This window comes from Marmota flaviventris, chromosome 11 (assembly GCF_047511675.1).
Source record: "Marmota flaviventris isolate mMarFla1 chromosome 11, mMarFla1.hap1, whole genome shotgun sequence".
Taxonomy (NCBI): domain Eukaryota; kingdom Metazoa; phylum Chordata; class Mammalia; order Rodentia; family Sciuridae; genus Marmota; species Marmota flaviventris.
In genome coordinates this window covers 65,094,023-65,238,201 of record NC_092508.1, presented here as the reverse complement: position 1 = coordinate 65,238,201, position 144,179 = coordinate 65,094,023, and the positions used below count along the sequence as shown (strand labels likewise).

The window sequence follows — 144,179 nt, the reverse complement described above, 5'->3', positions numbered from 1 at the left end:
TCAAACAAAATAAAATACTTGTGAAGAAAACTAACTAAGGAGGTATATTTTTCATCTATAATGAAAAATATAAAATGCTGAGAAAGAAATTGAAGACCTTAGAAAGTGGAAAGCACTCCCATGTTCTTGGACAGGCAAAATTACTATTGTCAAAATGACCAAATTATCAAAAGTGATATTCAGATTCAATGCAATCCCTATTTAAAAAAGCAACAATATTCTTCATGGAACTGAAACTAGAAAAAGTAGTCCTAAAATTCATATGAAAGAGTAAAAGACAGAATAGCCAAAGCAATACTGCTCAAGAAGACTAATACTTAAGGCATCACAATACCTGAGCTCAAATCACACTATTGACCTATGACAACAGAAACAGCGTGGTATCAGTATAAGAACAGACATGAAGACCAAATGAATAGAAGAGAAGATAGAAATCTACATACTTACAGTCATTCAATACTTGACAAAGATGCCAAAAATTTATATTGAAAAAAAAAAGACAGTCTTTTTAACAAATGGTGCTGGAAAAACTGGATATCCATATATTGAAGAATAAAGCCATATCCCTGTCTTTTGCCTCACAAAAATCAACTCAAAGTGGATCAAAGACCTAGGAAACCCTGCAACTGCTACAATAAAACATAGGGTCAATATTCCAACATAACTGTATGAATATGTGTGTGTGTGTGTGTGTGTGTGTGTGTGTGTGTGTCCCAAATTCTTTAATTCCAGGATATAAGAACACTTCAGATGAACATTGTCTTCTTCTTTCCTCATCTTTCACGAAGTTACTTTACTTGCTCTGCTTCTTTGTCTCCTAACATCCTAGATCACGTATATATAATTCCAGTCCTTGTTTCTTCTCCATTTCAGAATGGACTTGACCCTAGACATTTCAAATATCTCTTTTAATAACATCTCCTCTTAATTTCTCTTTCTTCAACTCTTGCCTATTTTGGTTTGGATGTGAGGTGTCCCCCAAAAGCTCACATGTGAGATATTGCAAGAAGGTTCTCTGACAGGGATTAATGAATGGTAACTGAAATGGTAGGGTGTGGCTGGAGGAAGTTGGAGTTGAGGCGTGGCTTTGGGGTCTATATTTGTATTTGGAGAGTGGAGTCTCATTCTATCTTTGCTTCCTGGTCACCATGATGTGAGCTACTTCCCTCTGCCATACTCCAGCCATGATGTTTAGCCTTACCTCAAACCCTGAGGAACGGAGCTGGACTTCTGTGAACTAAGACCTCTGAAACTGTGAGCCCTCAGATAAATTATTCCTCCTCTATAATTGTGCTGGTCTGGTCCTTTAGTTACAGCATTGAAAAAGCTGACTAAAACACCTATTTTGAGGAAGTCCTTTTTCTTGTTTTGAGGCTATAACATTAAGGCAAACAAAACATTTAATGGTGATAAAGTTAACTCAGAATAGTACAATGACACCCCTAGTCCAGGAAATCAAAGGCACACAGCCTATAAAGCATGTTAAAAAAAAACATTTTAAATGTATAGATATTCTTTACATAAAGTCTTCAAGCTTCCACTGAAAGCTCAATTTTAGTTTAACATAAAGGTAGCTCCTAAGAGTCAGTATGCAAGGTGAACACTTAAACAATCTTTAATCTTTTCTTCTCTAATATTGTGATTGCATCCTTTGCTATATTTGAAATTGCAAATGTACCCCCCCCCCTTTTTTAGCTCAATGATGGGTTAAAAAGCTTTTTATGAGTACTTGGCAGTCTAACAACCAGGTGTGGGATAAGTGCAAATGTATTACTGGGACACACAAACACACATAATTTTCTTTCCTATTAAAAAAATGTGTATTCTATTCAAACTTAATACTCACTGTGAGTCTTTGGAAAGTTTATGTGACATCTGAACCTCAGTGTCCCCACCTGAAAGGATGCTTGTGAGAAATTAAAGTGATAATTTGAAAATCCATTAAATTTCTGCTGGGCATAAATGAGATATAAGCCCAGCAGAATTCATATATAAGCTTGCTAAATTAATGTTATTGTTGTCAATAATATTAGCAAGATGTCAATTTTGTCAGCTATATTTTCCCTATGGTAAGGTATTTGTTATTATTTATTTTACATTTTTCTGATATTATCTTGGCCATTTCTTGCAACACATAGCCTGCTATCCTTTTGGAGGAAGATTTGTGAATTTCTGAAGAAAACAATCAATTGGAACTATTAAACTATTACCCTTATTTCATGCTTTACTTTACAAGATCCTCATTTTATTAACGCATAACCAATACAATGAAGTAAGTTAATGGACATTCTGGCAGATATTTTTCTCCATGCTCAGATTCATTATTTCCTTGTTTAAAATTCAGATAGATATTTCTGTGAGTGAATTACTGTAAAAAGTTTGATTGCCATAATTAAGTGAGAAATTTCTGAATATACTTTAAAAATCTTTTTCTATAAAAGTAGATATTAGTTGTTGTAAGATCCCCAAATATAACATCTAGCGTATCACCTCCTCCACTGAAATGCTCTTCTTTAATGAAGCATTCTAACAGACCAGGATCAAAAACATAAAGTGCAGTTGTACACAAGAAATTCTTGATTTTGAACATCCCTTCGAGTTTTGCTCCTAATATGTTTTTAGATAATTAATATGAGCTTTGTGGCAATGACAAATAACAATATTTTATCAACATAATGTTATGAAGTATTCAAAATGAAGTTCCTAAATTAGAGTTGTAACATTATAACTGTCTTTAAACCTAGGGGAAACTGCTTTACCAGGGTCCATTGGAGTTGGATATAAAGGAAAAGTAAAAATAGATGCCATCTTCAGAGATCAACTTTGAACAAGCTTCTTATAATCCTTTCAGGTCATCTGGCAGACTTTTAGCAGTGAAAGTTCACAGAATGGCTAAACAAAGAAGTGCTTTTTCAAATTCATATTACATCCCTATGAAACTTCCCACCCCATTTGTATTCAAAATAAGATCACAATACATTCTATAATATGCTAAGTTACCAAATATCCAGCTGCCTTTTCATTGAACACCCACTTATCATGTGTGAGACATTCAAGTGGCTGTTTTTGCATACACACACACACATGTATATGTATATATATTCACCTATAAATCTATACAACCAGCCCTTACCAATAGATATTACCAATTTTACAAATACTGAAACTGCATTTGAGAAATTAATATTTGACTAAGACTGCATGATGAGTGAGAGAAATATCTAGATAAAAAAGCTTTTATCTCTACACCAATTTGAACACAAATCTATTTTTCTGTGCTTTTAAAACTTTATAAAAATATTTTACAAAGACTCAGAAATAAAGGAGGGATGTAATATGAATTTGAAAAGGTACTTCTTTGCCTAGCCATTTTGTGAACCTTCACTGTTGAAAGTGTGACAGATGATCTGGCAGGATTATGGGAACCAGGTTCCCAGTTGATCTCTGAAGATGGCATTTCCCTTCTCCAAACCTGAATTACCAGAAACCAAGTTTGTATACGGAAACAAGAATATATATTATGTTAAGAGGGAAATAAAATCCTCACTTCAATTATTTGCAAAGATTGGTCCCAGTTCATTTCCCTAGAAGGAAAGTTAATTTCATACCATCACTCAGAGAAAGTGAATACATTACTCACCTATTATTTTTTATTGCTTTCAAAATTACTTACAGTTGATAAATTACCTTTACAGTAAGCCCTAAAGGAAGTTTGTCCATTGAACTTGAAAGAATAATCACTTAGTGGAATTCAAATCAATACATGAAATATGATATTTAATCATATAACATTTCTTATTTTTTGTTTTATTCTATATGGGATTAAATATTTGTTTTCTAATTTCTAAAGTATCAAACCTCACAAAGATGACCAATTTTAAAATAATTATTTGGTTTAAGATATGTAATTTGAAATAAGCAACTAATTAAAGTTGCCAGACACTACATCCAGTGAAACCGCTTCTATTTGAAAAACACAACTTGGGCTGGGATTGTGGCTCAGTGGTAGAGTACTCACCTAGCATGTGTGAGGCACTGGATTTGACCCTCAGCACCACATAAAGATAAATAAATAAAGGTACTGCATCCATCTACAACTAAAACAAAATATTAAAAAAAAAAAAAAAAAAACTTACCAAGACACTCTATGGAGTCTAGTTTGGCATAGGACATATATAAAATTTCATTATCAATCTCTTGAAAAATGTCTTTGTACTTTTATGTTATTGTATCTTTCTAATCTTATTAATCTTTCTTTAGAAGATGAATTTTCTAGTTATTTGCACTAATAGTTTGACCATAAAGTGGGGTATTTACTGATATATATATATCACATGTTTAAGAGAAAAGGAGTAAAGAAGGCATTTGGGTAGCACAGGATGCTAGGTTAATGACAATGTAAATGCACTCACTTCCTGTAAATTCCCAAGTGAACAAGCCCGGGTACAGTTGAAGTGTTACCATATTTTGATAAAAGAAAATCTTAATGAATAGCAATAAAACTACAATTAAAATAATGGTGTGTTTTAACAATAATATATGGCCTTTGGGACTGACTGTTATATCTCTTTAAAAATACAAAGGTATTCCATTTCCTGTTTGAAAGAAGCAATAGTACCATGCTTTCACTTATAGTAAATTCTTATTTGAAAGAAAGAAGAGGAAAGAACTATGTTCTCAGTTGGGCTAAAAAGATGTAGAATAATTCAATTCTATTCATTATATCAACTCAAAATAGTCTGTGGCAGATGAAGTGTACTGGCACTGTCTGGGCATTCCCTCTTCCTTCCCCTCTTCATCATGGTCTGGCAGATTTCCTTACCACCCATAAGGGTTTCAGTCCTTGGTACTTCATTCCACTTTCTGCTGCCAAGAGCTTATCGCTTTTCCTGTTGCCTAGGGTGATTTTCTTCCAGCAAAGCAGAGAGGAAAGAGTAAGTAAAAATCTTCAATGAAGAAATTTCATTTGGTAGGATATCAAGACACCAAAACTGTTGTCTGATATTCCACAAAATTATTCTGTTCACATTCTTTGAATGTTCTCTCATAAATCTTCATATAAAATTATTTTCATAACATCTCATAATTTTTATTTTATTATGACCTTGCCATCTCAGAGTGGTGATCTAACTCTCCTACTTCTGAAAGAAGATGTCACAATCCTTACACTCCTGTATAAGAATAAATTAGCTAATTTGTGATGGGTAAAGTGGAGGACCATATTCAATTAGTATACAGATATACTCCAAAACTTCATAATAACTACACTATGCCAATTTAATAGAAAATTTAACACAATCCCCAGTAACAAGTCATGAAATAATTTAGTTCTTCAAGATAAAACATGATAGACAAAATTTTCACCAAAAAACAAACAACAAAAAACAATGTGGTGGGCCACTTGTTAATATTAAAGAAAATCATTAACCAAAGCTGATAACCCATCTGAAAGCTAAAATTTCAACAAATTGTTAAAAACAAAACTCCTAGTTAGTGTAGCATATTTAAGTGCAGTCTTAAAAAATAAAAATGGTAGGAGGACCTATGGCCACACAAAGTGTATTTGTAGTAAAATTCTAGTGTGTATATGACCCTATTATTCATTAGTATAACTTTTGAAGCCCTTGTCTCTATCCCAGTAATAGTTATGGGTCCTCATGACCCTTGTCTCTCCCTAAGCCCTCCTTGGTGAGTGCTTTGTATTTGTGAGGTAATTTGTTCCTTGTACCTGGAGTAAAAACTGAGATCAGGTACACACTCAGTCTATGGTCCCAGTCTCATTGGATCAGGCTTCTATCAACTGAGTTCACTTCAAAGCCTATATTTTTTTTTTTTTAAAAAATTAAGCTTAATAATTACTGAGTGACCCTTAAATCCTTGGTAAAGATGCAGACTCATAATGTCATCAATGTAGATTAGGAATCACTTGCTAAAATCATATTAGCAAGTGATTTATGCAGCCTAATTTTTCCTTAAAATATATTTTAATCAAGTTGTGGTCACTGCCTTACTGCCTTACTTATCTTTGAACATATTATCACCTATACTGATGAAAGAGGGACTATATCTCAGGACATTTAAATTATACCTTCTCAAAATCATAGCACAGGGTTGCAAGCATCCTGGATATTCAATGAATACAAAACTGAATCAAAAGATTTCCAGCATTGGTGAATACTATGGTGAAATAATTCATGTCTTTTACTTTATTATTTATATAAATATATACAACCCCCCTCCTGCCTCATGCCAGGCACTATTCTGGAAGCTAGGTCAACATAAAGACATAGTCTGAGTTCCCTTGGAGCTCCTAGGTATGCAAATCTGCAAAATACCTGCCTGATATAATAAGAATCATGAAGGAATCAAACAAGGTACCAAGATCAAGAGGAAAAGGGGACAGCATACTGTGACAAGGTGATCAAGAATGATCTCTGAGACAGAGATCTTTGCGCTGATATTTAAAGTTTGAGAAAGAGATAGCCATGTAAAGAGTGTGTGAATGGGGATAGTTTCGGCCTTGGAGACAGCATGTGAGGTCTTTGAGAGTGAAATTGATATTGCTTCATGTGCTCAGGGTGCTAAAAGACTAGTGTGGCAGAAACACATAAATCAGGGGAAGATGGGTTCTATTGAGGTTAAAGAGAAGGAACAGATCAGTGAGTGAAATGTATGCTAAAAGGAAGAAATCTACTGTTATTGGTAATCAATCTGTTTGTTTTACTTTTTAATGCAGTGATGAGCCAGTGAATGCTTTTAAGGAGCAACATGAAGATACTGTTTCTAAGGAGAGTGAATTATAGGGGAGCAAATTATGGGAGTCAAGAAACAAATGTGAAGCCCATACAATAGGACTGCATGCAGGTAGATTATGATGATGAGATGAACTCATTGGGTGGCAGTGTAAATATAGAAAAGACAGTGAAAGATATATATTTGATAAGTATAATGGAATAGAGACATGTTTGCGACAAATTAAATGAGTCTACATACAGGCTGTATAGGGGTGAAATAGGGTTATGAGGAAGGGATTACAATCAAAGATGACCTCAACATCTGGTAAATGATGGAGCCACTTATTCAGACTGCAAAAATTTAGGGAAAGGATCTGAAACACAGTTTCAGGAAAAATTGTGAATTTTGACATTGAAAATGTTCCATTTATTTTAATAAAATTTAACTCCTTTACAGGGTCATGTCTTGTCATAGAAAAATACTATATGAACTTCTAGCACTTCATTGTTGTTTACATTATCTAATAGAAATAGAAGGTAGATAAATGTTTTATTATCCATGCAAATTCAAACTTCTATTTTTTTTTCTTACCACAAAGAAAAATAGGTTGGACATATTAAATAAGGCAAACAGGACCCTGGTTTCTCTTCTTTATTTCTTACTTTTTCTTTGCAGCTGAAACTCACCTCAGCAACAGGTAGCAAAAACACAGGATGACTCCCATGATTATCTGTGGGCCCTAGGGGAATAAGTAGGCACAGGGATACTTTTGGCAGACAGCCAGACCTGACTCAGCTTTCTCCCATAGAAGCATCAGGTACCCAGGGAGCCCAGCTCTATACCATAAGAGTCATGGTCTATCAGACACCCAGTCTTTGTAAAAATGTCATTGTATTCTTTGACTATACAATGATTTACCTGTAAGAGGAAACCTCCCTTTAAGTGTCTGAAAAAATTTTTTTAGAAAGTATCTGAAGCACAAAAATCATCAGTTACCTTAATAAACAGTATATTTTCCATTACATCAAATGCCATATTTTGTAAAGCATTTTGTTATGAGCTAATAATCATGAGAATTTCATATACAGGAATCATATAAAACCAGCTTATGAATAATGTATTTTTAAAAATCTTGCCATAAATTCTAAGAAAGTAAAGTCTGAATTCTAGTCTGAATTTTTAAAAAATACTGTGAAAAGGATCTTAAGACGTTTCATTAAAATAGACAAAGTAATAATTTGTAGATTATATAAAAATAAGTTTTACTGAGGTTAAAGGAAAAATAATAAATATATCTTAAATTAAAAAATCAAAAAGAAAAACACATTTCTTTTGTCCACAAGGAAAAGAGAAATAGAAAAGAATATTAACAGTGCTAATGAGAATTAATAAGAATTAAACCTCCCACCACTAACTGAAAATCAATTATTCTTTTCAAAGCTTATGTTGATTCAACCTTTATCTTATTGAATCAACCTTTGGAAAAAATTCTGTAAGCTTCTCTCTCATGAAAAGCTTCAGAGGACGTACAGTTGACTACAAACGTTAAAACTTTAAAAATACTAAGTGTGTAAATGTGAACTAAAATCATAAAAACTAGCATTAAAGTTTTTAGTTTCATAATTTTGCTTTGATCTTTTGTCTTTAACATAAGGATCGAAAATGTTTTTGTTTTCTAAAGGTACATGAAAGTTTGGGTTGACGCAGATAAAAAGTTCAAATGATTTTGGGTCTGATCTGAATTTCACTATTAAGGGTTTATAAGTCGCCAGAACATAAACTGCGCTGAGCAATGGGGACTAAGCCTCCTTGTCCATTATTCCCGTCTGTGTACTCTTAAGGGATGCGGCGCTTCTTAGATCTCCCACAGGTGGTATGAGCTACACTGATTCTGCGCGCTCAGATTTATAGATGGGGAATACACCACATGTTTTTGGTTGGGAGAGAATCATGAGCTGCCCCTGGTACTGAAACTCATCTAGCAGTTCTGTCAGCAGATACCAAAAGAAATATTAAGACAGGAAACCATTCCATGTCCCTACCTTTCCTCAGCACACTATTCAGAACCTGGCAGTAAACCCACAGGTTCAAAACCAGCAAAGCAGCTGAAATAGTTGAAATAGTTGGCTTTCAGCCTCTCTTCCTCCAATTGCAAGCATCACCCACCAGCTTCTCTCCTTTCTACTTTCCAGGTGGTGTAAAACCCAGTGACCAAAACCAAGGCGTGTGAAAATGGGTACAGGTGGGTGTGGCAGATGATGTGAGTACGGGCGAGAGCCTGGTAGCTTCCCTTCTCGCTAGACTAGAGGAGCAAGAAAAAAAGGCACTTACCTGCGACCTTGACAGCGGTTCATGCCTGCCCAGTGGCCCTGCAGAATCTAGCCCAGGGGAGAGCACGCACTGTAGGAACCCTTCCTCTCTCCCGGCCTCTCTGCTGCTCCTTCTTCCTTTCTTTGGTATCCTGTTGCTCCGCGTGTTCCCGACACTACCAGAGGCTGGCACCCAGTCCAACCTCCCTCTGTCAAGCCGGCGGTATTGGAACCAGACAGCCGCAGCGGGAGCGCTGACTAGGGCCTGCACCGAGTCTGAGCCCCTCCTTCCAGGGCGCGCCCAGGGAGGCAACAACCCCGCCCTCCTCAGACAGTAGCGCCGCTCTTTCTCCCTCCCTGGCTCCCTCTTCGCTTGGGTCCCCAACCCTTGCTAACCTCCTTCTAACTCTGCAGGCGGTCGCTAGGCGGGGACCAAGCTAGGGGCGCGGGGGGGGGGGGGTTACTGCAGCCTGTCTACAATGCGCTAGTGAAGGGAGGAGGGGGTCGCACAACCTCCGATCCAGGGCCACCTCTTTGGGTGGGGCCTGAGCGTGTGTGCGCCTGTGTGTCCAGGAGCCAGATAGAGCCCTTCCCTTACTTCACCCCCGCCCCCATTATCCCCTTCCTCCCTTCCAGCTCAGCAGAATTGGCTAACGTTTCCGAGAAGCCACTTTGTTAGGTTGGTGGCAGAGCGGGAGAAAAACTCTGGGGTGGAGGAGGTGGAGACCGGTGGCAAAGAACTGGGGCTGTGGGAGTGGGTGAGGAGCCAGACAACACCGCCTGGCCCTGGGCTCAGGGATTCGAGGCTGGGAATTAGTTCCTCCCCGGGGGTTTTGCTAGTGGAGAATGGGGAGGTGGTGCTCGATACCTGTCTCTGGGCTGTGATTTTCTTTTCTTTTCTTTCCTTCCTTCCTTCCTTCCTTTTTTCTCTTTCTTTCTTTCTTTCTTTCTTTTTTATAATCGATCTAGTCGGAGACTTCAAAGCAGGCAAAAAATGTATTTTTCTTGAAGGTGGAGTAAGAGACTGTAGTAGGTGGGAAGGGAATCCCTTGGAAGGAGTTGCCTTTTCCCAGACTTTGGACCCCTTCATCTAGTTGTGTCATCAGTGATGTGGGTCAGAATTTCAGAGCGTGGAAGGAGCCACTGTGAAAGAAAATCTTTATAATTGTGTGTGTGTGTGTGTGTGTGTGTGTGTGTTCTGTACAGCCACCTGGAAGGAAAAGCAATGAAAATAGGAATGGATTATCTTTTTCAAAAAGAAACAATAAATTTCCACCAAGGGGAGAAGGCATGGCCCTGGGGCACAGGGAATTTTAGGATCCAGGCCTAATTAAAGGACAGGTCTCTATGTTGTTATTTGCTTCCACATCCTTATTATGGAAATGAGGCTTAGTGGTAAACAACAAGGGTTATAAGCTCCAGGGCCTGCCCAGCCCTGCTGCTTTCTCAGCTTCCTGGGTTTGCCCTGAGACTTTGAACCTTCTATTCTTGATTTGTAAGATGTGCTACTGAAGGAAGAAAACTTCCGATTCAGAAGCTCTACTTGGAACTGAAGTATGTCACCTCCTATTCAATGCCATATGCTGAAGGAGTGACTTTCTCTTCCCAGATTGGTTGCAGATTTAGGAAAATTCAATTGTAATAAAAATTACAGCCTTTTTGATTATACGTGATCTATGTAACTTTTAAGCTTGATTTTAGGCCTGGGGTTGTAGCACAATGGTAGAACATCTACCTCCCATGCACAAGGCCCCCGGTAAACTTTATTTTTTAGCAGTTTTCAGTTCACAGCAAAAGTAAGAGGAAGGAATAGAGTTTTCCCACATACCTCTTGCCCTCAGACATGCACAGCCTCCCTTCCTCCCTCCACCCTTACCAGAGTGGTACAGTTTTTGTTTTACAGTGGATGAACTTTAATTGACACATCATTATTATCCAAAGTCCGTAGTAGTTTACAATAGGGTTCACTCTTGGAGTTGCATAGTCTTTGGCTTTGAACAAATGAATAATAACACTTTCTTGTAGGGGACAGATGAGGCAATGCACCAAAGATAGCAGGAAACAGTTTTATTTGGCTGCAGCCAGGTTCAGAGGGTACAGCTTTCACTGTAATTAATTAATCCCCTGAACCCTGAATTCAGGTAGTTTTAGAACTTTATACCCAGGATGTAAAGGGAGGGGCTCAGAATTTCACAGTCTGCAAGTTCATGTAAAAGCACCCTTCAAGGACAACACCTGAGAAGGGGAGATCTTCTTCTCCCCTTTCTTTCCTCTCCCTGTCAACTGTTACCATGGAGCCCAATTGGTAACTTCTCTTATCTTAGAAATGTAGAGATCTCTGTGAAGCTCTAGCTCAAGGCCAGAGGCCTTGTTAAAGGATCTGTTTTATTTTTTTAATCACATTTTGCATTTGCAAACACACTTCTACAAACTACTATACTGGATAAATATTCGTGAAAAACTAGTAGAGGAGTGTTCAACACCTGGAGTCCTGATTTCTTCTAGGCCAGTAGTCAAGTAAAATAGAGCAATAGGAAAATAGGAAGTTTACCTACATTGAACTCTTTTGTAGAGACTCCTTTGCTGATACTCCTAAAATCAATTATTGTCAAGATTTCTGGAGAAGCTTAATTAAGATTTTCTATGGAGGAAGGGGTACCACTACAATGCATCCACCATTATCTTAACATACAGAGTAGTTTCACTGATCTAAAAAGTTTTATACACCACCTATTCATCCCGCAATGTTGGGAAACCATTGATGTTTCTAATATCTCCATCATTTGGCCTTTTCCACATTGTTCTATAAAGGAAATAATACAGTGTGTAGTCTTTTCAGATAAGTTTCTTTCATTTAGCAATATTTGCTTAACATTTTTCGTGTCTTTATATGATTTATGGCTCATTTAAAAAATATTAATTTTTTAGTTGTAGTTGGGCACAATTCCTTTATTTTATTTATTTTCTATGTAGTACTAAGGATTGAACCTAGGGCCTCGCACATGCGAGGGGCGTGCTCTACCATTGAGCCACAACCCTACTCCTGTAGCTCATTTTCTTTACAGTGCTGAAGAATACTAGAGTGTCTGGATGTACCACAATTTATTCATTACCTACTAAGTAACATCTCGGTTGATTCCAAGCCTTAGCAATTATGAATAAAGCTTCTGTATAGAAGGATTTTTTATGTGCACAGAAGATTTCAACTTGATTTAAACACCACAACAAAAGACCTGACAAAAACAACTTAAGAGAAGGAAAAGTTTATTTTGGCTCATGTTCTTAGAAGTTTTGTGCATGGTCAGACAATTCCATAGCTCCAGACCCAAGGTGAAGCAGAACATCATGACAGAAAGGCATGGTAGGGGAAAGCAGCTTAGGACATGGCAACTAGGAAGGAGAGAGAGAGAGAGAGAGAGAGAGAGAGAGAGAGAGAGCGAGAGAGAGCGCTCTGCTCACCAGGCACAAAATATACACCCCAAAGTTACACCTCAGTGACCTATTTCCTCCAGTCACATCCTACTTGCCTATAGTTACCACCCAGTTAATCCATACAGTGAATTAACCCACTAATTAGTTAAGGATCTCATAACCTAATCATTTCAATGCTGAACATACTTGCATTTTCTAAAATATAAACTTTTGGAGGACACCTTCTATCTAAATCATAACACAACTCATTTAAGTTAACACCAAGAAGCAAAATAATTGTATTGTTGGTGATCATTTGTTAAAATTTGTAGGAAATTGCCAATCTGTATTCCCAAATGGCTAGAACATTTTGCATTACCATTAACAATGACTGAAAATTCCTGTTACCCAACACCCTTGCCAGCATTTGGTGTTATCCATATTCTAGATTTTGGCCATTCTAATAGGTATGTAGTGGATTTCATACCTATTGCTGGTACCAAATGTGTTGCGACATGTTGCTTCAATTTGCATTTCCCTTTTAACCTTGATATGGATCACTTGTTTGCAATTAGCATATATTTACTGAGTTGTCAAATTGGTTGGTGCATTTTTAAACTAAGTTGTTCTTGTTAGTTTTAAGAGTTCTTTATGTATTTCAGGTTGTTATCAAGTGTGTCCTTTGCAAATATTTCTTCTAGGCTGTGACTTATCTTCTCATTCTCATGACAACTTTTGAAGAGCAGAAATTTTAAAAAATTAATGAAGACTAACTTACCATTCTTTTTCTTTCATCGAGTATCCCTTTTTTGTTGTATCTAAAATGTCATCACCTTGCTGGGTAGGGAGCTTGCCTAGCATGATTTAGGTCCTGATCCCAGCAGATGGGGGATCATCACCATACCCAATGTTGCCCCAGGTTTCTTCTGTGTTATCTACTAAGAGTTTTATAGTTTTGCATTTTACTTTTAAGTCTTTGATCCATTGTGTGTTAATTTTGGTGGCCATTTTTTTGCCACCTTGCTGAAGACCTCTGTATCTAGGTTTTCTGTTGCACAGCCACTGAAATTAAAACTGGCCCAATCAGAACTTTCTGTTACTCTATGTCATCTGATATCCACTTCATCACAAAATAATCCATTTGACATTTAGAACAATTAGAACTCACAGGATTTTAAATCTATTTTTCTTTTCTTTCCTTATGAAGATGTATTAAGAACAACAAGACTCTACCTGAAGAAGACAATTAATGCAAAAAGATCAATAATTCTAAAGTTATGAATATGGTAAACAGATTTGAACAACAGATCATACAATACCCAAAGCTTTTAAAGAAGCAAAACTGAAAACAAACCAGATTATTATATTATAGATTATGGAGTAAACTCATCAGATCTATTACTCCTAGAGATGAAAAAAAGACAAAAGTTGATTTAAGATGAGTTGGTAAATGATGGCACCATATGGACTGGTTATAGGAACTTACTGTCAACTTTGATGGCTAATGAACTATCCAGAAAACATCAAGTAAGATATTGATAGGAAATCCAGGCTCAGTGGACAGTGCTTGTAATTCCAGATACTAGGGAGACTGAGGCAGGAGGATCACAAGTATGAGGCCAGCCTCAGCAACTCAGTAAGACCCTGTCTCAAAATCAAAAATAAAAAGGGTGGGGAAGGTAGCTTAGTGCTAGAGTCCTCCAGGTTCAATCTCCAGTCAGTGCAAAAGAAAAAAAAAAGAGAGAGAGAGAGAGATAGTGACAGGATATTGGACTGGATGATCTACTGTTTAATGATGTGCACAATGCTTAATATTAATATTTTAATGGACAGAAAAGTTCTTCCCACCTGTGGATTGGAAAGAGATCTGATGTTACTTTTCACCTGCCACTAAAATGATATGGATATTAAATATAGATTATCCATCTCTCTCTGTATATATTCCACTCTAAGCATCCATTCATAAGCATATGCTATTCTCAATATACCTAGGCTCTTGTTATGATATGTCTGAGGGATCCCTCCTAGAATTTTGTCAATGTGTTTATTGGAAAAGAATGGTGCATACAATTTATTGTTTTTCCCAACTCTATTTTATCTTCCAGCTGTTTATTTTCTTTCCTTTTGTTTATCTCATGTGCCACTCCCAGTCTCTAGAACATTCTGTAATGTGTTACTTTTAGTCTGTGTTGTTTGTGCTTTTATTACTCTTTTGTCAGCCTTGAGGTTTTGTTATTGTGTTGTTGTTGTTTTGTTTTCATTTGTGTAAACCCAGAAAACCTCTTGAATATCATACTGAAACCTTGAGTTCATGGAACCCCAAGGGATGGTGCCACATGTAGATCACGGTGAGTAAGTAGTTCCTAGGGGAACACTGGAGGAGGCTCGAATTAGGAGAGGCAGAAGATACCTAGTTGAACCAGCCAATAATGAATAAATTCCTAAGGTTGCTCATAGCTGGTCTTCTGTAACTTGGATACAAAAATGTAGAGATGTTTATGTATAGAAATTTCCCAATGTCCTACATCAAAACCAAAGCAGAAATAAAGAATTTTATTTCACTTTGCTGGTAACATGGAAATCCACACCTCTGTCTTTTCCACAATTGACACTCCAATTTTCAAAAGTGTAGAATTTTCTGGAGGGATATTAGACAGTGATATTAAGAAAATAAAATTAAGATGCTAAAATACTGAATTAATTTTTTCTATATAAAAGGATTAGAATAATACAGTTACCTTCTAATATTGGCCACACATCAATGTTTTTATTATGGTTAAGATTATTTTGAGACACTGGGGAATAAACCCAGCGCCTTGCACATGCAGGCCAAGTGCTAAACCACTGAGCTATACCAGCAATGTTATAGTTTAAGAAAAAAGACAATTATCCTATTTTGAAAATGAAAAAATAAATCTTCAAGTTTTCTTTTCTTTTTATGTGTGTGTATGTATACATTGCCAAAAACCAGTGTTCAAAAGTAGGATTTCAAAGAAGGGTTAAAATAAAAGAGATTTATAATTAAAATATAGTGTTTAAAAAAGAAAGTTTGTATGAAATTCATACAATAAATCTTCATACAATAAAGACTGTCAGACGTTGATTAGACTGGACATTGAACAAGTTATGAATAATATAACAAACTAAATAAAGAGTTTCTTCAATGTGTCAGCATCAGAGTGTTTTCTGGTTTAATTTGCCATAGTCTTGACTATTTTTTGCCAGTAAACTCATGTGAAGAAAAATAAATATATCTTCATCTTCCATGTAGTAGATGCTTAATAAGTATGCTGATAGATTAAAGTTATTTATGAAGATCTCTTCCCACAAGGTCAAACAGCCCACTGAAGAATCCATTGCTAGAATGGTGCTTTCTGTGGTGTACTTTTTGATTAAAACTGCTGTTATTGATATCTCCTTTTTCAGGAAGAAAATTCTTAAACTACACAAGGAGACAAAGTATATAAAACACCATTTTTGGACTTGTGCAATGTAGTGTAAAAGACTGTGATTCCTAAAGAAGGGAAATAAGATGAACCTATCATTAGCCCAGTTCACCATGTTAGGGTAATTTCAAGACTTTAACTCAGAAAAGAGAAACCCCAAAAGAGTTCAGCAATATGCAGAAGTTGAGAGGGTAGACAGTAGAGTTGGAGAGGATGAGGCAACTATCATTTGTGGGACAGAATACCTGAGAGAAGGAGGATGCATACAGAACACACCAGGGATCTGAAGCAGAATGCCCTCAAGCTTTTGGTTGATCTACAATTTTACAGAACAGAAATACCCAAGGGTTCTGTAGTTTTCATTGTATAAGTCTTTCACCTCTTTTGTTAGGTTGATTCCCAAGTATTTTATTTTATTTTTTTGAGGATATTGTGAATGGAGTGGTTGTCCTCATTTCCATTTCAGAGGATTTGTCGCTGATATACAGGAATGCCTTTGATTTATGCATGTTGATTTTATATCCTGCCACTTTGCTGAATTCATTTATTAGCTCTAATAGTTTCTTTGTAGACCCTTTTGGGTCTGCTAGGTATAGAATCATGTCATCTGAAAATAGTGATAATTTAAGTTCTTCTTTTCCTATTTTTATGCCTTTAATTTCTTTCGTCTATCTAATTGCTCTGGCCAGTGTTTCGAGAACTATGTTGAACAGAAGTGGTGAGAGAGGGCATTCCTGTCTTGTTCCAGATTTTAGAGGGAATGCCTTCAATTTTTCTCCATTCAGAATGATGCTAGCCTGAGGCTCAGCATAGATTGCTTTTACAATATTGAGGTATGTTCCTGTTATCCCTAGTTTTTCTAGAGTTTTGAACATAAAGGGATGTTGTACTTTGTCGAATGCTTTTTCCACATCTATCAAGATGATCATATGGTTCTTATTTTTAAGTCTATTGATGTGGTGAATAACATTTATTGATTTCCGTATATTGAACCAGCCTTGCATCCCAGGGATGAATCCTACTTGATCATGGTGCACAATTTTTTTGATATGTTTTTGTATCCGATTCGCCAGAATTTTATTGAGGATTTTTGCATCTAGGTTCATTAGAGATATTGGTCTGTAGTTTTCTTTCTTTGAAGTGTCTTTGTCTGATTTAGGAATCAGGGTGATGTTGGCCTCGTAGAATGAATTTGGAAGTTCTCCCTCTTTTTCTATTTCCTGAAGTAGCTTGAAAAGTATTGGTATTAGTTCCTCTTTAAAGGTTTTGTAAAACTCTGCTGTATACCCATCCGGTCCTGGGCTTTTCTTAGTTGGTAGTCTTTTGATGGTTTCTTCTATTTCCTCAATTGATATTGGTCTGTTTAGGTTGTCTATATCCTCCTGACTCAATCTGGGCAGATCATATGACTTAAGAAATTTATCCATGCCTTCACTATTGGAAAGCAGTATGGAGATTTCTTGGAAAGCTGGGAATGGAACCACCATTTGACCCAGCTATTCCCCTTCTCGGTCTATTCCCTAAAGACCTAAAAAGAGCATGCTACAGGGACACTGCTACATCGATGTTCATAGCAGCACAATTCACAATAGCAAGACTGTGGAACCAACCTAGATGCCCTTCAATAGATGAATGGATAAAAAAAATGTGGCATTTATACACAATGGAGTATTACTCTGCATTAAAAAATGACAAAATCATAGAATTTGCAGGGAAATGGATGGCATTAGAGCAGATTATGCTAAGTGAAGCTAGCCAATCTCTAAAAAACAAATGCCAAATGTCTTCTTTGATATAAGGAGAGTAACTAAGAACAGAGTAGGGAAGAAGAGCATGAGAAGAAGATTAACATTAAACAGGGATGAGAGGTGGGAGGGAAAGGGAGAGAGAAGGGAAATTGCATGGAAATGGAAGGAGACCCTCAGGGTTATACAAAATTACATATAAGAGGAAGTGAGGGGAAAGGGAAAAATAATACAAGGGGGAGAAATGAATGACAGTAGAGGGGGTAGAGAGAGAAGAGGGGAGGGGAGGGGAGGGAAGGGGGGATAGTAGAGGATAGGAAAGGCAGCAGAATACAACAGACACTAGTATGGCAATATGTAAATCAATGGATGTGTAACTGATGTGATTCTGCAATCTGTATATGGGGTAAAAATGGAAGTTCATAACCCACTTGAATCAAAGTGTGAAATATGATATATCAAGAACTATGTAATGTTTTGAGCAACCAACAATAAAAATTAAAAAAAAAACAAACCCAGAAATACCCAAGGCTAGAAAAAGAGCTAATGTTAAGCAGTAGGTTACAAAAGTCCTAGACCTCACAAAGGACTGGAAATAGTTTATGTTCATCCTAGTAAAAGTGGAAAGACCTCCTACAGGAAATACTGGGTAGAGGCTTATGAAGAGTATTATCTTAGTGGCACACTAGCTGCAGTCTTAAGTTGCTCTGAACTTACCTTGGCAAAGCTTAAAAGCAAGACTTTTTCAAAGGATCCAACTGATTCCAATTATATAAATCTAGCCAGAATGAAGCCAACACTTTTAAAAGAATATAGCAGCATAAAATTCACATTGACTGGCAACCCACATTAAAATATATATATATATATATATATATATATATATATATATATATATATATATATATATATATATATCAGGCATAGAAAGAAGAAGGAAAATACAAGACACAGCTAATAAAAATCCATCAATAAGAACACACCCAGAAATTAGCAAATGAGGACATTAAATTCTGTAACATAAGTGCTAAGTATGCTCAACAAAATAGAGAAAAATCTGAAGATCATGAAGAGAGAAAGAGAAGATATCATAACACTAAAGCAGAACTTCTATATATGAAAAAGAGTATCAGAAACGATAATTCACTGTATGTAAAAGCAACAGTTACTACTTTGGATAATATTAAGGGAATATGTGAAAAATGGAAAGTCAATGACTCCTATTATTTTAAACTTTATGTACAACCCATTTTTAGCAGTTTGACTGCTATCTTTCCAGACTTTTATTCACCTGCATAAATAAATGTATCTTTAATACTATTTGAAATGATGAAATATTGATGCAACAATGGTTTTATAGTTATAATTCATAGGAATCTGTGACTATTTTTAACTTTGAATAAAAGAATTTTAATATATTTACCCAACATTCTATATGCATATTAGATTTATAAGTTTACTCTCAAGTATCAGGAATATGCTTTCATCAAAGATATATAAGGCACTAAAGATACTTTCAAAAGAGATATTCAAATATATTTCAGCACATTTATCATGAGTGATATCAAGATGTAACTTTCCAAGATACTACTTTAAAATTCTGTTATGCATTATGAAATGTAGTTTGGAAATACAGGGGGGTTGGGGTTGTTTTGATTACTTTCATAGAGTGTTGGCAGATTTGAAAGTGTAGTCTAAGATGTGGTAATAACTTCTCAACAGAACAGTTAGGTTTAAGGTAAAGATGGGGAAAATAGTTGAGAAAGAAGAATCAGCGGATGAATATTTCTAGTTTGTGAATCAAGAATTCTGAAGAGAGGGGTCTAAAGAGAGCTGAGGCTGGGCAGTCCACAGAAGTTCAGTGATCAAAGGTCTTTGATGCATTTGTAAGGGCTCCATTGCTATTTATAGATTCTCACATTGTAGATTCTAAGTTTATTATTTAAATTATAATCAGTTAAGGCTTAATCTTGAAATATCAGATTTTCAAATTATTGAGTAATATTTGTTATATTTTTTGACACTTGTTTTGATCTTTTTTTTTTTTTGGTTATTTTTACCTTATGTTTTAAGCATTTCAGTAGACTCAGGATTTTAGAACAGTGAGAAAGAATAAAAAATATATATGATTCATTTGTATACTTATGAATAGAACATGATAGGTTTTAAATTGGAAGTCTGTTTCAGTGATGTCTGAATTAACTTACTCTCCAAAAAAACCTGTTGATATTCTAAGAATGAATCACCATGTGAAATGTAGTGAAGACAAGTTGAACAGTATATAATACTTTATAAAGATATGGTCAGTATGTTTTATTGAAAAAATTTCAGAGAAACAATAGATTGAACTCTTGAAATTATTACTGGTACTGGTCGGTGAAATTAATGATAATATTTATATATTGAAATGTGTTCTATCACAGACTGCTTATTTCTCAAACCATAACTCTTGAATCAATTTTGCCCTTTTCCTAATTGTCTTATAACTGGGGTGTTCAAGGTGCCAGGTGACAACCTTTATCCCTTCCTTCCAAGTGTGCTGAAAGTTCCCTAAAAATATCCTCCTGGTGGAAGTTCCTATGGGATAGGACTTCATGAACCAAGGTACCCCCACTTCCACTAAGGATTTAATTGTCTAGAGCCCCCTTTTGGACTGGAAAGAGTCATGTCTTTTTCTTTGGAGAGAGATTTGCTCTCCTGGTGTTTTTTACTGGGGTGGGATTGAAGATGGTTGGTCACCAAAGTAGATCTGAATGACAAAGAAAAAACTTTGCAACTGCACTTTATAAAGCCTTTACACCTAAGGACCCATACTAGTGAGTAACCCTGCTCTCATCTTAGATCCAAACCTTCTGCAGAAGTAGGTGGAATGCAGTGTTCAACTTCTGTCAAGAGTAAAGATGAAATTCTATTCCTAACTCTCACAGAGAAGAGTCAGAAAACAGCTAATATAAATACCAGTCTCAACTAAAATAAAAAATCTGGGAGATTTGGGATCCCTAGAAAACTTACCCCTGGCCTCCAGTTGAGGCCCCAGAGTCAGAGAGCTGCAGGGAAGTGGGGCGAGGTGAGTCATTTTGGGTCCCTCTGTGGTCTCTAAAAATGTTAACCTTTCCTGCACAGTGGAGCATGCCTGTAATCCCAGCTACTTGGGAGGCTGAGGCAGGGAGGATTTTGAGTTCAAAGCCAGCCTCAGCAATTTAGCAAGACCTTAAGCAACTCAGGGAGACCCTGTCTCTAAATAAAATGTAAAAATGGGCTGGGAATGTGGCTCTGGTTTCAATCATCAGGACCCAAACAAACAAACAAAATGTCAACCTAAAAGGCAAATTTTAGTTACCAATGATTGGTAACTTCATTACCAATCTCTTCTTTTTTTACATCAAGCGTAAAGACAAAGAGTTTGAACAAAAGTGAGTATAGCCACCTGCAAATCCCAAATTCTACTTGCCTAGAATAAGTGCTCTCAAATGGCATCCAAGGGATCTGGTTTTATAAATTAAAAAAACAAACAACAAAAATAATGGGGGTCTAGCAGACCAGTTGTTACAATTGTATAAGTCAACAAAAATAGCACAGACTGTTGATTGACAGTTGATTACTTATTTATATGTTCCAGGTAAACATTGAGACAATCAGGAACATTGTATTCTCATTATTTGTCACCCTGATAACATCATTACATTTAGAAGGAACTAACTTGAGATGGTTAAAGATTAAATTAACCAGATCTTGAGACTTTGGAATCTGGGAAGCTAAAACTACTATCCTGCAACTCATGTATAAGGGCCTAATAAGTTTGTATGACCCCCTTGCCCCTCCTTTTTTTATTTATGTTATTAGGACAAAATTTTAATACTTTAGTTTCATGATTTGGAGTCATACAACACATCACTTCATGAGATAAACTAAGGGCTACAATCAGACAACACATTACTTCATGAGATAAACTAAAGGCTACAATGAACCAAGAAGAGAAGGATGGTTTTATAGACAGGAAAAAAAAAAAAAAAAAAGTCAAAGAAAGTAGAAAGAAAACCCCAAAGCCAACTGGTGATTCTTTTTTTTTTTTTTTCTGTTTCTTTTTTTTTTTTATTGGTTGTTCAAAACATTACAAAGCTCTTGACATATCATATTTCATACATTAGATTCACCAACTGGTGATTCTAAAGTTACTTTCCTTTCAAGAAGGATGTAGGAGGGACAGGGAGACAGAATAATAGAAACATAACTGATTGGTTAATATAGAGTTACTTGAGGTTGCCTTTTTTAATGTAAGGATTAAGGCAGAGAAAACTTCATTACTATGCCATTTGAAAGTTTGGGAAATTAACCATTATTCTCTTATCTGGATTTCTTGAGAGGTTAGATAAACAGCCTCATTTTAGCTTGTTGAAAAGAAACTTTATTGTTCATAGCTCCATTTTAATTTTAACCTAGTGCAGGTGGGTAGACCCAAACAATGACTTTCTATAATGTTAATTTAACAGTACCAGGAATTAGATCAAAAACTTTACATAACTCATTTAATCCATATAACAACTGTTAGAGATAGCTAATTTTCTTATCAACCCCATTTTTTTTTCAGGCAAGTTTACTAAAATACAAGAGATTACTAAATACAAGAGATTAGATAACTTTCCCAAGGACACACACAAATACATGCAAAAGCCATCAACTTAATAATTTGTCCCTTGAGCCTGTATGCCTAAGCTTTATAGTACATCACCCACATAAGGAAGTGGCTTTTCTATGTCTCATAAAAAATGATATATGCATATAGAACATATTGGCCAAATCATATTTGTGAATTGAAAATAAAATTTATGTACAAGAAAAAAATAAAGAAAAAACAAAATAAACCTCTCAGTAGTTCATTTATTCACAAGTAAACCTGTTGACTGAAGTCAAACATGCTGGAGAAATTAAATTATCTTATGGTGTAATGGATAGAGTACCAAAGCTGTTTCCTGATCTGCAGTTCCTACTGTGCCTCTGGGCATGTGTCCTAATGCTGTGTGTATTAGTTTTTTCCTCTATAAACGGGATAGTTTGTACTAAATTAGTTTCAAGGTACTTTCTTCTTTTCCATTTTAGATTTATTTCTTTTTTATGAATATGAACAATTTTCTATATTAAAGTTAGAGTGAATACATTTTCATTGTAACATAATCCATACTGGAGAATCATTATTTGTGAGCAAGATGAATTCATGTTTTCTCTGTGATGGCCAATTTGGAGAGGTGTTAGCAAAATGACTTTCTGTCTTTTATACAATTAAGATAAATGATCCAGTGAGAGTTCATTGAATAGAAGGCTCAAAACCGAATATGAAATTACCTTCGAAGCACTGGATTATCACTGTTTTCTTCAGAGGTGTTCCAGTACAAATTGGAGCACTGTGTATATAGTAGACACTGGGTGTATGCTATTTCTTTTAATAGATTCAGTTCAAAACCCTCCTACCTCCTTCATTTTGTGATAAACACTACATCTACTGCCATCTGGTGCTGAAAAGCAGTAGAAAGTTTTACAAAAACAGATTGCTTTATAAACAAGGATGAAGGTAAACTTTGCTGGTGTTCAGACATAAGATCTGGTTTTAGAGGAAATAAAGACAACCACTTCTGACTGTTTATGAGAACAATTTTCTAAGAGTCAATTTTGGCAAATAGGCTTACAGAGCTGATTTGGTTTTTTTCCTTCTTGCCTCCTTCCCTCCCTTCCTCCCTTCCTTCTGTTGAAAAATTCACACCAAAATGTTTTAAATAGAAAGATTTCTATCACTATTCTTACTATTTAAATGGAGTGGTATGAACTATAATCTGGGCTCTGGAAACAGTCTCCACACTGCTCTGTCAATCTCAGTGTTACCAGCTGCAACTAATTCTCCACATTTCCCCACTGAATGGGTGACCTCAGGATCAAGTTCTGATTCTGTATTGTATCTGTATCTCTAGCATCAAGATCTTTGCTCTTGCACTCTCCTGTGCTGGAGCACTCTGCCTTAACACCACTACTTGAGCCACCTCTGTCATCCTGCATATCTTAAAGATCACATTCTTTTTTTAAAAAATATATTTTTATTTTTTAGTTGTAGTTAGATACAATATCATTATTTTACTTTATATTTTTATGTGGTGCTGAGGATCGAACCCAGGGCCTTGCACGTGCTAGGCGAGCTCTCTACTGCTGAGCCACAACCCCAGCCCAAAAAATCACATTCTTTAAATCCTACTTGACCTACAAAGTATGGGTTAGATTATTTTCCGCCATGTTTCTATTAGGCCCATCTTTCCCTTACCAAAACAGGCCTCACATTTTATTGTAATTGTTTTTACCAGTGCCAGCAAAATGTTCCCAGAAAACATGATGCTTGAGCTGGATCAGGGAAGTTGCTCAAGAATTAGTCAGGTGGATGGGGTTGGAGAGACATTCCAGGCACGCAGGGTGGGGCGGGGGAGGGGGGGCAGATAGTGTGCAAAGACAGGTCCCTTTATGAGACTTCAAGCTTCTTGGTTTCTCTGAAAATGAAAGTTAAGAAGCCCCTGGGAGAATAAAGAAAGATAAGCCCAGAGGAAAGGGAACATGTTTATAGGAGGGCTGCAATATACCCTGCTGAGTTGTACTCCATAAGAATGGGAGTCATTTAAATTTTTTTGAAAAGCTGAGTTGTCATCTTCATGTTTGATTTTTTGATTCTTTAATAAAAGAAAAATTATTCTTTAATAAAAGAAAAAATATTATTCTGGCAACACTGGGAAGGATGGTTTGATTAATAAAACAATGGAGAAAAAATAGAAACAGACAAATGGAGTGTAAGTGAAGGAGGATGATAAGAACTGATGGGTTTTCTGTTTAAGTAGATTTGAGAGGAATAAAATAATTACTGGATCCAGATAGGACAGAAGTCTCTAATATATATCGGAAGGGATTTTTATTATTGTTGTTCCTGTTCTTGTTTTGTACTTGGGATTGAAACCAGGTGTGCTACCCAGTGAACCACATCCCGAGTCCTATTTATTTTTTTGAGACACTGAGTTGCTCAGGGGCTCACTAAGTTGCTAAGCCTGGATTTGAACTTGTGATCCTCCAGCATCAGCACCCCCTCACCCCCAACACACTTCCCCAAGTCTCTGGGATTACAGGCATGCACCGCCTGGCCTTGCTAAATCAGAAGTGTTTAACATGGGTGACAATTAGTGCTGCTTCTGGTTTTATTAACAAACCTTTCTTTACCGCAAAAAAGGAGTATTGTAGTAGAAATAGTTCTATTGGGGGAAGATGATGAGTAGAGGTTTACAAATAGTGAGTTCAAGATACTCTGGGATACCCAACTGGAAACATTTAGGAAGCTGAATATGTACATTAATTCATTTGAAAATTACCACATATAACATTTAAAACCTACATTTTATATTTTTTAAATCTAATTTTAAAACCAAAGGAGGGGACTAGGGTTGTGGCTCAGCAGTAGAGCATTCGCCTAGCACGTGTGAGGCCCTGGGTTCCATCCTCAGCACTGCATAAAAATAAATAAATAAAATAAAGGTATTGTGTCCCACTACAACTAAATATATATATATATATATATATATATATATATATATATATATATATTACATATATTATATAATATAAAATATATAATATAATACATATATTATATAATATAAAATATAAAAGGAGTACATGGAAAATATTCTCAGAATAAAGTACTATTTTTTACAAAGGAAAATATTTGTCAGTCTCTTTCTGTATCTAATAATGCTTATTTTCTTTTTTTTTTTTTTTTTAACAATTCTATTTCTTTTTTTTTTTTTTTTGTTTGAATCCATCTCATTTATTGATTCTTTTTTTTTTTTTTTTTATTGTTGGCTGTTCAAAACATTACATAGTTCTTGATATATCATATTTCACAATTTGATTCAAGTGGGTTATGAGCTCCCATTTTTACCCCATATACAGATTGCAGAATCACATCAGTTACACATCCATTGATTTACATATTGCCATACTAGTGTCTGTTGTATTCTGCTGTCTTTCCTATCCTCTACTATCCCCCCTCCCCTCCCCTCCCCTCCCCTCCCCTCCCCTCCCCTCTTCTCTCTCTGCCCCCTTTACTGACATTCGTTTGTCCCCCTTGTATTATTTTTCCCCTTCCCCTCACTTCCTCTTGTATGTACTTTTGTATACCTCTGAGGGTCTCCTTCCATTTCCATGCATTTTCCCTTCTCTCTCCCTTTCCCTCCCACCTCTCATCCCTGTTTAATGTTAATCTTCTTCTCATGCTCTTCGACCCTACTCTGTTCTTAGTTACTCTCCTTATATCAAAGAAGACATTTGACATTTGTTTTTTAGGGATTGGCTAGCTTCACTTAGCATAATCTGCTCTAATGCCATCCATTTCCCTGTAAATTCTATGATTTTGTCATTTTTTAATGCAGAGTAATACTCCATTGTGTATAAATGCCACATTTTTTTTATCCATTCATCCATTGAAGGGCATCTAGGTTGGTTCCACAGTCTAGCTATTGTGAATTGTGCTGCTATGAACATCGATGTAGCAGTGTCCCTGTAGCATGCTCTTTTTAGGTCTTTAGGGAATAGACCGAGAAGGGGAATAGCTGGGTCAAATGGTGGCTCCATTCCCAGCTTTCCAAGAAATCTCCATACTGCTTTCCAAATTGGCTGCACCAATTTGCAGTCCCACCAGCAATGTACAAGTGTACCCTTTTCCCCACATCCTCGCCAGCACTTGTTGTTGTTTGACTTCATAATGGCTGCCAATCTAACTGGAGTGAGATGGTATCTTAGGGTGGTTTTGATTTGCATTTCTCTGACTGCTAGAGATGGTGAGCATTTTTTCATGTACTTGTTGATTGACTGTATGTCCTCCTCTGAGAAGTGTCTGTTCAGGTCCTTGGCCCATTTGTTGATTGGGTTGTTTGTTCTCTTATTGTCTAATTTTTTGAGCTCTTTGTATACTCTGGATATTAGGGCTCTATCTGAAGTGTGAGGAGTAAAGATTTGTTCCCAGGTTGTAGGCTCTCTATTTACCTCTCTTATTGTATCTTTTGCTGAGAAAAAACTTTTTAGTTTGAGTAAGTCCCATTTGTTGATTCTAGTTATTAACTTTTGTGCTATGGGTGTCCTATTGAGGAATTTGGAGCCCGACCCCACCAACTGTAGATCGTAGCCAACTTTTTCTTCTATCAGACGGCGCGTCTCTGATTTGATATCAAGCTCCTTGATCCATTTTGAATTAACTTTTGTGCATGGCGAGAGAAAGGGATTCAGTTTCATTTTGTTGCATATGGATTTCCAGTTTTCCCAGCACCATTTGTTGAAGATGCTATCCTTCCTCCATTGCATGCTTTTAGACCCTTTATCAAATATAAGATAGTTGTAGTTTTGTGGATTGGTTTCTGTGTCCTCTATTCTGTACCATTGGTCCACCCGCCTGTTTTGGTACCAGTACCATACTGTTTTTGTTACTATTGCTCTGTAATATAGTTTGAAGTCTGGTATCGCTATACCGCCTGATTCACACTTCCTGCTTAGCATTGTTTTTGCTATTCTGGGTCTTTTATTTTTCCATATGAATTTCATGATTGCTTTCTCTATTTCTACAAGAAATGCCGTTGGGATTTTGATTGGCATTGCATTAAACCTATAGAGAACTATTGGTAATATCGCCATTTTGATGATGTTAGTTCTACCTATCCATGAACTGGGTATATTTTTCCATCTTCTAAGATCTTCTTCTATTTCTCTCTTTAGGGTTCTGTAGTTTTCATTGTATAAGTCTTTCACCTCTTTTGTTAGGTTGATTCCTAAGTATTTTATTTTTTTTGAAGATATTGTGAATGGAGTGGTTGTCCTCATTTCCATTTCAGAGGGTTTGTCGCTGATATACAGGAATGCCTTTGATTTATGCGTGTTGATTTTATATCCTGCCACTTTGCTGAATTCATTTATTAGCTCTAATAGTTTCTTTGTAGACCCTTTTGGGTCTGCTAGGTATAGAATCATGTCATCTGCAAATAGTGATAATTTAAGTTCTTCTTTTCCTATTTTGATGCCTTTAATTTCTTTCGTCTGTCTAATTGCTCTGGCCAGTGTTTCGAGAACTATGTTGAACAGAAGTGGTGAGAGAGGGCATCCCTGTCTTGTTCCAGATTTTAGAGGGAATGCCTTCAATTTTTCTCCATTCAGAATGATGCTAGCCTGAGGCTTAGCATAGATTGCTTTTACAATATTGAGGTATGTTCCTGTTATCCCTAGTTTTTCTAGAGTTTTGAACATAAAGGGATGCTGTACTTTGTCGAATGCTTTTTCCGCATCTATCGAGATGATCATATGGTTCTTATTTTTAAGTCTATTGATGTGGTGAATAACATTTATTGATTTCCTTATATTGAACCAGCCTTGCATCCCAGGGATGAATCCTACTTGATCATGGTGCACAATTTTTTTGATGTGCCTTTGTATCCGAGTGGCCAGAATTTTATTGAGGATTTTTGCATCCAAGTTCATTAGAGATATTGGTCTGTAATTTTCTTTCTTTGAAGTGTCTTTGTCTGGTTTAGGTATCAGGGTGATGTTGGCCTCGTAGAATGAATTTGGAAGTTCTCCCTCTTTTTCTATTTCCCGAAGTAGCTTGAAAAGTATTGGTATTAGTTCCTCTTTAAAGGTTTTGTAAAACTCTGCTGTATAACCATCCGGTCCTGGGCTTTTCTTAGTTGGTAGTCTTTTGATGGTTTCTTCTATTTCCTCAATTGATATTGGTCTGTTTAGGTTGTCTATATCCTCCTGACTCAATCTGGGCAGATCATATGACTTAAGAAATTTATCTATGCCTTCACTATCTTCTAATTTATTGGAGTATAAGGATTCAAAATAATTTTTGATTATCTTCTGTATTTCTGAAGTGTCTGTTGTGATATTGCCTCTTTCATCCCGTATGTTAGTGATTTGAGTTCTCTCTCTTCTTCTCTTCGCTAGCATGGCTAAGGGTCTGTCGATTTTGTTTATTTTTTCAAAGAACCAACTTTTAGTTTTGTCAATTTTTTCAATTGTTTCTTTTGTTTCGATTTCATTGATTTCAGCTCTGATTTTAATTATTTCTTGCCTTCTACTTCTTTTGCTGTTGTTTTGCTCTTCTTTTTCTAGGATTTTGAGATGAAGTATGAGATCATTTATTTGTTGGTTTTTTCTTTTTTTAAGGAATGAACTCCAAGCAATGAATTTTCCTCTTAGAACTGCTTTCAATGTGTCCCATAGATTCCGATATGTTGTGTCTGTGTTTTCATTAATCTCTAAGAATTTTTTAATTTCCTCCTTGATGTCTTCTATAACCCATTGATCATTCAGTAACCTATTGTTCATTCTCCAAGTGATATATTCTTTTTCCTTCCTTCTTTTATCGTTGATTTTCAGTTCCATTCCATTATGATCAGATAGGATGCATGGTATTATCTCCACTCCTTTGTATTGTCTAAGAGTTTCCCTGTGACATAATATATGATCTATTTTTGAGAAGGATCCATGTGCTGCTGAGAAAAAAGTGTAACTGTTTGATGTTGGGTGGTATATTCTATATATGTCAATTAAGTCTAGGTTATTAATTGTGTTATTGAGTTCTATAGTTTCCTTATTCAACTTTTGTTTGGAAGATCTGTCCAGTGGTGAGAGAGGTGTGTTGAAGTCTCCCATGATTATTGTATGGTGGTCTATTAGACTCTTGAACTTGAGAAGAGTTTGTTTGATGAACATAGCTGCACCATTGTTTGGGGCATATATATTTATGATTGTTATGTCTTGTTGGTGTATGGTTCCCTTGAGCAGTATGTAGTGTCCCTCTTTATCCCTTTTGATTAACTTTGGCTTAAAATCTATTTTATTTGATATGAGTATGGATACTCCTGCTTGTTTCCGAAGTCCATATGAGTGATATGATTTTTCCCAACCTTTCACCTTCAGCCTATGTATGTCTTTTCCTATCAAATGCGTCTCCTGTAGGCATCATATTGTTGGGTCTTGTTTTGTGATCCATTCTACTAGCCTGTGTCTCTTGATTGGTGAGTTTAAGCCATTAACATTTAGGGTTATTATTGAGATATGGGTTGTTCTTCCAGCCATATTTGTTTATTTATGTTACTAAACATGGTTTGTTTTCCACTTTGATTATTTTCCCCCCTTTAGTGTCCTACCTCCCACTGTTGGTTTTCATTGTTATTTTCCATTTCCTCTTCCTGTAATGTTTTGCCAAGGATGTTTTGAAGAAATGGTTTTCTAGCTGCAAATTCTTTTAACTTTTGTTTATCGTGGAAGGTTTTAATTTCATCTTCCATCCTGAAGCTTAATTTGGCTGGATACACAATTCTTGGTTGGAACCCATTTTCTTTCAGTGTTTGAAATATGTTATTCCAGGATCTTCTAGCTTTCAGAGTCTGTGTTGAAAGATCAGCTGTTATCCTGATTGGCTTACCCCTAAATGTGATCTGTTTCCTTTCTCTTGTAGCTTTTAAAATTCTCTCCTTGTTCTGTATGTTGGGCATCTTCATTATAATGTGTCTAGGTGTGGGTCTCTTATGATTTTGCACATTCGGCGTCCTGTAGGCTTCTAGGATTTGGGGTTCTGTCTCATTCTTCAAGTCTGGGAAGTTTTCTTGTATTATTTCATTGAATAGATTGCTCATTCCTTTGGTTTGAAACTCTGTTCCTTCCTGTATCCCAATGACTCTTAAATTTGGTCTCTTGATGTTATCCCATATTTCTTGGATGTTCTGCTCATGGTTTCTTAACAGTCTTGCTGAGCTGTCTATGTTCTTTTCAAGTTGAAATACTTTATCTTCATTGTCTGATGTTCTGTCTTCTAAGTGTTCTACTCTGCTGGTAGTATTCTCAATTGAGTTTTTAAGTTGGCTTATTGCTTCCTGCATTTCTAGGATTTCTGTTTGTTTGTTTTTTATAACCTCTATTTCCCTGTATAGTTGATCTTTTGCTTCTTGGATTTGTTTATGTAATTCATTGTTGAAGTGATCTTTCATTGTCTGATTTTGCTGTCTGATGTCTTCCTTGAGACTCCAGATCATCTGAAGCATGTATATCCTGAATTCTTTATCTGACATTCCATCAGCTGCAGCTATTACCTCTTCTAAAGTTGAGTTGACCTGCAATGCTTGTGGTCCTTTCTTTCCTTGTCTCTTCATACTGTTCGCGTTCCTTTCTTCTTGGTGAAACTGTTGTGCTATTGAATTTTCCCCCTATATATTTATATTGGTCTTGTATAGTTGCAAAGTCTCCCTCGCAGGCACGGGCGGCGGCTCTGCCCCTCCGCCAATTGGGGCAATGTGCCTACCACGCCGGCAGGCCGCTGGGCCTGCTCTGCCAGTCGGTAGCAGGTCCGCCGTCCTTGCAGGCGCGGGCGGCGGCTCTGTCCCTCTGCGGGCCGCTAGGCTTGTTCTGTCGGTGGTCGCCGTTCTGCCTACTTTGCAGGCGCAGGCAGCGGCACTGCCCCTCTGCAGGCCTCTGGGGCTGTACTGCCAGTGGGTCGCAGGTCCGCCTACTTTGCAGGCGTGGGGGGGGGCGGCTCTACCCTTCCTCAGGCCACTGGGCCTGTTCTGTCTCTCGGTTGCAGGTCTGACCTGTTCTGATGGTGGTCTCAGTTCCGATTACCTTGCAGGCGCGGGGGGGAGGGGGCGGCTCTGCCTCTCAGCAGGCCACTGCTCCTCTTCTGCCGGTGGGTCGCAGGCCCGCCTACCTTGCAGGAGTGATTGGAAGCTCTGTCCCGCCGCGGGCCACTGGGCCTTTTCTGTCGGTGGTCACCCTTCCCCTACCTGGCAGGCGAGGGGGGTGGGGGGCGGCTCTGCCCCTCAGCAGGCCGCTGGGCCTGCTCTGTGTTTGGTCCCAGTTCCCTCTACTATGCCGGCGCAGGGGGAGGGGGCGGCTCAGCCTCTCAGCAGGCGGCTGCTCCTCTTCTGCCGGTGGGTCGCAGGCCCGCCTACCTTGCAGGAGTGATTGGAAGCTCTGTCCCGCCGCGGGCCACTGGGCCTTTTCTGTCTGTGGTCACCCTTCCCCTACCTGGCAGGCGAGGGGGGTGGGGGGCGGCTCTGCCCCTCAGCAGGCCGCTGGGCCTGCTCTGTCTTTGGTCCCAGTTCCCTCTACTATGCCGGCGCAGGGGGAGGGGGCGGCTCAGCCTCTCAGCAGGCGGCTGCTCCTCTTCTGCCAGTGGGTCGCAGGCCCGCCTACCTTGCAGGAGTGATTGGAAGCTCTGTCCCGACGCGGGCCACTGGGCCTTTTCTGTCAGTGGTCACCCTTCCCCTACCTGGCAGGCGAGGGGGGTGGGGGGCGGCTCTGCCCCTCAGCAGGCCGCTGGGCCTGCTCTGTGATTGGTCCCAGTTCCGTCTACTATGCCAGCGCAGGGGGAGGGGGCGGCTCAGCCTCTCAGCAGGCGGCTGCTCCTCTTCTGCCAGTGGGTCGCAGGCCCGCCTACCTTGCAGGAGTGATTGGAAGCTCTGTCCCGCCCTGGGCCACTGGGCCTTTTCTGTCGGTGGTCACCCTTCCCCTACCTGGCAGGCGAGGGGGGTGGGGGGCGGCTCTGCCCCTCAGCAGGCTGCTGGGCCTGCTCTGTGTTTGGTCCCAGTTCTCTCTACTATGCCGGCGCAGGGGGAGGGGGCGGCTCAGCCTCTCAGCAGGCGACTGCTCCTCTTCTGCCGGTGGGTCGCAGGCCCGCCTACCTTGCAGGAGTGATTGGAAGCTCTGTCCCGCCCTGGGCCACTGGGCCTTTTCTGTCGGTGGTCACCCTTCCCCTACCTGGCAGGCGAGGGGGGTGGGGGGCGGCTCTGCCCCTCAGCAGGCCGCTGGGCCTGCTCTGTCTTTGGTCCCAGTTCCCTCTGATAATAATGCTTATTTTCAAAATTAAAGAGTTAAAATGATTTTATTTGCAAAATCCAATTACATGTAATTATTTTCTTGACTTATACTTATCATTTTAGAAGCCCATATTTGGTAGCACTACACAGAGAGGAGAAAAGATGTCCAGTGTATCCTGGGATTCTATGTACCACAGTTGGTAAGAGGTAGAGGACACTGTATTGGCACCCATCTTTGTTCAGGAACAGTAGACCTATTTTGTAAGTTAGAGGTAGTGTGGGCTTACTAAGGGATAGTTGAGATCCTACTTTGAAACTGTCCTTAAGTGGAGGTAGTGGCCTCGCACAATGTTGTGACCCCTCCTGAAGCAGCGTACATCCAACAATGGTTAACACAGGAATATAACTGTTCTGTTTTTCCCAGGAGCCCACTGAGGCTGCTGTTGCAGGTGCAGGGCTGCTCAGCCTCTTCTGCCCAACCTGGATTCCTTGCTTCCTCTCAGCTATAATTCTGGAGAATACATCCCACTGAATTTCCATACAAATCTTTCTGACTCCTCTGTACTGGAAGTAGTCTACATTGCTTAGTAATGTTTAGAGAAATGGAGTTCATTGCCCTATGTTGTATCATTCTGGGATAACTTTGGGGGTTTTGAGAGAAATAGTCTCCAGCTTCTAGCATTTGGCACAAGTTCTGACTTTTCAATGAAAGGTGAAAAAAAAAAAAAAAAAAAAACAAGTCAGGAGGCCAGAGAATGAATTGAGTGATTGATACATTGGAACAGCTGTGGGAAGGAGACTGGAGAGCTCTCCAAGCCATCTACACCGCTGTTTATAATGGGGCTGTAGGTGGGAGGTACTGAGCCCTGTTGTAGAGAAATCAGAAGCTGAGGACAAGTGAAAACTCCCCTATTGACTGGTTCCAGTCATGGCACAGCACTGGTAACCCCTCATCTGGAGGGACTATTATTCTTTACATTAAACTATTTTAACCATAGACTTTGTAGTGTGATTAAAACCTATAATGTGTTTTGGGGCATAACACAATGGTAGAGCATTTTCCTAGCTTGGGTGAGGCTGTGAGTTCATATCCCAGCACCACAAAATAACAGAAAAAAACACGTAGTGTATCCCAACTTAAACCACACAATCAGATGCAGGTAAACTGAGATCCAATTGACAAAAGGGTTTTTACTGACCTCTTGGGTCTGTGATTTACATTAAGCCATGTTACCATAAGCACCAGCCTCATGGGAACTGAAGAAGGAAGAGGATGGAGGTAGAGGCTGAATTGCTGGCCATTGGCTCATGGTGGCATTTCATTATCTATACCAGAGGGGTTGTGAAGTCTCTCATATTTGGAATTGACAAGTGGAATTGTCAAGAAAGTCATAGTTCTCAAGAAGCAAAATCATAATGATCAGTTTGACTAATTTATTGATTTTTAAATGCTCTTCCCTCAATTACTTTGCTTTTGTGTCTTGTGGTGAATTCACTTTGTAATAGGCCTGGTCATCAACTGCAAAATAATGAAATATTATCTTGTTTCTTCTCTTGTATTTAAGTTCAAAATTCTTACACTTAAACAGAGCTAAACAAATATATTTATGGTCAGCTTCAGAGACAGGGGAAGTTTGCTGAATGTGTGATCATGAGTCACTTAAGCATCCTTCTCTCTTCTCTTGTCATGGGAACAAGAATTCCTGCCTCACTGAGTCAGTGAGGATGAGTAAAATCATATCTATAAAACAGTATAACGCTGAGCTTCGTACACAGAACACGTAGCTAATGGTCAATGTTAAATACATAAATAAATAGAGAAATAGCCTTGTTGCATTTTTCTCCATGCCAGTCCTGGGAACATAATAACCACATTAAATCTTCATAACAACCCAGCAGCTAGACATTTTTATATTCCGATTTAACAGATAAGGTATTGAAATTTATCTTAAATAAATAAGTTTTACACAAATAAATAAGTGGAATATCTGGGATTTTAATGTCATGTATGACTCCAGAGACTTCTTTTGATCAGATGAAAACAAAAATCAACCATCAAATAGGAGAAAAAGGGAAGGGACGGGGAAGAGAGAGACAGATAAAAGAAGTAGTTTCTTTAGATTGTTTGAAGATGAACTAGTTCTTTTCATTTCAAAGGCCTTGGTCCATGCAGTATTCTGTGACTGGAAGGCCACACACACTCTCTGTCTAGGTATCTTTATCATCAATTACTTCTCAGCTTGAAGCCAACTCACAAGACTGAGTCAGGCTCTCCTTGACTTACAGTGTCACAGTACATTGAACTTCTTTTCCATCATACTTGTATATTAACTAATTATATAAGTATTTTATCAGCCTAACCAGTTAAACAAAAGCTGTGTGAAAATAGAAAATGTGGGGGCTGGGGCCATCACCCAGTTGATAGAGCACTGGCCTTGCATGCAGAAAGCCTTGGGTTCAATCCCCAGCACCACAGGAAGGAAGGAAGGAAGGAAGGCAGAAAGAAAGAATCTACTTCTTTTTCCTTAATATAATCTAGTACTAAAAGGTGTCTCGTGAGGAGAAGAAACCCAATTGTTAAGTGAACTAATGGCACAATAAAGAATAACAGGAGTTAGACCATCGAAGATGGGCAAGATGATGGCAAGATCCTCCAGCAAAAAGTGAGTACAGTACACACAGGAAGTGAGAAAGAAAATGGTGTGTTAAAAGGATTAAGATCAGCAGGATGATTTTTATGCTTGAGGAAGAGAGTGAATGGAGATGGATTTGAAAAGATAAGCAGAAACATGGGGGGGCTGGTATGACAGGATAAGGAGATTAGCCTTCACTCTACCAGTGATGGGAAACTAGTTTGCTGTTGTCCAATGTGCACTTTGATTCATGAAGTTTCTCTGCATAGGATGATAGAGAATCAAGGGCAAAATTCGTAGCCCAATTCTAACAAGTACAAGACTTCCATGGTGTGAATAGTTACCTTATTTTAAAAAAATTCATATTTTTAAATGACAAATAAAATTACATATTTATCCATGAGGTACAACAGAAAGATTAAATCAAGTTGGTTAACATATCCATCAAACAATCATTTAAAAATATATTTCCCTTCCTTATTTTTAATTCACTTTCTTTTTTATATTAAAAGCTAAATCATAGCTTATTTCTGCAAAAACCAGGTCCTTGCCTATCACTTCCACTTTGTTTTCTACACTCTCCCCCTCACTTCCATTCAATCTCATGGGTCTTCATTCAGATCTTAAATCTAAACCTGTTCCAAACAGTGTCTGTTTTCTAGGGCTGCCAAAATAAAATAACATAAATTGGTTACCTTAAAATGACAGAAATTTATTCTCTCAAAGTTCTGGGGACTAGAAATCTAATATCAGGGTTTTGGCAGGCTAGGGGTGTGTGTGTGTGTGTGTGTGTGTTTGTGTGTGTGTGTGTGTGTGTGTATTTTCTCTGTAGTTCTTGGTAGACATTCTCTATGCTCTAGGCCTTTTCCTAGCTTTTGGCAGTTGCCAATAATCCTTCGAGTTGCTTGGCTGGGTCACTGTGTACAAACTTTTGTCTTTTTATAAGGAAACTGGCCATTGAATAAGATCCATCCTAGTCCATTACTGAATCATTTCCACTTGATTGCATCTGCAAGATCCCTGCTTCCAAATAAGATTACATTTTCAGGTATTGAGGGTTACGATTTGAACATATCCTTTGGTGGGAAACAAGTCTACCCAGAACACCGGACTAGAGTCAGCATTGCTGTTTTATCTACCTAGAATAATTAGATTTAAAATCTTAGTATGGTTAACTCTTTCTGGGTATTCAAACACCAGTTCAAATGTTACCTTCTTGAATTAATAGTAACACCACATCAAAATGTCCCTTCTTTCTCTGACTACATACTTCATGCCTTATATCTTCTGTTTCCCAATCAGTCTTTATTAGACCATCTAGCTTCATTTTCTTCATGAAGATTTTACTAACCAGAAGTATCTTGTACATTAATGTAATTTTTTTCCTGTGTTCTCTTAATCTCTGAAAAAAGCAGGGACCCTGTCTCTCTTAATTACCACTGAAACCTAGCACCCAGAATGTTGTCTAGGATGGAATGAATTCTACAAATATTTCTCAGTGAAACTTGTTCTATATATTGTTTGTTTATGAACATAATAATACTAGTGAATAACACATATTCACAAACATCTCACTGGCATATGACAATCTGTGTTTATTGCCAGTCAGGAATATACTGGATGTTGAATACAGGGGTTGATGTGGGCTGAGCTTACTCACATATTTGGAGATTAACTGGCTGTGACTAATCAGATGATCTAGGTTAGGACATAGGGGCAAATCAATTCTATTGGACAGATCTGTTATCATCCAGAAGACTAACTTAGGCATGCTTTTAGACAAAGACATCAACTGCACATGTGTAAGATCTTTGATGGCCCAACTTCAGAACTGGTATGTAGAATTTTTGCCACATTCTTTTAAACAAGTCACATGTCTAAGCTTAGATTCATGAGTTAAGAAATGAACTTCTTTCATTACTGAATGAAAGAAACCACTAGACAAAGGATATCAAGGCAGGGAAGAGTGAAGTATTGTTATCAGAAATTGCGATCTGTCACCTAAGTGTTTTTGGAAGTCATTTTAATTCCATTGTGGAACAAGATGGGGCACAAATAAATATCTATATAAAAGTAAGATTTTACTGACTAAAGGAAGAAACATTTCACATGTTTTTACTTAGAAATATTAAAGTGTATATCTGATTATATAGGTTTCAATCTTATTTAGGCATATACTAGCCTGAGTCATCCTTAAATTGGTAATAATTATAATACCAATCCAAAGACATTCTTGTAAGATTATAATGCTAATAAATATAAAGTGATTAGCATAGCACTTGGCATATAGGAACCATTCAATAAGTGATTCTATATGATTAGCTACTGGGGATGTGTGATGGCAGGAGTAGAATTAATAGCATTATCCATAAAGTGGATTTTTTTATATTGGGAATTGAACCCAGGGCCTCTTAATCACTAAGCAACATCTGCAGGCCTTTATTATTTTTTATTTTGAAACAGGGTCTCACTAAATTACATAGGGCCTTGCTTAGTTGCTGAGGCTGGCCTTGAACTTGTGATCCTCCTGCATCAGCCTCCCTAGTCACTGAGATTACAGGCTTGAGCCACCATGTCCAGCACCTAAAATAATTTTTATGAATGTTTCACTACTTTCAGTACTAAAGTGTTCAATATAAATGTGTTAAAACATGTTTTTTTAAAGTTTGGCTTGATAGTTTTGCTTGATAATTTGGTTGAAAAAAATGTATTCCGAAAATCATGTATCCCAGAATATTTGTCACAATAGAATTTGCTCCAAGAAAGTAAAATATTCTGCCATTTATTAAACTTTGAGTAAGTTATTAATCTATGATAACCACCTCTAATTGGTACTAATTCAAAATTATCATTAATTCAACCAGATCTACTTGGGATCCATCTTATTATCTGGAAAACATTACTTCAGAGGCACTCCTTCATTTAGATGGATTTGATGGCTCAGTCAAAGAACATCAAATGCTTATGAAGTCAAAGTTTCTCTGAAATTATTAAAAAAAAATGTAGGTCATGGAAGGGTTTGTGAACAATCACTACCCAGAACATTGTGTCTGATGCATTTGCTACAGTTATTCTTTTCCATTATGAAACTATATGCTATATGAATGAGTAAAAAGGAAAGAAGAGGGAGGAAGAGAGGAAAGAAGATACAGAGAGCACAGAGTGAACTGAGGGAAGCTAAAAAGGGAAGAAGTATGGAAGGAAGTAAATAAGAAAGAAAATATTACTACTATTTTTTTTGTATAGAAGAAATTGATTGGGAGCTCGGGATGTGGCTCAAGCAGTAATGCGCTCGCCTGGCATGTGTGGGGCGCTGGGTTCGATCCTCAGCACCACATAAAACTAAAATAAACATGTCGTGTCCACCGAAAACTGAAAAATACATATTAAAAAATTTCTCTCTCTCTCTCTCTCTCTCTCTCTCTCTCTCTCTCTCTCTCATTAAAAACAAGAAATTGATTTTCTTGTTTATTTATTTGTTACTCATTATGTCTTTCTATATGTGGAGCATTCCTCTTCTACCTAAATTTTGGGATCCCATGCTTTAGTTTCAATAACAGAAGCCATGTAAAAAAGTCATTAACTGCAGCAGTCCAGCTGCAGCAAAATAACCGGGGGGTGACGAGCAACTTGTGTACATTGATACAGCAGGAGTGGGAGCCCTTTATTGTAGGACAGGAGGGGCATATATACATTCCACACAGCTTATCTTAATTAACATAAACTAGATACAGCAGTCAACCAATAAAGAATCTCCACACTTAATGGCTCCCTGGCGTCACTTCACAAACCACTCCCTATGGCAAAATGCCAGGCGCCATCTTGACTTGTTTATAGACCCTAACAATTAACTATATATGTTAATTTTAGTAGATTTTACATATTTTTATATTGACACTATCAACATAGTTATCCATGTATTATGTTTTAAATGGACATAATATTGCTTAAAATTTTTCCCATAGGAAAAAAAAAACTGAATATTTTCTTTCTCTGATTTGTTTGTGTCTTATTTTTATTTATTTATTTTTTTCTTTTGCTGTTCTGGGGATCCAACTCAGGGCTTTGTGCATGCTAGACAAACATTTTACCACTAAGCTGCACACCCAGCAACACCTCAGTAAGATCTAGAACAAGACCAAAAAAACTTTTACCACTTTTATTCAGCAGAGTTATAGAAGTGTCATCCATACCAATCAAGCAAGAGAAAGAAATAAAGAGTATCTTAATTGGAAAAGAATAATTTAAGCTGACTCCACTAAAAGCTATTAGAAACTATAAATAAATCCAGAAAAGTTGAAAGACATAAAACCAACAAAAATGAGTAGTGTTGCTGTATGTCAATAATGAATTGTCTGAAAAAGAAAATAAGAGAACAATCGTATTTACAATACTAAAAATGCCTAGGAATAAATTTAAGTGAAGATGTGAAAGATCTCTACTATGAAAATTATATATATATATATATATATATATATATATATATATATATGGAAGAGAACACAGAAAAGTGTTCTTGAACGATGTCCATGTTCCTAGAATGTAAACTCATTATTGCTAAAATGTCCATACTACCCAAATTGATCTACAGATTTAATGCAATCTCTATCAAAATTCCAATGAAATTCTTTATAGAACTAGAAAAAACACACATATGTAATCCCAACCACTTGGGAGGATGTGGCAGGAGGATCAAGCTCAAGAACCTAAGCAACTTTAGCAAGATCCTGTCTTAGAATAAAAATAGAAAGAATGGAGGACTAAGGGGGAAATTAACAGTTAAAAAAATTTTAAAAGAAAATATGATATAATGGAATACTATTTGTCTATAAAAAGAATGAAATATTGTAATTTGCAACAACATGGGTAGAATTGGATATCATTATGTTAAGTTAAATAGGGCAGGCACAGAAAGACAGAGGCCACAGGAGCTCACTCATATGTACCATATAAAAAGTTGATTTCATAAAATTTGAGAATGGAATGATGGTTACCAAAGACTGGGGAAAGTAAGAGTGGGGAAATGTTGATCATGGGTCTGAACTATGATTAGATATGAGCAAGAAGTCCTGATGTACTATTACATAATAGTACACAGGGTAACCATAGATAATAATACATTTCAAAAACCTAAAAGGATTTTGAAAGTTTTCACTATGAAGAAATGATAAGTGTTCTGAGGAGATAAAATATTTTACCTGATTTAAACATTATGATATATATGTACATATATATAAATATAACAGGGTACTGCATTAATATATATATATATAACTTTTATGTATCAGTTAATAAATAATATTCTTCCTCATTTTAAAACTAGAATTATTACTAGTCATTTCATGAATCATCTTGCTAGCTCTTTTCCCTAATATTACATTACCTACTTTTTTTTTCTGGTTGTTGTTGACTTCTCATTTATTATAACTTCTTTGAATGCTCTCTTATATGTTCTGGTAATTGTGTAATCTAGAAATAACAATTTTACTTTATATATGATACTCTACTTTTTCATTGTGACATAAATTAAGATCTCTTATGAAATGGTGGTTCACACAAAAGTGATAGTGACACTTATTTGCTTATTTAAAAATAGGCCTGTTGCTCTGAGGTTGGTATTATTCATTTAAGGTTAGTTTATTCATAACATGTAGAAGGCTTTTCACTTGTTTGTAAATAAATATTAATATTTTCTTTCAATAGAAAATGTATTTTTTGAATATATTATTGTCATAAACAACACTGGTAGACTTTCTGATGTGGAGCTGTCTTTATATATTTCAGATACTAAAGTTGATTGGGATACCTTTGCTTAGATATTTTCCAATTTAAATTTTTATTATGTATATAATAATTTTCCTTAATGTCTATATATAGGATTTTTTGTACTGTCTTTTATTTGTCAGTCTCAAGTAGATATGATATAATGAGTTCAGGAGGTTTTTCTTGGATAGTCTACATAGAGATTTTATTTTTAAAAATTTAATAAGCCACCTGGCTCTGGTGACAATTTTTCATCACAGACTAGCTTTCAGATTGTCATTTTGATTTATTTAATGATCACAAATCCATCCATATTTCTCTATTTCTTATTTTCTACATTCATGTGTGTGTGTGTGTATGTGTGTGTGTGTGTTTGTGTGTACTTTTAGTCTGTTTAATTCATGTATTAAAATGTGTTAATACTAAATTCTTCCTATCAAGTACTATTTCTCTTTAGAAAACACATTTTTTTATTATGTCCATTTCTATTATTATTTTATATTTCACTGATTCTCCTCTTATGCATGTATTTTTTGCTACTTTCTTTGTATTTATTTTATCTTGGTCTTTTGAACTAAATATTTAATGCATTAATTTGTCATACATATATAACATGTATGTATATTAATATACATATCTATCTTTATATATTATATATATATTTACTTTAAATGATTAGCAATATTTCAATTTGTATTGTTAGATTTAGAGTAACATTTTCATATATCTAATGCTATAATTCCCTCCTACAGCTTCCAGTCATTTATCTCTTACTCAATGTTTAATCTACATTGGAATCCATTTATTTTATCTTTCATTTCAGTTAACTTTATCTCTAGGTTTCCCGTTTGGATATGCAGAGTATTTTCAAAATCTCTCCTTATTATATTCTTCTGTTCCTTTACTTCTTTGTCTAGTTATAATTTTAATGTCCATTTTAATGTCCTAGTCTTCTTGTCTCATAATTTACATAATAACTAAACCTTTCTCTTTATTTCTAGTTGGAAGTCATATTTCCAGTTTCTTCCCTACCTAAATGAAGGTTTTGATAGGATATTAAACAGTATTAGTTTGACATTATTCACCATTATATTTTATGTTTTATATATTCCTTAAATATGGCATGCATTTAAACTATTTTCAGATTAGTATAATCTTTCTGAGGATTGTACTGAAGGGTATTGAAATCAAATACAGAGCAGCCTGTGATACAGGACAAAGATCTGTAAATTGAGTTCTCTCAGGCTCCCTTTTGTTGCTTCAGTTATGTGCTGTCTATTGTTCAAAATATTTTTATCATACATTTTATCCGCTTTTCTAGTTATTACAATGAGACAGCAATTTCCAAACAGTTAATCCTTCATAAATGGAAACAGAAGACCCTGACTTCATTTTAAAATAGCTTTAAATAATTCCTGTTTCTCCAGTGATTGTATACCACACAAATGACATCTTAGAATTTATTTTTTTCTCTTTCATATTAGCATGTTTTGTCCTTATGCACTAAGCCAACAAAGATGATCAGGGAATAACTAAGTGGAGAACATAACAATAACAGAGTAATGATATAAATAAAATGGTTTATAAGTATGCAGCAACATAGAATCTCTGTAGCATCTAGATGAATGACTATTATTCATATCAAAGAAAAAATAGGCACTTACAGGTAGTATTATGTAAGATGTCTGATGTCTTAATAGTCACTTAGGTAAAACATTATAAAATAAAGCTACATATACAGACAACCCTGCAATGCAGCCTTACAAATGCCCATAAGTGCTTTCTATTTAATAATGCATGACATAGTTGGGATAGTATACCACATTTCCATTTCTTATTGAGATTGGTTTAAGAGTCAAAAGGCTTAGACGTTACCATGGGGGCTATCCAGCTTTCTCCCACCAATATCAGAAACTGGGTTTAGAAAACTATGTTGATAATTCTGGCTAATTGAGGTGAATGCACAAAGAGTATGATATAGTATATTTGAAGCATAGGCCATAATTGGGAAAATGGGCCAATTATTCTTTTTCATCTAAAATAATAAAAAGGTAATGTGATCATACTGGAGATTAATGATAGCTTTTCCAGGAAGCTGCTTGTAGCCTCTTGACACTTCTTGTCATTGGTGTTAAGAAAATGGACCAAAGTGGATTCATATCCTACAAACTGTTCCATCAGCACCAAACAGTGCCTCACCAGCACTAACCAATGACAAGGTGTTTCACAATAGCTGTTTCTTAAATATTCTGCAGTGAAAAAATTTCTCTGGATTTTCATAACCAAAGCTTTATAATGTTTTACATTTCTGTTTAGTGTTACTCTTCTGGTTGTTGCTCTGATGTACATCAATTTTCTGTAGAAAATAATGCAGGTCAATGTAACATAATGCACATGCAATCAATGCCTTGCAAGGCTTTTAATCAAACTTTCTTCCTGTATAGATCAATTGCTAATGAAAGTACCCAATTACTTTCCTCAGAGTGTATTTGGGGATAGCATTAAGTGAAGAGAGTTTGATATGGTCACCTGTTTATAACTGTAGATTATTTATGAGACAATTCCTGTGTATATCAAATGCTGCAGCAGCAGAGATCCCCAGCAGACCTTGGCTCATTTTGCTTGGGTTGCAATGCAGTGGAATTTTTGTGTATACTGAAGAAAGCAATGTAAGGAGACAGCAATCTATTTAATAATTTAAGGTTCAGGAGAAAAGCAGACATCTTAAGAATAAATCTTTGCCACTTTTCTGTGACATAAAAGAGAAATAAACAACGTATCACTTTTACTTAAACAGATGTACTATATGGAATCTTGCTTGTCCTAAATATGTCAACATTTTACCTGGATATAAAGAAGTTTAACTCGGTTGAAAGAAAAAAAAATACTTTCTTTGACTAGATTTATCAAGCTTGAAAGAACAATTAAAAAAAACAAACATTTATTCAAATAGCTAACCAAGGTAGCTCTTTTATATACTGAAACAGCATGATATACTCAATGATCAAAAGCAGTCTTACTTCACACTGCACTGTTTTCTGGGCTCATAATAATTCCCTTACAATTAAGTGGTAAGGATCTTGGGAGAGATTTAAGATAGGGTTAGAAACCATTACCTATATTATCCATAGTTTTAGTAAAGAGTTAATTATAATGAGATAGTATGTTAGATAGTGTTATGTTTTAAATATGAGGTAGTCTCCCAAAAGCTCATGTGTAAGACAATGCAAGAAAGTTTTGAGGTGAAACAAAAAGGTTGTGAGAGAGCTTTAACCTGATCAATGTTTGATTCACTGATACGTATTACTGGGCAGTAACTGTAGGCAGGAAGGAAGTGGCCTAAAGAGGTAGGTCACTGGGAGCATGCCTTTGAGGTTCATATTTTGTCCCTGGTGAGTGGAGCTCTCACTGTGTTTCCCAGTGGCTATGTTCTGAGCAACTTTCATCTGTCATACTCTTCCACCATGATGTTCTAGCTCCTGTCATTTGTGGCAATAGAGATGGAACTGGAAATCATCATGTTAAGTGATAAGCCAGAGAGAGAGAAAGACATGCACTGCATGATCACACTCATACTGTGGGATTTTTGAAAAGCTTATCTCATAGGAGAGAGGAGAATGGCAACTACTAGAGACTGGGAGAGTAGCAAGAAGGGTAGATGAGAAGAGGTTTGGCAACAGGTACAAAGAGAAGCTATTGAAGCAACCTGTGTAAGTAAACCTGGAGGAGCTCAGGTTTGGGGGTTGGAAGGTGGGGAGAAACATTGGAATGGCACAAGAAAGATATTAAGTGCTGCCAGATATTTCTGTTTACAAATACACTAATCAGACAAATTCACTTATTTTTAGATCTATGTTGTCTAATAGAACTTTTTTGAGACAACAGAAATGTAACAAGTTTGTACTAACATTGAATTAGACTTTAGAGAGATGTTTATTGAATACCAGAAATATGACTATTGGGACTTAGAAACAGAATTTTAAAATTTTATTTACCTTATTTAATTTGCTTATTAATTTAAATTGGAATAGCTACATACATCTATCAGTGCATATCTAGATAACTGATTCTTAATGATTTTATATATATTAAAATTACCTTGAGGTTTTGTTAACATTCCTTTATCTGTGCCCCACAACATTATTTCTGATACTGGGTGGTTTCATTTCTGAGACATTTTCAGACACATAACAATTAACAATTTTAAAAATTAAAGACATAGAAGAATCTTGAATGCAATCAAAAAGAGATGATACATTATCTACTGAGGAATACCAGATTGAGGTCAATGGACTTCCCAGATGAGGTCATGGAGGTCAGAAAAGGGACAAAATATGTTTCAAATGCTAAAAGAAAAGAACTCTCAATTATAAATTCTAGATCTGGCTGGTGAATTTACTTGTCAAGAAAAAAAGGAAAATCAAAACATTCTCAGAGGGAAAAAGAATTCATTACTAGCAAGTATGACTCTTAAACATTGGCTAGACAAAAGTCTTCAAATAGAAAGAAATGAATGAAAGAAGGAATTAAAGACCATCAGGAAGAAAAACTAATAATGCAAAGAACAGAAACATGGGTATATATAATGGGTTTTATAAACCATATATGATAATTGGAGCAAAAACTATAACACCATTGGATTCCCAGGATGATGATATTTTATATATGGGGAGGATAAAAATATATGAATTGGAGCAGTTTATACATTTCATGCAAAATACTCCAGTAAACTCATAATTCACAGATAAGTTGATAAAATCAATATAGATAAATAGATATTGTAACATACAAAACAACCACTAATACAAATATATGTAAAGACATACCCTTAAAAACTGTATAAATAAAATCAACATTAAATCTTAAAATGTGTTTCAATATACTTAAGAAGGTAAAAGAAAAAAAAAGGATTGAAAACAGAAGAAAACAAAAACCAATGGCAAACTTAAGTGCTAATATAACAAATCAAGTTAAATATAACTGGTCTAAATATACCAATAAAAAGAGAATAAAAGACAAATTCGAACTAAAGACTTTTTACAATAAACTCCCTTCAAATTCAATAGCATATGTAAGTTGAACATAAAATAGTAAAACAAAAAATGATGTAGCACACAAAACTTAATTTTTCAAAAAGAAGTATTGGCTGTGTTATTATCTGACAAAACAGACTTCAGAAAGATAGTAGCAACCAAGAGGAACAACACATACTATAAAAAGCAACCTAAATGGCAATCCTACAAAGTTCTACATCAAATAATGAAACTTCAAAATGAAGCAAAATCTGATAATGCTGAAAGGAGGAATGGAAAAATTCATAGTCCTAGCTGGAAATTTCAATAGTTCCCTCTTAGCATCTGATAGAACCTGGGACAGAAAATCAGCAAGGTTATAGCCAGTCTGAACAATACAGTGAATGAACACGCTTTAATTTACATACATGGGATGCTCCACCAAACCACAGCAGAATACTCGTTTTCTTCATGTATCCACGGAGCAGTTACCAAGATGTAACTTGGTATCCTGGGCCATAGAACAAACCTTAGTACTCTTAGAATAATTGAAATTGAACATAAGGTGTTCTTTGGAGACAATGGATTTAAAGTATAATCAATACCAAAAACAACTGGAAAGTTTCTAAACATTAAGAAATGAAACAACACACCCAAAAAATTCATGGGTAAAAGATAGATCTTTAAAAGAAATATTAAAAATACATAGAACTGAATGAAAATAAAGATGTGATATATCAAAATATGTCAGATGCAACTAAAATAGGGTTATTAAGAAAATTTATAGCATTAAAATACATTAGATATGAAGAAAGGTCTCAAGTGAATAATCTAATTTTTCATGTCAAAGAAATAGAAAATAAAAAAATAAATATAAACCAAGAGTAAAAAGGAAATATATTAGCAGAAATCAATAAAATTGAAAAAAAGAAATAGTAGGGGAAACCAATGAAACTAAAAGCTGTGTTTTAAAAAGTCAATAAAATTGACAAGCCTCTAAATAAAAGTGAAATGTATTCTATATGAATGGACCAGAAGATTCAATATTGCTAATGTATCAAAAATCCCCAAATAATCTTTAAATTCAATGTGACTCCTATCAAAATCCCAGTTTACCTTTTTGCAGAAATTAAAAAGCAGATAATAATTTGCTATAGATACATGAGGGCCATAGAATAGCCTAAATCATCTTGAAAATAAGAGACTAAGGCTGGAGGACACAAATTTCCTTGTTTCTCAACCTATTATGCAGCTTCTATAATCAACACAATTTGGTATTTGCATTGAAGTCAAGGGACTTCAATTCAATTTCGAAAATAAACCCTACATTCATGGTCAACAGAATTTCAAAAAGAATGCCAAGACAACTCAATGAGGAACAAATACACTTCAACATACAATGCCAGGATCACTGGGTAGCCACATACAAAAGCTTAATCTTAGACTCCCTCCTAAACCCTTACGTGCCAAAAAATAAATGGAAAGCATAAACCTCAATGTAATGACTAAAACTATTACACTCTTAGAGGAAAACAGGAGAAAATAATCGTGAACTCTGATTAGGCAATAGTGTCTTAAATAGAATACTAAAATCCCAAGCAAAAGTTGGACTTCATCAAAATTTAAAAATTTGCGTATTAAAAGACACAAGAAAGAGAAAACACAACTCATATCATGGGGGGGAATATTTGGAAATATGACATCTGATATGTATATATTTTATGAAAAACAATGATAGATAAAAAATAAACTAAAAATGGGCAAAGATTTGTGTAGATATTTCTCCAAAGCAGATATGCAGATGCATAGGAAATATGAAAATGTGGTCAAGACCATTAGTCACTAGGGAAATGCAAACAAAACTATAGTGAGACATCACTGCACATTCATAGCATGGCTATAAACAAAATACAGATTGCAAATGTTGGCAAGGATGGGGAAAATTAGAACCTTCATAATTTCTTCTAGGAATGTAAGATGGTGCAGCCACTTTTACAAGCAGAACAGAAATTTTTCAAATTATTAAATGCAGTACTACCAGTTTCACTTTTAGGTATATAATAAGGAGACTGGAAAACATAGTTTTACCCAAAACTTGTGCTGTAATGTTCATAGCAGCATTATTCATCATAGCTACCATGTGGAAACCACCCATATGTCCACTGAGCAATGAATAACAAACAAAGTAATGTATATTATAACTATACAGTATAATATTATTCAACAGGAAAAAAGAATGAAGTATTGGCTTTGATATAAGTAAAGTTTGAAACATTATGCTAAATGAAATCAGCTAGTCACAAAAAATCACATATGATTCCATACATATAAGTCATTTATTGATAGGTAAATCTATAGAAAAAAAGTAAATTAGTGGCTGCCCAGGGTTGGGGGCAGGGTGGAATTAGGATTGACTGTCAACAGTGATGAAAATATTCTAAGTGTAGATTAGGGTGATGCTTTCTTGTTAATATTCTAAAAATCATTTAATTATGCACCTTACAAAGAGAATTTTGTTGGTAATATAAATTATTCCTCAAAAATATTTTAAAAAATAGTTGACTGCCAATATGGGCTTTGTAACATGTAATATAAGTTGTGGTTGGTATCTGAGAGAACACACTTAATGTTCTTTTGGGTCATCTGAACCATAATGTTCTTGAGATTTCAACTTTCTTTCCCTCATAAGAATACACCCTAACTGCTAGGGTTATCCTTACTTGATCCTGAGTGCTTTTTGCATGAACATACAAGAAGAAAGACATGATTTTTGTTAACAGTTTTTTAAACCTCAATATTTGCTAGTGTTTCAACTTGGGATTGAAATTCAACTTTATTGTGTCCCCTGAACACATCCCATCCATTATGGAACTTGGCTCAAGTTCCAGCTTTCCTGTGAAGTTCAGTAAGACTTTCCACAACATCCTCTTGAGGGTTTCCATTATAGTAAGGAATCTAACAAATAGTTCCAATATGTTTCATCTGTCAAACTAAGAAAGGACTTTTTAAGGAAAAGGACAATTTCATTTATCTGTGAATTAATGTGCTGAATATCTAGGAGGTACTCAAAAGATTTTTACTAAAGGAAGAAAGGGGGAGAGAAAATAAGGAAAGATACTTATGGAATTTTGCAAGAACTTGAACTCTGAACTTACAGATCATTTGAACTTACTGACTTTCACCTATCCTAGACTAGCATTGATCAACACTGTGGGGGTGAGCCAACTGGATGGTTAATTGGAAACTAGGACTGGAGTTGAGAGAAAATTCTGTGAGCTATGATGTGATTTTTGAGTTAACGAAGATAAAGGTTTGCACCCAGATTAGGAATGAGTAAGTGTCTGATCCTAAAAGTTTTGGTTTACCTAACAAAGGTAAAAAAAAAAAAAAAAAAAAATCCCTGTCTGTGGTTGTAACACTCAGTTATTTGATGAAGTTTATTATTTACCATATAGTTGAGAATGTAGACCCACCTGAGAAAGGAGAGATTTCAGGAACCAAAGGGAAAATTAAGTATGTCTGTGAAGGAATTCAGGGCACCTAGAGTAATTCTGCTCAAACTTTTATTTTTTTGATAATCTCTGAGGTGCAAGGTTCATGCCCTCCTTTATTTGCTCCTAACTATATCTTCCAGTAGGAAGAGCTCTGAGCCATAATCCCAGGTGTCATCTTCATGGGTGGACTCTTCTTAAAGTTCCCTCTGTATGAAACGAAGCTAATCTTCACTAATTGAGAAAAATCTTCCTTTTTCCTCTAGGGGCCCACTTTACTAACTTTATCTCCAATTTCCAATGTTGTGCTCAACATTTCTTCATGTATATGTATTGCAATTCAAACCAATAGTATAAAAATTACCATAAATTATAACCATAGACGACAGTAAGCTGTTTAGTCTCTTATCTTTTTATGCGAGTAAGCTCTAAGTGTGCATCTAGCATTTAGTATTTAATATAGGTTGAATGAAAAAACTTCTGTAATTTTATCCTTTGTGCTTCTCTTCTTCTAGGAATTGTCTACATTTAAAATTCCCTTGACCAAAAGGGGTTGGTATAGGAGGTGTCAGGGGAGAAGAGGAGAGAGAGAGGCTGTCCATTAAGTTCGGAAACTAGATTTTGTGTCCTAGCCATGTCCCTTACAAGTTTTTTGTCCTATTAAGGCTTTTGTAACCTATAACCTTTCTAAGCCTATTGTTTTTGATTTACAAACTGAGAGTGGTCACCTCTTCATTCATGAAAAATGCTTAGCACAAGGCTGGATATAGCTACCAGCTGAATACATGGTAGCTATCACCATTGTCTAAAACTGCCTTGAATGTATTGTATTTATTAATAAAAAAGAAATAAAATGTTTTGAAGAAACAGAAATTGATAAGTAGTAGCACACCAATAAATTTAATTCGGTATTATTTTCTGTAAAGTGAATTTTAACGATTTTGAGCTCTAGTTTGTAATATTGCAGTTATGATTTTGGTAAGAGAATTGTTTTTTTTACATTTCGTCAATGTATAGGGGCTCTGGTAAGTGTATTAACATTTACTTTATTAAAAAAGTGTGGTAAAGAAACCTAAGTGTTTCTAATCTTAAATTTTGAGACTGAATAAAAAATTTTTGAGTAAAGTTTTTTTTTTTTATGTTACTATAAAAATCACCAACGTGACTTATCAAATAAAAAAGAAAAACAAACAAATCTTACTGTCATTAACAGATTGTCTTTATTATTTTCTATAGTTTCTAAAAAGTAGAATATATTGTAATATTTTGTTAAAAATAAACCTTTACACAGTTTTTGGAAGGTTAGTGGCAAACACAATTTACAAGTAAAAGTAATAATTTTCAGACTTAAATCAGTTTTTTTTTTTTTTGTCTTTGTTGAATTTATAGAAGCAAGTTATATTACAGTGTCAATCTCTGAAGCAGTTTCCATACTAAAGCATCCCAAGAAATGGAAAGGAAGAAGCCTTGGTAAAGCACCAGCTATCACCATGTTGTAAGTCAACACTGATTGCTCTCTGGTCCCCATCTCATGATGGAGAGCAAGAGGAGAAAGGGAAGGAATATGTATAGAAAAAAATTGAACCCTGAAATTACATTTACTTAGGGGTCCCTCAAAGGCATCTTGGTAAGGTTATTAAATTTTTGAGGAGCAGAAATATAATTGTTAAGGCTCAAGATCATGCATTTATAATAAAAATACAATTACCAATATGTAAATAATAGGCAATGTCATACTATATTTTTAAAGCTTGTTATTTAAGTCAACAGTATGCAGGTTTTTCTTTTGAATCCTTTAGGACTTTGTAGGCACATTGAAATTAGTTTTCATAAAAATGGAGTAAGTACCAGATTCTTGAACTACATGTATATAAATGACTACTTTTTTAATGAATAACTCCCAAAACAAATTTTTCTAACTTTAAGAATAATTTCAATGGTGAAAACTAACATTTCAAATTTTAAAGTTTCTGAAATATAAAAAATTTATAAATTACTTTTGTATATGATGAAATTAAAATGCTTAGAAAGAAATGAGTAAGTGAAACTTAATCTGCATATACTAATGCTATTAAAGGATGACTTCCATTCTCATCTCCCAATTCACAGCCCCTAGAGTTCGAATGCTCATTTCCTTTTTTTTAAGCTATGAGGACCTAAATAAAATGAAAAGCACTTTGGAGTGGCTAGTTTTCCAAGGAAGATCAAGACACTGCAAAAATCACTACACACACTGGTAGGTTTCAGCTCTTCTAATCGATATTATAACATGCATTTGCCAAGTCATACATACTTAATGTTACACTAAGGATAAATGGGAAAAAAATAGATTTATAATAAGATAAAGTTGGGTCCACTAATGTATTATTTACGGTATCATTTTAATAAATGTATACTTTGAAAAAAAGTGAGAGGAAAATGTAGGCCATAATGGCAGTTTCATGGATGGATGTTCTTCTGTTCTATGAATTCATCCTGCTGAAGAACTGGAGCTTAGATAGAACTAGAGGAAAAGATAAGAAACCAGGAACCAAGAACAATAATTCCCATTAATTAATTCCCATTACCAGTGGGGTGAAGAGGTGGGAAGAAATAAAGAAAAGAAAAAAAAAAAAAAAACAGAAGGTAGGGCTTCAACCCATCTTTCACAAAAATGGTTCTAATCAGCTTGAGAGTCTCTGGGATTGATCTCAAAGGCACTTCCTAAACAACTGCACCTTCCCTTGACCCAACTGGCATTGGTTTAAGCAAGTTGATGATATAATGCTCTGTAGGATTTCACTAGTTTTGTGTAAGGTTATTTTTTGTGATACCATAAAAATTGCCAATCTAACTTATCAAATAAAAAAGAAAGCTTATATTAAGAGAGCCCTTCTTTACCTGTAACTAAGTCATAGTAGTGGCAACTAGAAGACCATTAAAGCAGATGTAAAATGTACAAGGATACCTATTTGGCTGGTAATCTTTACCACCACCTGCATCCGTCCTCTATCGTAGGCACACATCTAATGAGCCATGCAGGCAAAACGCTGGATTATCAAAAGGTCACTTACTTTAACTGCAGCAATATTTAAGGACTGTCTTTCTTGATAGATTGGTTTGACTGAACAGAGGTGAAAAGTGAGTTTGGCATGAAGACTTGTGAACAGAAGCTTAACACTTACCAGCTGTAAACAATTGATAGCTTCACTCTCTCTGATGGTTGTTTTAATTTCTTAAGCTTTTAGCATTTGGGGGATATATGAAGAAAGTAAAGAGGTGATAAGTAGGGATTAGATCTGGCTTTGAATAGTTGATTTTTCCTTAGCTTTGTCAAAATAGACACCTTCTTTTGTAGCTTGGACATCTCTGTCACCATTTATTATATGAATATCTGAAGTATTTTTGTCATTTTGCCTCAAGCGGTAACTTTTATAAGCACGCTGAATAATGGTGGCTGAAACTGCCTCTTGTTTTCGTTTTAGAGTAGTTGTAATTGGTTCATATGTGATTTTAAAAGGGTTGGCTAATACAAACCCTGATTCTACCTCGGAGAGGAGTTTTTCCACCCTTGCATCTTTTCCCATAACTCTTTTAGTAAAAGCAAGTAAGATGTCAAGGCAGTGGATTCTGTCTCCAACAGCCATGGGAAGATCCATAGCAATGAGCTGGCCCTTGTTTGGTTTTGCCATGAAAAGAGGAGGATCAAGAGCAGCTGCAAAGTCTGAAAGTTGACTAGAGTCTATGTACTGTGTCCTATCAGGGTCAAACCTTTTCCATACCTGAAAGAATTTCCTAAAATCATCTTCACTCAAGGTCCTGGATTTTTTCTTAGAAACAATGCTTAAAAACTCCATAACCACAACAATATACATATTAACAATGACCAACCATGATATGAGGATATAACTGACAAAATAGAAAATCCCCACAGAAGGGTTACCACAATCTCCTCTAACCTGAGTCCCAGGGTTAATTTTATCAGGATCACAGTCAGACCATTTACTGTTGAAAATTGCATTGAGCATACCATCCCAACCAGCAAATATTGTAACTTGAAAAAGACAGAGCATACTGCTGCCAAAGGTTTCAAAGTTGGACACATCATTAATTCCAGCTTCTTTTTTCACATAAGCAAAATTGTACATTCCAAAGATCGCATAGATGAACATGACCAGGAAGATGAAAAGACCAATGTTCAACAATGCTGGGAGGGACAGCATCAAAGGAAGCATCAGATTATGGAACACCTTTGGTCCTTTCCCAAGACGCAGGACGTGGATGATCCGAGAGAGAAGGATCAGTTGTACAAGTGAAGGAGGCACAAGGTAGTATCCTGTTGTCATAGGCACAAACAGCCCTAGGCGCGGGAAAAGAAAGAGGAAATAAAACTGTTCAAATACAACTGTATTTAGAGAAACTTATTTTACTCTTACTTGCTTTTTCCTGTATTTGGTTAATCCTTTATTAGTCCTTCACATTTAACAGCATATTAAAAGTTTGGATTAGTCAAATACTAATGGTGCTAATGATAAGGGTACTTAGGAAAATTTGGAAGAGAATTCTTGTGGACTATCATCTTAAGAATTTTATGGATCAAGTCTTTTTTAAAAAAAAATATTTATTTGTTCTAATTTGTTATACATGACAGCAGAATGCATTTCAGTTCATAGGACAAATATGAATCACAATTTGTCATTTCTCTGGTTGTACACGAAGTAGAATCACACCATTTGTGTATTCATACATGTACCTAGGGTAATGGTGTCCATCTCATTCCACTATCTTTCCTACTGCTATGCCCCCTCCCCTTTGCCCTAATCAAAGTTTCTCCATTTCTCCCATGCACCCCCCTACCAGATCCAGTCTTTCTAGAATCACAGATGATTTGGATTCATAATAAAGAACATCAGCTGTATTTTTTCTGATTATTTCTGTATCAAGAAAGTTTGTTCAATCCAATCTGCACTAAATGCTAATAAAGGCATCATGCAGATATTCAAAGATGAAGAACATGATTTCTAGAACACTCTATAATCTGTTACCAGTTGTAGACATTTAAAATTATTACAATGTAAGTTAGAAAGACCTAGTTGATAAATATAATTACAGTAATGCCTGGAATTCAGTGATGTACAGATTGTAATTTGTTTTCTCCATAAAGAGTGTTTGAGTCCCAGGAGTTTACATGTGAACTGAGTATAGAAGCCTTTCCCTGGCACTTAGGGATGGTTTGCTTTGTGTCAAGAAGGTGGTGGAGGGGAGAATCCTGTACAGTTTCTAAATGAGATATTATGCTTTCTTACAGGAAGAATCCTGCCTCATACTGCCGTAAAACTTGCTCATGGACTCAGGAGACATTCTTCCAACCATTCCCGCCTCTCTCTGCAGAGCTTTAGAGAATCTTCCACTCTGACCCACACTCTCATTTCTCCTCAATCTCCCAAACTCATCTTATGTAGAAAGTATCCTCATTTAATTTTAAACAAATTGTCTTCACATCCTCACTACTAAATTTTAAAACTCTTTTTCTTTTCTAAAATCTGAATTCATCCTGTTGACATTATTTCCCAGGCACTAATTTCAAGTGCATGCAGCTCATCACCCTCCACCTCCAACTCCATGTTTCTCAGGGAAGAAAGATGGAATAGCATTTTTTCTATCTTCTCAGTGAGACTTCCAGACACTTCTCTTTCCCACTATGTTTTTTAATTAAAAAGTAGAATAAAATTCTGAAACTCTGTGGATCCTACCACCATTCAACTATACCATTTCTACCATTCTTTGGCTCTGCAATCTACTCATTGCACCACATTTATATTCATTAAAGACTTCAGGAATTGAGTCATTTCTGTTCCACCCCAGAATCTTCTACCACAGCCCATTCAAAGGCCTGTCTCTGAGTTTCCAACCTTTCAAACTTTTATAGTTTTTTTTTTAATCATTTAATTTCAGTAGTCCATATGTACAACCCCATTCTTGACCCAGGATACCTGACAACCTTGAAATCTCAAATTCATTTATCTTTTGGCTATAATATTATTTTATCCCCCTCCCCAACCCCAGTTCTCTGATTGATTAATAATTTCCACTTCAATCTCACAGAGTGCTTTAGTTCTGTAATTCACCTGTTTTCTTCCTGTTACCTCCCTCCTGACTTTATGTACTCTTCTATCAAGTTTTTTATACTTTTTCTCTGAATAACTAGTTGCATTAATTCACGTATCCACTGAATTTTCTTAAAGTACAGATGGGCAAATTATTTATCTACATTTTCCAACAACAAATACATAGAACAGTGCTTGACACAATGAACTCTTCAATATTGTCCACACTCTCATGGAGTTTACATTTTGGTGTGTCATAGAGCAGTAGACAAAGAAACTTCTTTTTGCCTGAAGCACATCCATAAATTTCTATTTGAATTTTACATTTTTCTCTGACCTTTACTTACTGGAGGTGCTTCTCCCTGTTAGGCTGCTATAGCACCCTGCATCTCCTTTACCAACCTCAAGAGCACAGCATTTAAATGCACTATTCAATTATCTGTAACCTTTAATAGACTATAAACTGTGTGCATGCAGAAATTATGCCTATCTCATTGATCACTGTACTCTTGCATATAGCACAATGTCTATTCACAAAAGAATAATTTTAAAAATGTTAAATAATTGAGATCTCCAAAGTAATAGAAAACTAGCAAACAACTAATTTAAACCTAAAATTCTCATATGTAAAAGTTAAAATAGTTTTTTTTTTTTTTTTTTTTTTTTTTTTTTTTTTTACTATTAGAGGAAACAGAACAACAATGAGCTTGACAAATCATGGCATTCTAACACATAAAGATCCTTACAGTATCATCTAGAAAATGAATGCATGTTTTATACCGAATGTATAAACCAGCATTTATCTAGTGGTTTGTGATATGAAATCTTTGCCATTGGTTCAAGAATTGTATTTTCAAATATTATCTGTCAGGCATGTAAGTATGTATGAATGCAAAAAAAATGTGAGATTTTTATGTTGTGAGTAAGAAAGTTTCTACCTCTTTTGCTTCTTAAAATACTAGAGAATTTTTTTTTATGAGAGTTTTCTTGAATTGATATTACTACAAAGGAAATTGTGACAAAGCAAATCTTACCTGTAATGGAGAAAATTACCACCACAAAATCGAAAATGTTCCATATGATTGTGAAATAGTAACAATGGAAAGAGATGAGCTTCAGTATACATTCTATAGTATACAGTATAACAAAAATTGCATTGATCCAGTAGTCAGCAATATCCATTTGTTGACTCTGTTCATCACTTTGGATCATAATGGTTACTGCTTGAACATGGATAAGAACCATGATGATGATATTAAAAACTTGATTTGTTACCAAGTCAAAGATAAAGCCTTGGAACTTATTCTGTGAATAAAGAAAATAACTTTAATAGTTTTATTAGTAGGTTAAATATTCATACACATAGTTTTTAGATTCTACAGCTTTCCTCCTAAAATAATTAGGAAAATAAGTGAGTCTAAATTTTTGCAAACTACAACGACAGTGTATAGTGAAAACAATGCACATGCAAAAAAAAAAATAGTCATTAAAAGTTTTGTCAAGGAACATATTTTACAAATATTGTCAAAATAATTTGTTAAGAATTTTGGAAGCACACTTTCATTAAAATAAAGTCAATCTTTTTAAAGCTTCAAAAAAAGATCTAGACTTCTTCTTACTCTTGGGCGAGGTACTGGTCTAGGGGAGTCTTCATACATTAGCCTCTTCAGTTTACGGTACTGTTTCCTTTGTTTTACTGTTATAAAGATATTTGAGCCTCCTTGGTAAAGAAATGAAAGAAAAAGATGTTAAAATGTCATATAATCCAAATTTTCCCTTATAGAAAATTTGAGAATTATTTATCTAACTTTGGCAAAAAGCTTAAATGTAAGAAACTAAATCATGTTTGAACATTTTCAACTTTGTACAAAAATACATACAAAACCTGGAATGCTGGCAATGAGTGAATGAGTGATATTGAAAAACCTTTTTTTTTTTTTTTTTGTATTTCCTGTGTGCAGCTAACGCTATTTTTCTCCTTTCAGTCTTTTGAGGCCCTTTCTCTTTTTAGAAGTTTACTAAGGATGGCTGAACTCAGCAGATAAAAGTAAAGCTTATTGTGCCCTTTAATATGCAGGGATGAAGAGAATTGGTCAAATATATATTTTCAAGATTCTATGTTGCTTTGCTTTATAGATACTATCAGAAAATATTTTTATTATTATTCCAAAAGTACCTTGTGCTGACTTCATAGCACCGCCTACAGCTGAATTGTTTTTGTGTTTCTAGTGCATATAATTTTATGATAATATAGGAATTAGGAATTGTTAATGCCCTAAAATAGAACCTGGTCACTTAACACTGACAGGAGTCAACAACAGGTAGTACAGAAGCAAAGCATGGGAAGTTACCCACAGCTGGAAGTGGCCAGGAAGCTGAAGCACCCAATCAGAACTGTGTTTGATCGCTGAGCTCTCTATTACCATCTGATTAGCAGAGACTCAAAATGTTATACCAGATTTTGCACGTGATTTAGTTTGATGACACAGCTGAAGATGAAATTCCAAATTAAACCATTTTTTTCTTTTGATGTTTTTGAAAGGCTTTTTGACAGTAGAGCCCCTAGTAGGGCATCTATATGGACTCACAGTCTTTTGAGGTCTTTACTTTTGTGGCAGCCCTGAAGGGAGTCTTTGTGCACACAAGTGGTTGTTCAATTCTGTCTCTGAATTCTCTATTCCTGGGTTTGAGTACTCCTACTTAGGAGGCATTGAGTATATTGGTGTATACTTCATATATTTGAGCAGATACACAATATTAATATTCATTTTCCAGCACATCATTATTTATAAAATATACATATAGAAATACAGGCAATTTTTAACTTAAATTTTTTTTGTAGTTGTAGTTGGACAGAATGGCTTTATTTGTTTATTTTTATGTGATTCTGAAGTTCAAACCCAGTGTCTCACACATGCTAGGCAAGCGCTCTACCACTGTATAACCCCAGCCCTAATTTTTAACTTTTAATCTCGCTGTGTATATATTAAATACTGAAATCAATATAAGGAAGAACATTACAGCAATGTGCAACAATGTGCAAGAACATCAGTTATTTTTTATTGCATTTGTACCAAATAAAAATGACATCGAGGACTGAGGTTATAGCTCAATGGCAGAGTACTTTCCTAGCATGTGGGAGGCACTGGGTTCAATCCTCAGAACCACATAAAAATAAATAAAATAAATAAAGATATTGTGTCCATCTACAACTAAAAATTTTAAAAAATTTAAAAATGACATTGAGCTATGTGAATCGGCATTTTTATAAATGTGTTTGTTTTTTTTCAGTCATTGATGAACAAAAAAGGACTATTATACTTATCTTTATTTTATGCTTGTTGAAATTAGTAATAATAACACTGATCAGCATACTCAGAGGAAGAAATAATCCAAGGATAATGAAGCTGATAAAGTAATAATACATGTAGACGTTGTACTCAAAATCAGGCTGCATATTAACCTAAAATTGAATTTTTAAAAATTAGTAAAATATTGGTGATAATTTATGTAAACCTAAGATTCATAAAACAATTTAGGATAAGAAAGTCTAACAATGTTATTCAAGGTAATGTTTTCTTTTTACTCTCTGGTAAAAAGAACGCTATTGCTTTGCTTATTTAAACTCTAAAGTTTATTTATTTATTTATTTAATTATTGTTATAAAATATGGTAATCCCTCAAATGGGCCTGTTGGGACTCAATCATTACATATATTTCTGGAAGGATTTAATTGCCCATGAAATACCCAACCTGAAATATTAAATTTCTATAAATTATCACCTATCTCTTGTGCTTGTGTTACAAAAATGATTTTGCTTGAATCTTAATAATGCCTTTAAGATTATATGGTACTTACACCAACAGAATCAATTGCTGAATTCATAATAGTGATCCATCCATTAAATGTTGCCTATAAAAAAATAATATATATTTAGTTCTTAGGGAAATCTGTATTTCATGGCAAATAAAAAGTACAACTCAATTCGCTATTAACACTTTAAAACATTTGATACTAAAACTTGCCATACTTCAACATATTGGATAACTGAGGTATTTAGCTTTTTAATTAATATATTATCTGTCAGTTATTTTACTCAGTCTATTTATAATTAATACTAAAATATTTTAAAATAGTTTATATTAAAAAAAGAAAAATAGGGAAATGGATGGTAAAGAAGTGCATGCTGCCAAATGCCAGAATTACTGATAGCTGTTATAGATGTGATTTTCTGTGAGATAAATAAGAAAGGAATGTCTGTCATTTAATGTCTGCTAGATACTGGGTTTCCTTAGTAGCCATTTCTGAAAGTACCAAATAGAAAAATACTAAAGGCAACTCAAGTAGGACCAAGGAATTGTGGTCATGTGACCACATGGTCAGTGATGGTGGAAGCAGGTTTGGCCAATATCTGCTATTTCTGTTCTCTTCACTTCTTCCTCCCAATAGGGCAGGAAATTGTCACCTCTGTCACTCCAAATTATAGTATGTCTCATAAAACTTCTGCCTTAAATAGCAATTGATAAAATATCTTATAACCAAATGTATTAATAATTCATATCTTGTCCTTGACATTCAACTTACAACGTGGATGAACATATTATTGATTTAAAAAAGAAAGAAAGTTCAAAAGGGTACTTACTACTTGAAGCAAAGAGAGGAAACCATTTCCAACATTATCAAAATTCAATTTTGCATTCTCCCATGGCATGGATTCATTCAACACAAGGTTTTCACACTGACTCCGATTCTTGACTTCAGATACAGGAAACCTTTCCTCACTTATTGGGTCAATGCATTCATAGAATGTGCCAGAAAATAAGTGTACTCCCATGATACTAAATATCAGCCAGATCATAAGGCAGACCAGAAACACGTTCAGAGTGGGTAAAATTGTTTTTATCAAACCTCTCACAACCACCTAGCATATAAAAAAAATGAACATGCGAACTTTAGCTCAAAAATGTAAAATTTTTAAATTCTAATTACATATGTAATTTATTATAATTACATAATTCAGCTAATTTTTCACAATTTGGTTTAGAATCAGAGGTAAATATCACCATATTGCAAAGTTCCATGATGTGGTTAATAAAATCTGTTTTATAGTTATCAACTACAATTACTATTTTAGATTTTTGTGTTATAGGTATATAATATTTAGAATTTTTCTGTATTTGCTACATAAACTGTTTCTTCCCCAACTCCAATAAATAAAATACATTTGAGAAATACATAGATCAAACCTAAGTCTTGTTATAATGAGTCAACCAAAGATTCACATGAATTATAGAAATAAAAATAATATCATATTGGCGTATATATGCCAATATATATTATATGTATATAATATATATTGGGTATATTGGGTGTATATGTGTGTGTGTATATATATATATATATATATATATATATATATATATATATATTGGGTATATTGGGTATATATATGATTGGGTAAATATATTGGAGATATATATATATATATATATATATATATATATATATGTAATAAAATATTCCCAATAGTGGTAGGGCACTTCATTGCATGAGATAGGCTCTGAATTCAATCCCCTGAACCACTAAAAAATATACACAAATGTATAATAAATGTGCTTGTGATTCATATATGTGTATTTATGTATATTCTCTATAAAGGTGTTAGTATTAAATTTTCTGATATTTTTAAATATATATTTTAAATTACATATATTTCTAGTTGAATTCTCACTTCAATTTTGATGTAAAAATGCTTTTGATCAAGCAGAAAGATTTTAAGTGTTAAGGTTTCTTAATCAATGACACTTTAAATGTTAAGATAAAGTATATAAATTACAAAGTTAATGCAGCTTAAACATAAATAGGTTTTTTATTCAGTCGTATCATAGAATTGAAGGTGTAATATTGGGTATTTTTAATTAAGTACTGAGACTAATGTTAAGTAATCTACATAAATAAAAATGTAAAATGCACATATATGTAAATATGTAATAAAAGGTACAATTGGACTTTTCCTTTCATTTCTGCACACAATTGACCACTGTTTATCTGCATACATATGATTACTGTTCATGGTGACCATAGACTCCATTGTTTCTTTTAGTTTGAATCATATGGGATTTCTATTACAGTGCAAAAGATGAAACCCTGGACATTTTATATAAATGAATCTATTTGTACTCTCTATATGGGTTAGAAAAGTCTTTAACATGGTAATGGGGGGAATGACAAGTAAAAATTAATAATTTGTGATGTCTGATTTTAAAAAATTTAATTTATTTTAGAATTCAAAGTTTCCTCTCATTTAGTAAATAACAACTTTGTGTGTACAATATTTTCACAATTAAAAATTTAGCTATCAAAGTTTCATTTTCTGACAGTTACATATTTAAAAATTGAGACAACTCCACTAACATGTATTTATTTGAGTTAGAAAGGTATTGTTTATGAAACAATATTTTCCCTGTGGATTATTATGGTCTTTTCACTCAGCTTTATTAGTTTTCATATCTTATGAGCAATAAGGACATAAAATCTCAATAAACATAACCAATATATACATTCCCCTCTATTTTCATGCTATAGGCTATAAGGTTTTTGTTATATTGAAATTGATGAAAAGACAACAAATCTTGTTTATTCACAGAAATTTAATAATCTCAAATAAAAACTCATATATCAGTCTAGAAACTTTATATTTACCTTCATTCTTTCAAATTGAGATAGAACTCTGAGTGCCCGAAGGAACTTAATGGAAGTAAGTGGTTTTAAATCTTCCCGAGTTTTGCCTAATAAGCTAAGACAAAACACCTGCAATATTTTTTAAAAAGAGTTAATATGAATCTTAATTGAAATAACATATAAAATAAACTTCATATTTATTATAAAATAATAGTCAAAGCTGTCAATAAAACTTTGAAATATTTTCAGATGTTTCAAAATATTATTATTTATTGACAGAACAAGTTATAAGATCATAATTGTTAAAATCACTTAAAAATATAAAACTTTTTTTTCTGTAATAAAGAGTATAACATTAATATGCATATGTACTTATATTCTTTATGATGAAGAATTATATTTATAATGATATTTTACAATAAAAATTAAATAATCAATTTTATAATTATTTGCAACACAGTATTTGTATATGATATATGCATTAAAACAAGATTTGGAATATATTCATATATTCACCCATGTGTAATTATGATTAATAAAATATACCCAATAAGATTTCATAAACCAGGCCTCAAGAAAGATATGAATATTATTAAGTCAAAAGTACAAATTACAAAAAGTATAACTATGTACTAAGTGATTTTAAAAGTAAATATGTGTAGATAAAAATGATTAATGTTTGAGAAATATTAATCAAAATTGAGCAAGGTGATAGAGCTATGATTACATTTTATTATATCTTCATGTTTTCTAAATTTTCAAGTCAACATAGATGAACATTTTTTTCTTTATACTAAAGGGAGGATGATCTTGAGTTAGGCTTTGAAGCATGGGAGTCATTTATATAAGCAAAGAGTGGTGTAGACATGTAAGAACAATGACTAGAAAGTGGGAAGGTGATTTTGGTAAAGTGCAGTTTGACTGGAGTAGAAGATAAATTTGTAAAAATTAATTTAAAAGGCAGAGGTCAGTTATTGCAAGCCATTAATTGTAGGTTGAGGAGTTCCCTATTGAGGAGATCTCTCTCTATTGGCTTTAGAATGTGGAGTCATTTGTTCATTAAACACAAGTTTTGAATTTATTGCAGTGGTCCTAATGAGAAATTCTGGTTGCTTGCTATAATACTTACTCAATTGTGGATATTATTTATTTATTTAAAAGTCAACTCAGTAGAATTTAAAGACCTTAGGAAGCTGTTATTTTCAAGATATTGTGCAACAAACCTGTTCTGTTAGCAGTGGATTCATAGGTATCACAATAATCCAGGAGCCTAGTCCTGAACTTTTAAAATTTTAGAATGACAAGATGAGGATAGATGTTAAATAGATAAATAAAGATGACATGTGAGCCACTAAAAAATGTACAGAGAAGGGAAACAGGAGCTATAATGAAGCAAAAGAATGAGATATGAAAGAGTAAAAATAGGAGTAAATCAAATAGCCTTTAAATATTTTTTTATAAGATACATACAATGACAACCATGAAGTCCAGCTTGTACCAGCCATTGGAAAAATAGGCTTTGAAACCATATGCCATCCACTTTAGAAGCATTTCAAGAATGAAGATGTAAGTGAAGATCATGTCAGCATACTCCAATAAGATTTTAATAGTCTTTCGTTGATCTATATATATATCTTCAAAAGCCTGTGGGTAAAAAAAATTAAGGATTTGCCTAATATAATTTCAACAAACTCTTTCACATGTAAAGGAATGAAATTCTATCTCAAATACAATAAAATGCATAACTAAAGAAGAAGGACACTTCATATTGATCAAGGGATCGGTCTCATAAGAATAAATTTGTGTGCACAAAATAAAGGTTAAGAAAATATATTTAAAATTGAAACCAAAAGGTCTAGAAAAAGATCAGTCATAGTGGGGAAAAATTACATTCTTTTTATAGTTAAAAGTACAACAGAAACAAAGTATTAACTACATTAGTAAGAATATAGCAGATGGAGAGTCGATAGAAATTACAAATGACATAATTGTATCCAATACATCACATCACATAACATATTCTTCAAAAGTACATAGTGTATTGATTCTGGTGTTGCTCACCAAGGGCCCCTTTATTGGGAAAATCTACACATTCCATAGTGACTCTGAGTATTGCTTGATAACACACAACTGAAACTCTCTGGAGAATTGCATCTACCATACAAGAAGGAGGCCAGATTTCTCACCCAGGAGCAGATTTCCACTCCAAATGGGATACACATCAGGCAATGGCTGATTGACACAGAGATGCTAAAGTCATCAATCTTTTCAATGAAAGTGGAGTATTATTGTACCCTCCAACTGCAGAGCTTCCCTGTAAAATCAAACTGAATCTAATATTGTTTGAGGAGCATGAAGAAACCTTAATGACAGAAATGCCTTTAAAAACCACTTAAAAAAAAAAAAAAAGATCTACCTTCTCTTTCTGTTCAGGCCACCAGCAGAATAAAGAGTCAAATCTCTTCATAAAGTAGCTAGAGAAGCACTAATATTGCTAAGGAAGGACAGGGATTGTATTCTAGAGGACTTGGTTCATAGGTAGGATGCAGTAATATATGCTGAAAGGAAGTGAGAGAGTCTGCCTGGGATCCTGAGGAGCTGGGTATTACATTCCAATGCTGCACAAGAGAGTAGCACAAAATGAGGGTCCAATACAAATCTATGTTATTACAATGACTGAAGTGAGATCTGTGTCATTGGGCTAAAATCAAAGTGTTAGGGAGGATGATTTCTTTTTTTTTAATGTATATTTTTAGTTGCAGATGGAAACAATACATTTATTTATTGATTGATTGATTTATTGATTGGTGCTATGGATCAAACCCATGTCTCATGGTTACTAGGCAAGTTGCTCTACCACTGAGCTACACCCTCAGCCCTAGGGCTGATTTCTTTATGAGGCTCTGAAGAGATAATCTATCTCCATTCTTTTTCAGCTTCTGAGGACTGCCTACATTACCTGGCTTGCATCATCTCCCTTCCTCTTCAGAGCATCTGACGCCAGGGTAGGCACTTTCATCCTCATATCATCTTTTCTTCTGACTCTGACTCCTCTTGTATCTTTTTTGTAAGGACCTCAGTGATTACATCAGGTCCATATGGATAATCCAGGGTGATATCCCCAGTCTAAGATTCTAAATTAATTATATCTGAGAAGACCCTTTTGCCATATATTAATATTCACAAGGTCTGAGGATTATGACATGAGCATATTTAGAAACCATTCTTTAGTCTACTACAAGCTTGATCAGAGAGGATAGAATATAAAGCTAGATAAAAGGGCAAATATGTCGATTATGCAGTCACTCTCCAGTGACAGTAATTAACATCATATTCATCATTATATGATGACATCCTATAAATCTCATCTTAGGAACAAGAAATAGTAAATTCTCTAGATCTTTTGGAGAGACATACATCTTCTAAAACTAAGAAAGACTGACAATACCAGTGGGTCTTTTCATGTTTGAAATCAAAAGTTCACATGAAAACTGTTACTTTTCAGTAGGGCCTAGTGCAAGAAAGTATTCTAAAATAGATTTGTTACATTCTAAGTAACAGTTCCCCTTGAGCCATGTAAAGATACCATGATGCTTGAAAAAAATCTGTGATGGAAAAAGATGTAGGGAAGAGCATCTAGCAAGTCAGCTTGGGTATTTGTTCTTCCCTTACCTTAACACTGGGAAAAGTGGAATCAGAGGTTTTTGATCCTAGAATAGGGCATTAGAAGACAGTCTGTCTTCACTAAAACTCGAACTAAGATGTCATATGGTAAATTTTGTAGTAAGATGAAAAGAAAGAAGTTACCAGACTAAAGGAATAATTGACTCCAATGATCACAAGAAAGTGGGATGTTCCAAGATGCAAAGAGGAAGAAATAAACAAGCACAGAACTTTTTGCACATATTATTATAAAGTACAAACATGGATAAAAGTGATCTATGGCATTTGACATCCACAAAATGACTACCACTTGGAGAGGGGAAGTAATTTCAAGGGGTGAGAGTACAGTTCTAGAGTTTCAGTTATGTTCTGTTTATCAATCCAAGTGACAATTACACAGGTGCATTCACTCTATGTAGATCATTGATGCTGGACACCCAAGACATGATGTACAGTCTTCAGAATGTGTGCTAAGCATCAATATAAAGCTTACTTTGAAAAGACATTAGTTGCAAAGTCTGGTTCCCAACCATGACTTCAATGTCTTTGCCCTATATCACACAATTAACTAGTTCTTGTATATTCAGATTTGACCTATTTTAACCAAATGCAACCAAATTCACTACACATTCTAGTCTTCTTTTCCTACATAAAATGCAGCATGACTACATATTATACTAGACCTTTCTTATTTTGCTTTACCATATCAAGGAGTATTGCAGTATCAGTATGCATTTGGCATCATTTTTAAAAAATAATTGCACAGTAATCCATGAGGTCATTGTAACATACTAGAAATGCTCACCTATTATAGACTTTCTCCCCACCCAAACTTTACTATTATTAAAAAAATCTTTGTAATGTTTTGAACAACCAATAAAAAAAAATTAAAATTAAAAATAAATAAATAAATAAATAAAATCTTTCTGTGAATAACTTCTTTTATGCAATTAGTACATGTTCAGATATTTGTAGGATAATATTCCAGAATTACGATCTTTGGGTCAAAGGGTAAATACATTCACAGTTCAAAGGCCCTTAAAAATCATGTAATACTTCCTTTCTGTTGTGGAATAGGAACCATAGTACCACGACAATATAACAGTTTTGAGTACCTAAATTATTAATTAAAACTTTATTAAAATCAGGACAATCAGGTATTTTTTTAATTTATTTTTCCCGCTGTAACTCATATATTTTGAAATGACATTATTGATTAAATCTTTACACTTAAATTTAATATTCATATTAAATGATACATTGATGAACTTTCCAAGAAAGTGTAACATAAAGTTTCTAAAACTAAAATCACAGAATGTGATGAAAGTTGGTGCTGTACTAAGTAATAAGTATTCTGGGAAAAGAAATCTGGCAAGGTGACTTTCTGAAAGCAAGAATTATGAAACATTTGTCCCCATTAAACATCACTCAAACGGTGGGCTCACTTACCAGGGCACCTGTGCTTAGCAGAGTCACGAGGCCAATGAAACACCTAAACCAACTGTTTTCTACTATCTTGCAGCAGGTTTTCCTTATGTTCTGCCAAATTTTTGCTTTCTTGGATACTCTACTGATTTGACCAGGTGAAGATCTTTGGTCAAAACCTGTCAAAAATGAAACCATCCAGAACAAGCATGTAGCAAATGAATGGAAAGAAACATCTCAAACCTTCTTCTCTATGCCTTCATAATTATTTATTTATAGACTCTAATACAGCTGGTCTCATATTTGTGAACATTTGATTGTTACCTTTACTATAGTGTGTATAATCACTAAGGAGAAAAAGAAAAGCTTAACTTGTTGGCTCATTAGTAGGAAGAGAAAGAGTTGGAAAAGGCAGGGTGACTTAGAAAATCCCCTCACTATGCAGGACAATCTGAGAATAGAACTAATTCCTTGCTCTTACAATTATCTTCTGAACATTGCATTTTGATATCATGTGACATTCTTGTTTAGAAACACAAATTCTTTTAAGACGTTAAAGAGATATAATAAAGTGTATTGTTTCAATTTTAGTTCTTGGTTGGCATGGGCATGGGAAATTGGATTGTGACTATTTAAGGAGGTAACAGGGTTATGGAGTACGTTGTGGGATGTGTGTATGTGTTTGAAATTGAACTTTGCCTTCCAGTCAAGAGAGTTGCAAGAAGAAAATGATAGGCTTAAAAGTGGAGTGATTAACAGGTGAGAAAATGAAGAAATGGATGTGGGTGGAATTTAAAGTAAAAACATTTCATTTTACAATTTTGCTCAGTGTCAAATTATACATCTCTAGTCAAAAAATACAGGACATGTTTCTTCTTTGTCTTAGATGATAAACAACATAGAGCTTAAGCTGCTGAGAACAGATTATTATTGTGAAGATAGAAATTTGAGTACTTAGCAGTTCCATTTTGATGACTTTTCAGTGATGTCAAATGTTCAAACCTGTAATCATTCATTAATATTGCTAAGAAACGAATTTTAATTATAAGTAATTGAATGGTGTGTGCTATATACCTAGTGGGTCAGATTACTGACTGGAACCATATAGTAGACACTTCTAATATTCATATGAAGCATAGAAGTGTGTCCTCATCATGATTTGTTTTCCTATGAAAGCTGTAAGATGTTTTCATGAATATTTTAAATATTGACCTCAATCATGAGGTATAAAATACTTCAACATATAAATATGTCCACTTCTATACACACACACACACACATATTCACTTCAGTGAATGCACATACACACATGTATTTTTCCAGTGCTGATTTAACTATGCTGATTTTCTGTTTTAGTCCTAAATCATGCTCTATTTTAATATATATAGGTACACAATTAATAGTGTAAAATTAAATATGGACATGATGAGTTTTACCTAATATTATTTATAGCATGATCAATGAAATCAACATCATAAACAATATTTCACTGCCATACCACTACTCATGCTTCTTTTCTACATTAACTATAAGACAATTCAGTAAATGCTGCTGCTGCTGATGATGATGTTATTTTACTGAATGGCTACTTCTTCCTTGGGTCAGGTTCTCTTTCTCTTCTGAGATTATATGTACATACACATGCACACATACACACTTATTTAATATTTTAATAACCCTAGGGGGCTTATAATTTTGAAGATTAGGAAACAGAGAGAAGATAAGTAAATAGTACACATTTGTCTGATTCCAGAGTCAATCTTTTCAACCACTACATTAGGCTGTCTGGGAAATAGGCTCTATCCCTCTTTCTCCAATGTTGACTTTTTTCTTGAAATTTTTATAAATGTCTACCAGGATTTTGGATAGTGTTCATGCATGTTAATATTTGTATCCCTTTGCAAAATAAATAAATAAATAAACAAACTCTTTACATTAAAAGTCAATTCAATGGTATTATTTAGATTAAGGGACATTTAGTCTAATTTCCATAACATTACCAAAGAAACATTTGTCTTACCATTTTTAAGATACTTTGACTTTTCACATTCATATACCATTTCCTCTTCTTCAGAGATAGCAATATCAACGGTACTGCATTCAGATGAGCTAGATTGCTTTATTTTCTAAAATAAAGACCCACCAAAAGAGTTGTGAGTTTAATTTGCTCATTGTCACTAAGTTTCATTTCATTCACTTTCAAAAGTGAGAAAAAATATGTACAGAAAGAACATTTTTAGGTTTAAAAGACTTTAGGCCAATTTAATGATACTGAAATGTGCATTTATTGGTGTGAGTTGATGTTTTTAAACAAATAATGTATGCTAAAATAACTAGATTAAAATGAACATTTAGGTAATAACATTTTGTTCAAAAATGCATAAACTATCACTCAATTTATGAAAGGATTTGGGATCCAAAGTTTTATTAAGGCTATTAACAAGGGTGTTGGGCTGGGGATGTGGATCAAGCGGTAGCGCGCTCGCCTGGCATGCGTGTGGCCCAGGTTCGATCCTCAGCACCACATACAAACAAAGATGTTGTGTCCGCCGAAAATTTAAAAATAAATATTAAAAAAAAATTATCTCTCTCTATCTCTCTCTCTCTCTCTTAAAAAAAAACAAAAACCAAGGGTGGCTTATATGCTCTTTCTTGTAGATGAGTAGCATCAAAGTAAATCATTCCTTGATGCTATGTGAATAGATAACCATGCATATAGCTTTTATTGTAAAATTCAGTCCAGACAGTCTTGTGTTTCTCATCAGTGGATGGCACTGATATGAGGCTACTGTTGAAATAAAATGAGGGAAAGACACAAGGAGTAGCACCTAGGACAGATGTAGGAGAGTGGCACGAGTCCTATGGAAAGAGCCTTGTTGTAGAGATGAATCTTATTTTCCTCTCTACTCTTGACTAAAGTTCAAGTCTGGCTAAACCCAGGTGATCACTGCTTTGTACATATGATAATAATGCAAATGACATGCTTTATCTTTAATTAAAATTATTTTCACATAGTCTTTATTTTTCCTTATTTAAGAATAAATATACAACATATCATCCAACAAATCACCATGATCCTAAAGTTAATGGCATATCAATTGTATTTTCTAACATTTCCAAGAAAGCCAGTGTGACTTGGATAGAACTCAAACAAAAGAGGAAATTATAAATATTATAAATATTTTATCATGCCTTTTGATTTTCAATAAGCATGAATAACAGAAAGTTTTGCTTTAATCCTTATAATGCCAGTTGTCAGCAAATGATTATGGTGCTCAACTAAACAAAATTAAGCTTCCAGAGAAATGTTACCCATCAAAACTGAGTTTTAAAAAGTTATTTCAAGTCTCAATTCGCTTTATGTCTTCTTTGTTGATTTCTAAAGGGAAAAAAAAAACTGTAGAAATGTAGTTATCTAAGAGTAGGAAATTATAAAGAACTATAATATTTTGGTATTCAATTGTTACAGTCGTAAACCTTATAATTATATTTTTGAGTTTTTAAAACCCTTGTTCACATACTTCTTGAAGTGAATTTTTCATAAACACTGTTTTCTAATTTTTAAAAAAATAAATTGAGATCAAAATTACAAATAATTTATTTTAGTAGATTATTTAATGGCATAAAAGTGACTATGAATACTGCTAGGTTATAGAAAAAGTTACAAAATCAGATGTAAAGTGTATTATTTTTACAATAAATACAAATTTTAATTAAAATACTGCAAGCACAAATATAAAAATAGTACTGTATGAATTATCAGATCACATGTGGTTTTTATGTTTTATTCTCTGATTTTCTTAGATCAACATATTAAATATTTACTGGATGCAGAATCTGAAATCTGATTAATGAAATTATATGCATAACTAAACATATAAGTAAATGAATACATCTCCTGTGAGTAGTTAACCAAGAAATAGGACTAAATAATCATGTAGTATACATGACAACTTCTGAAATTTGAACACTTACATTTATTTTTACATTAAGTCTTTCTTATGTATTTTCATACTCCAGACTTTCTAAAGACGCTGCAAGAAGTTTCCAGAAATCTGCCAATATGAATTTATCTAGAGATGAATGGTAGTCAAAGTCTTCAGAGATCGTAGAGTAGGGTTTTTGGCAGAAATTTCTCCTGTCTTCTTTTAATGGTATTAATTAAATGTAAATATACCTGAGACTATTGAGTAGGTTAAGGGGAGAAAATGTTTCTCTAACTAAAACAAAGTTGTCTTTGATAGATGCTAGAAAGATCCTTTTTAAGTGAAATTCAATTTTTCTAAAATACCAATTTGAGAAGTAATTATGAAGAGGATCTGTCAAGCCAGGAGAGTTCTGGGGGAGAAAATGGTATAGAGATGTTGGACCCCTGCAAAAGGCATTCTCTATTCCTTCTTGAGGATTTTGAGCAAACTGAAATGATTCCTCACATAGGTCCAAAGCAAAAAGCCCGTAGTACATTATGTGATCCTGTAGGTTTGGCTTTCTATTAGATCATACCTCTAGTTAAGTCATTATGCCGCTTGCAAATGGAGATTATAAGACTCTTCCAGTAAGGGAACAAACAGTAAGCCAACAACACCTGCTCTTCTTAAAAAATGTAACCCCTTTCTTTTTTTGAAGCCAGTAGTTCACAAAGCTACCCCCTCTTCATAATTCAAACTCTTAGTTTTTCTTCTTATTCTTTTAGTCTAATGTAATTACTTATTTTATGTGTTGCAGAAATAAAATGAGTAGATCCTTTGAATTTGAGCAAGTAAAAAAGAATATTTGCTCTCTTCTAGTCCATTCTCATACCTTGAAGATGATAAAGCACAGGGAAGTTGAATGACTTTTCCAATCACACCCATTGATTTTTACAAACTTAGTTTTTTAGTATGCTTTTCATCACTGTCTGCTTATTGATTTATAGAATTTCACAATTATGTTAATGTTTTCTAAGTGATTATGATATATTAGGTATGGTTGATTGTGCTATTAGACTATTTTTCTTACTTCTATCTTGAGTCTTGTACTTCCTTAAGAAGTACAACTTTATCCTCATTTACAGATGAAGAAATTAAAGTTTAGAAGTGTAAGTAATTTAAGTAATATAATCAAGAGCATAACAACAGGAGCTAGGAGTGGGGGAGATAGGGTTGAAAGGGTAATCTAAATCCAGAAATTCAGCATAAACTGACTTCCTTATCAACACCACCATACATAATCAGCAATCAGGAAAATAAAACATCTTACGTCTCTGCTGTCTCCATTGCCTGACTTGCTCTGAATCTCCTTGTTATCCAGATTTTCTACGTCAGATTCTCCTGAAGCAATTGGTACAGTTTCTGAGACACTGGGGCTGGGGATAAGTGATTGGCTTTCATTGTCAGTCATTGTGTTTTTCTCTGTGCCACTGCTTTTTTCCTTATCTTTGAGGAAAACTTGGGTGTTGCTGAATTCAGAAAGCGTATGGTCAGAAATGTTCTCTTTAACATATGTATCATTTACATGGTCCGTTGTTTCCTGTGGAACATTTTGCTTTTTGCATAATATTTTATGAAGCACATAGTTTAATCCTTTCTTAATCCTTGCCATTGCAAGCTGGATATTTTTTACTTCATTGCTCTCTTCACTTGTTGAGTCTTTGTATGAACTAAATGAACTCACCAGTGCCAGAAAGAGGTAAAGTACCTAAATGGAAAAGTAAAGGATAGTGGAATGAATCAGACATTATTACCCTATGTGCATTTATGACTACATGACTAATGTGATTCTACATTATATACAATCAGAAAAAATGTGAAGTTATACTCCATTTATATATGATGTGACAAAGTTCATTCTACTGTCATGTATAACTAATTAGAATAAATAAAAGAAAAAACAATAAAGGAGCATAAGTGTAGCTCATGTTGTATTTCTTTTAAAACAATAATAAGCAATCCTCTAAAAAGGCTGACCTAAGACTTGAGGACCGAGCATATGGTCTACAGGCTGTTCAGTTCTTATTCACCGTGGCAGATGTTGTGCTGAGACTTGTAACCAGGACTCTAGTTGTAAACTCACAACATTCTGTGCAACATGATTTGTTTCTCCTTTAGAGATGAAAAAAGGCACTCTTACAGATATCATCAAAGGTCACATGGATTAGCCTCAAGACTGTCTTATTCCAAAGCTTATTTTATCAGTCATATTGTCTTTCTCAAGGCAAAAAATGAGTTGCTGTTCTAGATGGCTGTCTTCACTTTGAGATATCCCCACATTGAGTGAGAATTAAGTGCCCATATCAAAATCAAATAATACGAAAAAAAAATAGAATTAAAAATTTGGTGAAGTAATTATTTGTATGATTAAGAATCTAGAAATAAACATGCATCAAGGCTTCTAACATATATTGAAGATGTTTTATTTTAATATTCTACTAATAGTTTAACAAACATTTAATTTGGGAATATACACACATATATGGAATAGTGCATGATTAGAATTACATTGCAACTCTATTTTGTATTGTTTTTAATTTATTTACATATTTATATTATTTACTATTTGGTTTATGCAACCACAATCTGATTTCACCTGGTGGCAACTATCTAAATCATAGGTAAAACACCTAGAAAAAAAAAAAAGGGTCTGGTAGGAATTTAAACTTCTAAATAATGTTAAATGATTAACAAAACCTATAGATCAGAAGTTGAAATTTTATAGAGAAATAAAACAAATATTCATAAACTGTTTATAGGATGCTAAATGATTTTGTTTTATTTATGTTATGATAACATCATAAGCATTAATTATTTTTGTGTTCATTCTCCCATTAAATATAGTCAGGTTTAAAAAGGCTTCAGAATATGCATAATAAGCACTAGTTAGTAAGTGATAGAACTAGAATTTAAACCTATGTTTGTTTGGGTGTGCATTCTACTTTTCTACAACTTAACATTTTTTGAAAACCACATTGAACTCTTGCCTTTGCATATGATCTTTAAAAGGTTTCTATATAGTTCTGAATCAGTGTTGGAATTTTATTAGGAGAAAAAGATAAAACTAAATTAAAACTGCAGAATAGTTTCTGTTTACACCATCCACATTGTAAGTGTGGAGGGTAAAAAATCAACCAATTCTCCCCTTTCATTTGTTTTTCCTCTTGTATTTACTCTAGTACTGTTATCATGGTGTCCCAGAGATGGATGACTGCTGAGAGAAATAAAGCTTAAAGGACTTATATAAAGAAGAAATATGATGGCCAACAATTGGAAATGGAAGTTCATGACTTGAAGTTTCTGGTCAGTAGAAACCAGAAAAGTAGAGAGTGGAGTTCATATATTTGCTTCAGCATTTCTGCTTCTTTGAGTTTGGACTACATGTTCATGTGTGTGTGTGTGTGTGTGTGTGTGTGTGTGTGTGTGTTTTCTCGTTGTTGTGGCTGTGGTTACTTTTCTCAACAGCCATGGCCCTTCCTTTCAGAGACAGAAATCTACATTTCACTTGGGATATTGCCCTTTTCTAATTAGTCTTCGGGTTCGGACTGATGCTATCTCTAACTCCAAGGGAGGGAGGGCTCTGAGTAGCTTACTGTAATAAATGTATTCTACACCCTGGATAATAGAGATTAGTTCAGAAAAGAGTATGTAACTCAGAGTTAGTAAAATAATAAAAAGTTTATTGTGGCTTTTAAGAAAGGAATTCTCTTCTCCATTGACTAGATATGTGTTACGGTTTGGATGTAAGGTGTCCCCCAAAAGCTCACGTGTGAGACAATGCAAGAAGGTTCAGAGGAGAAATGATCAAGTTGTAAAGAGTCTTAACTCAATCAGTGACTTAATCCCCTGATAGGAATTAACTGAGTGGTAAGTGAAGTGGTAAAGTATGGTTGGAGGAGATGGGAATTAGGGTGTGGCTTTGGTGTATATATTTGTATCTGGAAAGTGGAGTCTCTGTTTCCAGATCACCATGATGGGAGCTGTTCACTGTCCCCCATGATGTTCAGCCTCACCTAGAACTCCAAAGAATGGAGCCGGCCTTCTATGGATGAAGACCTCTATGAGCCCTCAAATAAACTTTTCCTCCTCTACAGTTGTTCTGTTCAGATGCTTTAGTCCCAACAGCAAAAAAAAAAAAAAAAAAAAAAAAAAAAAAAAACCTGTCTAAAACAATATGATATGAATATGTGAAGCTTTAGATTGCAGCAGCTGTCTTGGTAAGACACAGAACACCAAGGTGCAAAGAGGACAGAAAAGGCAGAACACGCCTATAATGTCTGCATCTGAACCTCTGCGCCATACTACCATGGAAACAAGATCTAGCAATGGTATTTTGAATTTATGTGTACTGATCTATCAATTTGGCTTTGTTTCATCCATTTAGAATAGTGTTCTATGTCCCTGGGAGTTGGAAGTGTATTCATAGCAACAGAGGACAGAGGACAGAGAATATTAAAGTATTTTTCATGTTGGGCACTGTTCCAGGTTTTGTGACATAGAGAAGTGCCATGGTCCCTTCTTTCATGGAGTTAACAGTTCAATAAGGAAATGGACAATCACATCGAGAAATAAACACAATGCCAATGTGATAAATATATAACAGTGAGATAAACAAGATGAAGCTGAAACAATAAGGGAGGGCACAGATAAAATTTAATCTAACCTGTGATTTATTTTTCCTAGTCTTTTGGAAAATGTATTTGATCTTTATTACATATGGATAAAAAGCAGTTATTGAGTCTTTTTTCCTGTAAGAATCATTTTTATAAGATACAAGAGAAGCAGAGAAAACCACTTATTCAATTCACCCATTAAATTACTAGAATATTTTAAAGTGAAACCTTTTTCTTTTAGTTAATGCATAACGCTTTTATAGACTACCGGTTTACAGTCTTTGCTGCACTATTTAGTCAAGTGAGACTTTTTAGAAAATTTTGATGACCAAGCCACATTCACATATGAATAGCATCAGAATCTCTGGGAGTGGATCCAAGGATTCAGCCTATTATCATTAATTCCCCAGGTAATTCCAATGTGCAGGCGAATTTGAAAGACATTGTTATATTTATGTGCTTCTTACAATTTAATGTGCACACAAATCACCTGGGGTTAGTATCATAATATAGATTATGCTTCCAGAGGTCTAGGATGGGGTTTGAGTTTTGCATTTCTAAGCATCTCCCACATGATACTGATGATCCTTTTAGTAGCAAGGTTATAAAAGTTTTGCTATACAAAAGTAATATGATGCGAGTCCCATATGTAATTTTGAACAAAAAATATATAAGTGCAAAGAGAAACAGGTGAAATTAATTTTACTAATGTATTTTATGTAATTAAAAGTGTTTCAATAGAATCATCATTTTAAAATCCATTCAATAAAAATTATTGCTACGTAATTTATATTATTTTGGGGGAAAACTTCAAATCCAGTGTGTCTTTTACATTTCTTGCACATCTCAAATGAAACTTAGTCATATTTCAACTCTTAATAACCACATGTGGATAGTGGTCTCTATTTTGAACAATGCAGTTATGGACCACTGGGTCATTGAAAACACCAGGCTATATTACACCAATTTCTACAAGGAAAATGTAAAAGCTTGGAATCCTTACCAGTAAGTTTCCAATTAAAATGACCATCATGTAAAAAGAGATGCACCAGGGTTGGCCTGCTACCTCCATGCAGTCCCACAAGGTTTCTATCCACTCTCCACAGAGAATTCGGAACACATTAAGGCAGGAATGAAAGAAGTCATGCATGTGCCAGCGTGGGAGTTGACAGTTTTCATCTATGCGGCAGACACATGCTTTGTAACTCCAACCAAACAACTTCATGCCGAACACAGCAGAAAAGAAGATGAACGTGAACAACAGCAGAATCAAGTCTTTCAGGGCCGACAGTGAGTTTCCAAGAGTCAGCATCAATATTTCAAATGTTGGCCAATATTTCCCCAACTTGAAAATACGCAACTAATAGAGCAACGTAAACAACAACAATAAGAAGAAACAAACAAGAAAACCTGGTTGTTACTCATTGTGAAGTACATTTAAAATTTTTATATGCATATACACATACACATTTATCACCTTTAAAGTAATATTTAGTATTAACTAGTATTAATATATATCATCAATATTCTGAATATTTTACATACTTCTTAATGCATCTTAACATATTCTGTAATTTTGTACACTGTTTATATCCTTTTCTATTGATCTATTTGTCAACTCCAATTTTGTATTGTGCTCTTATAATCACTATAGATTTATGTTTTAATATCTGGTAGGACAAGTATCCATTCTTTTTTTTTTTTTTTTTGCTTTTCACAAGCATTGGAAAATTTTTCACATTATACATACAGGTGACACTGAAAAGTTTCATCAGGATCCACTGAATTTTGACATTGAAGATCTTATTGTATATTTTTATTTTAAAAATCACATATCCAAGACCAAATGCAGCACTCCAGGTTTAGTCTAAATATACTTCTATTTTATTAGATTTTTAAATTTGTATTTATACAGTATAAAATTAGCTTAATATTTTTGTGTACTATAACTAGAGTTAGCATAGTGTACTTAGAGTCTTCTAAAACCTACACATAACATGAACTATATCTTCCGATCTTTTCTAGTATATAGTTAGCTTTCTGGACTCAAGAGTAAGGCTTTATATTAACCAATATAAAATTTAACCATGTTAGATTCAGTTCATTAGTAACCCTTAAAATATTTTGATACTATCTTTTATAACATCTTCTGCATTTGCCAGTCTTGTTTCACCCATAAATTTGATGACTACATCTTGTATATATTTTTATTATTATGCTAACATTGATGGTTGAGGATTTAAGGCAGGATTCTGAGGAAGCTACCCTCTAGGAAGTAATGATCTGGAGAAGCTCAACCTGCTTCATTGTTCCTGATCCCTCCTATATGTTTTAAACTCTCTCCAGAGTAGGACAAAACTATTTTTTTTGGGGGGGTTAACATTTCCATAAATGCTATTCTAATACAATTTATTTCTTTGACAAATTTTCTGATGCTCACCGTCTCCCTACCTGTAGACCTAATAATCTCCATACTAACAATCTACCATTTTAAAACAAGTTTAAGATAAATTCTGCTATCCTACATTTAGAAACATTTGTCTGATTCTAGCTTCTTAGTCCCATGTGGAAATTTTATTTCTGGAACTTGTCATTGTTTTACCCAGACACCCTAGCACTGGTTCCTATCACTGTGTGTCAAATCTCTGTGGCCTTAAATATTTTAATTCTATAATAATAGTGTTGGGAAATGCTTTTTTTTTTTTCTCCATGAGGTCCTTTATACATTAATTCATTCATCTATTTAATGCGAACATTTTATATTTGAATCAACTCATGTAATGTCTGAGGAAGCTGAGATAAACGTTGATGAAACAAAAATCAGGCACTGGATTCTACTTACCATCCTGAATGATTGACAAAGGGCCAATCCTTCAATATTTGCTAGATAAAGTTCTGCTAAACCTTGTAACACAATTAAACTATCAAAAATGTTCCAGCCTACTTGGAAATACCAATATGGATTCATGGCAATTATTTTAAAAATCATTTCTGCTGTAAAAATTCCAAGGAAAACCTAAATAAAAACAAAACATGTGGGTGAGAATGATTCCAATACCTGCATCAGAAACTTCAGGCACAGAAGCTTTAAGATACAACATCAATGTTCACCCCCATTTTTTACAGCTCCTCTCTCTAAAATTAACCAGCTCTTGAGTCTATAATGAGAGACACATGCATTTTATTTAACAACTTAATGTAAGGTACCTATATATGGAATCTCTGATTATTTTTAATAAAAACTCGTGTTGAAGAAATCAAAAGAATATTTGAGAGTGGAAATTTCCATTCTTGAATAGTTTCTTTTAAAATCTGGAGTACATCTTAAGAAATTTAATTTTTCCATCTGTGAGAGAATTTTTTTAAGTACATTTATGATCTAGGAAAAAACTATAAAGTAAACCTATGGCAACTGTCTTTTAAACTGTACTTGCAAGGTGGCACATGAAATCCCAGTGGCTTGGAAGACTGAGACCTCAAGATCCTCCTGGATCATGAGTTCAAAACCAGCCTTGTCACTTTAAGCAAGACACTAAGAACTTAGTGAGAACCTGTCTCAAAATAAAAGATAAAAAGGGCTGGGGATGTGGCTCAGTGGTTAAGGGCCCCTGGGTTCAATCCCCAGGCTAAATAAATAAACAAAAACTATACTGGCAGAAATAACCAAATTAATGTTTTAATATTGAGTAAATGTATAATTCGAAACTGATAGTAGTAGTCTTGTCTGTATTGGAACCAAGCAGCTAGATGTTGACAATGAAAGTAAAGAAATTTAAACAGTATACATTTGTTTAAATGTTACCTGTTTTTAAACTCACAGAAACCTGTTCTGTATTTTGCATTGTATGTGGAAAAAGGACAGGTGAATCTCAAAAATACCTTGCCAAAATTACAGGCTCCAATCTGAGACAAAGACAAGTGGTTAAGGAACAGGTGAGCCAGGAACTTCTAGAATCAGGATTCAGAATCCAGAATTCAGGTGTCAGTGCCTGTTATTCCACCTGTACCTACTCTGACCTATGGAACAGAGGTACCAAGTGAATGAATGTATATTTGGGAAGGCAGAAGCAATAGAAATTTCCAATTAGGTTTACCATGAGCATCTGGGTAGGAATCTCTCTCTCTCTCTCTCTCTCTCTCTCTCTCTCTCTCTCTCTCTCTCTCTCTCCTTTGTACCAGGGATTAAACCCAGGGGCACTTAACTACTGAGCCACATCCCCAGCCCTTCTTATTTATTATTATTTTTTTTAATTTTGAGGACACAGTCTCTCCCTAAGTTATCTAGTGCCTTGCTAAATTGCCAAGGCTGGTTTTGAACTTTTGATCCTCCTGTCTTAGCCTCCCAAGTTGCTAGGATTATAGGTGTTTGCTACTATGCCTGGCTATAGGAATCATGAATTTAAATGATGGGATTTCAAACTCCAGATGTAAATTTTTTCAATGATAAGAACATTCACAAGATGGGAAAATGGGGGTGTAGGGCAGAGCATGAATACAATACATCATCTAATAATAATGTAATGATGCATGCTACAAATACTTGAGATATAAAATAATGAGGATAATGAAGAATGAAGAAAAACAGAATTTGCAAATGAAAATAATGTACAATGAAGATCTTACCAAGTTGCCAGTGCTTAGCAGATAGCTGTGGTCATCACTCATTGGATAGTGTTCCCAGGCCAAAAAATATATGTTTAATATTATGCATATGAGAAGTAAAAGATCAGTAAATGGGTCTGTTATGAGCCTATGGACAAATTCTTTCAATTTTAACCAACAGGGAGAACAATTCCAGATCAAGAAAATTTTGGAAAACCTATACCAACACAATGGGCACTTCTTCCTGGATTTTTTAAGTTCTGAAATGAAAGAATAGAAAGGTTAAACATTAGAAAATAGTTTAAATACTAACTAATAGAAAATAATTGAATTTTGTCTGCAAAGGAAGGTTTAGAACTAAACTTCCAATTTGGAGTTATTAATTAGAAATATTATATATGAAAATAAAACAGAGAAAAATAAATTTCCCCTATTTTATTTATGCCTGATTAGTTTAGCTGTGATAATGCTTTACTGGAGAAAGAAACTGAAATAAAAATGAGGCAAACTACATATGAGTAGAAAAACATAGAAATATCTACCAAGAAAACAAATATAAAATAACATAATTGAGAACATTATGATTTAAAATTTCTATACTTATACAATTTACAAATAATGTTGTTCTGTATTGCCCAAGATAAAGAATTGCCAGTTAAATGTAAAAACTAGAGATGAGTCTATAAAGGACCCTGAGATATTAATGTTATACAGTTGAGCTTTGAACAATGTGGGGATTATGTACAAAGACACCTGTGCATTAAAAAATCCTGATGTGGGGAAAATTATATTCCATGCTGGTAAGATTATGTCAAAATAAACCCAAATATTATTATAACTGTAATGCACTGATAAAAATTTTTAAAAGCCCAGATGTAAGTTGACTGGCTCCAAACCTAAGTACCAATAGCCTCATGTTGACCAGAAGCTTTACAGATAACATAAACATTCAGTGAACAGTTTATATGTATATGTATTATATATGCTAGAACTATGAGAGATCACTTTTTTCCTGAAATTTTTATTGGTGCATTATACTTGTAATATAATGGTGGGATATTTTGTTACATATTTGTACATGCAAAACATAAGAGTATAATTTGACCAATATCAAGAGCCACTTTTAGCTGTGATATACGCTTTACTGGAGAGAGAAACTGCTCATGTGGAGATGATTAACATCATATGACATTCTCAGCAGGTGTTACCAACTGAGCTCATGCAATAGCAACAGGACATGATTACAGGATTATTACCATGGAACAATAGGTACTACAGTTAATTTTATGCAGTTATGATTTAATATTGCATTTTTACATTGGTTTACATTTTCTCAACAGCAAATAGCATGTAAGATCATGTAAGATCCGTGTGTGCATGTTTTGACAATTTTAACTTTCTATAATAGATTTGTGGATATTTTATGGTATTAAGCAATAAATAGACCATTATGTACACATTTCAGGCATTCATCAAATAACTAACTTTTTCTTAATTTTTTCAATATTTTTAGCCTGAGTCACCTGTAAGGTTTTTAAAATTGTCATAGATCTTCCAATAAATCTACATGTAAGTGGACCCACAGTTCAAATCTGTTATCAAGGGCAAGCTGCGTACTCCAATTTCTAATTTTAGTCACATTTTAATAGTTCAACATATTAAGATTTAGAGAAAATTCCACATTATTCTTTGATGGTAAGTTCCAATGTTCAAGACACTTTGCTTTTGAAGTTTGTATGTATCATTCATTCTCATATTCTCACAGTTTTCTTAAATTTTGGTTATTGCCACCCAAGGTTTGGAAGCTATTGCTTCAGAAATTCTGGTATCAGGATTTATTTACAAGAGACTCTTAGGAGTAGTACCTTCCACAGTGAGTATCTGACAATTTTATCATATTACCTTCTTTATGTCTGAGGGTATCTTCTTCCAATACATCCAAAGATGTGTTCATGGAAGCTGGTGATCTTTTCTTCATTTCTATTTGTGTGGTTTTACTCTGAAAAGAAAATTAGTTTAATACTGGCTTCTACCTTTTACATGTCCAAGACTCTAACTATGAGAAGGTATCTCACCAATCTAAAATGATGATTCTTAACCTCCAGGAGACTTTCTGGGTTTTATCATTTGTAGTTCTTCATATTATTGGCAATATTAAAATGATTTAGGGTTATTTGGGAAACAAATATTATAACTTGCATCCAATAAAATTTTGTACTATGAGCTAAACTATAAAAAGAGTAAATGTTAGTAGATTTTAGTGGTATTATTCATAACTGAAAAACAATTCAATAAGATTATTATAAAATATCTAGTCAGTAAATATGCTACTGATTAATAAGAATATTTTCCTAATATGTTAATTTTTTGTTTAAAGACATGTTAACTTTATACCTTTGTAAATTATCTGGATAAAATGATATGATTTGGCTTTTTGATGATGAAATAAGTCTCCAAGAATATCAGATAATGGAATGAATTTTAAAGAGTTACCTGGGATAGGTATCATTTCTTTCTGTTTCTCATGTGTCTTGAGTAATGTTTTTTGTTTTGGTTTGTTTTTAAGTGATGCTCTGCTTTGCTCATCTTTTTAACAGGTTGAAATAATTCTTGCAGGGGAAAGGTGCTCAAAAGTCCTAGGATTTGATGTAGCTATTACAATCTCTACACATTCCTATTAATCACAAGAATGGCCAAAGATATTTCTAGTGATGTACAAAATTGAACTCATCTGACAATGAGTAGATATTGCATGGTAGTGATTTCCAAGTGTTTTCACAATGGGAGCACAAAGAATGACAATATTTCTGTATTTGTTAATGTGGTGTAGATAGGTGAGACTGCCCTTTAATGGAGTCATGGGGGCTGCTGCTGCCCCAGCACTGAGGAAATTGGTTGAGGCTTACTGACTGATAATGCATAGCCAGCACATTCTTGTGGCAAATTCTGCTATAGCATATCTGAAGTGGCTAGTAGCTAGCAATGGAGTCATGATATTCAGTTCATTCAGAATCAGCCAAATATCCTTTAATTTCTTAAGTAGTAGAGTTAGAGGAGTTAAAAACCACTTATACTGCATACTGAGCTTCACCAGGAAAATGGCAGACATGGTGGGACTACAGAGCTTCATTTCCTAACTGAAAAAATAAATTGAAATGGTAAGCTAACAACTCAGGTTGTGAGATTTAGTTTATTTACTAAAATTGTGTTTTTTTTTTCAGAAAGTATATTTTAGCTGAATTACAAGGTTACACAAAATAGAAGTTATAATGCATAGAATTCTAATTTTCCATGAGATAAAAACCAACAAAAGGAAAAATTGGATCAGGGTTTTATATATTCTACTTTATGTTATTTTTATCATACATATGATATTTTGCAATACAGTGCAGAATATCCCAATTAATTCCTGAATTCACAGGAATTACTTCTTATTGAGCTATTGTTTAGAGAGCAACAATATTTGTTGGGATCGCACTAATGAAAAATAAATTATACAGCAAAGATAACTAGTATGTGTGAAAGGGGTTGAAAGTGAGATCATCAAGAATGTTATTGCTATATAGTTGAGGCTCAATTTTTATTAATTTAGCCTGAATTATGAAGATATTTTAGAATATAAAAAGAATGAACCACATACAAGGTTAGTAATATGTTTACCTTGACTGAGTTTCTTACAAACATTGAATGAATGCCCACAATTTGCCTAACTAGTAAGGATATAGTTATTTACAATGCACTAGCTATTTTTTTTTAAATTAAGTGTTGATTTCCTTATTACATAAAATAGAAGTTATCATTTGCCTGAACTTTAAACAGCCCTACATCATGATTAGACTGGGAAAAGGGTCAAGGATTCTTCTTTTCATAACTGGTTTAAATTTTCTTTGCTGGAGATTCATGAATAAGGAAGAACACTTGCCTACTTCCTGCACTTATCTCTGAATATCTGGCCTGCTCATCATGGACTTGCTCTCCTCATGAAGCCACAAAGGCCTTTCTAATTCATCTGATTCATCTGCTCCCTCCTTCTCCTTAGTGCGGATGCTCCCTTCCACCTCTCTGCTCAAGTGTCAGCTTTTTATAAAAACCTTTCCTGACTCAGACATCATTTATTAAAGGCTCTCAAAGCACCATGTCTCTTTGCTTTATTGGACTTGTCCCATTTGAATTAATATTTTTTTATTTTTTATTCATTTTTTTGAATTAATATTTTTTTGAATTAATATTTTTTAAAAATAGAGGATAATACAATGAATAACAATGTATCCAGTATCCACCCCCAACAATTTATTTCATTTATTTTCACTCTATTTTTTTCTGAAATATTTAAAATAAAATTCAGACATTGCATAATTTTCAGAAAAAACTTTTAAAAAACATATATCACAGTACCATTAAGATGATCAGCAAATTGGTAATTCTCTAATATCCAACACCTAGATCATACTCAGTTTTCTTTCATTGCTCAAAAACATTCCACTGTAGTTGAACTGTTCAAATCAAATACAAGCAAGGTCAATATATTACATTTGTTTGGGAGATTTATTAACTATCTTTGATTTTTATGAACTATCTTGTGATTTTTATTTATTTTCTCTAATATGACTTATTTTTTAAAGATACGGGGTCACTTCTAGTATATAGAGTTATCCAAATTCTTTATTAGACATACTGTATCCTTTCAGTACAATTTAATAGGTCCTTCTTTCTCCTGTCTTTCATTAATAAAGGCAAAAGAATATACCAAAAGGCTGACTAGATTTAACTGGGATCTCAGCAAGAGTATAATGTACATTGGGCATTGTGTTTCCTACTCGTCCTCATTTTGTGTTCCAGAGATACAATTTTATGTTTGTGTCAATTTTATAGTTTATTTCCCCACGAAGCACTAGCTTCATGAAGATAAACACTGTATTTGTATTTATTAAAAGTTTTCCATCTCCATTTCTTAGTTGAGTTGGAATAATGCTTTAAATTAATTACTTACTTGAGCTACATGATGTTGGCTTAGATGTGAAAATATTTTTAAAAATATTTATAATACTACAATTTTTTATTTTTTATTTTTTTGGGGTACTAGGGATTGGACTCAGGGGCACTTGACCACTGAGCCCCATCCCCAACCCTATTTTGTGTTTTATTTAGAGACAGGGTCTCCCTGAGTTGTTTATTACCTTGATTTTGCTGAGGCTGGCTTTAAACTCTCCATCCTCCTACCTCAAACTCTCTAGCTGCTGGGATTACAGGCATATACCACTGCACCCGGTTTACTGCAGTTTTAAGTGTCTGACTTTCTTCCTGAGGTTTTGCCAGTAGCAAACAGTAGGAAAGTTTTACCTGCACACTGTGTAACTGGAGGAATGACAGTGTCTCAGCATTGGCCCTCCAGAAAAGGCAGAGAAGTGGAGAATGATGGGTTCTCCTCAATTTAGAGAAACCTGATACCAGTGAGTATAGATCACACTAAGAGTGGGAACAATAAGGATTAAACTTGAGAATTCCGGAGGACAGGTCATATATCTGTCACACAGGCTAATGATTAACTTTATTGGCTGTTAATATTATCATTGCTCATGTTGTTTTAATTATGCAAACATACAAAGACTTAAGAATTTTGTATTAATGAACATTTCTTCACTGGGACAATGGTGCCCATTGGCTCTTTATAATCTTTATTACATATGAGTTAAAGTTGATAGTGTACAACTATAAGAATTTTAATATTGGGTTTATATTGTGGCTAGTTCTACGTTTTCTTCTTTGGAGACTAAAACTCAATTTTCTCATATAAGATTTTACGATAATTTCTATGACTCAAAAGGTTGTCATGTGGGTAATGTTATCACGTATACAAATCATCTTCATAGAATTTGACACACAGTAAATGAACAATACCTGTCACATGATATGAATATTATATTGTTATAAAAATCTACATCTGAAATGTGAGGTTTACTCAAAGACAGATTTTTTTTTTCTATAATGATCAAGGTTTTAAGTGGATTGTTGTGTGTGATAGTATGGTTAAAAGCTATCTTTGATACTGACATGTTATTATAATTTTATTAATATTTCCATATAAAATTTTTATGTTGCTTAATATCATCTAAACATGACAAAGTGCTTTATGTGTGTTTGTTTCATTTGGAATTCCCAACCACTTATAAGACAGATACTGTAATCATATATATTTGATGTATAAAAAAATTTAGCAAGGATAGTGGACTTCACAAATATCATACATCTATTAAGTGGCTGAAATGAATTGAAACCTATTATATAAATACTTAAATCTACATATTTATCTGATAGCAATATGACCTGCATCTTTCCTATAATATGGTAATATGAAGAATCTAATCCATCTCCCTATAATTCCAGCATTGGAATTGGAATCTAACTGTTCTTTAATCACATCAGTCACCTAAAGAATCCTTGGTATATTACATTTTAGATTCTTCTCTCCCTGTGTTTTCTTTTATATAAAATAAAATAAGTCTTAAGAAAATTTTTTTTTTTTTTTTTTTTTTTTTTACTCTCACTTCCCAGAAAACCCTGCATGACCAAAAGTTCTAAGCATCTTTCAGGAAAAGAAGATCTTTAAAATTGAAAGATTTTAATTAAAAGCAGGAAGGCTTTATATAATCCCAAGTAGCAAAGTGAGAGGAGATATTGGGAAATATTCAGTTCTTTCATAATCAGAGCTAATAGAGCATTTCATCTTGGGATAAGAGGACTATTGTTCTACTCTTGGATACATTTGTGGGCACCCACAAGTCCTTGAGATCCTGAAATGCCACTTCAGAACAAATTACATATTCAGCATACCATTCAGACACTAATCATTCAATCTGAAGGACCTGGGACTCATTTTTGGACAAAAACAGTTTCTGTAATTTGTTTTTCTGTGACTTACTCATGAGTGTTAATAGCCTGCTTTTTATACATGTTTTCTTCACAGAGTTCATAATTGCTTCTTGTTCAAGGGTACATGCCTTACAGACACAACTATCTATCAAGCCATTGGACATGATCCCACATCCTGTCATTTAGGCTCCACCTTTGGGTATGGTGATTTTCTGGAGCTTCTACCACTAATGGTGGCTTAACAAAACATTTATATCTTTGGGAGAGTTAACACTGCCCCCTTTTGGATTTAGAAGGGAACTTTGTTATTAATGAACCACACTACCAGCCCTCCACATCCAGTTTGGTGTCAGAGTATATGTTGGCTCTTTCCTTTTCCCTGGGTCTTATCAGCTTAATATGGAAGAGTTTCCAGGTATGGCTCCTCTCTATGCTTTGTCCTCTGCTTTAGTCAAGACCCTTTTCCCATCTCCTAGAAAAGGGAAGAGCTGTGAGAGTTCCTGAAAAATAACAAAAAGTATTTCTGGTGGCTTTCTTCAGTTCTTTTCTCTCTCTCTCTCTCTCTCTCTCTTTCTTTCTTTTCTTTTCTTTTTATTTTTTTTAGTTATTGGTAGACCTTTATTTTATTTATTTATTTATATGTGGTGCTGAGAATCAAACCCAGTGCCTCACACATGCCAGGCAAGTGCATTACCACTGAGCCCCAGCCCCAGCCCCCTCAGTCCTTTTCTTTTTAGCACACTGTTAGAACTATTAAGATTTTAAAAATTGTTTTCCTACAGCTTCATTAATGTTACTCCATCGGGACTTTCAAATTCACAGACTGAAATTTTTTGCTATGAGGCTAGTAACCTGGAAAAATATTCAAATGCAACATTAATTAAAAATTAGGGCAAAATATTTTTAGTTTCTACTACTGAACAATTAATTATTTGGTGGGTAAATTAATTCCCTATAATTATGAGGCACAGTTTATTTCCTCTTGAAGGAGTTAGAAAGTCAAGAATTTTCTCTGTGATTTTGGTACTGTGTTCTTACCCATTCTTTTAGTGTTTCATACTTTCTAATTTATGATAGACTATCACTTTTAAGTTGGACATAGGCATTTTCCAAAGTTAATTCTGATGTGCTCTGTGAACCAAGTTTAAATCAGTAAAGTGCAGCTGTATTGGGAGAAGTACAGTTCTAAAGACATATAATCTCCATAGTTTATCATCAGTAGCAATGTAAATTTTGAAACAGAAAGTATACAAATTAAATATTAAAACATCTTGGTCATTCTGACTATAATGTACCAAGAAAGGAAATTCATATTTAAATTCCTGTTATGAAAACCATTTTGATTTTTTGATCACATTCACACAGAGATAAGGGCATCTATCAGAAAGCAATATATTCCAAGACCTTGAGAAGATACCTCCAGAACTGTGATTCTCAGAAGCATAAAAAAGTTATACCTCAGCTTCTTCGCTTCCTTCCTGAAGTTTGCTTATAGGCTGTTGAAATGTTGGTTCCTCCTTAGATTTTTCATCAGTTGCATGCTTTCCTTCTTCATAGGCCATGGCAAGTATGCCCAAGAACAAACTTGCCAAATAAAAGGCAAACCAAAAGCTGACCACAACAAAAAACATCATGTAGATCTTCCCAGAAGCATAAAGAATCTAAGAAGAAGTAGAATGCAGGAAAAAAGGAGGACATGTTACTCATCTTTCTCTATTCTCCTATTTTAAAATGAACAATGAAATTGTAATATGAAAATAATTTAGTAATAAGTACAGTATAATCACAAGACAGCTTAAGTACTGGCTCTACCTGAAGAAAGAAAAAAATTTCATATATGTATATATGATATAAAATATATACTTCAAAACAAAAGGATGAATTAAATAATTTAATTAATTTAGGGAGAACAGAAATGAACAAAATAGGGGCCACTATTATGGAATAGAGTTCTGTTTAACAGGGTATCTATCATTTATTGTGTACCTATCCTATGAGTTTGTAGCAAGAGACTGAAGGCAGATAATAGGAGACTAAAATTTAGGCACAGGGCACATCATTTATGGAAACAAGGAATTATGAGAAATATAATTAGGAGAAATAAATATATATAAAAAGTATATATGTACATATATATACTCAAACAGAGTATATAGTACATACTGATATATTGCCAAAAGATAAATCTGGACGAGTATGTAGAAACTAGATCTGAAAGGGCACTATGTGTCATGCACAGGGACTTCGAACTTCATTCCATGGACATTTAGAAACCACTAAAGGAATTTTAGAAGGAGGATAACATGCCAATTTTGTTTTAGAAATAAAAAGTTCCTGGTATTATGGAAGAAGCACCAATACTTGTCAAAAATGTTAGGAGATAACAATAAAAATACGAAATTAGCAAAATTTGAAAAACAGTTTATATAAAGAAAAAGATATCATTTGTAATATTTTCATGTATTTCTTTTGTCACAAATGCAATTATATTACATGTATGTTTAGTCTATTTGATTTCCATTTGATAATATATTTTGAACCTTTATGCCTAAAATACTTATTATATCATTATTAATGACACATATATACATACAATACTTCCCATAATTTATCTTGTCAATCAAAATAAGCATAGCATGTGTGTAAGTTTTGTTGATGTTTGCAGTACTAGGGATTGAACCCAGGTGTATTTTCCAATAAGCTACATCCCCGGCCCTATTTATTTATTTATTTATTTTTATTTTCTTATTTTTTGATACTGGCAATCAAACCCAAGGATGTTCTTCCACTGAAGTAAATCCCCTGTCTTTTTGTTTGTTTGTTTGTTTGTTATCAGGGATTGAAACCAGAGGTGCTTAGTCATGGAGTCACATCCCCAGCCCTTTTTTATTTTTAGATAGGGTCTTTCTAAGTTGCTTAGGGCCTCGCTAAGTTGATGAGACTGGACTTGAACTTGAGATCCTCCTGCCTCAGTTTCCTGAGCTGGTGGGATTACAAGCATGTGACACCACACCAGTCTCCTCTGTTCTTCTTTAGTTACTTATTTTTGGAGACAAGATCTCACTATGATGCTTGAGACTGGCCTTGAACTTGTGATCCTCCTGCCTTAGCCTTCTGAGTTGCTGGGATTCCAAGCACCTGCCACCATGTGTTGCAGTCCTTATTTTTAATTTTGAGACAGGGTCTTTTTTATTTTGAGGCAAGCCTTCAACTTTTCATACTCCTACCTTAGTCTCCTGAGTAGCTGGGATTGAAGATGTGCACCACAACACCTGGCATATGTGAATGTTTGAAAAAATAATGGTCTCTATGACCAATAAATACCTTCAGAATTTAGAGTAATTTGTATTAATTTACTACATTTTGCTTATTAACTATGTTGCTTTGAAAATAATTTTCATTTTCTAATGTGATGGTACTTCTCATTAAATAAAAACTGATCCTCCATTTTAACGAATATATACATTTCTGAGAATCTGTGTCACATATATAATTAGTTCTGAAGATGAATTCTTAGAATTTGGAGTTTAAATCTCATAGGAGCAAGCTGTCTGTTATTGTAAGTGGAGCAAGAATTAGTATCAAAGTGGAATGAGAAGAAATAGAAGAATAAAAAGAAACAGTACACTGAATTCAAAATATTTGTTTAATACATGGTAATTTCATAGGCTTAATATTTTGACTAGAGAATTACCTAGAAATGCTCTTAATTAATATCAAAGGGGTAAATATCACAGGCTTTGGAGCAGGAGAGTGAGCTCTAGCAGGGACATCTGTTGTGGGAAGATTGCCCAGTCTATCTGAACCTCAGTGTCTCATAAAAAGCAGAGGTGCTACTCAACTTAAGATGAGATCACTTCGCAATAAACTCATCACACTTTGAAAGCATCACAAGTCCTAAGTAGACCCAACCTACTGAACTGCATAGCCTAACACCACAGTACAACCATACAGTATTGGCTGTTTCCCCCTTGATGGCATGGCCCTCTGGGGAGCTGTATCTAGCTACTGTTGCCCAGCATGAAGTATTAAAACCACATATCACAAGCTAGGGAAAAGATCAAAATTCAAAATTTGAAGTGTAGTTTCTACTGAATTTGTAACATATCAACACCATTGAAAGAATTTTAAATGAAACCATTGTAGTTAGGAACAGTTCGTACTGATTTCTTAGAATTGTTTTAAATATTAAATAAGATATCACATACAAAAGCAGACCTGGCACGACAGCTAGTTTAGAATCTGACATTCACTAATTACTAATTCTGGTTCTCTTTTCTTCTGTCTTTAAATTATTCTCTACATCAAAATTTAATGAGTTTTTTTTTTTTTTTTTTTTTTTTTTTTTACATTTGATCATTATTTTAGAAGAGAGGTCTTGGCCCAGTTTTAAAGGTAATGAATATGTTCTCTGTTCTTACCTGGTGATAAAGTGCTTCAGGATAATCCTGAGTCATTAATCGAAATAGGGCAAGTAAAGCCCACCCAAAGTTGTCAAAATTTGTGTAGCCAAGGTCAGGATTTATGCCAGCTTTTACACACACATATCCTTCAGGACACTGACTAAAGGAGATGAAGAAAAGAAAAACTGCTTACTCTTAGGTGACATTCAAATTATGGCCAAATCATAAATATAGAACATTTGTTCATGAATGGTTAGGGGCTCCCCTTTCCACAAGAATTAGTCTTCTCTCCAAAAATGTAAAGCCAAAACAATGCATGATTTTCAGTTGATACACATGAACACTATTAATCAAGCTAAAATAAAAAGGGGTTCCAAAAAATGGATTTTTCAGACTGTATTTTTTGCATCAATTTATTTATTATAAACAGCAAATAAAAATTGTATTCATTTACAGGTACAACATGATGTTTAGAAATCTGTATACATTGTGAAATGGCTAAATCAAGCCAATTAACATATGTATTACCCACATACTTATTATTTTTTATGGTGAGAATACTTAAAAATCAAATGCCTTGGCAATTTTCAAGAATATAACAGTATAGTGTTAACTCTATCTTTGCTATCCAAAATTAAGTGAGAAATATCCAAAAGTCAAAATGAAAGTTCAGCTGTTAGAAAATGATTCTGATAAAATAAATATGCCAAGATGGAGAGTTTAATTTTCAAATACTCTCTCCTCAAACTCTTAGATCCTACTATTTAAGGGTGAGAAAACATTTATCACATCAATAATTGATAAGCAGAACTTGCACTTGGGGAGAATAATCAGATTAAATATTAATTTTCTTTCCTTTTAGGGACTCCTCAAACTTTTATGTTGTGGTAAATTATTACAGTAGTGACCCAATAAGTCCTACTTCTCTCTAGCCAAGCTCTTGAATAGTTCCTTCCCACAATATTTTGAATTTAGTCGTGTCATATGTTTTAATATTCATTAATGGAACAAAGCAGTGTTCTTTAAAAAGCACTTGTGCATTTTTTAAAAAGTCTTTTTAGTTATAGATGAACACAATATCTTTATTTATTTTTTTGTTTATTTTTATGTGGCGCTGAGGATTGAATCCAGTGTGTCACATGTGTGAGGCAAGCACTCTGCAAATGGGCCACAACTTTGAGGCTTTCTAAATTGCAGACTCGCAGAATATGAGCAAATCAGTTTTTTATTGCTATATTTAGTCACTAACTCAAGAGGTAGTTTATCCACGCAGTCAGGTAAGATCAGTATAAGTGAAACATCCCATGACATTGTCTTCTTGTCTTGAAATATATCATTGTGTTTTATATATTAATCCCCAGTTACCTTCAAAATGCATTTCAGATCTTATTTGAGTTAGGGATGTACATAAGAAGAGCTAGTTAAAGTAGGATGTACAGATACTAGATGGTTTCTTGGGTTCAATTTGAGAATAATATGGAAGCCCAGCAGTATTGGATGCAATGATTTCTGCTGAGTAGGTGATAAAATGTCTAAATCACCCGAACTTAACTAAGCTATAACACTTATGCTACTTCCCAGAAATTATGCCTTTTATGGATATGGGCCCCAGATCCTAAGAAAGAGTTGAGCCTGTGGATAGACGTCAAGTCATTCCAACTATGCAAAGTAAGACAGGGAGATCACACAAGTTCAACAATGCTGAGAAGTGCCCTGTTTCTACTTTTTTATTTGCTCCATCTGAAATTATAGGAATATAAGACATGAAAACTTTGTTATCTCACTAATCAATTATTTATAAATAGTGTTTCAATAATAACAACTTTATTAAGGTAAGTTCTTTTTTAATATTTTTTTAGCTGTAGTTGGACACAGCACCTTTATTTCATTTATCTATTTTTATTTGGTGCTGAGGATTGAATCCAGGGTCTTGCATGTGTGAGGCGAGCGCTCTACCGTTGAGCCCCAGCCCCAGCCCACTATTAAGGTAAATTCTAACCCTAAAAGTCATATAAGACATAAAAAGTGAAATGACAGCACATCTTTAATATGTCTGTTCTTTAAAAACTTCCAGCCAAAGAACAGATTTAAATTGTCTTTCTTGGTATTTTTTATCTCATTAAGGTAAGAGCACACTGGAAACAGAAGATCAGACCCTAGTTGAAGTTCTAGCTCTTCAATCTGGTAGCTTTTTGACCTTGAATGCAGGATTTCTGTAAAACTGAATTACTACTACCATATGTATACTTTTGATATGATCAAAATCTGTATGCTAAAATTCTAACCCCCCAAGTGGTTGCATTAGGGGGTGGAGTTTATAGTAAATGTTCAGGTCAGAGCAAAGCCTCATAAAAATGATTAATGTCTTACAGCAAAAAGCCATATCTATAAGCAAATAAGTGGGCTCTTGCCAGATAACAAATTTGCTGGTGCTTTGATCAGAACTTTTCAGCCTCCTGGACTGTAAGAAGTAAATTTCCGTTGATTTTAAGCTGCATAGTCTGCAGTATTTCATTACATACCTCCCAAAGGGAGTAAGAGAACTTCTTAGTTTGACTTTGATAATAAAACGAGATAATGTAATTAACTGGGAAGCAGTGATAAAAGAAATGATCACTCAATAAGTACTATTGATGGATATTCCTGACTTGATAGAAGAAAACATTAGCACCACTCACCCAGCATCTGTTGTGTTGCCACAAAGGAGAGCATATCGTTCCCCTTCCAAGTAGTAAAAGTTCTCTGTTTCTGTAAGATAAGAAAGACATCATGTTCTATATCTGATCTTGAGTTAGTAGCTACTTGGACCTCCATAGAAGATGAGCACCACTTTACAGCTGAAAAGGAAGCAGCAAGTATCCTGATGTTTTTTACCTACCATCTGATGCACATGTCAAAAGGCCTTTGAGGATGTGAAGTTTCACTGCCCTGGTAGTGATAAGCTCGGTACAAAAAGGGGAAAATTCCTTTCAAAATTAGAGTTCAGGAAAAATCAACAAAATTGCCAGGTCTGACCAGAGTTCTGAAGGAAGAAAAATTTCCAAGATTATATTGTTTGAAAACTGAAGACCTTTCCCCCCAAGGTTTATTCCAGATGAGCTATGTGAGCAAGAAGTCCATATTCCACTGTCCCTGGGTTTAATTTATGAGTTCTTCCTACCTTGAAGTTGATTCTACTACATTCATACAGTGCCATCTACTAGTAATAATATCTCATAATTTCAACCACAATCCTTGCTAATATAAGTCATGGTCCACAAAATGTATCCAGATGTCTTAACATCTTCTGTTAATCAAAATGTATCAAATGTAAATTGTGTATTTGTAGATAGTAGATACCATGTTGCATAGTGTGAACATGGTTATTTAGGAGTTTTGGCTTTTAGTTTCTAGATTCAAATTACATGGACCAAGCCCATGGGATGAATGGATGGAAGGGTGGACAGACGTGTGTGTGTGTGTGTGTGTGTGTGTGTGTGTGTGTGTGTATAAATTACCCTAATACAAGGAATATGACTTTAATTTGTCACCTAAAATAATTTTAGAATAATTTTGAAGTTATGAATAGCTCAGTAACATTGATTAGGTTTTTTGGCTGGCAGTCAAAAAGCAAATGAAATTTGACATTAGTAGCACTGAATGGTATAAAGTATTCTCCATGCAAGAACTATGATATGGCAATTGGGTTGAAAAGGTTTTATGAACATAATATTTTCTGCAGTTCTTAACATGTCATTTGAGGAAAATAAATAAATACAGTTGGATAGATTTTAAAGTGATAATCCTTAAAATGATATTTAAAAATTATAATTTTTAACATGTATTTTTAGCTGTAGGTGAACACAATACCTTTATTTTATTTTTATGTGGTGCTGAGGATCGAACCCAGTGCCTTATGCATGTTAGGGGAGAGCCCTATCACTGAGACACCACCCCAACTCCTATAATAGTGTTTTTTAACAAAGATAAAAAAAAAAATCCGGGGTCTGTTTTCTTAGCAGTGACAAGACAAGTAGCAAAAGTGTTTATTTTCAGTTAATTAGCATATTTTTATTACAACATCAAAGAAAGCAATGGGAATTTCAATTAGAATCTAAGATTTAAGCTTCATCTCTCCTTGTCTTTAATACTTGATTTAGGATGATGACATAGATACATACAAATATTCAAACATTTCACAAACTCATATTATAATAATTTTGTGTTACTTGCATCATAATCATATGATGCAAGAAACCAAACAGTAAAAGTTGTTATGATTTGCTTTAGAACTTACTAAATTCAAAATATAAGTAAATTAATATAGCACAGGTACATGACATTTGTTAATATATTATTCATAATGGTTGAAAACTAGGTTTTTATTATCATAAACAATGTCAGGAAAAACTTGATAATTTTAATATGAGAGGAAAATGCAGTAAAGAAGCATGACCTGGTGAAAATGAAACAGATTTTAAAGGCAGCTTGAGCTTGGACACAATCCTAGTTTTACTACCTAGTAGTTACAATGCCCTAGAACACTAGCTTAATTTCTCTGCATTATTATTTCATTGTTTTGCAACAGGGCAGTGGATATTGTCTTATCTCAAAAATTATGATGAATATATGAGACTGGACATAAGAATTACTTATGCATAAGAGCTAATCAATATTGATTGTCCTGCATTACTATTTTATGATTAAATATTTCCATTACTTAACAAAGTAGAACCAAAAGTATTTAATTTAAATGTGCAATAGTAATTGAAATCCAACATAGTAAGAATTCACAATATAGGGAAAAAAAAATTAATTTTAAGTCATCTCAAAAATTTTAATGATCAAATTTATATTTAAAAAAATTATTGAAAAAATGTAAATATTATGATGCTCATACTTTAATCTGTTTCTGATAAAATTGAAAATTAGACTTATATTATTTTAAAGAATAATATTTGAAAATTTAGGTTCCCTTGATTTAACTCAAGGAAGATTGAAACTTTGCTATCTTGATAAAATAAAAAAACAAAAGCAAAGCAGACTCAAATTAATCTTTCACATAGCTACAGCATTTAAATAATTTGCCCTGAAGTTGAGAGTTGAAACTATTCTGTTTTCATTTATGATGTAGATGGCAGGTGATTCTTACCTCGAATGTAATATGGGTTTCCAGTTCGGTTGTGCAGGGTCTCATTTTCATTTTCTTGGGGCCATCGCAAGCATTTATGCTTTAAGTTGCCCATGAAGAGTCCCATTCCAATTAGAGAAAATATGCTCAGAAAAAACAGAGTTAAGATAATGGCACCAAAAAGTTTCTTCAAGCACTGGATCAGGGTCTCTACAAGGAACTTCAGTCCTGGAAAGAGAAAGGTGTGTTTTGGTAAAAACAGAAATCTTTGTTTTTATGTATTTTTTATTGATTAAAAAAAATAAATGACAGCGGAATGCATTACAATTCTTATTACACATATACAGCACAATTTTTCATATCTCTGGTTGTATATAAAATATGTTGACTCCATTTTGTGTCTTCATAGATGTACTTTGGATAATGATGTGACAAATTTCTCCCAAATCAATTGAAATCAACAGGTTAATCTAATTAACTAGATCTAGCAAAGTGAGTAAACATCAAACTTTGAAGTTTCTGTATTATTGCTAGTTTATAACACCTGATGAGATAATTCAGACAGAATATTTAAAACTGGATTTTTTGTTTGTTTCTCTTGACTAGACAATAAAACGGCTTTCTCTCCTTTGCTACTTGTCATGCCAACTGTGATGATGAGTATAAAAGCAAAGATGTAAAGTTATAAATCAAAATGCACCGAAGATATTAAAACAAGAAATAGTTTGAAATAACATCATTCTGCACAATTTTTTAGTTTTATAAGAATTCAATTTTGGAGCTAATAAATAAAACTCGTGACAATAATTTTCATGATTAGGAATGAGAATTAGTAATGAGGTTAACTTTGTATCAAAAGTTTCCTGGGCTGGGGATGTGGCTCAAGCAGTAGCGCGCTCGCCTGGCATGCGTGCAGCCCAGGTTGATCTTCAGCACCACTTACAAACAATGATGTTGTGTCTGCCGAAAAACTAAATATTAAAATTCTCTCTCTCTCTCTCTCTTTAAGAAAGAAGAAGTTTCCTAAGTGAGAAGTCAAACTTAAATCTGGATTTAAGGACATATATTTATTTCTTTTAATTATTAAGTAACATACACTATATTCTGAAAACATAGGAAACTAGAAGAGAAAAGCAAAAATAATGCAATTAGCCCTCTGAGAGGAAACTGCTATCAACATTTTGGTGTGTAACTTTATTCCTCCCTTCCTCCTCCTTGCCTTTCTTTCTTTCTTCTTTCCTCAGCTGCTTTACCACCTGCTGCCATGGCTCTCTTCTTGTCTGTCTGACAAGAAGAACACTTTGAGAACACTTACAGATGTTCAGCTCAACAATGCATGAGAGAATATAGTACTCTGTGATAATTAGCAAGTTATCAACATTTCTATGCATCAAATTTATTATCTTTAAAATGAGAACACTATTTCATTTATTGTGAGAAATGAAAATCTTTTTTTTTTTTTTTTGACAGTCTCTTGCTATGTTGCCCAGGCTGGTCTTGAACTCCTGGACCTTAGAGATTCCCCTGCTTCAGCCTTCCAAGTAGCTGGGACTAGAGGCGTGTGCCACTACACTTGACAACTCTTTGGTTTTTATATATCTGTATTTCCCTTTTGATTTAATGTGATTCCTGTTTTGAATAAGCGTTAATTTATTTCTCTAGTATTTTAGATAAAATATATCTGTTTTAGAACTTCTGTCAAATTTCAGTTGTAGTTTTGGGCCAATATGTAAATTTCTACATAGAAAAAAATAATTCAGAGCTGGGAGGATTGTAGTACAATGGTGAAGTGCTTGCCCAGGATGCCTCAGGTTCTGGGTTCTACCCTTAGCACTGGGGTGGAGGGGGGGATGGTATTTGCTCCAATTCTTCTACACAAGAAAAGAAAATTACCGATTTTCCCCATTTCTCTATTCCCATCTCTGAAGTTTTTTAAAAAAATATAATTAGACTTAATTACTACATTATTATATATTTTATTTATTCATAGCATTATATGTAATCTGTCATGATGTATTGGACAGGCAACATTCAAATCTTTACAAGAGTTTAAGAGGAAAGTTAAATTCATGCAAATAGGGTGTTGAGAGGGCATGGCAGGAACTTAAAGGAGAAGCAGCTTAAAGGGGAAGCAGCTCTTTAACTACAACAGGGTGTTTCCCATTCACAAATGTGGGTGGATCCATGCTGAATATTCAGCTGAGTTAATTTAGATTTCATTGAAAATTATCAAGTTTTTTTAAAATTCTGGTATCTATTTGAAAGTTTTCTAAAACACAAATTGTCATTAACACTGTGATTAAGTTTAGAATATTTTATTCATTTTCATATATTTCCAGCAGTTATTTAGAACGCTTGTAAAAATTCAGAACACTTGAATGAATGAGAATATTTTTCTATTGACTTCACATGTAATAACAGACAGGTAGAGAATCTGCAGTCTGTTTCTCTACTTAATTGTTTGTAGGGGGTCTTACAATACTATTATTTTTTCAATGCTTTGTTAAATTTCATAGTATAAGTGTATCCTCTATTTTTATTTGTCTAGTATCAGATGAACTCTTTCTATTTATAAGGTTTTCCTCCAGTTAAAAAAATGAAAAATTTATTTTTCTTATATGTTTTTAAACAATTTTCTTTTTATATTTATCCCTGGCCTCTTTTCAAGGATCACTAATTATCCATAAATAAAACTTAGTTTTCTCTCCTTCATTAATCCACCTCATTTTCAGCTAATACATAACTTCTCTAGTGTTTCTTCACCTGGTGGTTTTGTTGATGCACTGGTAATGCTACATTTTACTGTTCCTATTACCATTGAGTATTCACTAAGGGCATTACATTTTTATCATTTTTTTTTTTGTTTTTATCTTCAAGCTATTTGTATTTGTCTATTTTACTATCTTATTTTTATCTTCTGCCTGAAAAAGTCCAGATTTTCTTCTATTATGAATACAAAATGGATAATTTCTTTTGTTCCTACCCTCATAAACATTAAAATACTTCTTTCTATATATTACAAAATATTTTTATGCAGTCCATATTGCAGGTAAATGCCTTGTGTATTTGTCTTTAAAAAAATACAGCAAGAGCTCCCTACCAGCCTGTGTGCCCAACTCAGGTGGTTGTGTTCTTGTATTACCTTAAATTCAACTGATTTATTTTTATAATCCTTACCTCTGACATATAGATGATGACAAAGTGATGTGATTTTATGTTCTGGGCATTTGTAGAGCAAAGAAGGAGAGCCTGAGCTGTGGGTATTCCTACATGGGTGACTCATTCACAAACCATTTTTGCTAAGCAACTTTATTGAGATGTAAGGCAGAAAACCTAGAATTCATCTGTTTCATGTGTACAATTCAGTGTTTCAGAATATTCAAAGGTTACAAATATTCTATGATCGCCATACTGTCTTTCTGTTTTTGTTCATCCTGGACTCCAAAGTATTTATTCATTCAGAACAACAAATAAGAAGATGTTGGTGGGTTCCTGCCAGGACATGGTCAGAATGAAAGCTGTAAATTAGTTCTCTGTAGCTCCCATCAATATGATCACTTTACAAGGAGTTCCAACCTCCCTGCACTTTGCAGCACATGAATTGTATCCTATCCAAGCACTTACAGCAAAGAGGAATTTATCTAATTTAATTTTGTTAATTCAACTGGTATCTTGATACAATAAAGAAAAGGAGGCATACTAGACATCTGTCTAGACTACTCCTCTCAGAAGTCTAAGGATAATTTTATAAGTGCACATTTAATATGTAAAAATAAGTAATTAAAACAAAATAAAGCTGATTAATTTATATTTTGTTATCCTAAGTATTGATTCTATATCACATAAATAACAGTCAAATGTATTTTTTTCCTTGCCTTTCCTGGAGTGACAAATAAATTAAAAGATAGATGAATCACTGGTTTCTAAGTGGAACATGACTCAATTTAACATTTTCTCTGAGCAGCAGTTAGAAAATTCAAACAAACACATGGACGTGTATAAAATACAATGAGTAAGAACAACCTAATTCCACTTCTTACCTTGGTTTAAAGGAATAATTTTCAAAATTCTCAAAGTTCTTACAGTTTTAAGATTTAGAACGAAGTTTAGAGGTGAATATCTTGTTATAATCCTGTGGAAGTAAACTAGAGTTATTTAGGAGTCATATTGAATCTATAGGACTTATCATTGGCTTTTTGTGCTCTTTGAAAACTACTTAAAAATTATACATCCAAGCACTACCCCTCACTTAGATTATTCCGTTTTGCAAACTGTTCTATTATTACTTGGAAGACAAAAATTACTATAAAGAAATGTAGCCATAGCAGGTAATATTAATTTACAAACTCAAATTACTGGAGTTCAGTCCCCAAAAGTCAGAGGTTACATATTTTCTTGGATCTGTGGAAGCTAATCCAAAATAAGCAGGTGGGGTGGGAGTTAAAAAAAAATAGAAGACCAATGGAGTAGACAAAGGATTAGATTAAGGAGGAGAGAAGAGGAACAGATTAAAAAAATAAATAAATAGAAAGATCAGCAGAAGGAAAGGAATAGTAAGAGAAAGGAAGGGAGAGAATGGGAAGTCCAGGGACTGAATTAGAGTAAATTATATTCCATTGTTTTATAATTATGCCAAGATGAATCCTAATGTTGTATATAACTAAAAAGAACCAATAAAAATAGCATAATAAAAAATTACTGGAATTTATAACAGTTCACACTGAATAATTTAATGTCGAATATTCTCTTATGTTCATAAAATTTTGTTATCTATTACTGAAAAGAGTTAAAATAAAAACAACAGCTGTTTTTTGGACAAATAAGGTCCATCTTCAATATTTAAACTTCTGACAAGTGAGGTGATGGCAGGAATGAGGATGAGGATACTGGGGACAGAGGAAGGCTGATGGTTGTGAAGGTAGTGAATGATGGTGACTGGAGAAGGCAGAATATATGTTGGTTAAGAGCCACAGCTTCTGGAGCCAGACTGTGTGTGGCAATGTAGGATCTTCCATTTATTAGCTATGTGGCAGGCTAATACTTAATACTGCTGCAGTTTCCTTAATGGTAAAGTAGGGATATGATTTCTTGATGCAGAGTCTTTTTGTGGGGAAAAAGATGGGATAATATATGAAAAGTACACAGATCAGCACTTTGCACATGTAAGAGCTCTCTTGTTGTTAGCTAAGTTAGCTTAGTATTAGCTGACAGCAGCAGGAACAACAAAAATAATGGTAGTGGAAATAGAAGTAGTAAAGATGATAATTACAAATGATATTAACTATTTTTTAATTGCTTACAATATGGCAAGAACTGCTTATACTTTTTTTTGGGGGGGAGGGTGTACTGGGAATTAAACCTAGAGCTTAATCACTAAACCACATTCCCAGCACTTTTTATGTTTTCTGTTGAGATAGTTTCTCACTAAGTTGAAGAGGCTGGCCTTGAACCTACAATCCCACTGCCTCAGTCTCTGAGTTGCTAGGATTACAGGCATGCACCACCACACCTGGTCTTTGGTTTATACTCTTTATAAAAGTTCTTTTTTTAATCTATTATTTTTGCTTGCTTACAATATGGCAGAAACTGCTTAAACTCTTTATAAAGGTAATTTTTTAATTGACCAAAAACTAAAATTAGAGTATCATTTTAAATTATTTTAAAAGAAACTTGAAGGCAATAATATCATTTCTATATCTACTGAAAAAATACTAAATAGAAGCATTGAAAAAATAACAAGACACGATTAGAATTATATATAACACTACAGAAAAATGTGTGTGTGTGTTTAAAATATCTTATTCTGATATTTAGGATATTTACTGGTCCAAGCAATGTAGCGGAATGAAATGTTGACTAAGGACTGAGAATCAATTATGCTAGGATGGCCTAAGTCTTCAGGGAATTCTCTACTCAGTGAAAAAAAAAATCAGTTAAAATGTACAAATTCAATCTTTATCATTTTTGCTCAAGATAGAAAACATCTCATTTCTTTCATTCTCTTTGCATGTTCTGAGGACTCACTCAGAAATAGTGCCCAAGAGACTCACTACAACTGTGACTCATGAAATATTCTTTATTTGCTGAAGTTTTGGAAGCAGAAGTTTTTGTAGAACTCAATTTTTAAGTGAAAAGCACTTGTTTAGCAAAAGACTCAGGTATTTGCAACTTGAAGAAATACTCACTCAAATAAGGTTACACCGAAATCAAGCCAGTTCCATGGATCCCCAAGGAAAGAAAAAGATCCTGCCCAGAAGCCTCTTGCAATGATTTTGACAAGTATTTCAAATGTGTAAATTCCAAGTAAAGTATTCCTGTAGAGAATTTTTCACATAAATTTTAAAAGTGAGAATAACATACTGTCAGTTCTGAAATACTGTATCTGTAAGTGACTATCTGGTATTTGAAAATAAGTCATCAGAAAGGTAAAAACATGTCTGGTAGGCAGGCCAAAACAACCAATCAGACAACAAACAAAACAGCAAGTGCCCTTGAACTTGAGTATAATTTTAGATAGGTCTCCTAGTATGGTTACCTCTTGTGGCATTAGCCATGAGTTTGGCTACCAACTTCTTTTAGCTATTTCTGTCTCAGAGATGATAGGCTTCTCATCTATGTAAATAATAAAAATATCAAATTTACTCAACATTAGGATTGCACAATAGTTAACAATAATTGAGGAAATATGTAAGATTTACCTTTATTTTATACATATATAAACACAAAGATATCTTTGGTGAACCAGTATTAGAGTTACCTTCCAAAGTCAACCAGCTCTAGGAATTTATAAAGCTCAGGGGCATAACTTCAAGAAAGTCTCTACCTAGAAATTTCAAAGGGTCTTTCTATTATTGTGGTCTAATTCAAGTCGTGGCAGAGGAAAGAAAAACAGAACAATAACAATTGCTTTCTTTTTCTTATTTTTTAATGCTGGATATTGAACCCTGATATACTAGGAAAGTGCTCTACCACTGAGCTACATCCCCAGCCCTAACAATTTCTTAATAAATGAAAAGGAGAAAAAAAAAGTTATTTGAGTTAGAAACAAATCAGGTGTTGGGTTACAAGAGTTAAGACCCAAGGCACTAAAATATATTAATCATTAATATTAAGTTTGAAATTATATCCTCCATAAGGATTATAACAAAATCATTAAACTAAAGTCTCAAACATTTATATTATGTTAATCTATTGAGAAATAGAGGTATTTAAAATCTAACTAAGAATAATGAAAGGGTACAAAAATACTAAAATTAATGAGTTGATAAATATGATAATTTTTATTTGGAGAATTCACTCATTCTGTTGCAGGTATAAATACATTATATACCTTAAATATTTTATTATATATAAAGTATAAGTACTATATCATGTAATGTTATAGTATATAATATATTGTGTAACTTAATGTTATGACATCAAAATTACAAAATGTTAAAAATGAAAATATAGTAATATGTGACATTATGTGTAATAAAATTTATAAACTTACTCAATTGCTGTTATCCATATTGACCAATTAGTCATAGTCATAAATATGCAATCAATGAGGACGCTAATTAAAATTAACAGTCGGAAAAAGGTGAGCTACAGTCAAGGAATAGTGGATAATAAATGATATTAGAAAAAATATTTCTATAATCAAACTTTATAAAAACACATAATAAAATATTTTTAAATGCTGAAAACATTATTGAAAATTAATGGACATTAATATTTGTTAATTTCTACTATTATGGGTATTTAGAAAATATATTTCATATGTATTTTCAAACATGGAATAACTAGTGGAGCATTATTCACATTTCATTATCACCTAATGTGAGATATCAATTTGAAAGAGAAAAGTTTGGCAGCAACAGTTAAGTACAGAATAGTTGAATTTAGTATTAGCACAGTTTAAAACACAGTCCACAAGCCAGTAGCAAAGGATATGGATGCACCAAAACCTTGATAGTTGTTCCTCTGATGGGACTGAAAGGAGACAATGTGCACAAGATGGAAGCAGCATTGAACCTAAAGATTGTTCTCTTTTTATTTAACACCATGAAAGTCTATAAGAAGAAAAAACAAATGAAGTGAAATAAGAATGTAGAACTGGAATTTCATTAATTATGTAACATTGCCAACTATCATTACCATCTAGGATTTTAACAGCTATATATCTTTTTGATATCCTTCTACAGACTAAGTCAAATGAAAAGATTTTTACAGTTTTCATTCATATTTACTTTTATGTGCTCATCTACCAGTTTCATTTTGTTTTGTCCTGCCACTGCTATAGTCAAGAAAGTTGCCTTAGACCACACCACCAGGTCTCCACAGCACCAGCATAACAGGAAGACTACTGTATCCTGATGGCACATGAAGACACACTTAAAAGTACCAGAAGTGTCACATCTCAGAATGTAAGGAAAGTATAAAAGTTAATTTTATTAAAGAACAAATTAAATGTTGGTTTCAATAGTAAATATGATTTAGTGTATGAAAATACTATATTAATCATTAACAATTATCTGGGAAATAAAATCTGATTTCTTTGATATCACTACATAAACATATCTAATCCAAAATTTTATATTATGGAAACTTAAGATGTTGGGATATTAAAGCATTAAAATTCTAACAAATGTGATGAATGATCAGAAGTGTCCTAAAATTGAAACTGAATTTCATATCTCTATGAGTGTGTGTTCTTGTATGTATTTATATATGTGTATATATACATATATATGTATGTATGGGAGCATATGTATGTGTTTTTTTTGTATATATTCATTGAAATTATGAAGAATGTTTGTCTGTTATTGAATTTTCCCCTTTTGATTTTTCGATGTAAAGAGAAAAAATCTAAAAAGAAATAAAGAAAATAAATCTGATTACTTAAAGTGTTCTTTCTATGCTGTTTTCCAGAACAATTTCAAACTTCACACAAGATGTAATATATATGTAACCAGTTAATTTGTGTCATTGCAAAGGGATGAATACTTACAGATAAAATGGTTTCTCAATTTTTAAGGGCTCAAATTTGTATTAATTTTATAATCATTTGTTTCTATGTTTTATCTTTAACAGAATAAACGGAATACAACTCAAGTGTTTAAATAACACAGTGTCACTGATAAATCACAGCACTTTTTACATGAAACTATTCTTGTGATTTTTGCCCCACGTTTTTCATGGCAACTAGACCATGAGTAATTCTGGGCTTTGCACTAATTTTCAATAGCCTTGTCTTTGTCTTCAATATCAAGTCTGCCTTTGCCTACCATATCATATACAGGACAAAATACTCTTTTCTCTGCTACATCACAGCTACTAATACTGTGCCATAGAAATCTTATCGCTTAGGCATACCAACAACTAAATGCTGAAATAATGGAGATGAAGACTTGCACTGTAAAGAACACTCAAGATTATGCAGCTGACACATTTTTATTTTCTAATCATGAAAGGTATTCCAGAGTTATATTAATATAAAACAAACAAACAAACAAAAACGCACTTTGTCTCCAGAGACTTCAATTCAAATTTATTTCACTAATTTTATAACATCTTTGAAAATACTACAAGAATATCAAATCACATTTGTCTACCATGAAGCTCCTCTTCATCCCCGGAAACTTAATCTACTTTATATTTACTTCATTTTTGTCAATGGCTCCAACCATTCTTCCAAGCTGAAAATCCTGGCATTCTTTGTCAGTCAGATTCTATTTCTTGTCAGGTTTGTTCTCTCCCTCTTCTCTAAGCCCCTACTATACTCTGGACCTCAAATCCAGCAGTTTGGATTATTCTCCCTCATATTTCAATTTTTTGACTTTATGTAATAGTGATTTAGAAATCTACCAGACTGACTTTACTTAATCACTTTATTCATATCTGTCCTTTGATTACCACATTAAATCCCTGTTGACATCTTCATGATCTCATCTTATTTCCCACAACTTGCAACATAACCATGTTCCCAGTCACATGATCAGCCTTTCTTTTCCACATTCCAGAACAATCTCTGCTCTTGCCTGTTTCTAAAAGGCTCTCCCTTTGTGTTATTAAAATCAGAAGTGTTCTGCAAGCTTTAATTCAAATTTTACTTCCTCAGTGAGGACTTTCAGGTTCATCATTCCACACAGATCTATCTTTTCTAAGCAAAATTATTTTCATGTTCAGCATTTTGTGCTTGTTCTAGGATATATTAATAGGTGCCACAAGTCTTTCTGGAGATCAGGTATGAAAATATGAAGGAATAAATGAGAAAAAGTGATTAAAAAACTCATACAGATTCGATTCACTTTCCTGTCTCCTGAGGAAGCTCACCAAGTTGGCCATTTTAAATAGTTGTGTTTATTCTGAATATCTCAAAATTATTTTAAAATTGATAACCATAAATAGCTAATCAACTTTGCTGTCATAAAACAAATTGCTTCCATGAAGGCACATAGTATATACATTAAGAAGTTAACAATAAAAACTACCCAACCAATATATAGCAGTTCTGATAAAATCTCAAATGTCTGCATTCCCCAAATAATATATCTTAGGTAGTTCTGTATAATATAAAATTATCTTTATCAGTTCTTCATTCACTCACTCTTTTTTTGTCCTATGTCAATTATATCTTTTGCATTGTCTTCAAATAAAATAATGAAAATGTAATCACAATAATTTCAATTAATACTCACATTTTTTTTCACATAGTAATATGAATCCACATCTTCCAAGGGCTCTGACACCATTCCTCGAGAAAGGTCTCCATAAATGAATGGAAGCTTTTTGCCAACTTCCAAGGTAGGGTCCGGCTTTAAATCATCTTCTTCATGTTTCTCGTTTTGTTTTTTAGCAATATGCTGTTTTATAAGTTTAAGAGATTCTTCCGTGAAAGGGACAAGGCCCTTTGATTCCGGAGAATCCAACATTTCCAATTTTGTACCTGTAAGAAATTACTTTTCTTCAGTTCCATATAAAAATTGGGTTTATTAAGAAAATCTAATTTACAAAACCTAGAATATTGTTAGAATGGAGAAGAGCAAAAGAAATACATATATTTATGGAGTACATTGCTGAATTCTATAGAAATGTAAATTGTTAGACTTAATATTAGACTTAATTTATAATTTCACAAGTGACTCAGTTGGCTTTATTTACTCATTACTTGAACATTCTTTTTTTTTTTTTTTTTTTTGTATGTGATAAGTGCATTTGTGTTGAGATTCTGATAATTCCATGATGCAAAGGCAGAGTAATGCTGTAATGGAGTTTGTTATACAGGAATATGTGTCTCCCTCTCTCTCTATCCATCTATCATGAATCTTTCACGTTGGCCAATCGACAATATTAATTATTACAATCTTCCCACTATGTCTTTGGTATCCAGTGGAGGACTATTGGCTCCTATCTGTAGCATTATCAGGAGGTTGTCAACTGCTCCTGCTTGATTTATATGGTGAGTTCCAAATTAACATTGGCCCTAGGAGTGGGTGGTACATAATATGGACCTGGCTAATAATTGATTGAAATCTCTTTGAATCATTGGTCAAAACCAACTGTTTTGCTGACTCGTTCTATTCCAATTCGTGTCAAAATTTTCTCTTCAATTGATCTTACTTAATGCCAACTGACAGGTTTCCTTTATTTATTTGCCTATTTTTTTCCTGTAATTTTATTATTGCAATAAAGAATAAGGAATTTTGTACTAGATGTTGTGTCATTTTATATCATATGCCATGTATTTCACAGTGCTGGCACTAGCTGAATTTCTTTTATGAGATTTTCTACAACTGAAATTACATTCAGGCTGGGGCCGTAGCTCACTGTCAGAGTGCTTGTCTAGCTAGCATGCATGAGGCACTGGGTTCCATCCTCAGCACCATATAAAAATAAAACAAATAAAATAAAGGAATTCTATCCATCTACAAATACAAAAAAAACTTTTAAGAAAGAAATTACATTCACAAGAACATGTGTCTACTTCAGAATTTTTCACTGTTGTGAAAAATTGAATTAATACTTTAATATTTTGTTTGTCTATTAATCAGAAGAAAAAGGTGAGTTAATATTAATGGAATAAGATTTATTATAAAAATTATACATCCACTACCAACATAGGTAAATGATGGATATAAACAATTATAGATAAAAAAGGCAATCTCATAAATACCCAAGGGGAGAACACATAGTATATTTCTGTGGCATAAATGTACGATGGAAAATCTATTGGATTGACCACCTGTGTCTTTCATGGGATCATAAATTTTTTGGGTTTTGCATTGCTTTTCATGTTGCTTCATTCTACTGGAACAAGCCTTCCTTCATGTACTTCTAAGAATATACCCACCAAAAACATATCACAGTCATAACTTTGATTGTTCAGTTTAAGTTCCCATGTGTACTAATAACCTATGTGTCAAAAATAAATAAGTAAAAGGTTATTCTAATGAACCTACCACAGCCTATGGATCCATTTCCTCTTAAAATAGTCACCTGTGACCAGAAAGAGGGACAACTTCACATCGGAAATGGTTGCTTTATTCAAAAGTCCTCAAGATATGTTCCAGGTATTGGATGTGGAACAAGTTTAAATAGGGGATTATGGACTAGAAAGATCAGCATATGTCTACTTGCAGCTCCCTTTCCCAGACTAATGATATAAAAATTCACTCTTGCTCACCTCAAAATTTGCTTATTTTCCAAATGTCTTTGTTCAATATCATGTGCAAAACTGAAACTTATTGAAAGTTTGCTAAGAATTATTATCATACATAACATGAAGATACATTTGAATATGCTCAATATAACACTGTTGAGACTTCTTACTACTGCTTCAACCTCATTGTTCATTGCTCATCTATTTAGGTCTTTTATATCCTCTCGGTTCACTTTTAGTAGTTCACTTTTAGTCCAGAAATTTGTTCATTTCTTCTAGATTTTCCACTTTATTGTTATATAATTTTTAAAAATAATCCCTAATGATTTTATGAATGTCAATGGTATATGTTGTAATGTTCCTTTTTTCATATCCTTTTATATATAGGTTTTTTTCTCTTCTTTGGTAAATTTAGCTAAGGGCTTATTAATTTTACTTTTCTTTTCAAAAATCAACTGTTTCATTTATTATTTGTATTATGATATTTTATTTTTTTTAGTTGTACATCTATAAATAAACTAAAAGTATTGTGTTATTTACTTATGTGGTGCTGAGGATCAAACCCAGTGCCTCACACATGCAAGGCAAGCACTCTACTGCTGAGCCACAACCCATCTCCTATTTGCATTACTTTAAAAATATTCTATTTCATTTATTTCTGCCCTGATCTTTAGTATTTCTTTCCTTCTGTTGATTTTGAGTTTAGTTTGTTCTTGTAGTTTTAAGACCTTAAAATACATCATTAGGTTATTTATTTGAGATTTCTCTATTTTATTAATGTAGGCACTCATAACTATAAACTTCCTTTAAGTACTGCTTTTAATATTCTATGGATTCTGGTATATCATGTTTCCATTTTGATTAATTCCATGAATTTAAAAGATTTCCCCTGAATTCTCCAATAACTCCCTCCTTGATCATTGAGAAGTGTGTTATTCAGTATCCAATTATTTGCATTATTTCTGTAGTTTCTCTTGCAATAACATTTTTAGTTTCATTCCATAATGATCTGACAAGATGTAGGAAATTTAAAAAAAATTTGAATTTGTTAATACTTGCTTTATATCCTAAAATGTGACCTATTTTGGAAAAGAAGTTCTGTATGATTAGGAAAATAATGTATATTCTGTAGCTGAGTGGAATATTCTGTAGATGTACGTTAGATACATTTGATATGTAGTGTAATTTAAAAGTGCAATCTCTTTGTTTATTTTTTGTCTAGATGATCAATCTATTGGTCAGAGTTGGGTATTGGAGTCAACTACTATGATTATATGGAGTCTTGCCTCTCACTCTTTGTCCAGTAGTGTTTGTTTTATAAAATTGGGTTCTCCAAAATTTAGTGGTATAATTGTCACATTTCCTTGATGAATTCCTTTCTTTATCCACATGGCTGTGATGCTTGTTTCTTCTGATTTTGGCTTAAAGCCTGTTGTGTCAGGTATGATTATAGTAGTCCTTTTGCTTTTAGTCAGGGTCTTCCTTAAATTGCTCAGGCTGGCCTTGAACTTCTAATCATCCTGCTCATTCCTCACATAGTTGGGATTACAGGTGTGTGCCACTATGGACAGAGATTTTGCCTTTCAGTGTGACTCAGCACTTCACATTTATAGATTTTTTTATTTTTCTGTTTTGAACCCTGGACCTCACACATGTTAAAAAAGTGCTCTATCACTGAGCTATACACCCCCAGCCCACTTATCTCTTGCATTTTTCAATATTCTTTCTTTGTTCTGTACTTCTGGCAATTTAAGTATAATATATTGTTGTAGAGAAGTTCTTTTATGGTCATGTTTATGTGAGGTTCTAAATGCCTCCTGCACCTGCATGTCTGTCTTTCTCAAGATTTGGGAAATTTTCTAATATGGTTTCATCAATGAGTTTTCTGTGTCTTCAACCTGTGTTCAGCCTGTCTTCAACTCTTCTCTCTTGTCTATTCTTATCATTTGCATGTCTGGTATTTTAATGGTGTCCCAGAAATCTTACATATTCTTTTCATTCTTTCTTATTTTTACTTATTAATGTATGTGAAAATTCCCAACCTTGTCTTCAAGGTCTGATATTTTTTCTTCCACTGATCCATTCTATTGGTGAGGCTTTCAATGAAGTTTTTAATTTGACTTATTGAGCTTTTCATTTCTAAGATTGATGCTTCATTTTTTTAAAATCTCTCTCTCTCTATTGAATTCCTCTTTGCATCCCAAATTGTCATCCTTAATTCATTTAGCTATAATGTATTCTCTTGGAAGTTGTTGAACTTTAAAAAAATTGTTCATTTGAAATTTTTGCCATTTCATTAACTTTGGTGTCTTTGGAATCACTAACTAGAGAACCTTGAACTTTATAGGTGCCATGTTGCCTTGTGTTTTCATATTTCTTGTGTTTCTGTGTTGAGATTTGCTGATTTATTGAGATGGATGTCTCTTCCATTTTTATATGAGAGCTTTCTTTGCAAGCAACCTTCTTTCAATGATTTGCTCTGGAATATCAATTTGCTGTGTAGTGCTGACTTTAATTCCAATTGGACTTCATAGCATAGTTGCCCTGTTGCTTCTTTGGCTTTTATTAGTGAATTTTGATGCAGTGCATAACTGCATTGGAGCCTGAGGGACTCACTTTCTCTATAGGTCTTGCATAAGTGGAGTCCTTCTGGTATTTCAGGCAGATGTGGTATGCTCAGAAAAATATGTGAGCACACCTGTGTGGTTACTCCTTCAGTCTTGTCAGCAATGTGGGCAGTCTGACCGGTTGTGAGGGCAACCTATGTTGAGGTCCCTCTTGATGTGGTATCCACAACCATTGTTTTTTTTTTTTTTTTTCTCTGCTGCTACTGAAGTCAGTGAATGTCTAGGAGTAGGATTTCATGACCCAGCCATGCCTCAGGGACAGACTATTGCTTGCTAGTGTATGGAATAATTTCTCTAAGCTGGGCCGGGCATGTAGCTCAGCAGTAGAGCACCCACTTAATGTGCTCAAGGTGCTGGGTTGGATACACAAGACTGTATAGAAGAAGAAAACAAACAATAATAAAAACAACAAAAACCAGAGAAAGGAATAAAGTAAAATCCCAATAAAAGCAACCACAACAGAACAACAACAACAAAAAAGAGAAGGGAAAATAATATAGAATAAACTAAAAAGTTAAAAAATAATAAAAAGTAAAATTAATTCAAAAAGAGAGAAACCAAGGAAAAAAGAAAAAGTTAAGAGACTAAGGAGTAGAAAAACTACATATCTATGTAAGTATGTGTAAATATCTAATTCATATACATATGTATATAAAAGATATATATATTATATAAAATGCAAATTTTTTATCATATAAGTGTATGTGTCTATATAAAGTAAAATTAATTTAGAAACAGAGTAAAAAGGAAAAATTAAATATAAAGGGAATATAAGAAAAATATGTATGTATATATATACACACACACACATTTATATATACACATATAAACAAACAAACACACACACCAAAAAAATAGGATTAATGGAGAGTAAAAATGTCCTCTCCATCATGCTGGATTATGGAGACAAGACTGGTTGTTTGAGACCTGTGCTTTTCAGAGGTTCTTTCCATGTCTTCTTAGGCTGTCCACCCCTTCAAGACAGCAAAGTCTGGGGATTACTCATGCTTCTTGGCTTTGTGGTGCTTGTCAGTCAACTAGCTGAAGTGGTCTGTTGCTGAAGTCAGTTGGAATAACTGAGTTGCCTTGCATGCTAGAGTGAACTAGGGTGGAACTCAGAGCTCTGGAGGAGAGGATTTAGTCTGGATTTATTTAGACTGTGCACTCCAAGAGTGCTGCAAACACTGATATTGCAGCATGGCACTAACCTAGTGTGGAGTATGGAATTCATCTGGAATAAGTGCCCTCTTCACTATGCACTCACAAGGCAGGGCTGTTGTTGGGCTTTGCAATGTGTCAAGAACTCTGACACTTTTTATGCTGCATCCATTGAGGGCAAGTAGATATTAAAGAATCACAACTATCTGTGCCAGGGGTTGGCAGCTGGCCCCATACAATCTACTGCCTATGATTCTGCTGTTCTGAGACTTTGCTCCCATGCAAAATCATAAGTTGACTATTCCTTCGCCTAGACTCCTGCAGCTGACTTCCTGAATTGCCAGTTTTAAAGTGGAAGCATCTTCAGTTTCCTTACATGTCACAGTCCAGTTGGCCAGGGCATATAGTTCTCAGCAGCTTTGCATCAGAGGCTCTCCCCAAGTCCAAACTGACTCTGGAGGCAGCTGCCTCCATTAAGTCAGTGTAGTATTACCTTCATGAAGAACTAGAGGCTGGAAAATGCAGGAATCTTTGACTCTCGGAACAGCAAGTCAGACAGGACTTTCTCAAGAAAGTTCCATGAGAATACACTGCTAAGTGTAGTAAACTTGTCTAGAGCAGACTGGTATGAGGATGATCCTAGGTTGACTGCCTGTTTAAACTATATTTCTGCAAATAGTTGATTGATTCCTGTTCTAGTGGTGCTCATTGGAACTGTCCCTCTTCTACCTCAGTCCCCACCCTCTGCCACACTGCCTTCTGATTCTGGGAAACTGCTTCACCCTCTGTTCCATTATCCAAAGGCCTTGAGTTTCTCCAAGTCTCTGTCCACTATTGAACTTCAGTGTTCTCCCACAGTCATCTCTTTTATGAGAAGCTGCTCTCCAGGTGATTTGATCCTATCCCCCAGAAAGTGGGTGAGTGCTATGGTTGTAAACAATGTGGAAAAGCCTTTGTTACATCTGCTCAGCTTCACTTAAATGAAGGAACCCAGAGTGCAGAGAAATCATACTCATGAAAACAATTGGCAAAGTCTTCTGTTAATAATGTTTCACTCATTAACATGTAGTAAGTTTTCTGTATAAAAATTCTTTGAATGTGAAATGTTGTGAATCAACATTTCTTGTCAAAATCAAAGAGAAGAAAGTGCTCACATGTCCAAATCTATCTATCTATCTATCTATCTATCTATCTATCTATCTATCTATAAATAGTACTGAGGATTTAGTCTGGTGGTCCTCTATCACTGAGCCACAACCTTTTTCCTTTTTATTTTGAGACAAGCACTTGCAGAGTTCCTTACGACTTTGCTTAGGTGCTGAGTTTGGCTTCACATTTGTGATCCTTCTGCCTCAGACCCCGAGTCTCTGGGATTAAAGGCAAACACTACTAGATCTAACTGAATAATGCTTTAAATGTGAAGATTTTGGAAAATCATTCCATTTTCCCTGTTGCCTTCAAAGTCATTTCACTCACACTGTAAAACAAACCTCAGAATGTGGAAGATTGGGTACATTCTGTCAGCTTCCCATCTCAGCCCTGTTTTCCTTCTCATATATGAAAATACTCAGAGAAGCCCTGAGAATGTGAGAAATGTGGGAAGTCTTCTAATTTTCCCAGTTTTTTATAAGGTCTGGGAAGACTCTTCTTGAAAGATTCATGCCAAAATTGAATAAATCATATGCAAGTAAGTGAAAAAAAAAAGAAAGTGGGTGAGTGCTGGGTGCCTCTAAACACCATCTTCATTCCTGTAGATGGACTTTTTTCTTTGTACAAAAACCAATTCTATTTGTGCTTTATGTACTCAACACGGGCCTTGATTATTTAATAAGGAAAACAAACTAAATGTTTAGTAAATTAATTCTGAAAATGTCTCAATATGAAAATCTGTGCTGGATAAATACTAGAAGATAGGCTTACCAAGCACTTTATCCACAACCCCTTTGACCAACAAATATGACGTATCAAAGCCTTTGGTTTCCTACATGACTTATCAGACATATCAATAATTTAGGTTGTGGTAGAGAAATAAATCAGTGGAATAAAAAAAATAACATCATGAACTTTGAAACTGAAATTGGGTAGATCTACATTCAAATCCAAAACTATTACTAAAATTCTGAAAGATATCAGTTAAATGTACTATCTAATATATTTGAACCTGTTTTTTCAGTCATAAAATTGAGTTAAATAATGATAATTGTTTAATGGGTGTAATTGATACCCAGTAATTGTCACAGAATAAATGTGAATTTTAATTGTGATAAAATTTGATACCTTAGAATGGTAGACCAAATCTAATGGAATAATATATGAAAGCCATACATATAAGTCTTGGAAATTTGACCTAAATAAATCAATCTTCAAAATTACAGTAGAGAAAAGATGTGATCTTGTGGCAGAAAAAAAAAAAAAAACTGTCAAGGAAATTTACTTGATAGTAATGAGACTTATAAATCAATAACAATTTTTGTCTGGCAAGAAAACTAATACAACCTTGACTGTATTGATGAAAGATGGAGGGGAAGTCCCTTTGCTCTCCTCTCAGTTCACAGGTGTGTACAAAAACTGGAGTGTTTTTTTCTTCTTCCTTTTTTTAAATTCTTTTTTTATTTGTTCTTTTTAGATACACATGACAGTAGAGTGTATTTTGACATATTATACATAGGTGGAGTATAACTTCCCATTGTTGTGGTTGTACATGATGTGGAGTTACGTTGGTTGTGAATTCATAGATGAATATAGGAAAGTTATGTTCGATTCATTCTACTGTCTTCTTACTTAGAGTGTTTTTAAGTGAGGACAGGATGTTGGTTGAATTAAAAAGAATCCATATAGTAACCAACAGAAAGAAGGAAGGATGTATAACAGTTGAGGCAGAAAAGATGCAAATGAATCCTTACTATTTTCAGGTATGAGAGATATGGAAGGAAAATGAGACATCCATATTATTAAGAAAGAATGAACTGGGGTCAGTGAGCTGAACCCAGAACAGATTTGGTTCAAGTCAATAAAGAGTTTTCTCAATAGCTGTCAAAAACAGAATGACTTGATTTGGGCAACAGACCTTTTTCTTAACTGGCACTGGGAAGCATGGACTTGACAGTGGGTGGGATGATTGCAATGGGTCCAAATATTTACTGGAAATATTAATAAATTATAATTTTGGAACCTTCCAATGTTAAGATTTTTGGATTGAATGTGTTCCACAGTATCAGGTGACCTAAAATTTGGGACTACACTATTAACTAAACTAAACCTATACAGCATTAAATTTAGAAAATCAAAAGCATTTTTACATCTGTTTGCACTACAGTGAATTCTTACTGATTTACTTACTGAATTACTTACAGTGAATTCTTACTGATGTTTTTAGGGACCTAGTCTGATGGCTAACAAACATTATTACACCTATTTATATAAAGAATATCTTGTTTAAAAGTAGGCAAAAAGGGAGGTTTCAAACTTACTGCAAAGATGCTTCCATTAATGGAAAAAGAATCTGCATATTTTTCATTCTTTCATTGAGACCTCAAGATTCAATTTGATAGCCTGCCTTCTTATTGCATTGTCCAGTATAATTTCTCTCTATTTTTTCTGTTATTACTCCATGGTAAAATAGTCTGACTCCTCATTTTGCTACCTACTAGATATGAGACCTCAATAACATCTCTCAAGTCTTACTTTCCTCCTATGTAAAATTTAGAAGCCCTCATGCATCTCTCAATGCTGTAAAGATTAAATCAGACAACACAGAAATCCTGGGACCATGTTACTGGCTTCATCAATATGAATTCTCCCAACCCACTTATCCTAGAAGACGCTTTCGGTGATAATTCTGACACTGAATGGAATTAGTGGGATTGTTGACTAGAAGAATGAATGGCTAGAAGGCCTTGTCTTCTACAGCATTGCAAAGCAAGGCTGCATTTGTCAAATGGAACTGGCATGAGTTGGACTTCTAGATGGTTGAAAGCAGACTGTAAATTATTAATCATTAAATAATAATTCAGTAAAAGCATTTCTGTGGGGTATTTATATAATATGGTTCAGGCACCATGCTTTTCAGTGAGCTATCTTAATACAGCACTAAAGACTGAAAAACACAGAAAGATTAATAGTTAATCTGTCCATTAGAAGGCCTTCCTAAAAAATTGAATAGCTAAAGTAAGTTTTTGGCAATAAATGCATCACATTCAACTCAGGCTAGGACTCTAACAAATTATAGTTGTACTAATAATTTAAATTGCTGATTGAATTGGAAATGGTTTATTTTGGGTATAAATTAAAAGTGGATCCTGCAAAATATGGGGTTAATTATCAAAGAAAAACTATTTTCCCTAAATTTCAAATTCAAATATGAACCAACATTCATTATAATGTATTGACAATTGAATTATGACCACTCTTACTGAATGACTACCAGTTTTGAGGCACCAGACTACATGTTTCTCATTATATCATCCTTATGATTGCCATACAGATGTGGAGACAGAACTTGATCAGTTTCATAACTTCTCCATCATTGTGTAGCTGCTTAGGTGGTGGAGATGAATGCTAATCAGGTTGCATTTAAATCTAAATTTGTATACATTTAAATTATACCACAAAAATGCATGCAAACTTAAAAATTTTAAGGCAAGTCTAAACAATTGATACTTCAGTGTGGATCCTTTAGAAATGTCCACTTGGCCACCAACTTTTATTGTTAAGTAGTTGTCAGGTTAATGTCAGGTGGAAATGGCTAGAAACTTTAAGCAAATATTACCAAAGTCAAATATTTTACATTTTGTAAAACTGAAGATAAGGAAGCAGAGTCAACATTAATTTGGAAAGGACAATATACTGCCTAACCTGGTAACCCTCCATTATTATTATTGTTGTTGTTATTATTATTATTGTTATTATTTCAATGATGAGGATCAAACTCAGGACCTTATATATGCTAGTCAATCACTCTACCACTGAGCTATGTTCCCATCCTCTAACCCACTGAGTAGATTTAGGGAATTTGTTATTTCATTGTAGGAGAGTTCCTGCAATGGAAGTGAAAAAGTGAGCCAGATAATACAGAAAATAATTTATCTCTCATGAATTTAAGATATTATCACATTTCTTCAGCTAAACCAATCAAATGCATACACTGAAGATTTTGAATTTGGACCTGGAGATATAATGTAAGAGGGGCTGTAGACAATCCATTTTTGCAAAACAAACAGAAGTTCCAGTAGCAACTTTTGGCAACTTCAGTGACAATTGTAGCAATGGAGTCAGTGGCAGTGCCCAAGTGCTGCATATTTGGCAGTTTGAGGCTGAGTTATTATTAATGTCTCAGCCATTTGAAAATGACTGTGGTCTTGGCTATTAGTCTTAAACTTAATTCTCTCTTGAATTTAAGACTATTCAAAGTTGGCTTTTAATCTACCATATGGTTTTATTTTCCCATGCTGATTTTGTTATTGTCATTAAGCATAACTTGAACTATCAGTATATATAATATAGAATCTACAAAAACATTAAGTGTTTTGTCTAAATTATAGTGGAAAATAGAGGTATTTAATAACGGATGCAAGAAAGTTTGTGGAAAATGCTCCCCCCTTAACCCCAAGAATTTTACAGTTAGGGTGGGCATTCCCTTTCTGTCAGTTATTTTAAAACAATTTTAGTCACTACCAGTGGCATTCTCTCTCTTCCTAACTTCAATTTCCATAAAGGGTTTGGATCATGATGTAAAGTACAAATGGATTTGGTTTTGCTTTTCTTCTATTGCTTTTTGAAATTTGAGCATTCTCTGCCTTCTGGTTATGCTGACGGTGAGAGTTTTGTGCAGCTTTATTTGCTTTATTTTTTGTACTCCATTGTTTGGGGAGCATATATAGGAGGATTTATAATTGGGTAATCCCTATTAACCCTGGCTCCATATACTTTTCTTATCCAGGTAAATGCTAGGTGACTCTATTACCCAAATGAAAAATGAAATTTAAATTAAAAAAAATAAACTATAAAACTTATAAAAGAAAGCATAAGGGCTGGATGTGGCTCAAGCGGTAGCACGCTCACCTGGCATGCGCCGGGCGCTGGGTTCAATCCTCAGCACCACATAAAAATAATATAAAGATGTTGTGTCCACCGAAAAATAAAAAATAAATATTAAAAAAATTATCTCTCTCTTTCTCTCTCTCTTTAAAAAAAGCATAAGTAAACTTATGAATAATAATTCAAGATGAAAGTATTAGTTGAATAACAGAAAGTGCTGCTGAGGCCATATTCTAGAGATATTCTAGATATTCTGGCAAATTGGTATAAAAGTTCCAGAAGAAAATCTGGCACTAACTCTTTAGATTGAAATGTGTAGACTTTTCCCTAGTAAGCTGAGTAAAAGGTACTTACCACTTAGGTAAACATGTCAAGCAATTTATATGGACAAGATGTTTCATGGTAGTGTAATTTTAATAAGAGAAGAAGTCAACATGTACATCTGGTGTAATCATTAAAAAATGTATGGTATATCCTTATTAATGACTACTATTAATTTTTTATGCATCTGTAGCCACATCAATTTTTAAGGTGTATGCATATAGAAGTATTTAAAAATAGGAACAGGTCTTAACTAGAAAATGATGTGCTTCCTAATATCCTTATATTAAAAAAACCCCTAATAGTTAATTCCTAATTCTGTCTATCTATTTATCTATGTCATGAGTAATGATAGTCTATCACATATGGCTTATATGACTGACTATAATTCATATAGAGAATTTAATTATTGGAGAAATACTCATTTAGTGATCTATCTTATTATTAAAACATTAAGATATCCTAGTTGTTATCCTATAGTTTTGTTACCATTGGGGGAAAACAGGAACAAGGGATCTCTCCTTATTATATATTACAATTGCATGAATATTTAAAACTGTTTCAGTAAATGTCAATAATTATAAAAATGCATGATTAGAGGGATGCACAGATGGAGAGAGATATGATAAATTATCTAAAAATGGTAGCTGAAGATACTAATTATTGATTGCAGAGTCCTATCAAAAATTTTTATATTTTTATATGTTTGAAGTATCTTATGATAAATATTTGTGAAAAAAATGTTTAGTTCTGGAGCTAGATTTTCTAGATTTAAATGTGGTACTTTCTTTGACTTTAGTCCTTAAACTCAATTTTCTCAACTATAGAATGGAATAGATAAGAATAACTACCTCTTAGAGTAATACAATTATGAATGAGTTAAGAAATATATAGCCAGCCATATGGCGGCCTGTACTTGTAATCCCAGAAGCTCAGTAGGCTGAGACAGGAGGATCATAAGTTCAAAGTCAGCCTCAGCAATTTAGTGAGGCCCTAAGCAACTTAGCAAGACCCTGTCTCACAATACAAAATAACAAAGGGCTAGAGAGGTGACTCAGTGGCTAAGTACCCCCTTGGTTCAGTCCCCAGTATAAAAAACTAAATAAATAAAAGAGCATCTAGAAAAATGCCTAAATATAACTTCAATAAATATTAGTTATCATTGTTCTTTATACTTTAAAGCACTAAAGCTTAACCATCTTTTAAATTGAAATAATTATATAATTTATTGGAATTTACACAAGGAATGTGGAGAATACAATTTATTTTTTTTACTCATAGCTCAAAGTAATAACAAGAATCTGTTATAATGATCATATATAATACTGTGGCTTTCTTAAATAGGTTTTAAAATTCCAAGTTCTTTATGTATTTTTTTTACATTTTCTTCTGCTTTATTTGTATCTCTCTTCATCAGACTTTTAGATTTCATTTTTATTACTTTCAAGTTGTTTGCTTGTATTTCCTCTTCTAACAATTGTCTACAACTATGTTTAAGCACCTTAATAATAGGCTTTGAGTGGCAACCCAACATGTCCAACGGAAAAAATCCACCATGCTACAAAAGTCTTAAATATCTAGAAGCCTCCTTGCTCCTATCCTTTGCCCTACTCAATGTGTCATTCATTTTTCTCTTGTCCTGAGACCCAGCTTGAACAGTTGATATTGGTGGATGATGACTCCTGGGAATTGAAAGTATAGCATACTTCTCAGTAGATTCCCAGAGTCTAGTCAGGTTTATAAGGATCTGGTGTTTGTTTGTTTGTTTTATTTTTTGTTTGTTTGTTTGTTTGTTTTCAGATTAATACAAGACATATCACAATTTTACTTAATGACTTCCACTCCCAAGGGAAAGAGCTATTTCTATGTGTGAAGACCAAAAGGCAGCCAGCTGAACAGACCTAACATCTGGTAGGAAATGGTCATGTAATTCTGTGCAAACACAAGCTCCAATCTCAAAACTTGCCTCCTCTGTTGCATAACTGGTTGATACTCTTGGGATTATTCTTGTATTTGCATCTCTTCAGCATGCTATCACTTCATTACAACTTTTTATTACCCCGAGACCATTTTATTTTCCATTTTAAATGACTTTTCATTTATGTAGCTTTGGAGTCTCTTAGTGCAAATTTTGGCCAAGATTCCTAAATATATCTGCCTGAGGTAAGATAAACCTACTCTGGATCCCTGTTCTGTGATTTTGCTGGCTCCAGCTTTCCAGATTGCTTAACTCTGTCTTCGTTACTTCCCTCATTCTAATTCCTCTCAGATTCCTTGGAAAATGCTGGAATATGCTTGCTCTCTTTTGAAAAATGTTGTATAAACAAGTAAGTCTCTCTATAATATAATCATATTCACTACTTTTAAAATTTTTATTTTTATTTCATATATATTAAAGTGAACTCCAATTTTTCTTTAAATGACGGTTCCTGCAATTTGATATGTCCCTATCTTGCAATAAGTTTATCCATGGTGTAATCATTTTTTATGTATTTTTAAATTATTGATTGACACATACTATTTACACATATATATGATGTAAAATGTGAAATTTTGATTCAGTCTGTACTGGGTGTTATTTTTTTGACATTCATTTGTGGAACATACACTTATTAAGTGCTAAGCATGATATTAGACAATAATGCTCTAAGTATTAATGAAATAAAATGACTAAATTTAAGAATAATCTGAAACAGATTTGTGAATAAATTAGAATGAAGTTTCAACCTTAATTCATTTCTGAAAATGATTACATCTTCACGAGGAGCAGAGACTGAAATTAAAATCATCCAAACCCTGGTGGATTCTACAGATTGTCATTGTCCAATAGTTCAAGAATAATCAATTAATGTCTATCTTCTTCTGGATGGGAGCAAACATATTAAGCTTTAGGATGACACAGTCAGTGGACATAATAGGATTAAAAGAACACAAACTGTGCCAGATAACCAAACCAAATCCTCCTACCTGCATCTGATTCCAATTTACAAGTGCAATGAGTGTAACAAGAGCTTAGTGGCAGCTAAAATGCCAGGAAGGGGTGCAGATTAGTGGTGAAAAGATCCTCTCAAGGGCCTCCTGCCCCAATAAGAAATGCCAGCAGAAAGGGAGTTTACCAAAAATACAAAGCAAAGCTTGTTCAGCCTTAAATGTTCCCACTTGAATTTTCCAAGACAAAAAAGGTCTTTGGTTCCTTACCAGTCACCCAGAGAAAAATGATCCAACCCAATATTCTAAAACACTCAGTTTCCCCAATTTACCCAGATGTTCTCAACACACCCACTGCTTTGTGAACTCATCCTCTAGGATTTCTGAATTATCCCTTGTTACTCCACTAAAATGAGCAAGTTGTGAAGGAGCCAGTATTGTCTTAGAATTCTATGTGTAGTGGACCCAGTCTATTACATCCTTGACCAAAAATTCCTGGCTAGTGGCCATATTAGGGATCAACAAGTGAAAGAAAAGTGCCCTCTGTCACTTCCCAGAGGAATACAAAGGAGGCTCTTTCATGGGATTAGAATCTAAATTTTGCTCTTGATCTTGAAGTACTTAATATAACTAGTCATCCTGAGATGGAAGACCTGAATTCTATTTCTATTTTAAAAATTTCAGAGCTTTTAGTGTCTCTGAAACTTTGGGGAAACTGTCAGAACCAGCTGACCTCCCTTAATGTCCACTTCATCTGTGAGTACACTGCTAGATTTCCTTGAACCTCTATTATTTCTTAGCTTCTCAGCAATGGAGTTAAGCTCATAGATCCATAAATTGTATCCTAAATCCGTGACCAACAAAAGAGTTTTGAAACAGTTGTCATGTAAATCCAAACAAAGAAGGCTAATACCTAGTTTGGCTCTGTGATAGCTTAGATGGACATAAAAATTCACCAAGGTACTAGACCTTGGGAAGAAGACTAGATGTGTTTGTGTCAAATCTGTAGCTCATGAATTCTGAAGCCCTTGAGAAGACAAAAAGGCTAAATGATGACGTAGTCTTATCAACACCTGTCTATACCTTTGTACTGAGAGCTGTAGAGAGAGAGAGAGAAAATTCTCTCTGTATAGGTGGTATAGATCATACTAGCTTTTGTCTGTACATTAGAAATCTCCTGAGGCTTATATTGAAAACCTAGGAGCCCATGGTCCAACCCAGACAACTTCAGAATATCTTAGGTTACAGTTCCTTGAGATGATTCTGATGAAGGCTGCCAGGCTGAAGAACCCCAACCTAGAGCTAGGCATGGTAGCACATATTTGTAATCCCAGCAGCTAAAGAGGCTGAGGCAGGAGGACCACAAATTTAAAGCTAGCCCCAGTAATTTAGCTGGGCTCTAAATAACACAGGGAGACTATGTCTCAAAAGAGTAAAAAGGGCTGGAAATTTGACTCATTGGTTGAGTGCCCCTGGGTTCAATTTCTGGTGCCATATAAAGAACCCCCGACTCTACTGGCTGATAATTACACTTCATCCAACTACCTTTACGAAGCAATAAGACACCTCTGTACATTTTTTTTTCTTCTCATTTGATATCCTGAGTATGAGGATAAATGAAACAACAGCAAAAAAAAAAAAAAATACGATAGTGGATCTATATAGGATAATATGCCAAATAGAACACATAAATCAGAGTTGCTGAGGTAAACACCTGCCTAACAATATTCCATAATAGAAGATCCCTTTTCTTTTCGTCTCTTTGGGCACCTAAACTCTTTCCCCTCAGCTCTCCTGTAAAGGGGATGCCAGAAGTCATCTTTCCTGTTCCCACTCCCAATGGCTTCCCCTGTTTCTTAATGTGATTCCTGCCTGTAATTCAGCCAGACTTTGGAGACAGATTCTCCCCATGTAGGATGTGGCCACCCAGCACTCACAGCTTCTTTGTGCCCATTTTTTCCTATCTACGGGAATAGAAACTGTAGCATCTGAAGAATCAATGTACATGCCTTCCCGGAACTGGAAAGAGAAAAGAAAACAAATGCTAGATTAGCTCTGCCAGAGAGAACTGGGAAATTGTGATATATCCTCTGAGTGTGCACCTCTCTCTCTCTCTCTCTCTCTCTCTCTCTCTCTCTCAGAGAGAGAGAGAGAGAGAGAGAGAGAGAGAGAGAGAGTTTATCTATCTAATGAATTTCAAGAAAAATCAGGTTAGCAGACAAGAATGTAAATCATAGAGCAAGGTAAGTTAAGAATAAAGAAAACTGAAACAAAATATTAGGACAGTTGATCCCTAGACTAAGGATAATATCCTAAAATCCAATTTCAAGAGGACATAGAATAGCAAATAAGGAGAAAACAACTTCTCACTTAGTTTTCAAGGTATTTTGAAACAATTGTACACTGCATCAGACATGAACAGTGTACCAAGCCTATTGTACTAATGACATTCAAATAACAACTGTTTTTTTTTTTTTTAAGATAATAGTAAGACCCATGAAATAAGTTAACTTGGGACTAAATGTAGCATTTACGTAAGAGAAAGATATAAAGGAAATGCAATTATTAAATAGAATCTATATTGTTGATACATAGGAATCACACCTTATGACCAATTTGGTCATTTAGTAACCAATTTAAATTGACTATTTTGGGATGGACCTAATTCACTGCAGTTAGTATTATGGCTTGTAATTCACTTTTCCAACATTGCACAATGACTCACAGCTAAATTCTCTGAGGCAAAACCTTTTGCCCTTAAAGCACTCTTGACTAGAATTCCTTTTCCCCACAGGGATTAGATCTCAAATTATATTAATGCAATGCTCTACTTTTTTTCTTTTATGGGAGGCTTCAAAAATATACTCATTGACTTCTAGGAAGCAGAAGCCTGTGAGGAAATATGGCTGAAGATAATGAAATTCTGAAGGGTATGGATAAAATTAACATAATCAATAATTTTAATAGTAAAACTCTATAGAGGGATAATACAGATTCATCTCAATGGATATGACCTTCTGCAGATTGGTCCATGGAGGTAACAGGCACCCTCATACAGTTCACGTAAGAGTGCAATTTGGTGGGTTTCTTCTTCTTAAGGGAAATTTATCAGTACTTTCTTAGCTTCATGTACCCTGATCCAACAATTAAACTGCCTTATGAAAATTTTTTTCAGAACTTGAAGAAGTTATATCTGTAAGTATATTTATTACAACACACTTTTAGCTCAACAGAGAGAAACAAAGTGCACAATATAAAGGGCTAATGCAATTAACACTCAGATGTTGCTATCATAGACTACTAGTCAGTAATAAAGAGGAGACATAGATACATCTGTGCTCATACGGAAAGACTTGCCAAACCAATTATTAAGTGAAAAATATAAAGTTGAGAACAAACTGTATCACTTGTTTCTGGGTAAATTTTAAAAACTATTTAATTTATTTTTTTGTTAGGGGTGCTTTACCATTTGCAGTCCTTTTTATTTATTTATTTTAATTTTGAGACAGGGGCTCAGTAAGTTGCTGAGGACCTTGCTAAATTGCTGAGGTTGGACTTGAATTTGTGGTGTTCCTGTCTCAATCTCCCAAGTTGCTGGGATTACAGGCATGCACCACCATTTTGGGCAAAACTATTTATTTTTAAATTGACAATATTGAATGCTTTTATTGTGTACAACATGATGTTTTAAAATATATATACACTGCAGAACTAGTAACAAATGCATTAACTCAAATAGCTATTTTTGTGGTGATAGCATGTAATATCCACACTCTTTTACTTTTTTCAAGAAGTCAAGTCATTAACTATAGTCAGCTTATTGTCCAGTAGACGTCTTGAAATTTATTCCTGTCTAACTGCAGTACTTTGTGCCTAATATTTTCTGCTCTTGAAGTAAATAAACTATTATATTTTTGGAAAGAGACTAAACAGTTGTAGGGAATTCTGCTGCTTCCCAGTTAACATTTCCATATTGCTTGGACACAACTCAAAATGCAAGTGTATTTTCAAAGTCTAGAAATGAAAAGTTTGCACCCTGAATTTTTGAGGAAAAAAGACAGTTTTACTTAAATGGCACTGATTCACTTGGGATTTTGCATCCGTATGAACAAGTATTCTTTAAATTTCCCCTCATCTTCTATCAGCTTGGCTTTCTGCTTTTGGAAAGCATTAGTTTTCCACTTGAATTGGTTACTTCCACTCTGGCTTTGACTATCTAATACCAAGTGTTTTACTTGTCCTAGGTAGACAGATTATCTAGCCTGAATTAGATGACTTTACCATTTTGTCCCTGGATCTAGAATCTGCCTGCAGCTATGTCTGGGTCTCAGGTCAAAACATTTTGGCTGCAGGTCTTATTCTTCAATTAATGATTAGAATCCACTCATTTTGAACTCAACTCCTTCACTCTGAAAATTTCAGCCAACTCATTCCTAGAATATGTTATTTTGAGGAATAAAATTGGAAATAATCAACCTTCTCAAAAACAAGTATAAATTATCAGCTCTAAAATTTGTATTTGCCCTTTAGTTGATAAATAGCAATTATATATATTTATGAGGTACAGTGTTACATTTGATATATGCATACTTCGTAAAATAACTGAATCAAACTGATTAATATATTATTTCTTTGTGTGAAAATACTTAAAACATATTGTTTTAGCAATTCTGAAACATACACTACATTATTGTTAACTATAGTTCTCATGCTGTCCAAATCAGTAAAATATTCCTCCTGCCTAACTGAAACTGTACATTTTGATTACATCATTTCCTCTTTCCCAATCCATTTCCCCACCCCATCTTCTGGGCACCACCATTCTATTCCTAACTATGAGTTTAACTATTTTAGATTATACTTATAAATGAGATCATGTAGCACAGTAGGCCCTCTGTTGCCATTGGGTTTGCAACTGTAGATTCAACTAACAATGGATCAAAACCATTTAGATCATAGACATAAATGCTAATAAGACTTAGCAAATATTGACAGAGTTAAGTGAAATATGCTGGATGAGGATCATACCCCAGATCTCAGCAATTGAGGTCTCAGTGCCCTAGAAAACAACATCAGCTTTGTAGATTTTTACTTTGTAGACTTTTACTTTGAACTGTGTGCCATCCTGACAGTAGAACAGCTGTTTACCAATGTCCTTGCTTTGTATTGATTAAATAAAGAAACTATTTCACAGTCTTTAAAAAAAAAATTTTTTTGGAGAAAACCTGCATCTATATTGAGCATGAACAGACAATTTCTTATCATTATTTCCTAAACAATACAATGTGACAGCTATTTACACACATTTACATTGTATTAAGTATTATAAGTAATTTTAGAGATGATTTAAAATATATGGGAGGATATACATAAATCATATGCAAATAGTACATCTTTTTATATAAGACTTGAGAATCTGCAGATTTTGGCATCCACAGGGGATCCAAGAACCCACTGCCTAAATACCAAGGAGTAGCTACATTTTTTTCTATGCCTGACAAATTTCATTTAGCATAAAGTCATCTATGTTGTTCATTTATGTTGTCAAAAATAGTATATGTTAAAAAGAATGGATATTCATATGTTTAGGATATATCTGTACTACCATGTTTATTATAGCATTATTTATAATAGCCAACATATGGAAGGAACACAAATGTCCATCAAGGACGAATGCATAAAGAAAATGTGATATACGTATACAATGGCATACTACCCAGTCTTAAAGAAGAACAAAAGTCTGTCATGTGCATTGCCATTTTGTTTTTAACAATATCAATCCAGAATTTCCTCTGGATTAAAAAAACAACAACAACAACAACAAGGGAAATAGTTCAATAAACAAATGAGTACCAGTAAAAATTCAAAGGTGCAAGTCCCATCTTTTCCCAAATACAAAAATTGCCTTTGGAAGACTGAATCCCCCTGCCCCAAAGCTTCATAAATTTAGATTCTAATGAAGCTTTATTAAAATAACCAGGAGCTGAGGTCTTTGCTGATGTCTCTTTTCCAGGGAGGAGGACTGCAGTCACACACATTCCAATTCCAATGGGCATTGTCAACGTTCACTAGAAGACTAGACATAAGACAAACTCCTGAGAACAGTACCTGATCTCAAATTCAATTACGAAATAGAGTCCAGGGAAAGCTCAGTGGAAGTTTGAGGGTTTGGAGACACAGCATAGGTAAAGTCTCTGTGGAGGATGAGTCTCCCCAGGGTGAACTCTGATGACTAGGCAGACAAAGGAGGCAGGGAAGAGTTCCAGGAACAAGAAGGAAAGCTGCTCTGGTTTAAAACATGTTCATTTAAACTTCCCTATGAAAGCAGCATGGTTCCGTAGAAGGATCATCTACTTCTACAGATGTGAGGAAAATGTCCATTTTGTGCTTGTCCAGTCTACCAAATCAAGCATGTTGGGAACAAGCCAGAACCTTTTCGGAACCATTCCTATGGCCCTACTCAGTCAGACCCTTGACCAGAAGAATCTGGCCAGAGGCCATTTAAGAGCTCAAAAGGGAGGAATGTACTCTTGTCTTTGCTAGAGTAATACAAAGGAGATCCTGTTATGAATGCAACTTGTTTTCTCACTAGGAACCCGAAGACCTTTTGGTCTACAGTTTTAGATGCCACTGGATCTACGAAATTCTTTTTTGTTTGTTTGTTCCTTTAAATTCCAGAATTGGCACATTTACTAGAACCCTAGAGGCCTGTTGGAACTATATACCTCTGCTCCTGATAAATATGAAATAGTCTGATTTTCTCATCTCCCCTACCCACAAAAGCTACTCTAGATTTTCAAATGTGGAAGCAAACATAATATAGGTTCATGTCCTTTTCAAATAGGAGAGCAATTAGAGAGGAGTTTTGAAATGTACTGAGGTAAGCATGAGTTAGTTTTTATTTCATTATAAGTTCAACAACAACAATATATATATATATATATATATATATATATATATATATATATATATATATATATATATTCTAATATATCCACTATATATCTAATATATATATATATCCTTCCCTAGGGCTCAAGGGCCTAGGGGAGAAAGTAAATTTGGATGAGAGCCAAAGTTCTAGCTTGTAATCAGGTGCTTAGACCATGAAGGCTCTGGAAGAACTTGGAGAGTAAGAGACTGGTGGACTAGAAGGCTCACCCTAACATTTAAAGCAGAAGGGATGGAATATTTCACTGAGCACAGTATATTCAACCAGGGACTATGGCCCCTAGACCCCTATCATCTGAGGTTCTAGTTTAAAATCTGATATACTATCCTAATCCTAATCTCAGAAATTCAATTTACAATTTTCTTTCTGGGACCCTCCCTTCAGCTTTTCTACCAAGGTCTTTGAGCTGTCCACAGAGTTAGCTATTCTCAGCCAGCTTCAGGTTGAGTCAGTTAAGTTAGAAATACTTTGAAGACAATAGGGTTATCTATTTTCTAGGATATAAGGTTGGAGTACAGCAAAATGGAGACTGGTTTATAAAAGAAAGCATTTTAAACAAATGTATGGAAACCAGGATCTTAAATGAGTCAAGAGATGTGTCCCAAATAAAAAATATCTCCACAAACGCACAGATGAAAACATTCCCTCAAAGGTTCACTCTTTCTGTGTAGCAGAGATGAGACCTCAAAGCCCAAGCTAACACAAAAGTAGAGAACCAAGTCAGGGAAAAATGAGATCTGTTTCTACGATTGAGTCACATATGATGACAGGTAACAGTGCACTCCTGGTAGCCAGTGGCAGTAGGTAGGTTTACAAATGTCCTTCTCAACTGACCAATACTGAGAGTGGCTATCAGAAATAATTAGAATCAGATTCTAATTATTCTATTTCAAAAATTATTCTATTTAAAAAAAATAGAATCAGATTCGCAGAAATTAAGAAAGTCTATATTACACTAATCCTTGCATCATAAGCTTTCAAGAGTCTCAGGTGGTAGGTAGAGAGTTGCAGATCTGTCTCTGAGTACCCTGGTTGCAGTACACATGCCATGTATGAGGTGTATCTGGATGCTTCTTCCCTAAATAGGAGATTGAACAAAATACCATTGTTTTAATTTCTAGTATGCTTAGATTTGCAATCATCCTAGTTAGGTAAAATCGTAAGCATGTGTATAAACTATCCTACCAAATTCTTTACTACAAAACATTTTGGGAACAGAATGACCAGTTTCTAACAATTTCATTCTTCCAGGTCTACAATGGAGACTAATATGTAGCAATAGGTTTAGGGGTCTGAACTTTTCCTCTGGGACCAGTTAGCCCCTTTACCAGAGCCTGTGTCCAATTTCAGATCTTTCTACTATCACTTAAACATATCCACGGAGGAAAAGGGGGCTCATAATACCTCTTACTTGAGTGCAAAATTTTATTGAGTTCTACAGTCAAGAGTATTTATGCCTAAACACTGATTTATTAATTTATGGACCAAATAAAGATAGCAATATCCAATATACTTGATGATTTCATTCCTAGGAAGCAACATCACATACTTAAAATATAATTTTAAATTAAAAAGAGGATGAGAGTAAAGCATATTTATAGAATATTTAAAGGTATATAAGGATAAGAGCCTAACCAAAGCACACTCTTTTGCAAGAAAAAAAGGCTTACAGTTTGGAAGATGCTTATAACTGTACAAGTGGCAAGTGACAGTTATGAGTTTCACTTCCTCTAGTCATTCAAGAGAGGGCAATTGAAAAACCTTTTCTTTTCATATTGTACTAGACTTTGAGAACTGGAATGAAGTTGATAAAAAAACATAAAATAGTTCCCTATATAAGCGACAGTTATACAAAATTTTACTTTCATAAAACTCTTCATGTAATTGCTGTCAATTAGTTCTTAGCAGAACTTTTTGATGTGTCATTTATAAATCAGGAAAATAAACCTTAATCAAGTTCAGTAATTTGCTTCTTTTGTACAAATATGGAGATCAAGTTTTATAATTCTAAATCCCAAAGATTTTCTCATTGAATTTACAGTTCTATTGTTAATTAGACAACTTCATCAAATTACTCCTTGTAGGTAATATCTTTCTTACCTGTAAAGGCAGCAGCTGGATTATTGTATTTTAATCAGGGCTAGTCTTAGCAGGTACAGGGCCTGTAGCTCTATTTATTAGAGGGCCCAGTTTCCTTCTAAGTTTACCACAAACCGTTCTCTTGAATGATTTCTTGGGTGAGAGGAAATCCTTTTGTGTTCCACAAAAAGGAACACCCAAATTTCCTCCTATTTCAAAATATTTTCCTGGCCAGTATCCAAACTTCAGTCCAATATTTCCAGGAATGAAAGTGGTCCATCAGTGGATAATTCCACATGGATTCAGCATCTATTCTGCTTTGTCCAGTGTCCCAAGTGCTGGAGGTAACCCATAACCAGAGTCACTTCTGGTTACAGTGTACATCAACTCTCTTCCCACAAAAAGCAAAACCTCCAGAAGGTATGCATCTTCCTGATGTAAGCAGTGCAAAAGCGAAGAAACAAACACAACACAAACCAAAAACATGCTGTTGAACACAACAAAACCAAAATGCCCAGTTGTTCAAGCATTTTCAATCACATTTATACCTCTATTTTTATACTGATGTTTTTGTTTTTTGGGTTTTTTTCTGTGGAAAATACCAATCTTGAACTTACTAAGATACATAGAATAAGGAGACTGGATTCCTTAGAAGTATCTCATTCCATTTCTACTATCATGGTGTCATGTAATATAAAAGCCATTGCCATAGAAGGTTTCTAGAAATTGTACACTAACAGTGCCTTGGTTTCAGAAGCTTACCTGTTGGGAAGAGATAACTAACCACACATACAGTGCAGAGCAAACACCCACAGACCACTAGTGCTCTTGGAGTCCCTGGCTCTCTTAATTCATGGCCAAAATCTTGATCCCAGTTCTGTTGGAGACCCCACGCATTGTATGGAGTGGGCAGCCAGGTGGGTGGGAAAATCTGGCAGCAGATACAGCTATCACCATCTTCAGACTGGACACCATAGCAAGAAAAATCACTTACTTGCAACCCAGTGACAGGTCTCCACCAGCACCCGTGGGAACCCTGTGAAGCAAGGTTCCCTGGAGGTCTTTCCTTCTCTTGGGTTTGTGTCTTCACCAATCTCTGGTTTCCTCAGCTCTGGTTGCTTAGGAGGTGTTGCTAGCCTGGCGTCTGTCCTCACTAGCTGCTGCCCCTCGGGCCAGGATGGCTCAGCAGTAAACCGGCCCCATTGAATTGCTAGCTAGAAACCAAATCAACCTGGGCGGCTCCCCAGCCACTGATCCAGAGACCCCTCCTGCCCAGATGCCCAGTGGAGCCGCGCCTGCCTGCAGCTGCTTGGAAGCTGTTTTTGTCTCCTTCCCACTCCTCCTCCCCTCTCTCCGCCACGCCACTCTCTCCCCCGCCCTCATCCCCAGGCCAGTGCGCGACTTCAGAATCCAGATCGGGCGTGGGCGGGGTGATATTGACAGAGATTGGCTGCAGAGGCAATAGCAGCAGCAGCTGTGGCGTTTTCGCCAGCTGCTGGGAAGGGAGGTAGCAGAGGAGAGAGGACTGGGGATAAGAGAGGGAGGGGGGCGACAACTTGCAGGGCATGATGGAATGGAGTGGCTGGAGAAAAGTCAGAGAGAGGAGAGGAAGAGCAGGACATAGCTCAATTTTGTGTTTGGTGGGGAAAGGGGGAGGGAGAGGAGTAGGAGAGGAAGAGAGAAACTCAGGTTCATTTCTTCTAGTTGCTTTCCTCTCGCCTTGCCTAGCTGTCCAGATAGAGCCTGCAAGGGTAATTATCTCTCAGCTTCCCAATCTGCATATCTGGAGTCTATGATGTTGCTGTTGTGTGTATGTGTAGTGTAGCTGTTTGGGAAAGAGTTGCTGAAAACTACTATAATTTTCTTGCTGTATATGTCTTTCCTCATCTGGTGATTTGGAACAGGAGGTACAGATGAAAAATAACTCATAGTGGAGAACACTCAGTTGCTACAGTGAAGTTTGGAGGTAAAGGGAAGAAGTGTGTGTTGGGCTTTATTTCCCAAAGGGAGTTTGGAAAATTTTGCCACACCATAGAACAATCATTTTATAACCCTATCTTGTCCAGATATCACATCATTTTCTACAAAAATATATCAGTGTAGATTTCTGAATAAGCGCATTTAATCCCAATTTAACCCCATAACATGATCATGTCTTAGGTGTGGCAATAATTATTTTGTAGTGTCAAACAATCACTGATTTCTTTTACATAGATAATGTATGCATTGCCAGCATATCTTTACTTTACTGAAGTGAAAATGTACATTTCCAGTGCATGAAACTTTCTCTTAAAGCAACCTAACTTTCATTTACGCAGTAAAATTCTATGCATCTTTTAGTGTATTCAAACATAGCATAAACTTAACAATAGTTGGCTATCTCAAAACTTAAAATATTTGAAATAAATAAAAAGTATTGCTTTTTACAATGTGCAGTGAACAGGCAACCAATTGCAAGATTTGTAAACCAGTATTATGAAAATGAGGCAAATAAAGGAAATCCAGTGGTATTGAATGTATGTTCTAAGCTGCACAAACTTTTTGTTGTTCTGGAATGAATATTTTGTCAACACTGTCAGATAATATTACTGCACCTGAAGTAGTTTTACAATGATGAAGCTCTTAATAGTGAGCTGCGGAGCTTCCCCCTTTGAAATATGTGCTCCAGTTTTATCATCTTTTTCTTTTGATAACAATCATCTGACTTTATGGACATTCTTATTTATGGATTTTATGGTTCACAGTCGTGCCCTCCACTTGAATTCTTTCTGTCATTCTTAAGAACCTTATGATTCATTCATTTAGATGCAGTAGTGCTTGGGATGAACATCTAACAGTCAAATTTCTGATTTTGTCCGCAATAGATTGTCCTTTTCTTCACACCACCTCCACTCTTAATTCCCACACCCAGACTGTACTTCATCATAGAAAAATTGCTTTGCTTTTCTCCATAGCATTTATCTGATATGCTAAATATCAATTGCTTATCTGTTTATTTTCTTCCATGTTATACTAGAATGCATGCTGCATGAAAGCTGGGAGGTGTTTATTTCCTACTGTATCAAAGTACTTTAAATAGAGGTTGTAATTGAGTAGGTACCTAGTTAATTTTCTAAAGGAACGATCCAAGCATCACTTAATCCACCACATTTTTTTTTTCCTGGAAGAAAGTGGTGATTTGCCACACGGCACATGTAACATGAAAGACATGAGAATTGTTTGCTGTTCTGATTTCATGCTGCTTAATATGCTGCACAAACATACGTTGATGCTGCTATATTATATAGGTATGACAATTTCTAACATGCTCCAGAAACTTCATTCAAAGCACAGACTTACTTGAAAAAGAAATGGTGAAAATAAGGAAGTCCAAACTTGCATGTGAAGAATGCCAGGGGTCTCAGAATAAGCACTCAAGGTCAAAAAGCAGCTCTGTTTTTTTTTTTTTTTTCCCCCTCATAGCCATTCTAACAGGTAAAAGGCAATAATATCCCATTGTGATATCAAAATGATAAATGATAAAAAGTGTTGGCATGGATGAGGAGAAAAGGGCACACTGTTGATGGGAATGAGTATGTTTTGAAAAGAGTATGGAAATTTCTCAAAAAAAAAAAAACACCAAAACTCTAAAAATAGTATTAACATGTGATCTAACATTCTCAATTTGGTACATAGCCAAAGCAACTGAAATTGGTATGTCAAAGGGATATCTACACTCTTGTGTTCATTTTGGCATTATTCACAATAGTTAAGAAATTAGAACAACCTAAGTTTTCATTAACAGATTAATGGATAGAGAAAATGTGGTACACATAACCAGTGGAATACTATGCAGTCTTAACAAAGAAATTTTGTCATTCACAATAGTGTGGATGGAACTGGAGAAAATATGCTAAATGAAATTAGCTAGGTACAGATAGATGAATACTACATGGTCAATTTTAACTGTGGAAGGCAAAAAAAAAAAAAAAATCAATCTCACAGAAACAAAGTTGAAAGGTGGTTACCAGAGGTTAAAGCCAGGGAGGGGATGGAAAAGGAAGATGTGGATGAAAGAGTAAAACATTTCAGTTAGATTGGAAGAAGAAGGTTTACTCACCTATTGCACTCCCTGGTGACCCAGTTATTAAAAATGTATTGCAGATTGCAAAATTGCTGCAACAAAATTTTTAATGCTCTTACCACAAAAAAACAAGTTGGTGAGTTGATGGATATGCTAATTCGTTGGGTTAAGTCTTTTTACAATGTGTGCATATCACAATGCACCCCAAAAATAGGCCCAGACATTATTTGTCAATTAAAAAAAAACAAAATACAAAAATTAGGAAGCTAGGTTTTCTATTTTGTATTTAGAAGGTGGATGCTCTAGAGCCACATGCTCGTCCTTATCAAGAGAAAGCTGCTCTATCAAGCTATCCTCAATCAGCCATCTCCCCAGGAGCCTTATTCTCCTTTCTGCCTCCTTAAACGGGGTTGTTTATTCAGACCTCAAAGCTGTTGGTGTGAGAAGTATAGGGGATGATTTCTTAGTCTGCATTGTGGAATAATAAAAAAAAAATAGAAACTGGTTTTTGATTGTTGTCAAAATATAGGGCTATGTCTTTTGAAAGATGAATAAAATATAAACATATTTTAGAAACTGGTTGTCCTGAGCATTTGAATTTCATGATAATTTTTAAAAATACATTTTTATGGTGCTAAGGATCACATCCAGGGCCTTGCACATGTTAGGCAAGTGCTCTTCGCTAAGCTACATAACCTAGTTCAGGATTTTCTCATTCTTAAGACTTCCTATTTTCTTTGCAAATACCCACTGATATTCCAGGTATCATGCTAGCATCACTGGAAAATATCTATGATCCCCCCCTCCCCAGTTTTTACCACTCTTAAATACATATACAAGATGATACTACAAAACCAGAATCAGTTCCCTATCACTATTTTTATGTGCATAAGAATACACATAAAAATTTACTTGTGGATCTATTGTGGTTTGAGTTCCTGGAATTGTGCCAAGAGAACCTTGTCACAGTCTTCAACTTTGTTCTAAGTCAGAATTATAAGAATTTGGACCTGGCAGTGGAAAAACAAATTGTAAAGAGCTGTCTGAAAATCACAGAGGAACAAAATGAACAGCTTGTTTCTTAAGGATTCTCAGAAGTGAAAGAACTGGTAATTGATGGTAAGAGCCACTTGAACTTCTCTATAAAAAAGAGTAGATAAGAACCCTTTTAGAACATTAATTATCAGCTGAAAAATTTCTAAACTGGTTCCAATTTCTCAGATCCTCTGAGATATACATGTAAACACATTGCCCCAGTTTTGACATTACAAATATCTTCCAAGTATAGGCATAATCAATAAAACATGTTAGAAAAATATAAACTAAATATTGGAAATCAGAAGAAAAAAAATATGCTGAACTTCTCCTGTAAAAACACACTAATATAATATGAGTTGGACATTTTCCTGCTTGTATTTATTTACTAATATTGCTTTGGCCCCAGGAATCTGACTACAAAAATCACAGACACATCAGGAGTTTATGTTCAAAATGTTCCTGACTATAATACATTGCATTTGCAATTTCATGTTCAACAATTATCTATCAAATAATTCCTAGCCAGGCTTGGCAGAGGCCCATAGCATTTTCATGTGGGAAAACTAAAAGAAAAACATATAATTATAAAATTGCAATTTGTTGTCATTTATCTGGGAGTCCTGTTGCTGTTTTTATGAAAGTATGAGAAACATTCCACATGTGCACATCCTGTTAAAAGGCAGATTTGACTGCTGTTACAGAAAAAGAAAAAGAAAAAAAAAAGCAGTGATTTAAACACAACAGAAATTTATTTCTCTATAACCTGGCAGTCCAGATTTAAATAACCCAGAGCTATGAAAGGCCAAGGAGATGAGCTTGTTCAATCCTGTGAACTTGCCATCTGTAGTGAAGTGCTATTTTTCACATGATTTAGGATGTTTACCAGGCAATGGAAAAAGGGAATAGCAAAAATCAGATTTACTTTCTATATTCTTGAATTCATATCTTATTGGTTAGAACATAATATCATAAACATCACTGGTTGGGAGAAAGCCTGGGGGATTGGCCAGCCCATTCTCATGCCTATTCAGTGAGCAAAAAATCAATGTTTCAACTAACGTAGGAAAAGGTAATGGTACATTTTAGGGCATTACTAGCAATCTCTGTCATGTCGTGTCTGCATCTAAAGTTGCCCCTGCCAAAGACCAAATGAGAATAATGTAACTGTTAATGTGATAACAGCTTCCAAAAGCATAATCAAATTCATCAGAAGACATTCTTCCCCACTCAAGTTAGAATTATCAGGAAGGAATTGATACTGAAGAACACCTAATTGAACAGCATAACAACAGATTCTAGTCATGCCCTTAAATTCATCATGTTTCCCTCTCCTCAATTTAGAATAAGTAATATATTCTCTAGAAAATTTGCAACATGGAGTCTTTTAAATCTAGAATATTAAACATAGAGGAGGATAAAGTAAAGAGTGGGGCTGAAAACAGGCACACACACAAAAAGCTTACATCCTAAATAATGAGACTCCCACTCTTGTTCTAGGTTCTTTTCCATACTCAGTACCCAAAATTATGGTTGTGACATTTTATAGTTCAGAAGGAAGATTCTAAAATTTTTCTCTGATATACTGATCTACTCCACAGTGTAGACTCAGTGATACTGACATTCTGATGTTCTCAAAAATAGTTATTACAAGATCATCTAGAATAAAGACTTCTAGCCCACAGGATTTGCATCTCTAATCCTTAAACATATGCAGAAATTCATAGGGTCCAATTGGTTTCCTACTGATCACGGAAAAAAAAAAAAATCCCTAGGCATTTAAGGAGTGCCTTCTGCACGGCAGAAAGGAAACTGAAAAAAAAAAAAAAAAACTATTGAAAGAAATAACTCAGTAGAGGTAGAAATAGTGGGGCACAGAAAGTAAATTTAAATAAAATCTAATGAAAGTAAGAAATAAGATGATAGAGACAAGTATTATATGATCTTACTTATATGTGGAATACATAGATAGATAGATAGATAGATAGATAGATATAGATTATATATAATGCCAAGGGCTGGGATATGGGGAAATGGGAGACTTTTGCTCAAAGAATATAAAATTTCCATCATAAGGTGATATTGTCCAGCTGTGTTTTGTCCCCCAAAGGTTCAGGTACTCAGGCTTGGTCTCCAGGTAGCAGTACTGAGAAATGGAAGATTTGGTAGATGAGGACTAGTGGTAGGTAATTAAGTTATAGGGGGCACTATCCTCAGAAGGGATTATGTCTATCTTCCAGGAATGGGTTAAGTCTCACATGACTAGACTAGTTATCATAAGAGTGGGTTTTTATAAAATGAGGTCATTTGAAACAAAACAAAACAACAAAACTTGTTAACATCACTAAAAAGACTGGCAGATATCATGTTCCTCCTATTAAGAAGTAAGAGGCTATCAATACCAATTATGTGGTATTTTGTTAAATACAACCTCAATCTATTCTATGAAATAAAAATAATCTCATGCATTCTGGCTTAAGAAGTCAATAGGAACCATGAAATATCCAAAGAGGAAGCAAAACAAAAGGTTCCTGGGAGCTTGGAGTGGTGTGGTATAGCTCAGTGGTCGATCACTTGCCTAGCATGGATGAGGCCCGGTATTGCAAAAGCAAACAAATTAAAATGTTCCCGTTATCTTATAAATAGGGTTTCCACAAAGGAGAAGTGCAAAGAGGCATTCATTCACTAGTGATGGAAGAAGATGTGCCAGATGTATAACAGTCTCTGAGATCATTCAAGTTCCAACTGCAGGTGAAGATACATGCATTTTACAGAGAAAAAAAATTGAAAATGTGAAAATATTTAACTAAATGTTATTAAAATTAAGAAATTCTAGAAGTTCTCCAAATATTAACTTTCTTAAGAAAAGGAGAAATATGTATTTGTAAAGAAATATGATTATAGTACTCTCTGCCTTAGCAGAATCAAAATTATGTATATGATTGAAGTAGATTTAATTAATATCATATTGTCACATTGGAAGGATATTCACATGTAAAAGAGAGACAAAATGTTATTTTCATAGTATAAACACTATAGACGATTATCTAAAATTGATGAATCATGAGAAATCAGCATTCATGCATTATTTGTAAATTTGGTACGATATTGTAGATGGAATAAAATAAAATAACTTAAGGGGTTGATTATTGGAAGGAGAACTCAGGAAGATAAGAAAATATTTTTTGCTTTTGGTATTGGGGATTGAACCCAGGGGCACTTAACCACTGAGCCCCCTTTCCAGCCCTTTTAAAATATATATTTTATTTAGGGACAGGGTCTCACTGAGTTGCTTAGGCTCTTGCTAAATTGCTGAATCTGGCTTTGAATTCATGATCTTCCTGCCTCACCTCCTGAGCTGTTGGGATTACAGGAATGTACCACCATGCCCAGCAGATAAGAAAGGTTTGATTATCTTATATGACCAGCTTGTTAAACTATGCTTATGTTTTATTTAATAAAACATAAAATAAATTAAAAATGAAGCTAATGTATAATTTCCCAGGAAATTTTCATATCAATATGAAGATTTTAAAAAGTCCTAACTTTCAAGCTCATAGTTGTTTTGCTTTATTTGTAATCTACCTGAAAAAAAATAAACATAGAGTTGTTTATTTCACAAAATGAAAATTTAAGGATGACTCTCCAAAGAGATATCAAAAATCCCTAATCCTCTCACCATATCAGAAATGAGGGAAATTTCCAGAAAACCACCAGATATTTAATTGGCTTTTGTCTTAAGTGAAATTACATTTGTAGCTATAGCTGAAAAATTCCTCTCCATCCTTCTTCCAAATTCTACTCCATAACCAGCAACATCCTCCAGACAGGTGGAAGACCCCATTTTGTCCCCTCCCCTGTGTTGGCAACACTTTTCCAGAGGTGATTGCATCCCTTGCAGAAATAGAATAGTGTTCCTCCCTCATAACAGATGATGGAGGAAGAAATTCTGAGCAGATGAACCATCAACTTGAACTGACATACTCCAGGAGGAGCAATAGCATCTCAGTTTGCACAGCAAATATCAGCTGGGGTGAAAAGTTAATCCTATAAATTCATCATTCTGAAATGTTTATAAGCAGATAAGAAATCAGATTTTTCTTTTCAGCTTATTATAAAAAAGCCTAAGGAGTTAGCAGTCACTTAATCATGAGTCAGCTACTTCTCTGAAGATACTGCAAAGCCATTTTGTCTCTTGTGTTATTTTCCCTTCAACTATTCATTTTTCCTTTATAAAATCCTTGGGGAATCCTTTGCTATCTCCTATCATCCCAGTTGTGGGCTTTTATATTGCTTATTGTGGTCAAGTTATTAATTGTGTAAATATTTGTTTAATTTCTATCTTCTTTCCAAAATGTAACACCCAAAGTTCAGAGAAAGTCATTTTTCCTTCCCATATCTCAGTGTCTTAGACACTCTTATGCATGGTTGTTAGTTTTGACTAATGGACTATAGGAGTAAAGAGCTAAAATTATGAATTTTGGAGATCTAAGACAATTGCATATATTAAGTCATCCATATAACATAATAATGTAACTATGTCTAAAGTTATTGAGAAGATTTAAAGATGTAGCTAATATAAGTTTTTTGATATGTTAAATACTTAAAATGTTATAGTTTATTATTATTGGAGTTTATTATAGGACAATCAGAGCAATAACAGAATAACAAAGTAATTTCCAAACATCTCATTTAGAGTAAAATCAATGTGGACAGGTTTAAGGAAATAGTACTGCATTATAATTAAACAGGCTTCCTAGGAACTGTGACTGCTTACTGCAAAGTACAAGGAGGACTTTGGAGATGCTGGAGAAAGATGAAAAATAAATTATGCATCAGGAATAGCAAATAAAAGTAAGATTACCAACTGTACTAAATATTTTAAATCATTAAAGCTATACTGCATTAAAGTCTGTCTTTGCTGGTTCTGGTCTTTGTACAAGTAAACACATGTAAGAATATGAAAACAGTAATAAGCACAATCAGCTTCTAAGTGCTTAATTAATAAATGTTGATAAATTAGTTTATAATCTATTTACAAATATATCCAGCAAAAAAGGTAATGATATTTTACAAATATAATTTTCTATGTAGAGATTATATTTAGCAAAAATGTTTGGAGAAATCTTGATTGAAGCTCTGTGAACAATGTTGCAGGATTTCTTGAACTGATTGTTTAACGCTGTCTCTTCATCCATCTGCCTTCCTTCCCTGTGATGGAAATGATTCTGTGCTAACTAACAAGACTGAGGCTTTTGTACTCTTTTCTAAGATTTTCTTCTCTCTCCTCCTGATTCCTTTCCATACCTGTGTCTGCTGGAACCTTGCTCAATTAGTTTTCATCTCTTTTTCTTTATTTTCAAGCCAGAATGATTTGTACTTATTGTCATAAGATTTGTGAACCAGGCTGAGGCTTCTCAATTAATCTAAAAATAAATGGTGCAGCAAACAAAATTCGGGTCTTTCAGTGGGCTCTGATAATCTCTTTCTTTTGTATACCACCTTCTTAGAAGAATATCTTAGCCCAGCATGGTGATAAACATCTATAATCCCTGCTGTTGGCGAGGTTGAGGAAGGAGAATGGCAAGGTTGAGTCCACCCTGGGCAACACAGTGAGATCCCATGAGTTCTGCAGGGAGAAGAGCTTGTATTTGAGGATTCTGCCTTCACCCATTCACTCTTTCAATCTATTTGGGAATTTGGGGTGTTAGGCTCTTTTTATTTTTCTACAACAAAATACTCTTGCTAGGTCATCAATAAGAGCATTTTATATGAATAAAATACCTTACAAAGTGTACACAGACAGTAGTTGATATCACCATATAGAGCCATATTAGTTTATCTTTTTTTTTTCAGTTTTTATTTTCACAAAGATTTTGCAAAATTCACACTATGAAAATTTCAACTGGAAATGATTCTGTGCTAACTAACTGATATTATGTACAGTCATATCTTACAATTCAGCACTTCATTTTTCTTTTTTGGTACTGGCGATTAAACTCAGGGGCATACAGTCACAGAGTCATATCCCCAACCCTGTTTGTATGTTATTTAGAGACAGGGTTTCACTGAATTTCTTAGGCCTCCCTAAGTTGCTGAGGCTGGCTTTGAACTCCTGATCCTCCTGCCTCAGCCTCCTGAGCCATTGGGATTCAGTGCCTCATTTTTAAAAAATAACTTTTCCCTGCTGAAAAATCATGTCATCCTGTTAAGATATTGAGAAGAGGGAGGCACTGTGTATAGTTAGGGAAGAATTTTCTCTAAATTCCAGAATACATTTCTGTTGTATTGTTTCCTTTTTGGAACTTTTTGTTTGTTGACACCATATTTTCCTGGCTCAATTCTCTGGCGCATCTTCTGAAGAGATCTGTTTTTATTCTTGCTGTTTCTGTGGTTCAGTGCTAGCCAAAAGAATTTTCTGCAATGGTGGAAATATTCCATACCTGCCAGTTTAATATAGTAGTCACTAACCATATTGAACATTTACAGTGTAAGCTAGTGAAACTGAAATTTTTCCATGTTAAATGCCTATGGCCTGCGAACATTATTTCTTAGAGAATTTCTTCAACTTATTCTTCAAGAATCTGCACACATCGAGTGTTTGTAACCATGTCTGACTGAAATTTTCAAATGAAGTTTTTCCTTATAGCAAGAATGTAGATTCACTGCATTTTACGTAAGAGAATACTTTACTGCCCCCTGGTGTTCAATTTCAGCCTTGTCTCTATCCAGTTAACCATCCATTCCTACACTCCCATGTTTTATTTTTTTCCTAATGGGAGATAAGGTGTTGTATACAATTTTGGTCAGAAATATAATTTAATTATAGCTGTAAATTTTGTGAGATTAGTAATCATATTCAATATTTTTGAATTTATTCAATTACTATATCGGAACAGATTCTAATCTAAATTTAAGAGTATATGTCTACTCTTTCTCCATTCCCATTCCTTGCTGCTTCCCCTCCCCCTTATTAATTACTCATTGTATTAATATTGGTTATATGTGTATTATAATTGGTTTACATGATTATATAAGCTGAGACTCCCAAGATCTGAAGTCAGTGAAACTGAGACTCAGGGGAATAGATGATATCATTCCAGTTTGAATCCAAGTCAAAAGGCAGGAGAAGATCAATGTGTCAGACAGAAGATATTCAGCTTTTTATTTTATTTTAGGAAAGAAATAATTCCCTCTTAGCCTTTAGCAAACTGGAAGAAGCCCACTTACTTTGGGGAGGGCAATCTGCTTCAGTATTCATTGACTCAAATGCTCAGCTCATTCAGAAACACCCTCACAGACAACAAAATCACCAAATATCTGGGCATCCCAGGGTACAGTCAATTTAACATATAGAATTAATCATTATGTTTAGTTTATGTATATGTCCATGAGAATTCTCAAGAATTTATAAGAAGAAAATTTGTTTTTTGATTCTCCTTTCAAACATTAGAAGGCAGAACAGAAATCATGTTATTTAGACACTCAGAG

At 34.4% G+C, this 144,179-nt stretch overlaps 1 protein-coding gene across 1 annotated transcript; it reads right to left on the bottom strand.

The window, feature by feature from the left end:
- Positions 1-50,632: 50,632 nt before the first annotated feature.
- Positions 50,633-132,873, bottom strand: Scn7a (sodium voltage-gated channel alpha subunit 7). Its single transcript, XM_071619115.1, has 25 exons — positions 132,585-132,873; positions 107,529-107,776; positions 104,783-104,900; positions 104,339-104,429; positions 103,032-103,160; positions 100,887-100,978; positions 96,868-97,074; positions 94,415-94,484; positions 91,755-91,896; positions 88,791-88,994; positions 82,366-82,462; positions 80,485-80,723; positions 78,704-78,877; positions 76,865-77,221; positions 72,519-72,956; positions 69,301-69,406; positions 67,305-67,459; positions 63,663-63,836; positions 62,214-62,321; positions 60,154-60,432; positions 59,370-59,423; positions 58,836-58,973; positions 57,130-57,234; positions 56,545-56,815; positions 50,633-53,763 (listed from the first exon to the last, which is right to left on the bottom strand). The coding sequence occupies exons 2-25, from the start codon at positions 107,760-107,762 to the stop codon at positions 52,697-52,699; spliced, it is 5,049 nt and encodes a 1,682-aa protein (XP_071475216.1). The 5' UTR covers positions 107,763-107,776; positions 132,585-132,873; the 3' UTR covers positions 50,633-52,696.
- Between the last annotated feature and the right edge of the window lie 11,306 nt (positions 132,874-144,179).

Excerpts from the sequence above, each read along its gene's own strand:
- Scn7a (XM_071619115.1), bottom strand. The coding sequence starts at position 107,762 with ATGTTGGATTCTCCGGAATCAAAGGGCCTTGTCCCTTTCACGGAAGAA. Across the intron at positions 103,161-104,338 it reads ATATGGATAACAGCAATTGA|GAATACTTTACTTGGAATTT; the intron begins GTAAGTTTATAA and ends AATTCTCTACAG. Across the intron at positions 63,837-67,304 it reads TGCTAAGCACAGGTGCCCTG|GCTTTTGAAGATATATATAT; the intron begins GTAAGTGAGCCC and ends TTTTACCCACAG.